This window comes from Pongo pygmaeus, chromosome 13 (assembly GCF_028885625.2).
Source record: "Pongo pygmaeus isolate AG05252 chromosome 13, NHGRI_mPonPyg2-v2.0_pri, whole genome shotgun sequence".
Classification (NCBI taxonomy): Eukaryota; Metazoa; Chordata; class Mammalia; order Primates; family Hominidae; genus Pongo; species Pongo pygmaeus.
Window position 1 is genome coordinate 76,270,011 of NC_072386.2, and position 144,179 is coordinate 76,414,189.

Consider the following 144,179-nt stretch of genomic DNA (forward strand, 5'->3'; position numbering starts at 1 on the left):
GGCTTGCTAAGCCAACACAGACACATGTAGTGTCATGGAGCAGGAAGGGATTGGGATGGACCTAGCTACCTAGGTCTTTTCCCCTTTAGATTATATAGATTTCATGACCCTGTGGTTTGCATTTATTTTTTAAGGAACACCGAACTCAACAGGAATAAGTTCTTTTAGCCTACTTTAGCAAAAACCCATCTTTTAAAGTGTTAAAAAAATGGAACTGTAGTAAAATAGAAAATAATTTTGCTTAGTAAAATATGAAGCCCTTTCAGGGCAGATCCAAACACTGGGGAGAAAATACGGGACAGGAAAAAATATGAAAATTAACAAATAAACAACAGTGTCTATCTCTCTCTATGAATGACAGGATTTCTGGAGTCATTTTTATTTCTCTCTGACTTCAGACTGGAATAATTAGAAGAAGAGAGATCAAAATCAGTTTCTGGCAAACAGGAAACCATTTCAAACAGAGTTGAAATGTGAAATGACTTAGGAGTCTAGACTTTATGTTCTCATCACCGGGTTGTAAACATGAGGTGGCTCAGTGGAGGAGTGACTTCCCAGACAGGGAAAGCAAGATTTTCAGAGAGAAACACCCCAGAGATGAAGAAGCTTTCATCTTCTATTTTTTTCTTCTTACGTGTTTTATTACTGTGTATACCACTGGGTGACATGACTCAGACTGTAAACATATTGGAGAGACAGGAGGTGGTTTAAAAAAAAAATACTGCCTTTTATATCACAGGAAGTGATTTAAAAAGGTGGGCACGCCAGATTTATGTGTGTGTTATGGTGATGCTACTTTTTTGTCACCGGAGGAAGTTATTTTATGAGGCTTCATTTGGTTTTATGAGGAAAATTGGCCTCAGAGGAGAAAGTGAGTGTTGTACTCTCTAGTGGAGCTGGATTAGCCATGGTATCTTGGTCTCAGTTTCATGAAACCTTTAGAATCTGTGCCCTAGATAAAAAGAGATGACATGCTACCTCATAGGTGGCATCTCAGGGATAAAATGGGCACGGTACTGCATTGGGAGCCATGGGTGATGTGTGTGAGGCAGCTCTCCATATGGTGAGATGAGGGAGGTCATGTTAGTCTTTTTCCAAGGAGTGTGAACAAATGGCAAAACTGGCTGCTTTGAGCTTCACCATATGTGTAACTGTACTGACTTTCAGTAAAGATTCTAGTGAGAGCTGAAATCATCTATGAGCTTAAACAGAAAAGAAAAAAAAAGACATAAGAGAAGAGGAGAGCCAAATGTTAATCCTGTATCGGTGCCTCTGTGTGGTCTATTTTTCTGCCTGTGAGCAACTCCCCAACCAAATCTAGGCTTGACTGGAAGGGCTGGACTTTGCCAGAAAATTCTTTAAAAAGATAAGAAAAAGTAAAAAATAAGTAAGAATGAAGAGGAATGAAAACGTGAAACTTTTGGTTCAATATCAAAACTAAAGTTAAATAACCAGTTGCACACAGTTGGTAATATTTCCTAGTTTAGAGGCCACAGCAAGGACTTCTTGGGGATTTGTTCTCTCCAGGTCTTCTGATGTTCTGTATCATCTATTTGTTTTCTCGTTCATTCATTCGTTCATTCATTCATTCATGGGTCCTAAAAGGAACACAGGATCAATTTGCAACAAACCCAGTCCCCAAATATTTCAATTTTTTTCTGTCTACAAGACTCACCTTACTTTATTTTGTTTTCAATTGACAAATAATAATGGTGTATATTTATGGGGTGCAATGTGATATTTTACACATTACAGAAAGATTCAATACGGATAATTAACCTGATATCCCTCACCTTACCAACTCTCTTTTTTTTGTGGGGAGAATGTTAAAAATCCATTTTTAAGCAATTTTGTGATATATAATACATTATTATCAGCTGTGGTCACCATGTAGTGCAATAGATGACTAAAACTTATTTTTCCAGTACTGACATTTTGCATTCTTTGATCAAAATTTTCTTTTCCCTCATTCTTCCAACTCTGTCGATCTCTGGTAACTACCTTTCTCCTCTCTCTTTCTATGACATGGACTTTTTTTAGATTCCATATATAAAAGGGATCATACTATATATGTCTTTCTGTGCCTGGCTTAGCCTAATGTCCTCCAGTTCCATCTGCATTGTCAAGAATGACAGAATTTCTTTCTTTTTAAAGGCTGTATAGTATTCCATTGTGTATAGACACAACAGTTTCTTTATCCATTGATGAACACTTGGGTTGCTTCCATATCTTGACTATTGTAAATAATGCTGAAATGAACTGGGAGTGCAGATAGCTCTTCAACATACATATTTCAATTCTATTGGCTATATATCCAGAAGTGGGGTTATTGTCTTATATGGTAATTCTACATTTAGTTTTTTGAGGAACCTCTGTATTAGTTCATTTTCATACTGCTGTAAAGAACTGCCTGAGACTGGGTAATTTATAAAGGACAGACATTTAATTGACTCACAGTTCAGCATGGCTGGGGAGGCCTCAGGATACTTAGAATCATGGCAGAAGGCAAAGGGGAAGTAAAGAACCTTCTTCACAAGGTGGCAGGAAGGAGAAGTGCTGAGTGAAAGGGGAAGAGCCCCTTATAAAACCATCAGATCTCATGAGAACTCACACATTATCATGAGAATAGCATGGGGGAAACCACTCTCATGATGCAATTACTCCACCTGGTCTCTCCATTGACATGTGGGGATTATGGGGATTACAATTCAAGATGAGATTTGGGTGGGGAAATGAAGCCTAACCATATCATTTCACCCCTGACACCTCCCAAATCTCATGTCCCTTTCACATTTCAGAACCTATCATGCCTCCCCAACAGTCCCCCAAAGTCTTAATTTTTTCTGGCATTAACCCAAAAGTCCAAGCCCAAAGTTTCATCTGAGACAAGGCAAGTCCCTTTTGCCTATGAATCTGTAAAATCAAAAGCACGTTAGTTACTTCCTAGATACAATGGGGGTACAGGCATTGGTAAATACACCCACTCCAAATGGGATAAATTGGCCAAAACAAAGAGGCTACAGGCCCGATGCAAGTCCAAAACCCATCAGGGCAGTGAAATATTAAAGCTCCAAAATGATCTCCTTTGACTCCATGTCTCACATCCAGGGCATGCTGATGCAAGAAGTGGGCTCCCAAGGCCTTGGGAAGCTCCGCCCCTGGGCTTTGTAGGGTACAGTCCCCTCTCTTTGCTAAAGCATAGTGAGTCACCTTTGCTCCAGTTCCCCGTAAGTTTCTTGTCTCCATCTGAGACCACCTCAGCCTGGAGTTCATTGTCCACTTAGTCAAAGCCATTCCACAAGTCTCTATGAAGTTGCAAACTTTTCCACATTTTTCTGTCTTCTTCTGAGTCCTCCAAACAGTTCCAACCTCTGCCTGTTATCCAGTTCCAAAGTTGCTCCCACATTTTCAGGTATCTTTATAGCAGCGGCCCACTACCTTCGTACCAATTTACTGTATTTACTATGTTAGTCTGTTTTCATACTGCTATACAGAACTGCTCGAGACTGGGTAATTTATAAAGGAAGGTTTAATTGACTCACAGTTTAGCATAGCTGGGGAGGCCTCAGGACACTTACAATTATGGCAGAAGACAAAGGGGAAGCAAGGCACCTTCTTCACAAGATGGCAGGAAGGAGAAGTGCTGAGTGAAGGGGAAAGAGCTCCATATAAAACCATGAGATCTTGTGAGAACTCACTCACTATCATGAGAACAGCTTGGGGGAAACTGTCCGCATGATTCAATTACCTCCACCTGGTCTCTGCCTTGACACATGGGGATTACAGGGATTACAATTCAAGATGAGATTTGAGTGGGGACACAGAGTCTAACCATATCAACCTTCATACTATTTTCCAAAATGGCTGTACTAATTTACATTCCCACCAGTGGTATGCAGGGTCCCCTTTTCTCCACATCCTCACCAATACTTATCATTTGTCTTTTTGATAATAGCTATTCCAAAAGGTAGGAGGTGATATCTAATTGCAATTTTAATTCACATTTCTCTGATGATTAGAGATGTTGAACATTTTTCATATATCTGTTTGCTATTTGTATTTCTTTTGAGAAATGTCTGTTCAACTCCTTTGTCCATTTTTCTAAAAAATTGGGTTATTTTCTTGCTATTGAGTTGTTTGAGTTCTTATGTATTTTGGATATTAGCCCCTTATCAGATGTATGGTTTACAAATATTTTTCCCATTCTGAGTTGTCTCTTCACTATGTTAATTGTTTTCTTCTCTTAATGTATTTTCATTTTAAGAGTATGACCATGGATAAATGTCATAGTCTTAAATATGGCATCATAGATAGAAGACCAAAGCTCTAGCATCTCCTTATTGGGGCCGAGTGAATCAATGCATCATCGTCTTTATGTAAGTCCATAGTGACCAAAGTGAAGTGAAATTTTGAGAGAATTTGGGTCCTGTGTTTTTCTCTATTATAATCTTGTAAATGTTCTATATCTTTTTCATTATTCATAGTTAATACAATCATTTAGAGAAGAGTGAGAATAAAGGATAGAGAAAACAACTCAGGCGGTGAGAAAGAATTACTAGAAAAATTCTAATGTCTAATTTTATTGATTCCTTTATATTATCTCTATGCTTTTATAAATATAGTCTCTATCGGTTGCATGCATTACCTCTATTTATTTGCAAATCTCTTCCTCTTACATTAACCCTGTATGGTAGATATAAGGGACTCACTAGATCAAGACCACATAGCCAGGACATACAGGGTGGGATTTAACCAGCTCCCAGGCTCTTTCCAATACTTGATGATGCCCTACCATCCTAGAGGGACTCTTTGTGATTACAGGTAGAGACCAGTCTCTTGGTTTTTCAATTAGCTTTTTCCAAAACTTAAAAAAAAAAAAAAGAAAACATTGCTTACCTGCAAATTGATTCATAACTTATTGATTGCTGTGATCTTTGAATCAGTATTTCCAAAACATATTCCATGGGGTGTTAGTATGCATTTAAAAAAGATTCTGTGGGCAAACAAATGTGATAATTGCTGTGTCAAGCAAATCCAAATTTTGTACAATGGGACATCTCAGAGATTTTGATATCCTAATATACATCTTGAAACACTGCAGATTATTGGTGGTAGAAGGTACGGTTTGCTTCCCAGATGCATTTATTCATTGTCTTAGATTGGGTTTCCTGAAAACAGAAACTGTGATGGAGAATTGCATGAAGAATATTTACTGGGGAATGTCCTTGGGAAGTTATGTCTGTGTGGAAGCGAGGAAGGCAAGATTGGGCAGAGGTAGAAGCTGAGCTGCCGCACAGCTGCAATGGGGTCCTCCACTGATGCTACCAGGAGCTCTAGAACTGGGATGGGGACTTCAGGGTGTTCTGAATTTGGGCAAGGAGGCTGGGCTTTTGTATTCCTGCATAAGCATCACTGGCTGCTGGTTGCCCCCTCTTTGAAGCTGTTCCCTATGCTGAAGGCAATTCCAAGACAGGGGTGCTGCTGTGGGTCTCAACAGCTGGGGGATGGGTGCATCAGTCCTGAAGAGGGAATCTGGGCAAAATACCCTGGCATCATCTCCTGCAAACACAGAACATTTTTTTCATGAACAATTTCATGGAACAATGCTGTATGGAGCATCCTTTGGGAAATTCTGCCTTTGGCACTCTACTCCAAATGTGATCAACACTCCAGCCCTCTAAAGGAAGAAATTATACTCTTGACTCTAACAGCAGTGATCAAAGCAATGCTAACTTGTGTTAGCAGTGGCAAATCTGTACAGGTCTGCAGCAAACTCAATTCTTGCCGCCTCAGAAGAAAGAATTTGACTGAGGGGCCTAAGGCAGAAGGAGAGACGAAGGCAAGTTTTAGAGCAGAAGTGAAAGTTTATTAAAAAGTTTTAGAGCGGAAATGAAAGGAAGTAAAGTACACTTGGAAGAGGGCCAAGCGGGAGACTTGGGAGATCAAGTGTGCAGTTTGACCTTGTGACTTAGGGTTTTATACATTGGCATACTTCTGGGGTCTTGTGTCCCTTCTCTCATGATTCTTCCCTTGAGGTAGGCCATCTGCATGAGCAATGGCCTGCCAGCACTTGGGAGGGGAGCATGTGTAGAGTGTTTACTGGAGTTGTGCACATGCTCACTTGAGGCTTTCTTCCCTTACCAGTCAAATCTTCCTAGAAGGTCATATGCCAGTTAAACTCTGTCATTTTGCTTCTTAATGTGCATACTTGACCCATGTAATGAGACCCAATAGGATCTCATTTCGCCCAACTCCTGAGATCTTATTGGGAAGCTGCTGATAATCAGTTTCAGGTGTTTCCATGCATTGGGAAACTGCCTTTCCCTGGTGCTGGCTGTGACCAATTATTATTTAAGAGAGACAGGTAACAGCTGCATGACCATCACCTGATGGTCACCTGACATTCCTGGTTTGGGGTGGGGTCTTGGGGGAACCCTCTCCTACCCTGCTCATGCCTGACTAGCTGTAACACTTGGGGCTTGGAATTTTCTCCATTGCCATTTTAACAGATTATTCTTCTGCTAATATAAGAAGAAGCTAAGTAGAGTTATGATACATGAGGCAAGAGAAGAGGCACAAGATGCCGCAATTCCTCCTATATTAGGCTTGCTCACGCCCTCTTCTTTCACATCCAGTTTGTCAATAACTTGTAATATCTTCTATGTCAATAATACAAAGACATTCCAACTCCCCCCTTGTCCTCCCTTTTGGCCCCCATACACCCTTGACACTTTTGAGGCAGATGAGATGAGGGAATTTAATTCTTTGATAATTTTCTCAATTTCTGCTATGGCTTTTGATTGATTTATATTTTCTGCACATTTTCTCTGTCATTCTTGGCCATTTCTATTTCATCTAAAAGTTATCCATATTATCTAGGCAAGGTCCCAATAGAGAACCTCAAAAGGGTCAATGGAAGAGAGTTTAATAAAATGACAATTCACAAAATTGTGGGCAGGATGAAGGGAAGTCAACCTGGGAAGGTGTTATCTGCTGGGAAGAGGAGAGTAAACTGTTTTGGGAACCTAGGAGAACAGCTGCAGGAGAGGATTTCCAGGGGAGCTGTGCCCTTGCATAGAGTGAAGGAGTCGTCCACAGCAGCTCACTGGGAGGGGACTGGGAAAAAGTCCCTCCCTGCTTGTTGCTCCCCTGTCACACCTTCCCTTTGGCTGAACCCGAAGCAACTGGAAACCAGAGGGGTTGATGTGGCCCATATAGTTCAACCTGACACACAGCACGCAGGACAAGGGCAGAGGGAGGGTCAAATGGGCAAAAGAAAAATCCTGTCACCTAGGTCTTCGTAGACAGCTGATTTACATACAGCTAAGTAAGGGCTCTCATAGTCTTTTTAGTTTCCTCTATATCTGTAGTTATTTTCTGATTTTGTTTTTCTCTTTTAAAAAGTTTGTTTACCTGATGATTTACTTCTTCCTTGCACTTTCTTTTCTTTCTCTTTTTTCTCTCTTTTTCTCTTTCTTTCTAAATTAAGGAATTATTAATATATCTTCATGCTTTTAATTAGCTTATCTTTTTTATTATTTTATAATTCATAAATTTCTGCTTTTATCTTTTTCGAGCCGCCTCTGTGATACTTAAATTCGTTGCTTTCTACTTATGATAAATACCTTTCTTTTTCTTTTTTCTTATCTTCTATTCTATTCTCTCAAGATTTCTCTATATTTCTGTGATGGTTAATATTAAGTGTCAAATTGATTGGACTGAAGTTTTCAAAGTATTGTTTCTGGGTGTTTCTGGGTGTTGCCAGAAGAGATTTAACATTTGAATCAGTGGAATGGGAGAGGAAGACCCACCTTCAGGAAGACCCACCCATAAAGTGGGTGGGCACCATCCAATCGGCTGCCAGTGAAGCCAGAAAAAGCAGGCAGAAGAAGGTGGAAGAAGCTGATTTGCTGAGTCTTCTGGCCTTCATCTTTCTCCCGTGTTGGATGCTTCCTGCCTTCTAACATCAGATTGCAAGTTCTTCTGCTATTGGACTCTTGGACTTACACCAGTGGTTTGCCAGGGGTTCTCAGACCCTTGGCCACAGGCTGAAGGCTGCACTCGCAGCCTCCTTACTTTTGAGGTTTTGGGACTTGGACTGAGTCACTACTGGCTTCCTTGCTCCTCAACTTGCAGACGGCCTATCATGGGACTTTACCTTGTGATCATGTGAGTCAATTTTCCTTAATAAACTCCCTTTCATATATACACCTATCCTATTAGTTCTGTCCTTCTAGAGAACCCTAACTAATACAATTTCCCTCTACTCTCTACCAGTTTGGAGGTAATACTTTATCATTTCAGTCTTTATTGGTTATCTTTACACTTATAAATTTTATTTGTATTTTTAATAAAGTTTTTATTCTGCAATAATTTGATTTACAGAAGAGTTACAAATATAGAATAGAAAGTTTTTTCTACCTCTCACCATTTTCTATAATGTTAACATCTTATTTACCATGACATCTTATACATTGATACCATGTCGCATTTGTGGAAAACAAAAACAATCACCCACAACACTGATGCATTAGCATTACTATTAATTAAACTGCAGATGATCTCTGGATTTTACAAGTTTTTCCACTAGTGACTTTTTCTGTTCCAAGATTCACTACAGGATACCACATTGTATTTAGTACCCTTAAATTTTAATATACATCTTTGTTAAGATCTATTGGGTCTAGCCTCTGTTTGAACAATACAATAAAGATCTTAATCTTGCCATCCCCCAATGGTTCGCATGTTATTTTTGTTAAGTACTTTAAATCCATCTAGGTGTAAACTATTCTAAGTGACTCATTAAATTTGCTATTAATTTTACAGCTAACATTTATTTAGATTTAAATTTTAAGCACCATATTGGTGGATCCTCGGCTCCTGTATTTGCATCTTTCCTTTGGCATAAGCTGTCCTCTCACTACACACATCCTTTTTTTTTTTTTGAGATGGAGTTTTGCTCTTGTTCCCCAGGCTGGAGTGCAGTGGGGGCCATCTTGGCTCACCACAACCTCCGCCTACTGGGTTCAAGTGATTCTCCTGCCTCAGCCTCCTGAGTAGCTGGGTTTACAGACATGCACCACCACGCCTGGCTAATTTTGTATTTTTAGTAGAGATGGGGTTTCTCCATGTTGGTCAAGCCGGTCTCGAACTCCTGACCTCAGGTGATCTGCCTGCCTCGGCCTCCCAGAATGCTGGGATTACAGGCATGAGCCATTGCATCCTGCCAGCACATCCTTTTAAGTGTTTTTCAGTGCAGGTCTGTGAATTATAAATTATGTCAGCATTTATCTGGCCGAAATGTCTTTCTGTGTTCTTGGTTAAAGAATAAAGTAGAAAATTTCAGCTGGGTGCAGTTACTCATGCCTGTAATCCTAGCACTTTTAGAGGACGAGGTGGGTGGATCACCTGGGGTCAGGAGTTCGAGACCAACATGGAGAAGTCCCATCTGTACTAAAAATACAAAATTTGCCAGGTGTGGTGGGCATCTGTAATCCCAGCTACTCCGGAGGCTGAGGCAGGAGAATCGCTTCAACCTGGGAGGCGGAGGCTGCAGTGAGCTGAGATAGCTCCACTGCACTCCAGCCTGGGCAACAAAGCAAGACTCCATCTCAAAAAAAAAAAAAAAAATTATCTGACTATAGAATTTTAGGGTGAACACTTCTGTCTCTCAGGATTTTCACAGTATTCTACTGTCTCATGGCTTCTATTGCGACAGTTTAATTATGTTAGTTATTCTTCATTTTCTCTTTGTAGGTAATCTCTCTTTTCTCTTTAGTTGCTTTAAATAATTTCTCTTTAACATTGGTGTTTTGCAGTTTTAATGTACTGTTCTAGGTGTTGGTTTTATTTATTCTGCTTAGGATTTATGCTTATTAAATCTGGGGATGCATGTCTTTCATCTATGTGAGAAAGCTCTTGGATATTATTTCTTTGAATATTGTCTCTATTCCTACTAGTCATGTGTTGGACCAACTCAATTATCCTCTATGTTTCTTAACTTGTTTTATATTTTATATGTCATTATTTTTCTGTATTGTATTCTGGATAATTTTTTCAAATTTGTCTTACATAATCTGCTGTTTAAACTGCACATTCACTTTTTAATTTTAATAAAAACATTTTCCATTTATAGAAGTTTCATGTGGTTCTTTTTTATATCTGCCTGTTCACTTAGACTTCATTTCATGGAATCTAATTCTTTCCTTATATTTTTAATACTTCAAACCCACTTCCTTTATAGTTTATATAACATTGCTTTTCTGTTATCTGAAGCCCTTGATGAGTTAATCATCCTGCTCCGTCTACTACTTTTCATCCTTGGCGGATTGTTTTCTCAAGCACTTTGTAAGTCTTAATGGAAGATGAGTTTCAAAGAGCTTTTGCTTTATGTTTCTTTGTTAATTTCTTGGCTTGGACTTGAGACTATGTATCCCATGTGCATAGTTAAAATAAAAAATTTAAACTAGAGCAAGATACTGGCACAGAGGATTTTTTTGCCCATTTGAACCATTACAGATATAAGCTTCCTGGTAATTTTGCTGGGCTAGTGGGGTCATTGAAGTTCGCATATCTTTCTTTCACTGGGTTGCAGCCCTTTGAGACTGTCAACTTTTGTGGTGGTCTCAGCTTCAGCTCCCTATCTTAGGCATCCAAAGACCTCATGTACTGATGTATATTTTTGCAAACCCGAATACTAGCTACTCTCAACCCAGCACCCTCCCCTTTCTTCCCCGTCCCTTGAGGCAGATGTCATATCCACTTTAGCTTACTGCTCTGACTCCCTGCGTTGTCATCCTGCTAGTTCCCTCCCCAATGAGTTAAATAATCACTGACATGTGCTTACTTTGTATTTGTATGAGAGTCATGTCTGTTGAACTTAAAAAAAATTGGTATTGTATCATTTATTACATAAGGATTTGACTCAACTCTTAAAAGAGAGCTCTCAAGATTTAGTCTTTTGTTTGACTTGACATCCAACCTCAGAACCACCAAATTATTAACATCACCTTGCCCTCATCCAAGTTTGACTTCAATTATAACATTTCAATGCCTAGAATAATTTCTACCTCCTTTAGTCTTTCCTGTAGCAGTGCCCCTTGGAACATGTTTATATCAGGATATTTTCCCTCTTCCTTTATTCATTTACTATTTTTTCCTTCATTTGTTGAACGAGATTGGAAAGTAAGCTCCTTCTCTGTCTTACATGTGGTTCAACCAACAGAGCCCATTATAGTATGTGGTACACAGTAATAAACAAGTAATAAATTTTGGTCAAATAGATAAATTAATGAATAGATGTGATCCATAATGCCAGACTTTTTCATGTGCAAATCAGTGAAATAGTGGCTGTTCTCAAGGACAGAGAGGAGAGAGACTTGCAAGCACTGAGTTCTAATTAAGGGATGCTATAATAGAGGAGCAGGTAAAGTATCATCACTGTGGATGAAAGGCTTCATGGAGAAGACGGCACTTGAGTTGAGTCTTGAAAGATGAGTAGAATTGGAGTAAAAGTATGACAGGCAAGGAAAAAGGCATAAGCAGATGCACAGACAGATGGAATCACTCCAGGGAGTGTATGGACCTAGGGCCCCAGTGGCTGCTCTCTGAAATACATACTGGCTTTCTCCAAGGCCACATGTATTTCCCACAGCCAGCTCCTGGCCAGTGACAGAGTGAGACAGGGATACTAAGACTGGCCCATTCCTGGGAGCCATGGAACTTTTTTGTTGGCTGTCATTGTTCCCCAAAGGCCTTGCTGCAACTGTCTTAGATTCTCCAGTAGTCAGACATTTCTAGCAGACTTTCCCATCCCTCTCTCCTTCACTTGGGGGTCAAACTGCCATCACAGCCTCGGTTCTTCCAGCCTTCTCCAACTCATTTTGTCTTCCACAAGTATTAGCCCTAATCAAATCTACACATTTTTAATCCTATTTTTGTGCTAACCTCCTGGCCATTCCAAATTATCACATATCACCTGTATCTTCTGCAGGGAGCAGATAGAAAAAGACACTGCATAGATTTATCTTGTCAAGGGCTTTTGATACCACTCTCAAGTTTGAGGCTTAGGCAGAGGGAGTGCTAGTGAAGATTTTAGAGGAAGTGAGATCTGGCTTGTATTTTAAGAAGATGATCATGGTAAAGGCAGGAAGGGTGGATGTATTAGTCTGTTCTCATGCTGCTAATAAAGACATACCCAAGACTGGGTAATCTGTAATTTGTAAGGGAAAGAGGTTTAATTGACTCAAATTCTACATGGCTAGAGAGGCCTTGCAATCATGGCAGAAAACAAAGAAGAATCAAGGCACGTCTTACATGGCAGCAGGCAAGAGAGAGCTTGTGTGGGGGCACTCCCATTTATATAGCCATCAGATCTCATGACACTTATTCACTACCATGAGAACAGTATGGGGGAAACTGCCCCCATGATCCAATTATCTCCACCTGGCCCTGCTTTTGACATGTGGGGATTATTACAATTCAAAGTGAGATTTGGGTGGGGACACAGCCAAACCATGTCAGTGGATTTCTGGGAAGCTGTTACAGTGACCTGGATGAGGCTTGATGGGGTTGAGATGTGTAGGAACAGTGAAGAAGTTGGCCTGACTTCACAGCTCCTGCAGAAGACAGAGCATGGCGGGTGTGAAATTTTACCTTCTCTCATTTATGGAAAAGAAAGTAACCCCTATGTTGTTAGAAAGGGCCTTAAATGTGAAATGTTACAGAAAAAAAAATCACACTGGGCTCCCTCCACTTTTACATCCAGGCATGGCCTCACCTACAGAGTGTGCCTGAAAAGCAACAACAACGGTTTGTGCCTCTGTCTCTGGCCTTTTTTTTTTTTTCCAAAGAGCAACTGAAAATGGAAAAGACCATTTCCACTTCCGTGATTTTCTCTGTCTGGGGTCTCTGGGGAAACTGTCCGGAAAACAAATCCCCCAAAGGCTCCTTGTGTTTTGTGAACCCAAATAGGGTGTGATGTGGTGCAAGAGAGTCCAATGAGGGAGGCTCTCACAGGTCTCTGGAGGATAGCATAGAAGTTCTGCATTTTAGATTTGAAAATAGAAGCAAGCTCAAGGAAGCAAGCGCTGTGTATAATGACCGGACGTGGGGGTGTGCGCGAGAGGGCTGAGATGGGAATTGTAACAAGCATGTTGGCCAAGCCTGCTATAGTCCTGACTTCCAGTGCAGCTGTTCCCTTTATCCCCAGAACCAGAGCAGAAGAATGGCGCCCTGGAAAACAGAAGGGTGCAAGGGCCCTTAAAAGGCCCCTGGCAATGGTAAGTACAAGCCCTGCCATGCCCCGAACTAAACTGTCAAACTTTCAAACTTCCGGTTGAATGGGCACTCAAGGTTTCTTGCAAATGGGAGCAATCAGGTGCTTGGAGGGCGAGTTGGCACATTTGCCTCCAGGCACCCTTTCGAACTGAGGCCTTAGCAGCTTCCTATCTGAACAAACAGGAAGCCTATTAAAAATGCCCATTGTCCCCTCCTGCCTGTGCTGAAAGGACTGTTAAAAGACTAAATCCGCAGACCTCTTGCCAAGTCAAGAAACTCAGGGAGCATGCAGCTGCTGGTGCCACCTGTGTCTGTCTAAGTCCAGCTAAGAGACTTCTTCCTCAGGGCACTCCCATTCTGGATCGAAAGATCCTACAGAGGCAAGAGCAGGCAAAGGTATTGAATGAGAAAGGAGGGAATGAAATGTAGTTCAGGGTTATCATTTGCTGAAAGCGCTCAGTTCATTTCTCTTATTCCTCAGTTTCAGCAACAACCAGGAATCTGTCTCTGCATCCCCTACACCCCCCAACCTCTGAAATGTCCTGGCTGGGAATCAAATTCAATGTGAAACACCTGCCTTCCACTGCCGTGCCACAAACACAATACACCACATGCCAGTTGGCTGGGGGAGAAAAGAGGACCGCGAAAGAAAATCCGCGATGTTATTAAAAAGTGAATTCTTGCTGTTGGCTTCTCTCTCTCTCTCTCTCATACACACACACACACACACACACACATGCACACACACACACACACACACACTCTCTCTCTCTCTCTCACTCTCCCAGGCCTCTAAAGTTTTGCACGTGTCTCTGGCTACTCCACTGTCAATCAAACACTGAAAGAGACAGGCAGCCCACTCCTTGGTACCCTCTGTGGGTAACAGGTGTATATGTAGGTGTGCGTGCATGTGTGTGTGTTATGAAAGAACTAATCCCGGGAAAGTCCCCAGCCTAAGGAGGGGGTCAACATCAGGAACATCAGATGCTTAGACCAGGCTCTCATACCCAACTTGGAAATGAATTTTGCCCTCACGGCATTCCCAGCGCAGCCGCAAGATGCTTACAGGCCTGAGCCCGCCGGTCGACCCGTCCATAGGGAATGGTAAATGAGGTGTGGCGGTTTTTGGAGGAGGTCTGGCACAGCAAGGCTTTGTACCTTTTGAGTACAGCAGCCTCAGGACCTCGTGGGTGGCATCTGTGCATGACAGCACTTCCGTTGGATGCAGGAGGACAGTCCATGCCCCAGCATTGCCCCATCACTCACAGGCCTAAAATAGAGGCCCAGTGTCCATGCCATGCCACTCTAGCTGGATGGCCCGAGAGTCCTGCTGTCTTTCAGCCTAGCTTCTCCCATTCTATCCGTGGTGGGTGGCTCCTAGCCAGCCCTCTCTGCCCTCCTGGCCTGGCCGGGCCATGAAGCAGCCGCTCCCGGCGGTCTGTGACAGACAGTGGGGCTCTGTAAGAGCAGTCTCCTGTGAGAAGCTGGATGTTATTCTATAGAGGGGACTCGTTATTAGAAGACCCAGAGGACCAAGGGTGGCACCTTGGGCTGTTTTCTTTCTCTTTGGCCTTCATTTACTTACCCTCTCGGAAGGAGCATGGGCCGCCGGCCGGTGCCCGCAATTCACTTGTCCTGGTGAAGGCAGCTTGACAGCTGCATAAATCACGCCGAGATACCACTAATAGGTTGCTGCCTGAGACTGTACTGGACCACCCAAGAGCGGCTCGGGGGGCCCTCTGAGGCCTGCACACAAATACAGTAATGCAAATGGCTTAACCCTTTGTTATTCCGCAGCACGCTGGAACCAAGGGGCTTCGTCATGTCCTCTCTCCCGTTGCTCCTGTTCCCCAGGAACAGCCTCGGTCTGTTTCTCAACTCTGCTCCCCACCCTAGCTTCTTACACCTCCTTTCTTCCCCACCCATTCTTCCAGTTTCTCCAGGCTTCAGCTGAGGCTTGTGCACCCTGCAGATAACGAGAGGAGGAAGGCTTCGCCAGGGCTGTTGGCTGAGGTGGGATGGCATTGGCTGAGGGTAAGAGAGAGGAATAGGCAGTCAGTGGCAGAGCAGGTCAGCAGGACAGTGGAGCAGGGTGCACAAGATTATGGCTCCAGGCAACGGCAAAGCCTACTTCTCGGCCTGAGGGGGACAGCGGTGCCATGCATGCTGGACACTTGGGTTTCTGCACACAGCTCAGTGACAGACACCCTGGCCTCTGTCCCTGATGCAGAAGGGAAAGGGAAGCATGCAGTGAAGGTGGAGAGGGAGCCGTGCCTCATTTTCTTGCCCAGTGGAGAATCAAACCAAGGTTCTTTCTTTCAGCCACAGTCTTCAAGTGCTAACTATGATGCTTATCCTGTGCAAAGTGTCAGGGACACCAGTGTCCTGTCTTTCCAGAGCTCACAGCCCTGCACCACCCGAAGTGATAAGCCTCTGGCCAGCTGGCCCTCCCATTTCCAAGCTGTCCTCACATTCTGCCTCTGCCCCTTTGCCTCCCTGCTGGAGATCGCCCAGGACTGCTCCCACTCAGGGCTGCTGCATTATTTGTTGAATCTATGTGGCTCCCTCACACCCTTCAAGCTTCTGCTCTAATGCTGTCTTCTCAGCCAACCTTTCCTAACCACTCTGTTTAGCACTGCAACTAACCTCCAACATGGAACTCTGTAATCCACTTCTCTGCTCTTTTATTTTATCTTACCTTGTGTTTTAAGAGACAAGGTCTTACTTTGTCACCCAGGCTGGAGTGCAGTGGCATGCTCATGGCTCATTGCAGCCTCATACTCCTGGGTTCAAGGGATCCTGACACCTCAACCTCCTGAGTAGCTGAGACTACAGGTGCATCCCACCAAGCCTGGCTACTTTTCTTATTTTTATTTTTTGTAGAGAGAGAGTCTTGCTATGTTGCCCAAGGTGGTCTCGAACTCCGGGCTTCAAGCAACCCTCCCACCTCAACCTCCCAAAGTGCTGGGATTACAGGCGTGAGCTGCCAGGCCCAACCTGCCTTATTTTTCTTTATAGCACTTAACTACTTCCAAATACACTACATCATTTCCTTATTTTGTTTATTGTGTGCCTTCTCCTACTAGTGGGGTAAGACTTTGAAGGTAAGGGCTTTGGATTACTCTGTTGGCTGATGTATCCTAGGTAACGAGAATGTGGTCTCCACATGTAGGTGCTCAATACATATTTGTTGAGTGATTAATTACTATAACAAAGGAATGTGCAATGAGCCATGGGGACCTGGGGGGACTCAAGATATATTAGCCCAGAGGGGCTGGGAAAGGAGGCATGAGTCCTGGGTTTATGAGTCCAGGGATCAGTCACCCTGTCAGAGATGCTGGAAGCAATATTGGAATTAAGGAGATCCACTTCCTCTTTGTTATCTCTTAGCATGACACCATTGGCTCATGTGCTAATCTCCAGAACCCAGATAAAGGAAATTTTGCAAATGTGATTAAACTGGGAATGTTGAGATGGGGAGATTATTTTGGCCTACTCTGGTGGGCCCAATATCATCACAAGATTTGTTTTTTGTATTTTTTTTTCCTGATACAGTGTCTTGCTCTCGTCGCCCAGGCTGGAGTGCAATGGCGCGATCTCGGCTCACCACAACCTCTGCCTTCCAGGTTCAAGTGATTCTCCTGCCTCAGCCTCCCAAGTAGCTGAGATTACAGGTGCCCACCACCACCTCTGGCTAATTTTTGAATTTTTAGTAAAGACAGGGTTTCACCATGTTAGCCAGGCTGGTCTTGAACTCCTGAACTCTGGTGATCCACCAGCCTCGGCCTCCCAAAGTGCTGGGATTACAGGTGTGAGCCACCATGCCTGGCCACAATATTTCTTATAAGAGGGAGACAGGAAGATCAGAGAAAGGAGGAGATGTGACCATAGGAGCAGAGACTGGAGCCAGGTTGGTCCACAAGTCAAAGAACGTGGGAAGCTTCTGGAAGCTGGAGAAGACAAGGAAATGGATTTTCCCCTAGAGGCTCTAGAAGAAACACAGGCCCACGGACACCTTGATTTTAGCCCAGTGAAACTGATTTTGGACTTCCGACCTCCATAACTGTAAGATAATAAATCTGTGTTATTTTAAGCCACTGGGTTTGTGGTCATGTGTTACAGTAGCATAGGAAACTAATAGAACATCCTGTTTATATGCTAAGCATCATTTTCCCCCTCCTCTAGGCTTGTTTTGGGCTTTGGCTCTGCTGACTTTCTTCCTACAGGTGGGCAACACTTATGCATCTTCCTTTTTACCTTTGCACATGACCTTCTCAAGGTGAAAGTAGTCTGAGAGCTCTTTGTGTGATTCCTGGGGACTTTTTAAAAAGGAGTTCCTGTCATCTCCTCTGCGTTGGAATCATTTGAGTTTGCACAACCGCATTTATTCCTGTATACTTATTTCTAAGTGTTCCTCAAGCTTCTGGAAGTGCTTTCAGCAATTCCCAAAGGGCTGTGCTTTGGTCTCTGTTTCAGGTGGGCCTTTTAGTCTCTGGATTATCTCTACTGGGATGGATACTCTGCTCTATTTCATCCCCTCAAACTGATGCCTGAGAACAGCCCAGGCCCAGGTCCTGGCTGTGCCAGTTCTGTGTCACCACCAAAGGCGGTCGGGTGGGGCAGGAGATAGAATCTGGTTGGTCGTCTAAGCAGAGCTATCTGGGGGCTCCCCTCCTCCAGCATCCTCTCCCCTCTGTCTCTGTCCCGCTGTTCATCCAATACGCATTTGCTGAATACTTATGAAGCACAAGGCTCCATCCCCAACACCATGAAATATGAAAAGCTAGGTGCAGAAACACCCCCAAATCATGTGCAGGTGGGATTCCTGTGGAACTTCTGAATGTAGTGTCGAGAAAATGTCACTAGAGTTCAGGTGATGAATTAGCTTTGTTCCTTTGGAATGCATTGGTTGTAAATCCCTTCTCTCTCTCTCTCTCTCCTTTTTTTTTTTTTTTTTTTTGAGACAGTTTCACTCCGTGGCCCAGGCTGGAGTGCAGTGGTGCAATTAATCTCGGCTCACTGCAATCTCCGCTTCCCGGCACAAGTGATTCTCCCACCTCAGCCTCCCAAGTAGCTGGGATTACAGGTGCACGTCACCACACCTGGCTAATTTTTATATTTTTTGTAGAGACAAGGTTTTGCCATGATGCCCAGGGTTGGTCTCTAACTCCCGGTCTCAAGTGATCCACCCACCTAGGCCTCCCAATGTGCTGCGATTACAGTGTGAGCCACTGAGCCCAACCAACCTCTCCTCTTTTTAATCTGTCTTCCATCTTTATCTTCCACAGGGCCGGCCTCACTGTATACAGAGTAAGTGAGTGGCACTCAGGGAAGAACAGGAAACACAGCACTAGACTAGAAATGGACGATGCTACTTCAGGGCTGAATACTGGGGGCAGGGTGTTTGGAGCTACACTTTTCATCTGTGCCATCACATATCTATTACTTGAAATGTGACTAGTGCAACTGAGCCTGGTTTTCAAATTCTATTTATTTATTTAAACTTAAATTTTAAAATGATAACTGCTTCAATTATTGGGAAGCTTTTAAGTGTCTTTAGAACAACTTGAGTACATACATTTACTTTTTCAATTGTACATTTGATGAAATAAATGCAGATGAAGTATTTCTGATGAAAATTTAGCATCTAAATTGAGAAGTGCTAGAGTTTGAAATATTTTATATTCTTTTTCTTAATGAGAAAAGGGAAAGCATATAAAATATTTCAATATTTTATATTAATTAATGATAAAATGATATTACTTTTGATTTATTGGGGTAAAATAAAATATGCTATTAACATTAATTTCATCTGCTTCTTTTTTCTTTTTTAAATGTGGCTACTAAAAAATTGAAAATACAATGTATGGGTCACACTGTATTTCTATTGACCAATGCTGCCTGCATAATCATTATTATCCTTTTTGGATAACAACATCTTAGCAAGATTGGAGATATCTGATTGCCCCCATGATAATGTGTCCCAATCTTAAAAATAGAATTATGAATATAATTTTGAAAGATGTATTTGAATCCTTGCTGATTTTCCATATGGATTCCACTTTGAAGAGTAGACTAAGGAAAAGATATACATTTTAGCTTTATATCCTCCTAACATGTGAAACAAATAATAGTAAAAACTTAATAATCAAGAACAAACTCACCAAAGTAGGCAAACAAAACACTTACAAAAGCACTAAGACAAATGCTATGCTCCTAATTGTCTTTAAGTTAAATGCATCCTTCATAAGCTTTCAGTTAATATACACAGAAGATGGCCGTGTCTCCTACCACTCTGAGGGATGAGGATGTTTGAAATATTTCTTTACCCCTCAAAACTCATCTGGGACTTTAACTACCCCTTCTGCTCCCCTGTTTTCTCAGAAGAGATGTCCATCCTTGTTTATGATTTGTATTTGTGTGTGTGCTTAGGACTTCTCTCTTCTACCCCCAAACAACAACAACAATAGCTCGCCTGTTATTGTAGCTGTCATTTTCATCACCATCACATTAATGACATGTTGCCCCTGTTTACACACACACACACACACACACACACACACACACTCCTTTGGTGGTGCTATGCAATTTTCATCTTTATCAAGGCATTCTCACAAAAGCTACCTGCTATCACTGTGTTGGCTTTAGCCTGATGCCCTGCACATGGTGGATACACATATTGAAAGAGTAAATGAATGAGTCGAATAGAAACATTCTTGTTATTTGAAATGATCAGCCACCAACAGAGTTAACATTTGTTAGGTGTATACTGTGCTCTGTATGTGCATACAGTGTGCCAATTTTTGTGCCTCACTAATATTTACATTCCTTGGCTATTGTTAAAAAGTAAACAAATAACAGATGCCGGCAAGGTTGTGGAGAAAAAGGGACAGTTTTACACTGTTGGTGGGAGTGTAAAATTAGTTCAACCATTGTGAAAGACCGTGTGGCGATTCCCCAAAGACCTAAAGACAGGAATACCATTTGACTCAGCAATCCCATTACTGGGTATATACCCAAAGGAATATAAATCATTCTATTATAAAGACATATGCATGCATATGTTCACTGCAGCACTATTCACGATAGCAAGGACATGAAATCAACCTGAATGTCCATCAGTGACAGACTGGATAAAGAAAATGTGATACATATACACCATGAATTACTATGCAGCCATAAAAAGAACAGGATTATGTCCTTTGCAGGGACACGGATGGAGCAGGAGGCCATTATCCTTAGCAAACTAACACAGGAACAGAAAACCAAATACCACATGTTCTCACTTATAAGTGGGAGCTAAATGATGAGAACACGTGGACACATAGAGGGGAACAACAGACACTGGGGCCCACTGGAGGGCAGAGGGTAGGAGGAGGGAGAGGAGCAGAAAAAATAGCTAATGGATACTAGGCTTAGTACCTGGGTGATGAAATAATCTGTACAACAACAATCCCCCATGACACACGCTTACCTATGTTAAAAAACTGCATGTCCTGCACATGTACCTGTGAATTTAAGGTTACAGTTTTAAAAAATTACATTCTTAACCATAATAACAATACAAAGGTAACCACAATCATCACTAACATTTATTGAGCACTTACTCTGTGCCCAGACTCTTCATTTCATCTTTCAAAAAATCCTAGGAGGTTGGTACTGTTTCTACCCTTTCCACTTCAAGATGGGAAAGTTGATGCTTATAGAAGTTAAACAACTTGGCTGGGCACGGTGGCTCACACCTGTAATCCCAGCATGTTGGGAGGCCAAGGTGGGCAAATCACAAGGTTGGGAGATCGAGACCATCCTGGCAAACACGGTGAAACCCTGTCTCTACTAAAAATACAAAAAATTAGCCAGGTATGGTGGCAAGTGCCTGTAGTCCCAGCTATTCGGGAGACTGAGGCAGGAGAATGGCGTGAACCTGGGAGGTGGAGCTTGCAGTGAGCGGGGATGGTGCCACTGCACTCCAGCCTGGGGGACAGAGCGAGACTCCTTCTCAAAAAAAAAAAAGTTAAACAACTTGCCCAAAATCAGCCAGTGAGTGAATGGAAGAAGACACAAGACTTGAGCCCATGAAACACTTGAACTATGTTTCTTTTCTCTCATATGGTGCACAAAGTCTAAACTCAGGCCTGACACTCTCAGTGTGACCTTAGTTCACAGAACGACCCTGACAAATCAGAGCCTCAAGCCCACAATGGGAGCAGCATGTCGGGGGCAGCTTGCAGGTGGATTTAAACCACAGTGACAGTGTAGAAACTAAGCTGATGTCCTGGACTAGTGAGGGCTGTGGGGCTCAGCAAAGTAAAATCAAAACCACTCCCGGATATCTCCATGGGCTGGGGATGGAAGACACATGTGAAAACCTCCTTTTGTTGTAAATGAGCTCATATCCCTGAATTATGAAGCATGAAAGTAAAAACACTGCCATAAAGGAGAATCATTGGATTTAAAAAAAAAAGCAAATAACCAAAGGAAAAGAAAAGAAAAGGCTTTTATTTTTATAACACAAAATACTCACTTCTAAATATCTGGATTAAAAAAAGAAACCTTAATGATAATGACAAAATCTATACGCAAAATGTTTCAACCCAAGAAAGTAAAACAACAAAAAATCACCACCAACAACAAATAGCCCAAAGTAAATCCAAAGAAAATAATAAAGATAAAAGCAAAAATGAACGAAACAGGCAAACTTCTTAGAATTGAAATTTGATCCTTTAAAAAAACTATCTCTGATAAGGTTGATTAGAGAGAACAAATAAACAACACAGAAAAGGGGAAATAATTCAGATATAGTATTTTCAAAAATATAAGAATAGTAGAGCTATCTCTAAGCTCACGATTTTGGAAACTTAGTTATTAAAGGAAAGAGGTATGACTAACCCGCTGCTGTCTCCTCCACATCCCCTTCACCGACTTGTTTTTTCTGGACTTTTCATCTCAGCTCAGAATGCCCTTATTTTTTTATTTTCTTAGCTTTACTTCCATGAAACTGTTGGAGGGAACATGTGAGAAGAGTTGCCAAACGCAGTAAATAAAAATACAGAATGCTCAGTTAAATTCGAATTTCAGATAGGAAGCAAGTAATTTTTAAATAATATGTGAGTTCCAAATATTGCAGCATGGGACATGGGTATAGTAAAAAGTGATTTGTTGTTTATCTGAAATTCAAATATAACTGGCTGTCCTGTACTTTATCTGGTAAGCATACTTTTGTTTCCTTTTTTTGAGACGGAGTCTCACTCTGTCACCCAGGCTGGAGTGCAGTGGTACGATCTTGACTCACTGCAACCTCCGCCCCCCAGGTTCAAGTGATTCTCCTCCCTCAGCCTCCCAAGTAGCTGGGATTACAGGCGCTTGCCACTGCCCCCAGCTAATTTTTTGTATTTTTAGTAGAGACAGGGTTTCACCATGTTGGCCAGGCTGGTCTTGAACTCCTGACCTCATGATCCACCCGCCTCAGCCTCCCAAAGTGCTGGGATTACAGGCGTGAGCCACCGCGCCCGGCCGTAAACATACATTTTTAAGGTCTATTGAGTTGGATACTTGGAAGGGTTGCCAGATTTAGCATTAAAGTCCTGTAACATTAAAGTACAGGACACCCCAATTAGCAACATTTTGACCATACTTATACTAAAAAAAAAATTATTGCTTATCTGAAATTCAAATGTAACTGTATATCTTGAATTTTATATGGCAACTCTAATTTCTGAGGAAGTGATCTGCTGCTGTGTATGATTGTAGACCACCGGTGGAAGTTTCAGGGGCAGAAATGAACTTTTCTGTATCTTTAGGTTCTGGTCATGCATCTTAGAGAAGACCAGAAGCCTGAGGGGCCTGGAGTGGAATGACTTCTGCCTAGGTTTCTGGTAAGGGGGCCTGGGTCCCTCCTTCATTTATTATAGAGGGCATGAGACCTCCATAGCTCTTAGACATCTTTGTTGATGAGTTAATATTAAAATCCAAATCAGATCTATTCTGTTTCTTTTGGAAGAAAGCAACTCTGCTCCAGATACTCGGACCTGCTCATCACTATTTTGCAATCCTGTCTTGATTTATTCAGTGGAGCCCAAACCGTTTCAGCACCAAAGGAGATCTATCTACAGCTTGGGGTTTCCGACCAAACAGGAACTGAAATGAGAGGGAAGAAATGGCTTATCTCTTTGACATCTGGTATCATTTTTCAATTATTAATCATTTTGGATTGTTAACAGCAAGAAAGAAATAAGGAGAGAGAGAGAGAGAGAAAGAGAGAGAGAGAGAAAAAGGAAGAGAAAGAGAGAGAGAGAGAGAGAGACAGACCCAGGCTCTACACTGGCTTCAGCTGTTTAATGTCTGGCTTAACTCCCATTTAAAAACTTTGTTTACCTTCCTCTCCCCACCCCACCCTCTCACAAAATACTTTTAAAAGAACGTTAACAGGAGGAGGATCAAGGATCTTGTTTTCTTTTCATTCTTTTTGATTTATGTGCCTTTGTCCTGAAAGCTCCTGTAATCTCCCATATCTTCAGAGCCCGTTCCCTGCTGACAGGGTGAAGCAGCAAAAACTCCCCTGGCTTTGAGATAAACCATACCAAGCTGGATCATTAGCTACACAAACTTTCTCCCTTGAATCCTCTCTTAAAATGTTTGGAACTCTAGAACTTCTTCCTTGAAAAGGAGTAAAAGCAAACATTACAGGTTATATCTTTTAGAAGCATGTAACTAGAGCTTTTTATTAACTCAAGTAGGAGTAAGACCTGGCACTGTATTGGTCTGGTAACTTCTTTCTTGCAGCAGACATTTATTGAGCTGCTACTATATGCCACTGACTAGGGCTGTAGGAGAGGCAAAGATAAATATGGGATCATACCTACAGGGAGCTTGCTTGTGAAATAGTTGGGGACAAATGAAACTTTGGCAGCCTACCTTTGAAGACCCCATCAGGTAACCCTGTTAGACACTCTTACAGAAGCCTGTATCTTCCTATCATTGCACATTTAAAATTGTATTTCTCCATTGACTTATGCGATGCTAAGTTTAAAGTCTTGCTCACTCGCTAGTTTCTAAGCTCTGTGAGCTCTAGGAGGGGAGGGGCTGTGTCTATTCTGATTATTGTTATATTCTCAGCCTCGAGTTGACACATTCTAGGGAGTCATTAAATATTGGCTGAATACATACATTATTTGAATGAGCAAACTATAACGCAAGACAGAATTTTATCCATCGGTTACAAGTGAAGAGTGATGTGAGCAGAGAAGGGAGCAATTCACTTGGGAATGGCTTTGCCAATGTTGTGAGCAAGATACAGATGAGGCGATCACCTGCCAGAGGATAACACCAGAAATAGACCCTGAGTGTCTGGACCTCAGAGGCCACAAGGCTCTTGTCCCAGCACTATCTGAGCATCCTTGATTTCAAGTAGGCTCTAAGCAGTCTAGTGGTCGGTGATTTCTAGTCTTTGTTCTTCTCCGATCCATAGTTTTATGCTGATTTAAATGAAAAGTGATTCCTTTTTTTCTGACCTTTTCCTCAACTCCTGTTTGTTCTGCCATTCTTGGTAAAACCTCTCTGGAGACCTACTACCTACTGGAGCATTTCATGTGTTTTCTTCAGACACTTATCTCTTATGACTTGTGAAATAGATCTCAAGGGTTTTAAAAATATATGTCTGACATTCATGGGAAATCCATCCATAACTAAATCCAAGAGCTTACTTCCTGGCCTAACCACTTGGGGTTGCTCGCCTTCCTGAGACATGCTCCTCATCCAAACCCACCACTGTCATCCTCCAGGACCCTTTACAGGTCCAAGAACAAGGAACAGCTCAGAGGGCCAGCTCTTCAGGGCCAACTGAATGACATTTTTCATTATTAGGAGAACGGGGTGGTAGTTTCAGATATCCGGGACCCTCAAAATAGGAAGAGTGCCTAGAGATCATTTGATTCAATCCCTTTGGGAAAAGGTGGCCCAGAAAAAAGAAATGACCTGCCCAGTCACATTGTGTATCACTGACAAGGTGGGGATGGGGGTACTCTGGGAAATAATTGGATGAGTTATTTCAGCTTAAGGTTCCACTCTTGGAGTAAATGGAGAAATTTATAACTGAGCGATAACACCGCCCTGACCTTCTCTACTCAGTGTGAGAATTAATTACCTGAGGCCAGTCCTATGGAACATTGTGAAGGCACGATTCAAAGACGCCAGCCAACCATCTGGCACTTGAAAGAGGCTAAGTATATGCAACTCCCCTCTTATCCTCTCTCTTTCATTCCCCAGTGTGTTGAACTGAATGGCAATTTCTGTGTTGTCTCTCCCCTGTTTATTATGAACATCTCCAGGAAAGCCAGTTCCATGGACTCTCCCCGTCACGGCATCGGCGATCAGGAAGAACACTCCTAAAAGAGTGGGGGCCTGTACTGGCAGCCTAGGGCTTATCTGCAGGGTGGAAAAGCTTCCAGGTAGAGCAGATGTGAAGTCTGCTCCTTTTCTTGCCTTTACTGAGTGTGAAGCTGACGGGAGTGACTTGTTTTCAGTAAAACGTGCCATCGTCTTCTTAGACATCTCCAAAAGCTTGGTAGACTCAACTCACTGGACAGAAATGCAGGGTGCTTGGAGAGCTTTAGTCCCAGTGGGAGAACACATTGCTGCCATTCACTGGCTCTGACTATGGAATATCTAACTCAGCCCAGAGCTGAGGGTATGGCTTCATGGGAAGCAGCTTCCCCATCTTCACTGACCTGAGCTTTTGAGAATTAACATCAAAACCCGAATCATTAGCATTGGGATTGGAAGGGCACTTTGTCATTTTCTAGGAGAGAGTGGAATCTTCCTCCTGAAAGATTTTCCCTAATGACTACCTGCAGTCCCAAGGGTCAGTAGCTGTGTCAGGCCCTGCATGGTGTAGCTTGGAAGAGAACCTTGGCTGAGCTATGGAGACTTGAGAAGGTTCCCAAGGATTTCCTTCTCAGTGCAGTTAGGTGACCCTCTGACTTACTGTCCAAAATGGGACAATTTCGAGAACAAAAAGGGGTGCCTAAACCGGGTCCCAGAGGTTTGAGGATCCAGGACCCTGCCCACCTTCTGTTTCTAGGTCTGAGCCTTAGAAACAAGACACAAGACCCTAGCCCCAGAAAGATCTCAAAATCAAGGGAACTTTTCCATCAGGTAATAACGTTTTACTTGTTTGCTTATGGGACATAAGCCCATCACAGGGCTTACCCAGCTGCCTTTGAGAAATGTTTGGGGCCACATTGGCTAAAATTAAGTACTTTGTGGTGAACTAGATTTGACCGGAACTAAAGGATCAATTTCCAAGCTCACTCCTGTGGCTGTCGGCAGGAGGCTTCAGTTCCTCACCACATAAACCTTTCCACAGCGTGAGGTGGGGACTCAGTGAAACCAGGTTCTGAATGTCAACAGAGAAAAAGACATTTTTGTTAATTGATTGATATGTGGTGGCATTTAAAAATAATTAGCATTTACTTTTATTTGTTTGTTTTTTGGTTTTTGGTTTTTTTTGAGACAGAGTTTCGCTCTTGTTGCCCAGGCTGGAGTGCAGTGGTGCGATCTCGGCTCACTGCAATCTCTGCCTTCCCCCGGGTTCAAGTGATTCTCCTGCCTCAGCCTCCCAAGTAGCTAGGATTACAGGCACCCGCCACCATGCCCGGCTAATTTTTTTGTATTTTTAGTGCAGATGGGGTTTCACCATGTTGGCCAGGCTGGTCGCAAATCCTGACCTCGGGCGATCCACCCGCCTTGGCCTCCCAAAGTGCTGGGATTACAGGCATGAGCCATGGTGCCCAGCCTTGCTTTTCAAATTAATACACACTTACGGCAGAAAATTTGGAAAAGAGAATCACAATAAAGAAAATTAAGTCACCAGTAACCCCAACACCCACTGCTAACATGTGGATGTCATATTTTTCATCAGTAGTCATTGGGCAGCTGTCAAATTGTTGATGTGATTCTGGCACTAGAGCTTGTAAGAATGCATTCTAAAAGCCAAAGGAAAATTCCACTACAGGTGGACCAGAAGAACATTAAAAATTTGTATTAAAGGCCAGGCGCCGTGGCTCACGCCTGTAATCCCAGCACTTTGGGAGGCCAAGGTGAGTGGATCACTTCAGGTCAGGAGTTGGAGACTAATCTGGTGAACATGGTGAAACCCTATCTCTACTAAAGATACAAAAATTAGCTGAGTGTGGTGGTACATGCCTGTAATCCCAGCTACTCAGGAGGCTGAGGCAGGAGAATTGCTTGAACCAGGAGGTAGAGGTTGCAGTGAGCCGAAATCATGCCACTGCACTCCAGCCTGGGAGACAGAGTGAGACTCTGTCTCAAAAAAAATTGTATTAAAATTAATATTTTTAATTGATAAATCATGATTCTATACATTTATGGGATACAATGCAACGTTTTAATATATGTAGACAATGTGGAATGATTAAATCAAGCTAATTTAACATATTCACCATCTTGTTTACCTATCGTTTTTATGGTGAGACATTTGAAATTTATTCTCATAGTTATTTAGAAATATACAGTACTTTATTATTGACTATAGTCATCCTGCTGTGTAATAGATCTTGAAATTTATTCCCTCTGTCTATCTGAAACTTCAGAAGAACATTTTTGACAAGGTGGATGCTAGGATTTTGGTGATTGTTATCATGCAAGAAAGGTTTGGTAGAGCTTTGGTTATATTTTTTCCTGATGAACCAGGAGTTTCCGTGTCTAGTGATTGTGAGTGCACTGAAAACAAGAACTTTATTTTAACTTCATACCTTTCATAATTCTTGGCACATGAATATTTGTTGAACTGAATTGAGATATATTTTCTATCATTCAAAACACTTTCACATGCTCCAGGTTGGAAATACCACCTTGTTGCAAAGGGCCACTACTAGTCTAATGAACCTATGTATTAGTTATCTATTGCTGTGTAACAAATTACTGTTAAATTTACCAGCTTAAAATGACAAACATTTTAATATCTGCCAGGGCTCCAGTCTCTGCAGATTTGACTGGAACTAGAGGATCAACTTCCAAGCTCACTCCTATGGCTGTTGGCAGGACGCTTCAGTTCCTCACCACACAGACCTTTTCACAGCATGGCTTCCTCTAAAGTGAGTGGAGAGACAGAGAGAGAGAGAGAGAAAGAGAGAGAGAGAGAGAGAAGAGAGAGAAAGCAGCCACATGCCACAGTGTTTTTACAACTTAATCTCGGAAGGGACATGCCATTACTGCTGCTTTAATCTATTCTGTAGAAGCAAATCACCAAGTCCAGTCTACACTTAAAGGGAGGGAATTGAGTCCCATCTCTTGCTGGTAGATGTATCAAAGAATTTGTGGACATATTTTTCTTTAATTTTAAAATGTACTATCATTAATTTTTTTCTTTATATCTATTTTCAGTAGTGCGATGAGAGTGATATATATATATATATATATATATATATATATATATTTTTTTTTTTTTTTTTGAGATGGAGTCTTGCTCTGTCCCTTAGGCTGGAGTGCAATGGCACGATTATGGCTCACTGCAACCTCTGCCTCCTGGGTTCAAGTGATTCTCCTGCCTCAGCCTCCTGAGTAGCTGGGATTACAAGCACCTGCCATCATGCCCAGCTAATTTTTTTGTATTTTTGTAGAGATGGTGTTTCGCCATGTTGGCCGGGCTGGTCTTGAACTCCTGACCTCAGGTGATCTGCCCTCCTTGGTCTCCCAAAGTGTTGGGATTACAGGTATGAGCCACTGCGCCTGGCTGAGAGTGGATATATTTTTAAACCATTGCAATCTATACAGCTATATAGATGCCATATATAGAATCTCTAATTTATACTCCTTTAATAGTTCATTATGTAAGTAATATAAAGATACATTCTCTACACACAAAAAGCCAAAACATTACCTATGACCAGACTCTCCTTTGATCCCTCCCCTGACACAGTTCTTGTCAGCTGAGAAGCTCTTAACTGACCAGTACTGTTACTACTATACGTCTTTCCAGATGTTTCACTGTGCATTTTATACTTAGAAAATATTCCATGTTTTGTCTACATGAGTATTTATATGCGTAGTGTCATACTGCGTGTGCATTCTTTATCTTTTTTCACTCAACAATATACTTCAAATTTGCCCTTTTTATTTAAACTAATACAAAGTATTGCAGAGTACAGATAGACCAAAATCTATTTAGTGATTCTTCTATTGCTGGGCACGTAGGTTGTTTCTAGTTCTTGATATGACAAATACTGAGCCTTGTGTAGAAGTTTCCCAGGCTGGTGGTTCTCTCTAGGGCACGTAACAAAAGGCAGAGTTCCTGGGTCACATTTTCCTACTAAATGTAATGAAGATGCTTTTTTATTGAGATGGAGTCTCACTCTGTCACCCATACTAGAGTGCAGTGGCACAATCTCAGCTCACTGCAACATCCGTCCCCTGGCTTCAAGCGATTCTTCTGGCTCAGCCTCTTGAGTAGCTGGAATTACAGGTGCCGGCCACTGCGCCTGGCTAATTTTTGTATTTCTAATAGAGATGGGTTTTCACCATCTTAGTCAGGCTGGTCTCAAACTCCTGACCTTGTGATCCACCTGCCTCGGCCTCCCAAAGTGCTGGAATTACAGGCGTGAGCCACTGTGCCCGACCATGAAGATCCTTAAAAAGGAAACAAAGAACTAATGTAGCTTCATTCAGCTTTTTATTTTCCATAACATATTACTATTTCCTTCCATCTTTCCTCATGTTCTCCTGGTCAGCTCTTCAATAGCACAGGTACAAGACCTGCATGACATAGGAATGGATGAACAGTTGATACAGATCATCCATGGGGGATAGAAGGTGAATGTCGGTGAACAGCCTCGGTCATCCCCTTCCCTGAGGTGCTTGCCTCCTTCCGCTCATGCCTTTGTGTGATCTCACCCCTTAAGTATGGGCAGGGCTTCTGACTTGCTTCTGACCAATGGAACATGGCAAAGGCAATGGGAGGCCACTCTGTGATGACGTTGGGTTAAAAAAGACCCTGTCTCACTAGCAGATGTGTTCTGCTCTCTCTTCATTTGCTGGCTTCGAAGAAGCAAACTGCCATGGACTCAGTTGAAAGGAGTCAAATGCCTCCAACAATCACATAAGCAGAGAAGTGGACACTTCCCTAGTGGAGCCTCTGATGAGAACCCAGCCCTGGCTGATGCATTAATTGCAGCCTGTGAGACCTTTAGCAGAAGCCCTCCTGACCCACAGAAACTGTGAGATGATAAGCCACTAAGTTTGTGGTAATTTGTTATAGGGCATAGATAACTAGTACACACAGTGCTACTGAGATTTTCTCTCTCTCCCTCTTTTTTTTTTTCTGTGAATAAACACCTTTCTATTTTTGAGCTTTCCTTTCCAAGTCACACATTTTATTTCAAATAATTGATAGTTGTAATAATCAGCTTGCTGCTTGAAAATACCCACAAGCCTCAGGGGTATATTGTCTTAGTCTGTTTTCTGCGCTATAACTAAATAACTAAAAGTAGGTAACTTATAAAGGAAAGAAGGTAATTTCTTACAGTTCTAGAGACTGTAGGCTGGGAAGTCCAAAGCTGAGCGGTCACATTTGGTGAGGGCTTCTTGCTGGTGAGGACCCTCTGTAGAGTACTGAGGTGGTTCAGGGTATCACATAGGCAGAGGGGCTCACTGAGAGCCAAACTGGCTTTTATAACAGACCCACTCTTGTGATAACTTGCCTACTCCTATGATAACTCATTAATTCATTAATCCATGAATGGATGAATCCATACATAAAGGCAGGATGGATTAATGTGCTTTCATGTCCCAGTTACCTCTGAAAGGCCCCACCTCTTGATACTGTTATATTGGGTATTAAGTTTCAACATGAATTTGGGAGGGGACAAATATTCAAACCATAGCACACACCATAAAAACTTCTTGCTCATGCAACTATAGGTCAGCCAGGATTGGTTAATCTAGGCCGGCTATTGCACTTGGCTACAAGCTCCATGCTGAATGGGCATCTGCTCCATGAGTGTCTCATCCTCCTTGGACCAGGGGACAAGTGAGGCATGTTCTTCTCACAACGTGCAACATGCCAAGCCCAACTGTGAAGCACATTTCAATTCTTGCTTGGATGAGGAGTGTTGACATACCATTGCTCAAAGCAAGTCACATGGCCAAGCTCAAAGTCAAGGGACAGGAAAGTATACTCCCTAGACTCCAAGGCCATGGCATGGAGCAGGTGGACTGGGGGAAGTACTGGGAGCAGTAAGTCAATCTCCCGGTGAAAAAACATAGGATTTGGAGTCCAGACATGTGACTTCTAATCTTTCCTTCCAACATAACCTTTAGCAAATCAACTTCTCTCTTCAGGTCCTAGTTTCCTCATCGATAATAGGGGAGGTTGTACTAAATTTGCTACAGCCTTGAAAATAAGCATTAAATATCTTCTATGAGCAATGAACTACTTCGTGTGGTAGAAAAAAATGAGTGTGAATTTACTGAGACAAAGGATTTGTGGAAATAAACAAAAATTACATAACTGAGAACAATCTGAAGCCATTTATTCAGAGCTTGCTATAGCAAGGGTCAGCCACCAACACTAGTACTTGGTAGAGTCTTAAAGGCAGGCAGGAGAGTCGGAAAGTTTTGTCGTGAACAAGATGGGAAGGTGTCAGGGATGCTCTGATAGGAGGTTGTTGGCATGAGGAAGTTGGAGGCAGGCTAACTAGAAGCAGGGCAATCTTATGTGATTGGTTCAGGGACATACTTGGTTTTCTCTGGTTGGTTAAATTTAAAAGCAGAGTCAACAGTTAAAGAAGCTGGCAGTCTCTGACCAACTCCCGACCACTCTGGGCAAATTGCTGCAGAGGTTGTGAGTTCTAGTGTCTGCTTTGCAGATTCAGTCTCTCAGCTTTAAGACAATGTGTTACTTTTCTATGGCTGCTGTAACAAATTACCAGAAACTTGAGGGCTGAAAACACAATTGTTCTTTCACAGTTCTGGAAGTCAGAAGTCCAAAGTCAGTTTCACTGGGTTGAAATCAAGGTATCTGCAGGGCCTTGTTTTCTCTGGAGGCTCAGAGGAGGATCTGTTCCTTGCCTCTTTCAGCCGCCATTCCTAGGCTTTTGGAGGCATTACTCCCGTCTCTGCTCCTGTGGCCACACTGCTTCCTTCTCTTCTGTCTCCATCTCCCTCTTTCTCTTACAAGAATACTTGTGATGGCATTTAGGGCCTGTTTTAGTCTCCTTGGGCTTCTATGACAAAGTTTCATAGCCTGGGTAGCTTTAACAGCAGACATTCATTTCTCATGGTTCTGGAGGATGGAAAGTCCAGGCTCAGAGCACCAGCATGGCCAGGCTCCTGCAGAGGGCCCACCTCCTGGTTTGCAGGTGGCTGCCTTGTTTCTGTGTCCTCACATGGCACAGAGAGAGTGCTGGTCTCTTCCTCTTTCTATAAGGACACCAATCCCATCATGGGGGCCTCACCCACGTGATGTCAGCTGGATCTAATTACCTCCCAAAGGCCCCACCTCCAAATACCACTCCACTGAGGGTTTCAACTTCAACAAATGAGCTTTGGTGGGACACAAACACTGATTCTATAGCAGGGCCCATCAGATAATCCAGGATAATCTCCTCATCTCAAGATCTTTAATTTATTCACACCCACAGAAACTTTACCATGTAAGGTCATGTTTGTGGGTTCCAGGGATTAGGACATGGACATATCTTTGGGAGCCATGATCAGCCTACCGTAGTGTCCTTAAGCCCTAGTCCAGTGGTTCTTAAATGCAGTTCCTGGACTAGCAGCATCAACATCACCTGGCAGCTTGTTAGAAATGCAAACTCTCTGAAGCCCCAAACCTACTCAATTAGAAATTCTAGGGATGGGGCCCAGCAATGTGTTTTAGCAAGCCCTTCAGGTGGCTTTGATGTACATTGCAGTGTAATAACCTTTGTTCCAATCTAGTGTTCTTTTCTCAGCATTTTGGTGCCCAGTCTAAAGGGTTCTTTTATAAATATATATATTTTTTATCTTTATTCAGAGATTCCCAGATTTTTCTCAATTTGGTCTCCACTTCTGTGCCATCTCTGATGGATGGCTAACTGCTTGGAATGTTTTGTTTAGAAGAAACAGTACATGATTGATTAACAAGGTCTGTCACGGCAGAGGAGGGACAGTGGTTCTACCAGTCCCACCTTAGCCTCTAGCTCTCTGGGGGTAATTTGTGATGGAAAAAATAAACAAAAACCCGTACATTTCACATTTTCTTTATGGGAGAAACACTTAACATTGTCCTCTGTTTGTACTATTTTATATTGTGTTTGCATTCTTTGTATCTTCAGGAGAGGTCTGATTTTGTATTAGCCACAAATATCTACACAAGTGAAACAAAGCAAAACAAAACAACAAAAAGAACTCACTTTTTTTTTTTAAGCCAAAGCTGCAAATGGCTCTGTGTCGATGGAAAGCTGTTTTTATTTGGCAACAAGACCTGGAAGGCTGGGCTTGAATTCATTCCCCTCCCAGGAGGCTACCCCAGAGCCCTACTCCACACCCACAGAGGACTCTGTGGTTACTTTTCATAAGCTGCCATAATTTTCAAAGCCCAAAGGGCTCATAATCAGATTTGGGAAAGCTGCTCTATTTGTAAGCATCTGAGTCTGCCTTTCAGGAGGCTTTTCCCTGAAGGGAGCGATGACTGACAGCAAAGACATCCTTTTTTTCCCCCCACTTGGGGATAATCCTTTGTTTAGCAGGTCTTTATTGTTGCAGAGGAAGTTTACTTAGCTTCTGATCCCACTGGACTGATTCAGCAACTACCCCAACAGCCCCACCTCACTCAACATCCCCCCTCCCAACCCCCCCCCCCCACCCACACACACAGAAGAGCAGACTTCTGAGAAGGGGTGGGATGCGAGAGAAAGCACATGGACACAAATTCACATTTTGAGGCAGGTCTTTTTTCTCCTCAGCCTTTTGGATTTTGTCCTTCCACCTGCAAACCCAGCCATACACAAGTGGAAACTGTTTTCAGCCGGGTTACAGCAAAATGAATCTTTTGCAAGGATAATACAGACAGGAGAGGGTTCCAGCTTCACTCTGTGTTCTTACCACCACATCTCTGCCTCAAGAAAAGCCCAAATGGCAAACATACAGCTTCTAAATCATACTGTTTTTTAAAAATATTAATCGAGTGAGTCTTCTGGATCCCTTTCATTTTTACAGCCTTGCTTAGGCTTCTTTAAAAACTTTGCCACTTTGGTCAGGCTAAGACCCACTGAATCCTATTGCTTAGCTATTGTTTAAGTTCTTAATCATTTCTTCAATTTCCAACGTCAGTTTTCTTGACTCCTGTTAAGTAGCATGCTTTCACAAAAGACAAAAATTCTGACCCACTGTTAATATTTAAAAAAAATAGTATTAATTGTAACTAACATTTATCGAGCACTTACTTTATGTCCCACACTCTTCTAAGAGTTTTCCACAAAGTAACTCATTTAATCTTGACAACAACCCTATCTAGTCGATAGTATTATAGGTTGCAATTTAAATATGTGAAAACCAAGATTCAGAGAGGTTAGGTAACTTACCCAGGGTCACATGGAACATTTCCTCTTTCCAATTATGTTTAGCATTTTACTCTAAATTTATCATAGTCTTTTGTTTGGCAAAAGGGGTCTTACTTCTAGAAGGAGACTGTTTAGGGATAGTAGATCAATCTCTGGTCATGAACAAAAGCTTTCTCATTGTGATGTTTATTGCTAACTGGGCTGTGGGTCTTGAATCCTGGGCGTTGACCTAATTAAATATCAAGCTCCAAACAGCTGAGTTGACTGGCCAGCCAAAGGTCACATATCTGCAAAAAGGGAAAATAAACTATCTTCACCCCAACTAGAATGAGTTTAATCAACCAAATCCTATTTTTTTTCATGGTTCAAGAATTCAAACGATATTTTTCTCTGATTAGTACAGTTCCTCCAAACTCTTTCTTCTGCCATCATTCCAGGCAGAGGCCCCTTTTACCTGTGCAGTTCTGCTCTGTTGACTTCTAAGCTGCTACTGATGCTGTTTTCTTCACATCAGCCCTGGTACATGCTTCTTCAATAGAGGCAAATGTCTTAATAATTGATGATTTTTGTTTGTTTGTTTTTAACACTTTTATCTAGGTTTTAAACATGTTAGAGACTCAACTCACAGATAAAACACAGAATTGACTTTTATTTCAAATGTATTTTTAGACTTGATGATTGTTTGATTTTACTTTTGAAAGAAAAAAAATTTCCCCATATTCAAGTCATCCAAGTAACTTTGTACAAGCTGTGATTAAGGATTATTGCTGGATGTTAAAGTATGTTCTCTTCCTTCTTTTCTGCCTTGTATTCCAAGTGTCTCACAGTGAGGAGTATGACTCACCTACCCTTGGGGAAAGTATTTTTTTGCTTTCCGGGTCCCTAACTCACCTTGCAGATGTTGGTAAGATTCCAGGCAGCACTGAACCTCTGGGATCACATTCTCTGTGTATTGTAATCCTAGATGAGTAAACGCTTTTGCATTATGTCATTGTTCGACATATTTCTGACTACAGGAAGGAAACCAGGGAGAACTAATAATAATTTCCTGTACAGAGGATGGTGCTGGATTTGGGATACAGTCAACAGGTGTGGGAACATCTGTAGCTATCCAGCAGTGCTTTCCTGAATAGTTCTTTATAAACATAATTAGTTCCTCTTCCAGCTGATTTGACTGTATTGACAGAATAGAGCTAAATCACAGGAATAAACTACTGAAGGCAATTAATTGCTTTTGGTAAATTCTGTAATCAGGAATCTTTTGTCTTGAAGAAATATTATAGAATTAGCAACTTCCAGAGCACCCAGATAAATATTATTTTGGGGTTTGTTTCTTAAGTTTTATGGAAAAATTAGGTATAATTTTGAAAAATTTTGCTTAAGTTTAAGGAGACGAAGCTTATTCTTTTTATTCTTTATGTGTACTGAGAAGAACACAATAATTTCCAAAATAGATTGTTGTTAAATTTATAAGATGCCATAGGTTTGGACTGAGCTCCTTCACTGGGCCCCTACTGACCAAACCAAACTGGAGTCATTTATGCTAAAGTTCTGTGCCACCAAGCCAAAACTAAGTTGTTTATCTGATCTTCTGAGAGATCGGGAGAGAGTGGTAATGGTCAAATCCCCTAACAGGCTAGTTTTAGCTGGCTTGATAAGGAAGAACTGTCTGCTTTAACCCTTACAAGGAAAGTAACTTTGAAATGGCCAATTTGCTTTTTGTTCCTTGTTTCTGTATTCTTCAGCCATTTTCTGTTTATAAACACTCACTGCCTACATTGCAGAGCGGAGTTTTCTGAACCTCTTCTTGGTTCTGAGGGCTGCTCAATTTGAGAATCATTCTTTGCTCAAATAAACAAACCTCTTAAATGTATTTTGTCTAATTTTTTCTTTATTGCTATCCATGAAAAGTAGAACCTAATTTATAGTCAATATCTGCAGGGACCTAAACTTCAAGGTGGGAACAACCAGCAAATCAGTGACTTGTGTTTAACTTTTTTTGGTTGGGGTAGGAGGAAAGCTAATTGCTAAGTTGTTTTAACTAAAATATGCTTCCATGAGGAATAGCAATAAAAATCACTTGAATTCTGGCAGTCAGCCTTCTTTCATACCTGTTGTCCAGAATGAGCAAATGAACCCTTTGTTTCAAAGGCTTTTTTGGTTGCATTTTTGGACCTAGAGAGGAATTATAAACATTTAAATTTGAATGCATATCCAGAGTTAGACAAGTATGTGTGTTCTGGTGTGAGCAGAGCTCTTGTCAGTCATAACGTGGCCGTGCGTTCATTCTAGCAGTTGCTGTTTTTCTTCTCTCCCAATATACACATGCTTGCTTTTCAATTAGAACTTGAGTCATCTCCAGAAAGTTACCAAAATAAACTCACTATCAGTGAGCTCATAGGAAAATATTGCCCAGGTGTTCTAGCAAGTAGGGGTCATGATCTTTAGCCTTCTCTCCCACTTACCCTCCCTACAATTCTTAAGAAAGACTTCTCTAAATGAACCTATTGCCTTTAAGTGTCCTCAGGAATTTGAACAGATTGAAACTGCCTGAAGCCATGGGGTTCACTGAAAGGCTTTAAAAAATAGTCATTTCAAAGAGCAGAGGAGGGAGCCCTCCTTCAAAATGGCCCAACAGTTCCTTGGTTCACAATAGGCAATAGATATATATTTTAGGCTTGGCAGTCTAGAGGCAGATGCTACCAATAGTGTGCATGTGTGTGTGTGGTACAACTCTAGCAGTTAAAAACATTTTATATATCAATATATGAAAGCATGCACCTCTGTAGAGACATTGCATTTATTTATCAATTATATACGTGTCCTACTGTACCAGTATATAATGTATATTAAAACACCCAGAGAAGTAGAACATTTAGAAGAATAAGTGAAGAATAAAAATAACTAGAAGTTCTATTATTTTCTTACCAGAAGTCCTTGTGCACTCGTGGGAATTATGCTCACCCTACTTTGGGATCCACTGCTCTGGAGAACTCAGTGAAACATGGGCCCTCAAATACTCTTCAGTCGAGCCCCCGCTGTGTGTGGAGCTGAAGGAGCATGGGACTGGGAGTTAGTCCACAGGAGCTGGATCTGGCTTCCTATGTAGCTCAGAACTGCCACTTTATTTCTTTTGAGTTTTGTTTTGTGGAATAAAAATGAAAGGGGTTGAATTTACTTAATTTACTTTGAGGTTCTTTGCAACTCTAATAATCTATGATTTTAGAGAGCTAAATTTTGGGGCCCTTGGGAAAAATGACCGAACTCTAGGGGAGGCCAGAAAAGGTGGTGCAGTGGAATTGTTGGAAATGGGTGGGTGTCCAAGAATCAGACAGAGGAAGGAAAGGATTCCTAAGTGGGGTGGAGGCAGCTCCAGGAAAGAGCTGACTCAGGAATGAAGGTGGCAGGCATGGGAAACCATGAAGCAGAAAAATTGCAGGCTGGTGGAAAATGCCTTTGGGTAGGTAAGAAAGGAAGGGTAGAATGGTTAATTTTATGTGTGTCAACTTGGCTGGGCCATGGTGTCCAGAAAAACATTATTTGGATAAACATTTTGGATGTTTCTGTGAAGGTGTTTTTTTGGGGTGAGATTAACATTTAAATCAGTGGCCTTGGAGTAAAGCAAATTACCCACAGTAGCATGAGTAGTCCTCGTCCAATCACTTGAAGGCCTTAATAGAGCAGAGATTGAATTCCAAAAAGCAAGAAGGGATTCCATCGGCATACTGCCTTTAGACTTGAAATTCAACTCTTCCTTGGGTCTACAGCCTGTGGGCCAATCCCATCAAACTTTGAAGTCTCCAAACCTCTATAACTGTGTAAGTCAATTCCTTAATATATGTCTCTCTATCTCCCTATATACATCTTATTGATTCGATTACTCTAGGGAACCCTAGCTAATACGAGGGGCTGGATTTTGGAGCCCTCAAAGTAATGCAGAACAGTTCAGCTTGATGCTGTAGATGACAGCAAGTGACTTTAGTGATAGGATAATTGTAATTGTTTAGGAGAAATCCTGTGGTGGTATTGTTAGCACTTGGGGATGTATTTGAGTCACACAGCACCAAATTACGTTACTGGTGGTGAATCCATATGGGTCTGCAGCAACCTCAATTCTTGCCTCCTGAGAAAAAAAGAATTTCATCAAGGGGCAGAGTGAGAGACTGAGGAAAATTCTGGAGCAGAAATGAAAGCTTATCAGAAAACTTTAGAGCAGGAATAAAAGGAAGGAAAGTACACTTGGAAGAGGGCAAAGCAGGTGACTTGAGAAATCAAGTGCACTGTTTGACCTTTGACTTGGGTTGTTATATACTGGCATGCTTGTGGGGTGGGTTGCATCCCTTCTCCCCTCATTCTTCCATTGGGGTGGGCCATCTGCATGCACAGTGACTAGCTAGCCCTTGAGAAGGGAGCATGTACAGTGTGTCTACTGGAGTTGTGTGCATGCTTGCTTGAGGCGTTCCTCCCTTACTACTCAAATGTCCCTGGAAGGTCATATACCAGCTAAACTCTGCCATTTTGCCTCTTAATGTGCATGCTTGAGCCCACTCACCCAACTCCTGAGATCTTATCGGGAAGCGGCTGATGACCAGTTTCAGGTGTTTGTATTTACTGGAGATGGCCTTTCCCTGGTGCCAGCTGTGGCCAATTATTTTTTAGAGCAGCAGTTTAACAACTGCCTGACCATCATCTGATTGTCACCTGACATTTCTGATGGGGAACGGGGTCGGGCCTGGAGGGAGCTCTCTCCTGCCTTGCTCATGTCTAACTAGTGACCTACTGTAACAGTATGTAAGATGAATTGAAACGAAAACAAAAAAAGTCCAGAAATAACATAGAAGCCTGAAAGATTGGTGCATGTATTCATTTATTCATTCTGTCAATCGAGCATTAAGTCTTGAATATATCACTGTGGCATACTTAACGTATGTCAGGGTAATAGATGAGAACAAGAGTCAGGTCCTTTGCCTTCATAGGGCTCTTAGAATTGTGTGAGGGAGACACATATTAAACAAACACATATTAATATTTACTTAAAAAGTATAATAAACACTATTAAAATGAAGAGACTGCTCATAAGAACAAAAATAAATTAGTGACAATTCTCAAGAAGGAAGAGAAAGGGTGTATTTAAGAGAGATAGCAAAGGAATAATAACAGGGTTTGGAAATATTTTGGAAATCAACATGTAGGGATTTGAAGAGTCAAAGATAGCCCCAAGGTATCTAGGCTGGGAGGAAACTGTTCTGTCCAGTTCCCTACATTCTGGACTTTGATGATTGTCTCTGCTGGTGTCATTTGCCATGTTCTTCTAGACCTGTGTTTCCTGTAAACTGTTAGCTTTATCTGGAGCCTTGATTAGATTTAGGTTCAATGTTTGTGGCTAGAATGTATCACAGATGGGGGCTCTCTCCTCCCTATTGCCTCACAGTAGGAAGTGACTACTATTTGATAGCCATTTTTTGAGGTTAATGTTGACCAGTGGCTTAAGGTATTGCCAGCCTGGTCCATCCATTCTACAGTTCCTTATCAGTCTTTTACCTGATGGTTCTATTAACCACTGATGATCATTAAGGGCTGGAAAAGGATGACTTTCTACTTCCGTGATTCCGTCTGTATTTACTGGCTAGAAATCCCTCTTTGCTGTCCCAAAGCAGAACAACTAGACATTTATGAGGGCATATGGGAGGGATTTGCCCTTAGGCCCTTGTGGGAGCTGGTGAGATGGTCTTTGTGCCTGGTGTTGAAACAGTTGGAAGGGACAGAGCATCAAAGTGGGGACAGCAAGGACAAGCTGGAACCCACCAGCAGGAGCAAGACCGTAGGGATGGACAAAAGCTCTTGTCAGTCTCTCAGTTCTTTCCATCTCAATGATGTGGGTGGTCTCTAGCAAAGAAGGTACCTGGCCCAGGGGTTGGAGAAGGTGAAGGAGAATCTGGGGAAATGGAGCAGCTGCAGGCCCAGCTGCTGCCTGTGTCAATAGGAAGTTCCACAGAGAGAAGCGGGAGCTGCAGTAGCACCTACGAGACCTCCACCAACCTTCTGAGTGTAATATTAGCACGCTGCTTCACTTCCGCCATCCAAATCTCTCACAAAATGTCTTTGGTGGCCCTTCTTCTTCAATTCTGCTTAGTCTTTATCTTAATCACATGAGCAGGATGCCCCATTTCTTTCTTGCTGTTATATCAATTGGGCATTACAGCTGTATCACCAGCTCTAACAAGGATTCTTTGCACCAAGTTAACAATGCTTAAATATTGTTCCTTTCTTCTGTCATTACAACAACGAAGTTTCATAATTAGGTCTTTTCTGTAGAGTCACCATTTTGTTATGAAGGGGGCAGACTTGAAGTAGTAAATTATAGTTTTAGTGAAAACACATTTTTCCACCAGGGTGAGGATATGTGGTTACAACACTCCCTCAAATGAATAAAAACCCAAACAAACCAAAAATGCCTGTGCCAAAGTACCAGAAAATGGATCTTTCTGTGAGCTCACTAGTGATGGTGGTAAAATGAGCAGATATAGTTTATTGCTGATGCTGAATCATATACAAGAAACACACCATCTCCTAAAGACTATGCTGGATTTCAAGCATTCTTTCAGGTATTATAGTTGAATGTAGCAACAACAATTAAGGTAATCTAATTAGAAGCTTAGAATACTCCTTAATTCGCATCTCAGTGGTGCCTTTTGCAGAAGAAATTCCACTGCTCTCAAAGGAGGTTTCAAATCCTTAGAAAGGTGATTTCTATTCATTGGTTTAATTTTGATTCTTAATCTCCTCTCTGAATAATTTCCACACTTCTGAAAGATGACTTCTATTCTTCCCTAACTAGCTCTGTGATCATACTCATAGGCTCCAGAGCCCCACCTGTCACATCTTGAAATGATAGGGTTGGACATGGATGGTTCTTAATGCTTCTAATGGCTTTAACGATATGTGTGACTATGACAGATTAAATGACCACTTTCCCATAACCATCGGGTTTCTCTCTCCATGCTGCCAGAAGACAAATTTATGGCCCCATGTGACCTATAATTAGTACTAAGCTTATTTCTGGCTCAACTTAATACATACTTTTGTTTTCTCTTTATTATTTCTTGTGTCTAGAGCTTTTTCATCCTCTTTCATTGTTCTTTATGTTACTTCTGCAAACTATCTTAAAGTTTGGAAAATAGCAGGGTATAAATACATACACATTTATTCCTATTTTATAATACAGAATTAACAATACAAGATTATAATTATGAAATCACTTCCCAACGACTGGATGTAGAAAATGGAAAATGTATGTCTTTCTTTTTTTTTTGAGATGGAGTCTCGTTCTGTTGCCCAGGCTGGAGTGCAGTGGCGTGATCTCAGCTCACTGCAATCTCTGCCTCCTGGTTTCAAGTGATTCTCCTGCCTCAGCCTCTCAAGTAGCTGGGACTATAGGAGCATGCCACCATGCCCGGCTAGTTTTTTGTATTTTTAGTAGAGTCAGGGTTTCACCGTGTTAGCCAGGATGGTCTCGATCTCTTGACCTCGTGATCCACCCACCTCGGCCTCCCGAAGTGCTCAGATTACAGGCATGAGCCACCATGTCCAGCCTAGAAAATGGGTTTCTATTATTTGAGGACATCAGTTGGTTGAGTTGTGTGCAGTGTGGTGGTGGAGACAGTGGAGACAGTTGAGCAGCATGTGTGCAAGCACAGACACATCAAAGAGAGAGGTATGTGGGGGGGCGGTTCTGATCTGACCTCTCCTGTGTATAGGCCCCAACTCTAGCCTGATTTCCTGATTTTGTACAAAGATGACAAGCTCATTCCCAACTTCAGATCTTTGCTATTTGCTCTTCTATTTCTACCTACCAGCTCCTTTGCCCTTCCTTTCTCATGCAGCAACACTTTCCATCCCTTACACATCCATTTATTCTCTAGTTTTCATGGGTCATTTCAAACCTTACCCCCATGCCAGTGCATGCTGGGTAAGTCTGAATTGTAGACTTGAGTGCTTCTGTTTGTATCATCCTACGCTTTTTTTTTAAAGTATAGTATTTAGCATCTTAAGTCTTGCAAAAGCTAAGTTTGCTACGGCTTTACTTCTGGATATGCTATAATTTCTATCACAAAGAGTTGGTGCTCAATAAATATTTCTTACTTGATCAATAGTCATAATGAAAACAATGTAAACAAAGGTATGAGCGCCAAGGGTGTAAAAATATTTTGAGAGTTGGGGGGGAAGCAGAGCAATAGATGATTTAGTGGTCATTGCCAACCCCAAGTGTTTTCACTGAAAATATGAACTCAGCCATTTAAAAGTGGCTAATAGGTTTGTTTTTGTTCTCACCTGGGTTTCTGTGACTGGCAGATACAGCATGAAATGTGAGTTCTCTGCAAACCATAGCTAATATTGGAAATGTGTATTGTAGCTTGAAGTTAGGTATCCTATCTGAGCTCACGTATCTTTTCTCACTTGCTTCCAGCACAAGAAGATGAGATTCCACACAGCATGATAATTACCTGTTTACCTGCCAAGGCCACCCTCTCGGTGGCTCAGTTCTCTAAGGAGAACCTGGGCTCATCACATTCACCACTGTTTCCCTGGGCAAGGCCTCCAGAGTCAGATAATACATTATCCCTGAAATGAAATTTGAATCAAACACTTCCAGAACAAAAAAGGTTTTTAATTGTCCATGAACTGTTTTGACATTTTTGTTGCCAGGTAAGTAGGTACGGAAAGTAGTTTTTAAAATAGACATCAGGATCTGTGACCTTTTGCCAGCACGGTCTGATGTCTGAGCTCATGTTTAGTTTAAAGGGCTACCCCTCCAATAAAGTTAAGCTTATTAACACATTATTCTCTTTATTTGGCTTTTTAAACCGTGATTCTCCTTTGAGACCCAAATTATTCAAACATAGTAAAATGTAAGAAGTGGCAGTGGTCCGGTAGACATAGATTTTGCAGCAATTCAAATCACAGAATTCCAAATACAAAAAACTCACATTTAGGATTCGAATATTGCTGTAGTTTTGTTTTCAAGGTAAATATAGCGTGTGTGTTTGTGTGTGTGTGTATGTGTGTGTGCATACACCATGAGGTCCTGAATCAAATTTGTTCAGTCAATTGTGTTATCAAAAAGAAAAATTACAGGCTAGGCATTCCTAGAGCAAATATGTTTTACTAATATCATATATTTACAATTTATACTCAAACTGCTTCCCAAAGATATTTGAAGCAATTTATATTAATAACTGTATATAAAAAAATTCTGTTGTAGCAATGACTCTGTACCAATCAGAAAAATTATAAGCTATACATTCCTAAAGCAAATATGTTTTACTAATATTATCATCTATTTATAATTTATACTTAAACTGCTTCCCAAAGATATTCAAGCAACTTATATTAATAACTACATATAAAAAATTCTGCTGTAGCAATGACTTTGTACCAGTCACTGTTCTATTTTTTACACACATTTGTATATCTTTATATCTATGTGTTCTGTTTATGTGTATTAACTCATTTAACTGTCCCCATTTTACAGATGAGGAGACTGAGGCACAGAAAGGTTAATTAGCTTCCCCAAGTTTACACGGCTGATGAGGGACAGAGCTGGGATCCAAACCTAGGTAGTCTGACTTCAGAGCCCAGACCCATGCCCTCTTCCAGCATACTGAACATTATTAGAGTAAAACTGGACAATTCAATATCATACAGAAGTGAGGAGGGAAACAGACCTATGGCATCGGCTAACATAGTTATTGTGATTAGATATTCAATGCGAGTCTCAAAGTCCTGGCAATTAAGACATAAATGGAAACATACCAGTGAGAGAAAGCCCCTCAGTTCAAAAATTCCTGGTGCTGAATTTATTTATTTATTTATTTAGACACAGAGTCTCACTCCGTAACCCAGGCTGGAGTGCAGTAGTGCAATCTTGGCTCACTGCAACCTCTGTCTTCCAGGTTCAAGTGATTCTCCTGCCTCAGCCTCCCGAGTCAGTGGGATTACAGGCATGCACCACCATGCCCAGCTAATTTTTGTATTTTTAGTAAAGACAAGGTTTTGCCGTGTTGGTCAGGCTGGTCTCGAGCTACTGACCTCCGAGTGATCCTCCCACCTTGTCCTCCCAAAGTGCTGGGATTACAGGCATGAGCCACCACGCCCAGGCTGATACTGAATTTAAAAAGTAACATCATCATGCAAAGTTTTGGGGGGCTATAAGGCCTCGACTGGTTTAATCAGGATAGTTTAGTCAGCATGTATGTGGGGTGATGGCTGGGTGTAGACTGACCTCCAAGTCTTCCTCGCAGCGGCTGGTACTGCTGCGGAGGAAATGAGAGGGAGGGATGGGTAATGCCTTCTGGGCCAGCATGTTTGGGGCAAGCAGGGTGTACCTTATGGGGATGCACTTTCTGTCAGGAGCAGAGCTGGGCCTCCAAATGAAAGGCATCTGTTGCTCTCAGGCACATTCTTGGCATTTCATTTGAGAGAAATGCCTGATGGCCAAAATACCAGCAAAGTGCTTGTAAATAACAAATTCCTTAGAGTTACTGAACACGTCTCATCCTCTTTTTCAAAAAAGCTTACAATCACTCTTTTGCAGCTTACATAGATGTATTGTTTGCACACCAGGGTTTTTCCTGTCAAATATAATACATTCCTTTGTATCCTCTTGCAATGATTTTGAAACACACAGTTATCTACCAGAGACTTAGTCCTGAATTCTGGCACCTGAGCATGCATTGTCATGCCTTGTGAGGTTCTCATCGAGTGTGCTGTGGGAACGAGCAGGCAAGGCCCCCACTGAAAGCATGGCTGATGACATAGGGTCAGAATCATTCATTCCTTCCACAAATATTTAATGAGTTAGTCCATGGCACATGTTAGGATCTACACTGGGGATTCAATAGTGAATCAGGCATAATCCCTGAAGGAATAGAAGGTCCTTTGGGAAAGTCTGATAGGACATATGCAACTATCATACAGAGTGATAGGTGGTAAAATAAAATTAATGACAGGGTGTTGTGGGCTCTTATTTCAGCAGGGGGCAGAAGTGAGCAGAGAAAGATCCTTGAGGAGATGACATCCTAGCTGAGCAGTTGTTCTGAAGATGAGAGTAAGCAATGCTATAGGAAAAGGCTGCTAGGAAGAAGGGGGAGGCATCAGAAAGCCTGGGACAATGGGACAGCAAGTGCTCTGGAAACTCTAAGCAGTTTGGAATGGCTGTAGCACATGTAAGAGGTGAGCTGAGGGGCATGCACTGTCTGGGTCATGTAGTGCCGTGGAGCTTGCTAAGAAGTTTGGGCTTTCTTTTTTTGGGCAATGTGGAGCCAATGAAGAATTTTAGGTAAGGAGGTAGCATTGTCATCATCACTATCTTTTTCATTGCTCCTTTGTATGACTTATGTGTTAGACAGTGTTCTAGGTGTAACATACACAGTATTGCAGTTGATTCTCCCAACAATTCTCTGAGAAAGATACTATTATTATTTCCATTTTGCCATGCAAAGATGGGCTTTAGAGAGTAGAGTCTATTAGCTTGCTGAGGCTGCTAGAATAAAGTACCACAGACTGGGTGGCTTAAGCAACAAAAAAATTATTATTATTATTATTTATTATTATTTTTTGAGACAGAGTCTTGCTCTGTCACTCAGGCTGGAGTGTAGTGGCATGACCTCTGCTTGCTGCAACCTCCACCTCCCGGGTTCAAGTGATTCTCCTACCTCAGCCTCCCAAGTCGCTGGGATTACAGGCATCCGCCACCATGCCTGGCTAATTTTTTGTATTTTTAGTAGAGACAGGGTTTCACCATGTTGGCCAGGCTGGTTTTGAACTCATGACTTCAAGTGATCTGCCCGCCTTGGCCTCTCAACGTGTTAGGATTACAGGCGTGAGCCGCTGCGCCTGTCCCAAAAAATTAGTTTCTAACAATTCTGGAGGCCAGAAGTCCAAGATCAAGGTGACGGCAGAGCTGGTTTCTCCTGGTGTCTGCCCTTGGATTGTAGATGGCTGTCTTTTTCTTATGTCTTCACGTGGTCTCCCTCCATACCTGTTTGTGCCCTGACCTCCTCTTCTCATAAAGACACCAGTCAGATTGGATTAAGGTCTACACTAATGACTTCATTTTAACTTAACTACCTCTTTAAAGACCCCATCTCCAAATGCAGTCGCAACTCAGCATGTAACAAGAAGTAACTTGTCCAAAGTCACAGAGCTGGTAAGTGGTGGTGTGTGGAATTGAACCCAGGCATTCTGACCTGGAGCCCGAGTTCTTAACCATTATGTTGTAAATCTCAAATTTGTGTTTCAGAATAAGGAACACATGCTGGAATGGGTAAAGTCAAAGTGAAAAGGACCAGTGAGGAGGCTTTTGTAACAGGTCTAACTGAGAGAGAATTGCACTGAACTCTAACAGTAGCAAGGGGAGTGCCCACAAATTGATACCTTTAGGAGAGATTAAGGAGGTATGAGAACATGGTGATTGGGTGAGAGAGGGGAATGAAGGAATGGAGGAGTTGAGAACATCTCCCAGGTTTCTGGCTTGGACACTTGGTGGATGGGAGTGCTATTTACTAGGAAGATAGGGAACTGATGCTGTTACCAAAGTCCTCTGCATCAAAGGTCTTTGAAGATCTTCATGACAAACCCTGCTCTCTCTGCACTACATGTTGGGGCTGATTGTAAGAATCATGGTTGGCTGATTGAAGGTAGACAACAAGTATTTGCAGCTGCTCAGCACTCTAAAAAATGCATCTCTCTCCTCTTTCCAGAAAGCTTAAGCCTTTCTTGAAATGTGTATTTTCTTCTGTTTTCCTTTAAATGTTACTTTCTGGATTTTCATACTTGGATTCATGGACTGATTTCTCTGTCTCCTGCTCTATGCATCAGCTCAGTAAGAATTCAAGAACTCTCCAGTTGTATGTGTCTATGTGAGCATGTGTGTATGCATGTGTATGTGAGTGCTGTGTGTAGTCATAGGCTCCACCAGCTCTGTGGTCACATGAAACTATAATTGCATTGAATGTGGAAAGATTAAGTGCTTAGTTATGAATGAAGTTTAATAATGGCCCAGGCGTGGTGGCTTATGCCTGTAATCCCTTTGTAAAGCACTTTGGGAGGCCGAGGCAGGAGGATCGCTTGGGCCCGGGAGTTCAAGACCAGCCTGGGCAACATGGCGAAACCCCGTCTCTACAAAAAATAAAAAACAAAATTAGTTGCATGTGATGGTGTGTGCCTGTAGTCCCAGCTACTCAGGAGGCTGAGGCAGGAGGCTCGCCTGAGTTTGGGAGGCTGAGGCTGCAGTGAGCCACTACACTCCAGCCTGGGTGACAGAGAGAGATCTTACCTCAAAATAAATAAATACATAAATAAAATAAGAAGAAAAAAGAAAAAATGGCAATGCCTTTTTTTGCTTTGGGCCTTTCTTCAAAGAAAGTTATAATAGGTGTAACATGGGCATCCGTTACAGTACTGGCTCCTTGGGCCATTTATTCCAATGGAAAAAGAAAACCTTTTTGGAAAGAGTGCCATAGCATTTCTGGCCACTACCAACTCCAGCAGGAAAAAGGAGATAGAATTTCTCTCAGAGTTTTGCTAACAGCAGCAATGGCAAGACCTGGAGTTGGTATGACATATTAGAGTTTACACAGTGCTTTCATACACATTATTTTGTTTAACCCCCAGAATAACCTCCACTTTTCACCTGGCCAGCTCCTTCATATTTTTACATGCTTTGGTTTCGTTTTCAGCTTCTTGATTCTTTTTATAGGATTGAATTACAATTTACACTTGTTTGTCTTTCTCCCCAACTAAGAATGGGGGTTCCCTGAGGGGAGGGGCATGTCTTCTTACTCACTCTTTTATTCCCAGCAACTCTGCTGAGGACGTTTGAGGAGAGATGGAGGCAGTGCAAACTAAATCTTTGTCTATTTTTTGTTTTAATTTTAGAGGGTAGAGAACAAGCTTGAATTTATTCATTCTACAAGTAGTATCAGCTACTTTATACAACACACCACGGTAGGAGTTCTGGAGATGCTCAGAACTGAATAAAGTTGTTGTTATCCTTAGATGTACAATCTAGGCGGGTCAAGATGGGGTTACAATTTGGGTGAAAATACCAGTTTTCCCAGGACAGACTTGTTTTATGCGTATTGTCCTTCCTTATTTTTATTTTCTGATCTTTAATATTTAATATTGTAGTTCATAAATAAAAAATAGAGATATAAATTCATATTCATAGTTATGGGGGGATTAAAAACAGAAATGATTAAAAACAGAAATTATTAAAAGAATAACTTATGAGTAATAAGATGGGGCATAGGGAAAGATGGGATAAATATTAACTTTCAATATTTTTCTGAATATGTTTACTTTTTTTTTTTTTTTGGAGACAGGGTCTCACTCTGCTGTCCAGGCTGGAGTGCAGTGGCATGATCTCAGCTCACTGCAACCTCTGCCTCTCGGGTTCAAGCAGTTCTCATGCCTCAGCCTCCCAAGTAGCTGGGACTACATGTGCACACCACCACACTTGGCTAATTTTTGTATTCTTGTAGAGATGAGGTTTTACTATGTTGGCCAGGCTGGTCTTGAACCCCTGGCCTCAAGTGATCCACCAGCCTCAGCCTCCCAAAATGCTGGGATTATAGGCATGAGCCACAATTTTATACTTGGAAAATGTGAAGAAAAATTTAAGCGAACAAAGGGGAAGAAATCAGATATGCTAGACCCAACTGAAAAATACAGTAATTTCTTCTGACAATCTGCTTATTTCTGTTATCACCAATTACATATTTTAATGAAAACTGAGGTTAACCACATAATATCTAATCATGGCTATGTTTAGGTTCATATAAGGACAGAATGGCACAATTATACAATTAACCACTGTGAAGGAAAAATAAGGCATTATTTTCTTCACTTTACATGTGAACAAACCAACAGCCAGAAAGGTCAGATGTCTCTGATAATTATTTATTAATTTATCTGTTCATTACACAACACTTACCAGGTGCCTATTATGTGTCAGGCACTGAAAGGGAACTGGAGCTGGAAAGAGGAATGAAATCCAGTCTATGCTTTCTGAAAGCCCAAAGTTCAATAGAAGAAATGAAGACATACAGAGATAATGGTGACATGGCTGGAGGAGTCCCTACTGGATGGACAACTAATTATACCAGGCAGGGTCAGGGTAAGAGGTTCAAGAATGGCTTCCTGGAGAAGAAGAGGCCTGGGGTAGGTAGAACTCTTAGTCCCAGGGTCAGCGAGAAAGGCGCTGTTAGAGCTAGTGGTGAACTCCTTAACCAGTCTAGATCAGGACTCAGCAACTTGTGGTCCCTAAGCCAAATGCGACCTACCCCTGTTTTTGTAAATTTAAATTTTTCTTTAAATTTATTGAGAGGAAATTTATATAACATAAAATTAACCATTTTAGAGTGAAAAACGCAGTGGCAATTAGTACATTCACAACATCACGCAATCACCACCTCTATTGAGTTTCAAAACATTTTCACTGCCCCGAAAGGAAACCCCTAAGCTGTTAAGTGGTTACTCTCCATTCCCCTCTTTCCCCAGCCCCTCTTAGCCACCAATCTACTTTTTATCTTTATGGATTTTACCTATTCTGTGTATTTCATACCAATAGAAGCACACACCATGTGATCTTTCGTGGATGGCCCATTTCAAGTAGCATAATGTGTTTGAGGTTATTCACATTGTAGTATGAGTGAATGCTTCACTGCTTTTTCATAACTGAATAATATTTCATTATAGGTATATGCCACAATTTGTTTATCCATTCTTTTGTTGATGGGCATTTGAGTTTATTTCCACCCGTTTTCTATTGTAAATAGTATTGCTATGAACACTATTTGCTGTTTATTTGAGACCCCATTATCACTTATTTTGGGTATATATCTAGTGGTGGAAATGCTGAGTTGTATTTTCAGCTTTTAGAGGAACTGTCAAACTGTTTCCCACCACAGCTGCATCATTTTACATTCCTACAAACAACTGGTGTGATTATAGCTCAAGGCAGCCTCCAACTGGGCTCAAATGATTCTCCTGCCTCAGTCTCCTGAGTAGCTGAGACTACAGGTGCATGCCACCATATGGGCCCAACTTAAATATATATATTATATATATATGTATGTATATATTTAGAGGCAGGGTCTTGCTATATTGCTCAGGTTGGCCTCAAACTCCAGGTGTCAAGTGATCTTCCTTCCTCAGCCTCCTGAGTAGCTAGGACTAGGCATGCAGCATCACACCTGGCTTCCTCCTTTTCCCCCTTTTTACAAATTATAACCATCCTAGTGGGTGTGAAGTGGTGTCTCACTGTGATTTTGATTTGCATTTCCCTAATGACTAATGAGATTGAGCATCTTTTCATGTGCTTGTTGGTCATTTGTACATTTTCTTTGAAGAAATATCTATTCAAATCTTTGCCCTATTTTATTTGGGTTGTCTTTTTGTTGTTTAGTTGAAAGAGTTCTTTATATATTCTGGATACTAGGCCCTTGCTGGCCTCATAGAATGAGTTAGGAAGTGTTCACCCCTTTTCTATTTTTTTAGATGAGTTTGAGAAAGATTGGTATTAATTTTTCTTTTAATGTCCACCCCACATTTCTATGAATAGAGTTTTATTGAGACATAGCTGCATTCACTGATTTCCATATTATCCACGGCTGCTTTTCACTGCTGTCAATGGCAGGGTTGAATTGTTGCAACAGAGTTTGTGTGTTCTGTGAAGCCGAAAACAATTCCTATCTGTCCCTTTACAAAAAAAAAGTTTGCTAAATCTGGTTTTCTGCTCATATGACTCTCTTATATGGAAAACTGAGAAATATCCCTTTTTGGAGTAAAATAGTCACAATAATTCAAAAATTGCATGAGGCCATTTAGTCATGCAAGTGCTGTTTTACAGGTACATTTCTGTATTTTGGAAAATGGACTGAAAAGGGGCCCTCACTTATCACCCTAAGAAATAATGCCAATTAGGATGTTGACAGTGGAGAAAGATGAATGTGAATTGGATACAGGATATAAAAGTAAGGGAGAGAACATGTCTGACCTGTGCAATGAAGGAGACGAGGACGCCTCCTCACTTAACTAGGAAAGACAGAGAAGAGCCACATGGTAGGGAAATCATACGATAGGTCATCTATGTCGTAGTATAAATGAGTACTTCATTCCTTTTTTGCAAGTGAATAATATTTCTATGTATATACGTGCCACAGTTTGTTTATCCACTCTTGTGTTGGGAATATATCTAGTGGTGGATTTGCTGGGTTGTAAGTTTAACTTTTTGAGGAACCACCAAATTGTTTTCCACAGAAGTGGCACCATTTTACACCCCTACCAGCAATGTACAAAGCTTCCAATTTTTCTGCGTCTTTGCCAACACTCTTATTCCCCTATTTTGAAATTATAACCATCCTTGTGGGTATGAATTTTTGTGGTATCTTCAAGTTTTGATAGGCTGAGTTTGGGGTCATTTAATTTAATTTATTAATTAATTTATTTATTTTTGAGATGGAGTTTTTGCTCTTTTGCCCAGGCTGGAGTACAATGGTGCCATCTCAGCTCACTGCAACCCCCGCCTCCTGGGTTCAAGCAATTCTCCTGTCTCAGTCTCCCAAGTAGCTGGAATTACAGGCGTTCGCCACCATGCCCGGCTAATTTTTGTATTTCTAGTAGAGATGAGGTTTCACCATGCTGGCTAGGCTGGTCTCAGGTGATCCACCCACCTTGGACTCCCAAAGTGCTAGGATTACAGACGTGAACCTCCATACCACGCCCAGCCTGGGGTAACTTTTAAACATCTAAACAGAAGTGGCATGGCGAGGCGACAGATCACCCCTAAAAAATAGTCATTGCCTCTCAATAATAAATGTATCAAGGCAGACTCTCAGACGTTCTGACTTCCAGAGGCACTTACTACCTAACTGGGCCCTTCTAAAAGATTGGATGAGGCCGGCATCTCTCTACACCCTGATCTGGAGCCTTAACCCTGTCTTAGAGGCCTCTCCTGTCAGCCCCTGAAGTTTTCGCATGGTTTCCCTTAGGAGGCACATCAAGTCCTCTCACAAATTACATCTCCAGTGTTTTAAAGTCCGAGGTGCCTAAGCAGATTATGTTTTCCCTAATTCTCACTAAACGCACAATTACAACTACCCAACTTCCATTGTTCACACTAAACTGGAAGCTTTCTAATATATTTTACAAAAAAAGTGTTTACCTATGTAAAAAAAAAAAAAAATATATATATATATATATAATCTGGGGCAAGGAGTGAATCAAGATGAAGAAGTCAAGCATGGAGAGATGGTAGTAGAAAGACTAGTTGTGAGTGTGGATTCCATTCAAATATACATCCAAGAAGAAATGAATGGGGGAATTATGATTTATGTAAATGTCTCAAACTCTGACGAAATAGAAATAATATAAAGCAACAAAAATTGGGAGGGAGATTGGAGGTGGGAGGAAGTAAAAGAGGGTCTCAATTTTTTTTTTTTTTTTTTTTTTTTTGAGACAGAGTCTCACTTTTTCACTCAGGCTAGAGTGCAGTGGCACGATCTCCACTCAACCGCAACCTCACCTTCCGGGTTCAAGCAATTCTCCTGCCTCAGCCTCCTGAGTAGCTGGAATTACAGGCACCCACCACCATGCCCAGCTAATTTTTGTATTTTTAGTAGAGACAGGGTTTCACCATGTTGGCCAGGCGGGTCTCGAATTCCTGACCTCAAGTGATCCACCTACCTGAGCCTCCCAAAGTTCTGGGATTACAGGTGTGAGCCACCATGCCCAGCCTGGGTCTCATCTTTTTTAGTGGGGAATAAATCCAAACTATTTAAAAATAAAATATGTATTTTTTAAAACTGGCAGACACAGATGATGACTCCAGGCTGATAATGACTTAATTTCTTTCTGGATCTCAGATGGCAAAGAAACATTTATCTGAAATTCTGCAATTTCCTCACTTTTACTTCAGTTTCTTTTATCTTTGTAAATGCACATAAAATAAGATCAAGTATTTTTAAAGGATAACTATTACATAATTTTATTTTAATGAAATCATTTTTGTATCTATCTTTATTCGTTTATAGATATCTCTATCAAATCTAACATATTAATTCTTCTTCTGTTGGTTTGGAGAGATTCCGTAAAAACAATATTCGTAGACTCTTACCATTGCTTATTTCTGGCTGTCACAGTTTGAAGTGAGTTGTTTCTTTCTTGGAACTTTGTGGATTGCTGACTTTTTATGCTTTTGTAGACATACAGGTATTACTTAAGAAGATAAACTTAGCCAATATTTTCCCATAAATTCACTTTATAAAGGTTAGTTATTTTAAAGGTTATATATAAAATTCCTGAATGCATTTAGAATTTTACTTAATATCATGTTATGAAGACCATTTTATTACTTCCCACTATTCATTTGAAAGGAAGATTGTTTTAAGATTCTTATATTTTTACAAACACTGCTGAGCTCAAAAAACATTTAAACTTGCAGGCCACATTTGCCTAATTAGAAGTGTGAACCTTTTTCTTAAGTTTCATAGTCTCTCTTTAATAACTGTATTGGATTTATATTTCTAATACAGAATCCTACTCCAAAGGGAGGAACATCACACCACTGGTTTTATTGGTCTTGGAGAACAGTAAGGCCATTGAAAATATTCAGAGGAACAGAAAAATCAGCACGTTATATGTGATACCTGGATCTGTTGTAAAAGAAGAAAAACAAATTGGAAATTAAATATAAACTATTGAGATAATAAGAGCTCTGGTTGAATTCCTAATAACTAGGAAATTTGTTTGGGCCTGACATGTGAGATTTAACATGTTTCTTTATGACTGAGTTTACATTTGAATGGAAAGGAACCATTTTCAGAAGTCACTTGAAGTTTTAATTGATGCATTTTCAGCTTCCCTGGCAGAAGTTTAATCTCTCTCTTTCATCCTTGTATAATTTCCTTTCTTTCCTGCTCCCTCCCTCCCTTTCTCTGTCTTTCTCATCTTTCCCCCTTCCACCCCACCCTCCCTCTCTCCTTTTTTTTTTTTTTCTTGCATTCTTTTTCTAAATGTAGTTTAAGGCCTATTTACTTAGGCCTCGTTTCCAGACCTTGACAGATGCGCGCTGTGCCCTAACACCGTTCGTCCAAGTCAAGCCTCAATGTGCTCTAACCCCAGTGTTTATGCTGCCTATTAAAGGCATCACTTTTTGGAAATATATAGGGAGTTAAATGATCTCTGACAGCTGTGAACTGCAGAAAAAAAGGACTCTATTGTTCAAAGAGCTGCCTTTAATATTGAGAAGCCCTTGCTAAACACTGCAGTCTGCAGTATGGCAAATGTTAATTGGCTGTAAACTTAACAAGAGCTGGTTTTCCTCCGTTCCCTCAACCTCCCCCAGCTCATTTTCTCCCCACTGCCTCTTCCAAAGTTCTAGTTTCTAGTATTCTACTTCCATTTGCCTTGTAAACTCACCTCTTTTAGATACCCTCTAAGACTTTTGGAAGTGCTATTTTCTCATAGTACTTTTTTCTTTTTGAAAGTAAACAGTGTACAACCAGACTCATTAGAGGCAAAAGTTCAGAAGTTTTGAATGTCCGGTCTATGGAAGTCTTTGGTGTTCCTGATGGCCTCCTGGACACTTCTGCTTTTGTAAGCCATGTGAGGTTAGTCTCCTCTCAGAGCTTCTCCAATGATTTTATTTATTTATTTATTTATTTATTTATTTATTTATTTATTATTATTATACTTTAGGTATATCTCCCAATGCTATCCCTCCCCCCTCCCCCCACCCCACAACAGTCCCCAGAGTGTGATGTTCCCCTTCCTGTGTCCATGTGTTCTCATTGTTCACTTCCCACCTATAAGTGAGAATATGTAGTGTTTGGTTTTTTGTTCTTGCGGTAGTTTACTGAGAATGATGATTTCCAATTTCATCCATGTCCCTACAAAGGACATGAACTCATCCTTTTTTATGGCTGCATAGTATTCCATGGTGTATATGTGCCACATTTTCTTAATACAGCCTATCATTGATGGGCATTTGGGTTGGTTCCAAGTCTTTGCTATTGTGAATAATGCCGCAATAAACATACATGCGCATGTGTCTTTATTGCAGCATGATTTACAGTCCTTTGGGTATATACCCAGTAATGGGATGGCTGGGTCAAATGGTATTTCTAGTTCTAGATCCCTGAGGAATCGCCACACTGACTTCCACAATGGTTGAACTAGTTTACAGTCCCACCAACAGTGTAAAAGTGTTCCTATTTCTCCACATCCTCTCCAGCACCTGTTGTTTCCTGACTTTTTAATGATTGCCATTCTAACTGGTGTGAGATGGTATCTCATTGTGGTTTTGATTTGCATTTCTCTGATGGCCAGTGATGGTGAGCATTTGTGTTTTTTTGGCTGCATAAATGTCTTCTTTTGAGAAGTGTCTGTTCATGTCCTTCGCCCACTTTTTGATGGGGTTGTTTGTTTTTCTCTTGTAAATTTGTTTGAGTTCATTGTAGATTCTGGATATTAGCCCTTTGTCAGATGAGTAGGTTGCGAAAATTTTCTCCCATTTTGTAGGTTGCCTGTTCACTCTGATGGTAGTTTCCTTTGCTGTGCAGAAGCTCTTGAGTTTAATTAGATCCCATTTGTCAATTTTGGCTTTTGTTGCCATTGCTTTTGGTGTTTTAGACATGAAGTCCTTGCCCATGCCTATGTCCTGAATGGTAATGCCTAGGTTTTCTTCTAGGGTTTTTATGGTTTTAGGTCTAACATTTAAGTCTTTAATCCATCTTGAATTGATTTTTGTATAAGGTGTAAGGAAGGGATCCAGTTTCAGCTTTCTACATATGGCTAGCCAGTTTTCCCAGCACCATTTATTAAATAGGGAATCCTTTCCCCATTGCTTGTTTTTCTCAGGTTCGTCAAAGATCAGATAGTTGTAGATATGAGGCATTATTTCTGAGGGCTCTGTTCTGTTCCATTGATCTATATCTCTGTTTTGGTACCAGTACCATGCTGTTTTGGTTACTGTAGCCTTGTAGTATAGTTTGAAGTCAGGTAGTGTGATGCCTCCAGCTTTGTTCTTTTGGCTTAGGATTGACTTGGTGATGCGGGCTCTTTTTTGGTTCCATATGAACTTTAAAGTAGTTTTTTCCAATTCTGTGAAGAAAGTCATTGGTAGCTTGATGGGGATGGCATTGAATCTGTAAATTACCTTGGTCAGTATGGCCATTTTCATGATATTGATTCTTCCTACCCATGAGCATGGAATGTTCTTCCATTTATTTGTATCCTCTTTTATTTCCTTGAGCAGTGGTTTGTAGTTCTCCTTGAAGAGGTCCTTCATGTCCCTTGTAAGTTGGATTCCTAGATATTTTATTCTCTTTGAAACAATTGTGAATGGGAGTTCACTCATGATTTGGATCTCTGTTTGTCTGTTGTTGGTGTATAAGAATGCTTGTGATTTTTGTACATTGATTTTGTATCCTGTGACTTTGCTGAAGTTGCTTATCAGCTTAAGGAGATTTTGGGCTGAGATGATGGGGTTTTCTAGATATACAATCATGTCATCTGCAAACAGGGACAATTTGACTCCCTCTTTTCCTAATTGAATACCCATTATTTCCTTCTCTTGACTAATTGCCCTGGCCAGAACTTCCAACACTATGTTGAATAGGAGTGGTGAGAGAGGGCATCCCTGTCTTGTGCCAGTTTTCAAAGGCAATGCTTCCAGTTTTTGCCCATTCAGTATGATATTGGCTGTGGGTTTGTCATAGATAGCTCTTATTATTTTGAGATATGTCCCAACAATACCTAATTTATTGAGAGTTTTTAGCATGAAGGGTTGTTGAATTTTGTCAAAGGCCTTTTCTGCATCTATTGAGATAATCATGTGGTTTTTGTCTTTGGTTCTGTTTATATGCTGGATTACATTTATTGATTTGCGTATATTGAACCAGCCTTGCATCCCAGGGATGAAGCCCATTTGATCATGGTGGATAAGCTTTTTGATGTGCTGCTGGATTCTGTTTGCCAGTATTTTATTGAGGATTTTTGCATCAATGTTCATCAAGGATATTGGTCTAAAATTCTCTTTTTTTGTTGTGTCTCTGCCAGGCTTTGGTATCAGGATGATGCTGGCCTCATAAAATGAGTTAGGGAGGATTCCCTCTTTTTCTATTGATTGGAATAGTTTCAGAAGGAATGGTACCAGTTCCTCCTTGTACCTCTGGTAGAATTCGGCTGTGAACCCATCTGGTCCTGGACTCTTTGGTTGGTAAGTTATTGATTATTGCCACAATTTCAGCTCCTGTTATTGGTCTATTCAGAGATTCAACTTCTTCCTGGTTTAGTCTTGGGAGAGTGTATGTGTCGAGGAATTTATCCATTTCTTCTACATTTTCTAGTTTATTTGCATAGAGGTGTTTGTAATATTCTCCGATGGTAGTTTGTATTTCTGTGGGATCGGTGGTGATATCCCCTTTATCATTTTTTATTGCATCTATTTGATTCTTCTCTCTTTTTTTCTTTATTAGTCTTGCTAGCAGTCTATCAATTTTGTTGATCTTTTCAAAAAACCAGCTCCTGGATTAATTTTTTGAAGGGTTTTTTGTGTCTCTATTTCCTTCAGTTCTGCTCTGATTTTAGTTATTTCTTGCCTTCTGCTAGCTTTTGAATGTGTTTGCTCTTGCTTCTCTAGTTCTTTTAATTGTGATGTTAGGGTGTCAGTTTTGGATCTTTCCTGCTTTCTCTTATGGGCATTTAGTGCTATAAATTTCCCTCTACACACTGCTTTGAATGCATCCCAGAGATTCTGGTATGTTGTGTCTTTGTTCTCGTTGGTTTCAAAGAACATCTTTATTTCTGCCTTCATTTCGTTATGTACCCAATAGTCGTTCAGGAGCAGGTTGTTCAGTTTCCATGTAGTTGAGCGGTTTTGAGTGAGATTCTTAATCCTGAGTTCTAGCTTGATTGCACTGTGACCTGAGAGATAGTTTGTTATAATTTCTGTTCTTTTACATTTGCTGAGAAGAGCTTTACTTCCAAGTATGTGGTCAATTTTGGAATAGGTGTGGTGTGGTGCTGAAAAAAATGTATATTCTGTTGATTTGGGGTGGAGAGTTCTGTAGCTGTCTATTAGGTTTGCTTGGTGCAGAGCTGAGTTCAATTCCTGGGTATCCTTGTTGACTTTCTGTCTCGTTGATCTGTCTAATGTTGACAGTGGGGTGTTAAAGTCTCCCATTATTGTTGTGTGGGAGTCTAAGTCTCTGTGTAGGTCACTCAGGACTTGCTTTATGAATCTGGGTGCTCCTGTATTGGGTGCATATATATTTAGAATATTTAGCTCTTCTTGTTGAATTGATCCCTTTACCATTACGTAACGGCCTTCTTTGTCTCTTTTGATCTTTGTTGGTTTAAAGTCTATTTTATCAGAGACTAGGATTGCAACCCCTGCCTTTTTTTGCTTTCCATTTGCTTGGTAGATCTTCCTCCATCCTTTTATTTTGAGCCTATGTGTGTCTCTGCATGTGAGATGGGTTTCCTGAATACAGCACACTGATGGGTCTTGACTCTTTATCCAATTTGCCAGTCTGTGTCTTTTAATTGGAGCATTTAGTCCATTTACATTTAAAGTTAATATTGTTATGTGTGAATTTGATCCCGTCATGATGATGTTAGCTGGTTATTTTGCTTGTTAGTTGATGCAGTCTCTTCCTAGTCTCGATGGTCTTTACATTTTCGCATGATTTTGCAGCAGCTGGTACTGGTTGTGCCTTTCCATGTTCAATGCTTCCTTCAGGAGCTCTTTTAGGGCAGGCCTGGTGGTGACAAAATCTCTCAGCATTTGCTTGTCTGTAAAGTATTTTATTTCTCCTTCACTTATGAAGCTTAGTTTGGCTGGATATGAAATTCTGGGTTGAAAATTCTTTTCTTTAAGAATGTTGAATATTGGCCCCCACTCTCTTCTGGCTTGTAGAGTTTCTGCTGAGAGATCCGCTGTTAGTCTGATGGGCTTCCCTTTGAGGGTAACTCGACCTTTCTCTCTGGCTGCCCTTAACATTTTTTCCTTCATTTCAACTTTGGTGAATCTGACAATTATGTGTCTTGGAGTTGCTCTTCTCGAGGAGTATGTTTGTGGTGTTCTCTGTATTTCCTGAATCTGAATGTTGGTCTGCCTTGCTAGATTGGGGAAGTTCTCCTGGATAATATCCTGCAGAGTGTTTTCCAACTTGGTTCCATTCTCCCTGTCATTTTCAGGTACACCAATCAGACGTAGATTTGGTCTTTTCACATAGTCCCACATTTCTTGGAGGCTTTGTTCGTTTCTTTTTATTCTTTTTTCTCTAAACTTCCCTTCTCGCTTCATTTCATTCATTTCATCTTCCATCGCTGATACCCTTTCTTCCATTTGATCACATCGGCTTCTGAGGCTTCTGCATTCTTCACGTAGTTCTCGAGCCTTGGTTTTCAGCTCCATCAGCTCCTTTAAGCACTTCTCTGTATTGGTTATTCTAGTTATACATTCTTCTAAATTTTTTTCAAAGTTTTCAACTTCTTTGCCTTTGGTTTGAATATCCTCCCGTAGCTCAGAGTAATTTGATCATCTGAAGCCTTCTTCTCTCAACTCGTCAAAGTCATTCTCCGTCCAGCTTTGTTCCTTTGCTGGTGAGGAACTGTGTTCCTTTGGAGGAGGAGAGGCGCTCTGCTTTTTAGAGTTTCCAGTTTTTCTGCTCTGTTTTTTCCCCATCTTTGTGGTTTTATCTACTTTTGGTCTTTGATGATGGTGATGTACAGATGGGTTTTTAGTGTGGATGTCCTTTCTGTTTGTTAGTTTTCCTTCTAACAGACAGGACCCTCAGCTGCAGGTCAGTCTGCCCCTGCTGGGGGGTGCCTCCCAGTTAGGCTGCTCGGGGGTCAGGGGTCAGGGACCCACTTGAGGAGGCAGTCTGCTCGTTCTCAGATCTCAAGCTGCGTGCTGGGAGAACCACTGCTCTCTTCAAAGCTGTCAGAGAGGGACATTTAAGTCTGCAGAGGTTACTGCTGTCTTTTTGTTTGTCTGTGCCCTGCCCCCAGAGGTGGAGCCTACAGAGGCAGGCAGGCCTCCTTGAGCTATGGCTGGCTCCACCCAGTTCGAGCTTCCAGGCTGCTTTGTTTACCTAAGCGAGCCTGGGCAATGGCGGTCGCCCCTCCCCCAGCCTTTCTGCTTCCTTGCTGTTTGATCTCAGACTGCTGTGCTAGCAATCAGCGAGACTCCGTGGGCGTAGGACCCTCTGAGCCAGGTGCGGGATATAATCTCCTGGTGCGCCATTTTTTAAGCCCATCGGAAAAGCGCAGTATTCGGGTGGGAGTGACCCGATTTTCCAGGTGCCGTCTGTCACCCCTTTCTTTGACCAGGAAAGGGAACTCCCTGACCCCTTGCGCTTCCCGAGTGAGGCAATGCCTCGCCCTTCTTCGGCTCGGGCACGGTGTGCGCACCCACTGACCTGCGCCCACTGTCTGGCACTCCCTAGTGAGATGAACCCGGTACCTCAGATGGAAATGCAGAAATCACCCGTCTTCTCCGTCGCTCACACTGGGAGCTGTAGACCGGAGCTCTTCCTATTCGGCTATCTTGGCTCCTCCCCCTCTCCAGTGATTTTCAAGAGCACACTTTATTTTATTATTTATTTATTTGAGACGGAGTCTCCCTCTGTCATCCAGGCTGCAGTGCACTGGCACGATCTCGGCTCACTGCAACCTCCGCCTCCCAGGTTCAAGCAATTCTCCTGCCTCAGCCTCCCAAGTAGCTGGGACTACAGGTGCCCACCACCACCATGCCCAGCTTATTTTGTATTTTTTAGTAGGATGGGGTTTCACCATGTTGGCTAGGATGGCCTCCATCTCTTGAGGTCGTGATCTGCCTGCCTTAGCCTCCCAAAGTGCTGGGATTATAGGTGTGAGAAGAGCAAACTTTATTTATCCCTGGGCATTTTATGGCTAATAAGCAAGGGTAATAAGAACAATGTAGGATTGTTTTAGTCTTTCAGAATGGAGGGGAATCCCATAACCTCTGGTGGCCTCTTCCTATGGCTAATATTCTTCCTAATCTCTTCCATAAGCCCAATCCAACGTGTCTATTTGGCCCAACTCAAGTTCCACTTTTGTTTTACGACTAACATTTGTAGTGCCTATCATCATTCAATACTCACATATTGTGTTAGTTTATATATATGTATTTGCCAGAATTTAGATTTCATATAACTTGACTATTTTAAAAAATAAGATTCACTGAAGATGTTACTAATATGGCTGAATATTTGCAGCTCATACATAAGCTTACAAATCTGAGAGTGTGTGTTGATTTTGACTGCCTCATTTTTTGCCTTCACCTTTTGAGTCTACATCATACAATGTAATGCCTAGATAAACACTTTGAATGGCCTGTTGACTTGGGCACTTCCAGGTGCACATTTTCAGTTCATTAGTTTGGTTTCCTTCTGAGGTTGTAAGCTTCTTATGAATTGAACATCACTTTATCATCCCTTTACCTCCATAACCAATTCAGAGCTGAGCACTTTGCAGGTACACAGTGAATATTTTGAGTGATAAAAATTGACATTTTTAAAGCTGGAAGAGGTCTTAGAAATCAACAACCACTCTTTCACTTTGTATTTAATTAGTTTTTTTTACTTTGTTCTTTAATTACTTTTTGGTTGTATGTGAGTAACAATTTTGTTTATTTTTACTTACATAAAATGTCATTAAAAATTAATACGTGTTTGATTACCTAAAAAAATGTTCTGCTCATTGTCTAAGTCTCAACTGACAAACTTTGCCCTTGGTGAAATCTTTCCTGACTTTTCCTGATATTTTTAGTCTGCCATGAGACCATATAGTATCACTCATTATGGGTTATATGATTTTATATGTTAACTGTTGGATTCTCTTCTAGACTGTAAGCTCCTCAAGGAAAGATACCATGTTATTTCATTTTGTAAGCTAAACATTCAGGCCTTCAACAAAATGCAAAGTTGGTCAAACAGTTATCAAAGAACCCTTTCCCTGTGTTCAGCATAATCTTGTTTTTTATCTATTGTGCTATGCATCTTTTAATGTTGATTTGTAGGAATTCTTTAAATATTAAGGATTTAATCTTGCGTTGACTTTGCAAATATTTTCTTCTAGGCTGTGAACTCTCTTTTAATTTTCGTTTATGTGTTTTAGACTTTTGTGTAGTCATTGTGTCCATCTCTTCTCACTAAAAGACCTTTATGATGTGTAAGTGTAATGTCATGCTTAGTGAGACCTGTGGGAGGGGCTCTGGCACTAACTGTGTCTGAGTGAACTTTAATCCATGTGTTCCAGAAGCATTTGAGCACCGGCTACGTGCCCAGCACCAGGACAAATGCTGAGTAGACACAGTGTCTCCCCTCAGAAAGCGTAGAGTATATTGTGAGAGATAGATACTTAAAACTGTTTATAGTCTAGAAGGTTCTATGCTGTTAAGAATAAGGAAAGCTGGGCGTGGTGGCTCATGCCTGTAATCCCAGCACTTCTGGAGGCCAAGGTGGATGGATTACCTGAGGTTGGGAGTTTGAGACCAGCTTGACCAACATGGAGAAACCCTGTCTCTACTAAGAATACAAAATTAGCCAGATGTGGTGGCACATGCCTGTAATCTCAGCTACTTGGGAGGCTGAGGCAGGAAAATAACTTGAACCTGGGAGGTGGAGGTTGCAGTGAGCCAAGATCTTGTCATTGCACTCCAGCCTGGGCAACAAGAGTGAAACTCCATCTCAAAAAAGAAAAAAAAAAAGAAGAATAAGGATAGAGTGCTGCTGAGGGAAGATTTCGCAAGGCATATTACAAAGCCCTCACTTGGTTGGGTGAGGATGTAGTTAATTGGAAGAATTCCCATATGAACGACATTCTAAGCTGGGTCCAGAAGGACAAAATGGATCTGGAAGGAAAGATGTTGCTGGCCTCTCAGAATGTCTCTATTTAGTGGGTCTCAATTTATCATTCCAGTTTATCAGACTGAGAGGCACCTGACAGGTATTGGGACATTCCCAAGCCGTGGGATCCCACTCCTGTGTTTCAGGCAACTCCAGGTTAAGCTGTGCTGAGGTCTGCATTTCATTCCCAATCCTGTCATTTATGGCCTGATTTCCTCGTTGTTTAACCTCTTTAGCCCCAGTTTCCAAATCTGAAAAACTGGATAAGATACAAATAGTTGTCTCACATAATAGGAAAGATTAAACTACGTAATAAATGAAAAGCTGCTTGCACACTCTGGTTTCATGCTCAATAAAATCTTGATTCTCCATACCCCCTTAAACTTTGCCTGGAATACAGCACATTTTATTCTGGTCACTTAAAGAACTCCTTCATACATAAAAAATATGGCTGGGGGTGGTGGCTCACACCTATAATTTCAGCACTTTGGGAGGCTGAGGCAGGTGAATCACAAGGTCAGGAGTTCGAGGCCAGATTGACCAACATGGTGACCAACCCCATGTCTACTAAAAATACAAAAAATTAGCTGGGTGTGGTGGTGGACACCTGTAATCCCAGCTACTTGGGAGGCTGAGGCAGGAGAAGCACTTGAACCCAGGAGGCAGAAGTTGCAGTGAGCCAAGATCACACCACTGCATTCCACTCCAGCCTAGGTGACAGAGCAAGACTGTCTCAAAAAATAAATAAATAAATGTATCTATATATGATAGTGAGTTTGTTTAAAAATGATCTCTAAACTGTCATTGATGGGTTATGTTGAAAGTATTTGTGGATTAAAAAAATTTAGAGTGCTATCTCCCACAAATATGAAATATGACATTAACTATCCAAAAAATACAAAAAATTAAATATTTCTTCTCTAGGTGAAACCAACTCCTTCCCTCCTCCTTATTTATTACACTCTGCTTCTAAGCAGTACTTTTATTTGAAAAATGCATGCAAGTTACGGCAGAGCCTTTTATAAATCTTGTGCATGCACGCTTGTGCACATGTGTACACTCGGGAATTGAAGTAGAATGATTTACTGGGAAATTGATGTGTGTTTTGTTCTGTCACTTGCCTTCCCCAGTTGAAAAAAAAATGGCAGGTTCTCTCTCCATCTCACCCAATCTCTCTATCTCTCTTTCCCCAGCTTTAGAGATTTTACAGAACCCATAATCAATGCTGCTGGTTGAGAGCCTCCTCTTTTTGTATTTTATGAAATGTAAAGCCCATTGAAGACATTTCCTGAGGTGTCCTTGAGGGAATGGGAAGGGGGACCAGTGCATTGGAGAGCTGAACAGTGACAGCAGCAGCAAGGTGCAGTTTCTAAATCAGAGATGTGGTCAGAGGCCAGCAGTTTCTCAAGTGATGGGACTTGTGCCTATAAAGTGAAATGTCTCAGCAAGACCTCAGGAGGCAAAAGGCTTTCTGGTGCTGTTGGGAAGGGCAGGACTTTACCATGAGGATTTCCCTTTGTAAATGGTCTCTGTTACCCCTTGAAAAAGAAAAGCCTGTTCAGCCACAGGGAGACCCTGGGGCTTGTGACAGTGAGAAGAATAGGGTCTGGTAGCAGATTCTGTTTTCCAAAGGTGGACTCCACAATATCTTCCATCCTACATGCCCTTCTTTGATGTGGCCCTGCCACACTCTATAGAGGGGTGAGGTCTAGTTTCTCTTCCCTTGCATCTGGGCTGGCCTAGAGATTGGCTTGTAACCTGAAGTCATGCAGCTTCTGCTTTTGTATTAGTCCATTTTCATACTGCTATAAAGAACTGCCCGAGACTCGGTAATTTATAAAGAAAATAGATTTAATTGACTTACAATTCTGCATGGCTAGGGAGGCCTCAGGAAACTTACTATTATGCAAAGAGGAAGCAAGGCACCTTCTTCACAAGGCAGCAGGAAGAAGTGCCCGGTGAAGGGGGAAGAGCCCCTTATAAATCCATCAGATCTCATGAGAACTCACTCACTATCAAGAGAACAGTATGGGGGAAAATGCTTCCATGATTCAATTACCTCCACCTGGTCTTTCCCTTGACACGTGGGGATTATGGGGAATATGGGGATTACAATTCAAGATGAGATTTGGGTGGGGACACAGAGCCTAACTATATCAGTTTTGGTCTTTGGCAAGTAAGTTCTCTGGGCACTCCTTCCAGGGGTGCTCCATTCCAGGACCCAGCTGGCTGTTATGCTGTAAGAAACCCAAGCTCCGTGGACAGGCCGTGTGTAAACACTCCAGTCAACAGCATTGGCCAGGCTCAGCTTTGCAGCCATCCTGAACAGCTTCCAGATGATTCCAGCCTCTCGCTCTTCTTCTCCCATCTGAGTCCCCAAACACTGTGGAACAGAGACAAGCATGCACAGGGTGCCCCAGCTGAATTCCTAACCACAGCATTCATGATTGTACTGAAATGGTTGTTGTCTTATGCCACTAATTTTTTTCAAATGAGCTTTATCAAGGTATTTTAAGACATGTCCATCACCCAAAAATTTCACTGTGCTTTTTGTCATTAGTTTCCTCTCCTAATCCCAATCCCAGACAACTTCAGATCTGCTTTCTGACTCTGCAGTTCCTTCATTTCTAGAAATTCCATACAAATGGACTTACATGAGTCTCTCTCTTTTTTTTTTTTTTGATACAAAGTCTCACTCTGTTGTCCAGGCTGGAGTGCAGTAGTGCGATCTTGGCTCACTGCAACCTCCGCCTCCTAGGTTCAAGAGATTCTCGTGCCTCAGCCTCCTGAGTAGCTAGAATTACAGGCGCCCGCCACCAGGCCTGGCTAATTTTTGTATTTTTAGTAGAGATGAGGTTTCACTATGTTGGCCAGGCTGATCTCAAACTCCTGACCTCAGGTGATCCACCTGCCTCAGCCTCCCAAAGCGCTGGGATTATAGGCGTGAGCCACTGTGCCAGGCCTATATGAGTCTTTTATTTGAAGTTGCAGCGAGCTATGATTGCACCACTGATCCCCAGCCTGGGTGAAACAATGAGACCCTGTCTCCCAAAATAATAATTATGATAATAATAATAATAATATGAGTCTTTTCTGTTTTATGCCACTGCGCTTTTGGGATATTTTGTTATGTAGCAATGAATGGCTAGAAGAACTCCCCTTTCCATTGTCTAGACGTTGCATGAGTTTTATGAACAATTGTGCCCCTAAGGAGGGAAGGGTGCTCGATAATGGCTAAGACTGAATTCTCTCTTTGGGCTAATTTAAATGGATTTAAAAGAAGTGGACATGTGCTGTTTCCTGTTATCTGAGTTGGCAGACTAAGATTCATTTATGGTCTATACCATGATGAAGTCAAGGGATAGGCCTATTTTTAGAGTAGTGTTTAAGGGTTCTATGCATTTTCATGAAACACAAAGAGCTACTGAACACGACCAGCTGACCAGCTCTGCTCCCCATCAGCTGCCTGTAACTGGGAAATGCAGCAGAGCTTATCCATCCATCCTTCTGGTGCCACGACATAGACCTGCTGCCTCATTCCTTTATTCCAGGGCTGTAGAAGGCGACGAAGGTCACATTATCAAGTGGGAAACTATTGTGCCTCTGTCCCTTCAGGGAATTTTAGACTTTTAGAAGCCCTTACAGGTTTGGGAGCTTTATATTTTTATTCTTTGCCAACCCAAATATCAAAGAAGCCTGAGAGGAAGAATTGACTAGGCAAATGAACTGCCGTGGAGCTGTTTCTTATTTATAGGAAAGTAGTTATAAAAATCAAGAAAAAAGCCTGGTGCCCTTGCTTATGCCTGGAATCCCAGCACTTTGGGAAGCTGAGGCAGGAGGATTGCTTGAGCCCAGGAGTTGGAGACCAACCTGGGCAACATAGGGAGACCCCATCTCTACAGAAAATTGAAAAATATAGCCAGGTGTGGTGGTGCATGCCTGTGGTTCCAGCTACTCAGGAGGCTGAGGTGGGAGAATCCCTTAAGCCCAGAAGGTCGAGGCTGTGAGGTGTATGGCACCCCTATACTCCAGCCTGGGAGACAGAGTGAGACCCTATCTCAAAAAAAAAAAAAAAAAAAAAAGGCAAGGAGACAAAATCTGTGGGGAAAGGAGTGGGTGAAAATTGAAGTAAACTCAGAAAAGTGTCCAAAATATTATACCTAGAGGTAAACATAGGAAGGATCAAAAGAAAACATTTAGTCTCTTCTCACCCCTAATTTGCATGAAATCCAGTAAACACAAGTAAATGCACAACTAAACGGGGTTCAATACCTCTGGGGAGGGCGCTCACAAGTCCTCCTGGGGTAACTCAGAGCTATTTAAAAATAATAAAGGAAAAGAATACTGTTGACAGGCGCTATGTGCTTTGCTTGATGTAACCCTTGTTTCTCAAATTGGTTTGTCTCTAGGTAATATTTTTATTGATCCTCTCAGATGCTTTAGTGTCACCTCATTGAAATTAATTTTTTTGTTGTTGTTCCAGGTCTCTGTGGAAGATGCTCTTTGTGGAGTGAATCGTTAACTGGGGAAGAGGCCACCTAGATTCAGTTATAGAACATCGTGGATTAGATTGTCATACATCAAGGAGCCGAGGACCATTCCCTGGGTAGTGAAGGTGATTGTGATTTATTGTAATTGTAAGTGGGCTCCAAGCTGGATAGAGGATTATCTGCTCATTACTCTCTCTTTGGAAAATTCAATCCAAAAGGAGGTCTTTGGAGGTCACAGATCTTTGGAGGGTCTTTGTGTCTTCTTTCTTAAGTCTGTCTTTACTCACGTGTTTATAGAGGACACAGATGAAGGCTGCTTGCCCCCTTTACACGGGACTCACAGTGCTCCCACTCAGTGTGGCTCTCATCGGAGATCCCAGGAAACTCCCCCAAACCCACTGAAGTGAACTGTGGCTCAAACTTGGGAAGGAATGGCACATCCTGCACGTGTGTGTGACTCCTGGGTGATGTTCTCAGGGACAGAGGCACCTTCTCCAGGAGTGGCCAGAATCCTGTCTGACTTGGACCTGGTCATAACCCTGTCCACTGCATCCTGGCCCTGTATTCTGCTGCTTCACCATTTGGCCCACATGCGCCTCACCATTTGGCCCACATCTGGCCGGCCCCAGAGCTCTTAACACTACTGGAGTTGCCAGTCTCTGCCTCAAATTGCACAACATTTAGTTTTTTTTTAAATACAGAGTAGATTTTCTGCCTCTTTTTTTTTTTTTTTTTTGAGACAGGATCTCACTCTGTTGCCCAGGCTGAAGTACAGTGCCACCATCTCTGCTCACTGCAACCTCTGCCTCCTGGGTTCAAGCGATTCTCCCATCTCAACCTCCCAAGTAGCTGGGATTACAGGCACATGCCACCACACCTGGCTAATTTTTGTATTTTTAATAGAGACAGAGTTTCACCATGTTGGCCAGAATGGGCTCGAACTCCTGGCCTCAAGTGAGCCACCCACCTCAGCCCCCCAAAGTGCTGGGATTACAGGTGTGAGCCGCTGCTCCCGGCAGATTTTCTCTTTTAAGACCCAGTATTGTTTTACTGTCTTTTAGTCTAGATATTTATATTTCTACTTATTATTGTATGGACTTACGCTGTTCTGGGAAGTTTTCTGAGCCACTCCTCCAAATAAGAATGCTCTCTGCTTGTGTGTGATGTTAAAAATAAAATCCCTTTATTACTGCTCTGGAAATTTAAACTCGATGACCTGGTTTTGGACTGAAACAGGTGTCACTTATAAACTAAGGGTTGCTTGGAAATTTTCTCATTATTCAAAAGCTTTTATTCCCCGCCCCCCACCCCGTCCCCCCCTGCCGCCCTCTGGTCATTTCCAATCTATTATTCAAGGATCTTTTGGTTGAAAAAGGTGGGGTTTAGAAAGATCTGACTCAACACTGTCACTTTATGGGGTCACTGTTTTTTTTTCTCTTTCTACACATAAGACACACTTACTTAGGTTGCAATGTTAATTTGCAAGCAAGAAAAGACAAGACAAGAGGAAAGCCATAGCTTCTCTGACAATGAGGGTGCTTTGAATTCATGTGCACACTGGCAGTTGCCTGGCCAGGAGTGGGGACACATGGAGGGATACTTGGCATATGGAGTAATATTAGTTCACCTTGATTTAGGTGGCTTTAGGTGGCTCCTCCTTTTATCCCTTGGAAGAATCCATGTTCTTTGCCTTTGGTGGAAATATTGTTTTGTATCTTAGCCAAACCCCATCAAGGCTTCTTTAAAAATAATGAGTCACAGTCATTTTCTTAAAAATGGACAAGGAAAAGGATAATCAGTAAACGTGATATGGAGGAGAAAATTGGCATGCACATGTCAAGTGATTTAAGCCCCTTAGCAAGTGAGGGCTTTCTCCATCACGCCAGACCTTGCATGATATATTTAATTGGGAGTTGGGTGGGAGTTTGGCGGAATTCCAAGCCAGAGCAACCCCGGGGAGACAGGTGTGTGTGAGAAGAAGGGGTGTGGGGTGGAATGAATACCTGAGCATTCAGAATCACAAAGGTTTCCAGGCAAAAAAGCATCCCTGCCCTCAAGTAGACCCAATTAGGAAAAGTGACAAAACCCACATCACTGCTTCTCAGCTCATTAATTCCTGCCACTTGAGAATGCAGATTTTCTTTCCCCCATCATATCTCAAGTCCCAGGCAACGTGTTTATAGCTTGTGATGCTGCTGCATGAAGGCCTTGTGGCCATGGCAGGCCATGCTGTACAGGGCTGGGGCTGTATCTGTTCCATAATAAAAAGGCAGTAGACTCATGCAGAATGCTAGAAAGAGCCTCACAATGACAAAGTGACTCCTGGTAATCCTAACTTTTTTGACTTAGTGGCAAAGCCTGACTTAAACCCCAAACTTTCTCATTTCAAGGTCAAATGATTCCCTTCTCCTGCTCTAGGGCTTAATAAGGTGTGTATTAATCTGCCAGGGCTGACCTAACAACATACCATGGGCTGTGAGGCTTACATAACAGAAATTTATTTTCTCATTGTTCTGGAGGCTGGAAGTCCAAGATCAAGGTGTCAACAGGTGTGGTTTCTTCCGAGGCCTCTCTCCCTGGCTTGCACTGCCTCTCACTGGAGGCAGTGAGAGGCTGGAAGTCCAAGAGCAGGGTGTGTGCAGGTGTGGTTATTCTGGAGGCTGGAAGTCCAAGATCAAGGTGTCAGCAGGTGTGGTTTCTCCTGAGGCATCTCTCCCTGGCTTGCACTACCTCTACACTGTCCTCACATGGCCTTTCATCTCTGTTCTAGCATCTCTGGTAAGGACATCAGTCATATTGGATTAGGGTCCACTCTAACAGCCCCATTTTAACTTGATCACATCTTTAAGGGCCCTTTCTCCAAATACAGTCACATTCTGAGAGATTCAGGTTAGGACTTCAATGTACAAATTTTGGGAGAACACAGTTTAGCTCATAACAGGGTGTGACAAGGACATCAAGAACATGGGAGGGAGATCACAGCCTGTCCTGTGGCTTCCATGCAGTCACTGACTCAACATATAAACCAACATTCTGTATTTCCAGCCTTATTTCATTGTCTTTTTGTCTGGGTGATGACCTTGTTTCTCAGTAATTGACCATTCAAAGGGTAGCCAGTTCCACAAGGAGGATGATGTTGGCTCTCAATGTTGGCTATTGCACTTGAGAAATACTTGGAGGAGATCTAGCATGGGAATCTATAAGGCATGGTAGTCTGTAAAATTCTCTGGGAGGCCCCAGAGAGAAATCCTAATTTCCAGTCCTAATTTCTCTGTTTTTTTTTTTTTTTTGTACATTCCTTTTTTCCTTTCCTTCAAGGAATACACTTTACATAAATTTGCTCTGATCATGCATGTGGAGCAAGAGTCATGTAACATTTTAAAAAATAGTTGTCTTTTTTCGACATTGTAACCATGATAATTTCTGTTACAGCCTAATATTTATATCTCCCCCAACCCCACCAATTCATATGTTGAAGTCCCAACCCCCAATGTGATGGTATCTGGAGGTGAACCCTTTGGGAGGTAATTAGGGTTAGATGAGCTCACGAGGGTAGGGACCTCTTGATGGGATTAGTGGCTTTATAAGCAGAGGCAGAGAGAGATTTTTCTCTTTCTTCTGTGAGCACAGTGGAAAGGCCATATAAGATCACAGTGAGAAGATGGTTATCTGCAAGCCAGGGAGAGAGCTCTCTCTCCTGATACCAACCCTGCTGGCAGCTTGATCTTGGACTTCCAGCCTCTAGAACTGTGAGAAAATAAATTTTATTTGTGTAAGCCACCCAGCCAGTGGTATTTTGTTATGGCAGTCTAATACCATTTCTTAAGAAAAGAGTAATGCTTCTAGAAGAAAGGTAGGAGTGGCCATAATTTTAGAGAAAGTCATAGATCTTGGGTTTATCTATCAGATGCCTTCGAGTTCACATCTAGATGCCTCTAGATTTCTGTAGAGAACACTGATCTTTTTTACTTTGTGAGATTTAGGAGTGGAGAGCTTTCTACCAGGATACACTAAGTCACTTGGTGGAATGTGACAGAGGCATGAGAATCAGGTTGCCCTGGCATAAACTGATGTGAGAATAGGTCACCAGGCACCTGCTATGGCTGGAAATGCCTGTGTACAGTGCGCAGTGCATTCACCCAGCACGTTCCTCATTCACCCACCAGGACTCTTCTCCTGTCAAACGTGCAGAAGGAAAGGAATGAGGGTCTGGCATTTTAATGTATTCGGGGTAAAACACTGCATCCTCTGAAGTGATCCATATATTCTGGAAGTTAAAAATGTTTTATCTAAGTAAGCAGATCATTGCCTCAGTTCTCTTACAGTTTTCGAAATGTGTATGTGTTTGTGTGCATGTGTTTGATTTGTACTTAAAGTGTCAGGTCCCTGACATCACAGTTGTGGGTGGTTAGATCTGATGTCAGGAGGGGATATTAGGGACAGATAGAGAACTACAGGGAAGGCAACTTGATCCATGTCTGCTCTTGTGTGTCTCACACAGCTTTGAACCCACGGAACGGCCTCCTGCCCTTGGCTGCTGGGAAGCTTACAGCTCAGCCATCTCTGTGTTCTGGTTTCCTTCTTCCCGCTCCCTGAAAGCAGCGACTATAAGAATAACTTACACTGGAAGTGTGGCTGTGGACCTAAGTGTGGATAAGCATAATATACGAAGTGAATGCCGCTGGCACCTAGCAGGCTGTTACTCTCCACTCTTGTTATCGGAGGCAGCAGGCAGGGGAGGAGATTCGGCTGATCTGTGTCCAGGTCCTGCTCTGAGGCTCCCTGGCTCAATACAACCTATTCACCCTACTGACTTTGGCCTCCTCATCTGCAAAACGGGAGGAATTTCTGCCATGCCTGGCTCACAGGGTTGCTGTGAGGATTAAATGAGAATATATTTGTAATTTGGGAACGTATTTGTAGTATGTATTTATATCACATACATATGTAATATGTGTGCATATATGTATGTGCATGCATATAAATATGCACATGTATGAATTATTCTTATCATTTCCTAGTCATCATTTTATGTGAAATGCGGCAATAATGGGGAACTTAGGGGAGGCAAATTCAATGTTATGATTAACATTCTGAAAGGACCCTATGTGGGGGAGGAGGGGGGTGCAGTAATATATGACTTCATTTGTGGTGAAAGGGCGTGCAGTTTTAAGTATGTGTGGCCTACCAATTGTCTTTAATTTGTTTTCTAAAACCACAGTTCATGACATCCAGCTTTTACAAGACGAAATGTTTCCCTGATGAAAAAATATTAGCAGTAGGTTAGAAATATCGAAAGAAACACGTTTGTGCCCTGCGATGTGTCTTTAAGACTCCTCGGAAAGATAGCAGTTAGTATTCCAGAACTTTTCTTAACTTAAATTTATTTCTCCTCCTCCCTCCCCACCATTTTTTCCTAGTTAGAATTTAGCATTTGCCAGCTGAGCTTCTTCAGCCTGTTTGTCGGCTCCAGCTTGGGTCAAACCTGGAGCGGCTGGGGATCAGGAACCACAAGGTGGCGCTCTTGCCCGTGGGGGGTGGGATCTGGCCCACCTTAAGATGGCCTCCACCTCGCCTTGGCTGTGGTTCAGAATCCCCCCAGACTCACGCAAAGAGGGCACAGCTATTTGTGAACAAGGTCAGTGCCTGCGGCGAGATGACTGAAAGAAGGGGCGGAGCTCTGGATTCCTCTCTCTGGGCCAGTCTCTGGACTGATGCGGCGTTGATGCTGCACGTCCTGTGGAGTGGGTACACTGGGAGTCTAACCTGGAGACAGCTACCCACGCTCGACCCCTGTCCCAGAAAAGAAAAAGGCTCACGAAGCTTTCAGGAAGCTCTACTCTGCTTTCTTCCCAATGATCTCCACAGCAATGGGCATTTCTTTTCTTTTTCTCCCTTGAAATTTAACTTAATGTTACATTTTTATTTAATTATTTCTCCCCATGACAAAAAAAAGATATAAAATAGCTTAACTGAGTCACTAAAAGAGAATAAACTGAATAAAAGGAATTCATGTCAAATGGAAATTAAAATGAAGATCAAGTTAGATGCAGTGTGCAAACCTATAGAGCCTGTATATTTATGCTTGAAGTTCTCAGGGAAGCAAAAGCTCTTGCCTTGGGTCCCCTGCTGTAATGCAATTTGTGCAGGCCCTGAAGGTATTAACAGCTGTCTGGGCCATAAAGGCTGTCAGCCCCATCCTCCAGGCCCTCTCTCTCTTCCTTGACGGCTGGTCAGATGTTAGAGGTTGCAGCAGAGGACTCTGAGACCCTAGGGAATGGCAGGGCCACAAAAAGAAAGTGCCTGGGTCCCTGAATTGCTGTGTGGATGAGAGCTTCCCACTGACCAGGAACCCCTCTTGGAACTTTATAAGGTCTGTTGTGTTAGAAATTGTTGGTTGAAGCAATAGCCTTTCTGATTAATATGCTTTCCATTGTACTCTGGGCAGCCTTGAGAACCATCAGGAGCTTGAGCGACAGTCAGAATCATGTTGGCTGTGAGCCTCTATCCTGGTTGATTGTGTGCCTGTCCTGTGTGTCCTAGCTGGTGCCATGTGCCTCCTTAGCCCTGCTATAGGTTTGTGATTCTATCACTGAAGTTTGCTTTTGTCTCTGATTATCACTTTCTTCCTACTGCTACTTATTTTCTACCCATACAGAAGTGGAGGATGACTTTTTTTCTCAATTGACCAAAGCTTTAGCTCTAGCATTAGATATTCAGCTTACCAAGGCATTACACCTTTTGCCTATAGCTTTTCTTCTTTCCCAGTCCATTCCCCAGGATACCGTTTCCCAAATTGTTCTGTGGAACACTAGCTTAGTACATGATATCGATAAATATGTGGGGATAAAGAAGGGTTTTATGGCCAAATTATTGAGGAAAAAAATGGATTAGATGAAGTTAAAGATTTCTTGATGAGTATGGTGGCACATGCCTGTAGTCCAGGCTACCTGAAAGGCTGAGGCAGGAGGATTGCTTGAGCCCAGGAGTTAGAGTCTAGCCTAGGTAACATAGTGAAACTCTCTGTAAAATAAGTAAATCAAACAAGACAATTAAAAAAAAGATTTCTTTAATGCAGGACTTCTCGGAGCTTTTAACATTCTAGTGAAGGGAACAGCAAAGTGTGGCTCATAGGCCAAATCTGACCTGCCATCTGCTTTTGCAAGTAAAGTTTTATTGGAACACAGCCATGCTCATTTGTTGACATACTCTCCATGGCTGCATTCTTGCTACAGTGGCAGAGGTGAGTAGCTACCTCAGTGACCACATAGCCCACCTGTACTTTTTGGCCTTTTAGAGTAAAGGTTTCCCAACCTCTGCTCCCATGTCTCCAAAAGGAGGAATACATGTGGGTTCACACATAGGGGTTCACACTTATTTGGCTTCAAATCCCTTCCTTCCTTGGACAACCTATTAACCTCTTGAGAGTTTCAGTTACTCTTGGAAGATGTCATCAGAAGATCAGAAGGCCTTCGTATGACCCTTCGTATTACCATATATTCATATTATCTTTTATCTGTACCTCCACTGCCAAACTCAAACACATTTCTAGTTGCCCATGAACCCTCATCTCAACTTTTTCTCACAGCAAGTTCCCTGCCCTATTTCTTTTCCAACTCCTCAGTCCCAGGAGTTACTTCTCTTAATCCCGGTGTTCTGACTGCAGGATTGAAATTCTGCGTCCTACTTCTCTCTAAGAGCACTGGATGGCAAGGTTCTGCAGGTGGGCAGGTCTGCCCATCCCCTGTAATCACCATGGTGGAGGGCGATGAACCTGACAGAGTGCACAGGCTGCCAGCCGCCCTGGAGCCTGCCTGCTCCTAACTGGCATGCAGGCCATGTATGGTAATGCAGGAGGCCAGCCTCCGGCCTCGGGAAGGCTCATTCCTACCTCCGGGCAACTGTAGGTGTGCAAATAGCTCAAGGAAGGATCATTTTAAATGCCCTGAAAGCCTGATTTGTAAATAATCTAAGACCAAAGACAGAGCAAGTTAAATATTTATTTGAAGATTATGTCTCTAAAGGAGGGATTGTTGAAAATTAGTGAGTGCCTTCCCTTCTTGCCTTCCCTCCCATGCTGGAGGGCATATTATTTTTACGGCTGTGTTTGACAGCCAGAACAAGCCTCTGTAGATTTAGTGGTTGTTTGTAGTGGCATTTATGTGTTTGAATGAGCTGGGCAAACAAGAAGGAGGGAGGTGCGGGTGGTTAATTAACTCTGAGAATCTCTTCGACCACACTTCCATACTCGGGAAATGCTGGTAAAAGAACCATTCACAGGTTTTTTAAGAAGAATAGCCACACAAAAATCCTTCCCTTCACAGGGCTGGTTTGGAAAGCACAGCAAATCAGCAGCACTCCTGCCATTGTAGATTCAGAATCTCCAGAGTGAAAGGCTTGCTTCTGAGCAGAAAATATATGTGGCCATGACTTTCTGGTTCAGAAAACCAGCAGTCCAGTCAGTTCCTGGGATACTGGCATTTCATTCATTCACCCAATAGTTTCTTCTGACTTGATAGTTGTAGGGCCTGGGTATGTTCATATATATATGTATGTATGTATGTATATATATATACACACACACACATATATATCTGGGTCAGCCTGCTTTCTGAGGTATACACAGAAACAGATTTGAAAAATTGCCATTTTTTTCTCTTTTAGTGAATAAATATATAGTGAAAATCAAGCCTGATGGAAAAAAAAAAAAAGCTCCAAAAGTCTTGGTCGATCAACCTTGCATTTTATCCATCTATAGCACTTTCTTCTCCTGGGATATTTTATCATAAGATAAATTGGGCTCAGACTGTGGGCACCTGGATTCTCATCCCATTTCTCCCAGACAGAATCCGTGAATTCTTGGGGGAAGCCCCTCACCTCTTTTGGCCTCACTGTTGAGATGAAGGTATTGGATCACTTCACTCTCTGGGCCTCCTTGTTGAGATGAAGAAGTTGCATTAAATCAATGTTCCCTCAACTTGCATGATCTTAGGAATCATCTGGAGGATCCAATTCAGTAGATCTGGGGTAAGGCCTGGGAATCTAAGATTCTATTAAAAGCCCCAGGTGATGGTCATGGGAACATCTGGGAAACACTGGATTGGATGATCTTTGTGGTCCCCTCTGGATATGACCTTTTAATATCATCATTTTTCCAGGAACTTCCCAACCCACTTCAATGGATATCTCTGAAAAAGTTTTAATAAGAGTCCTGAGAATCACCGGACTTTTCAAACCACAACACAAAAAGAGAAGCATCAGAGAAAGGTCATACACAAACGTTTCAAAACCACTGATGCACTGTAGCTCACGGGTGTTCTCCTTGAATGGGGTAGCAGGGACATAAATGGGGCAGATTCCGTTAGTGACAAAAAGCACAATAGCAAAATGAGGACAAAGTCACTCTACTGTGCCGTGGCCCCAGGAATGTGGAGAGTACATGGGAGGACGGGACTGTGTGTGGATGTGGGGTCAGAAGCCACCTGTCCAGCTTTGACACTGTGGATGCCGCTGGGCACTGATTTCAGGAGATACACAGAGGAAGGGGGAGCTGTGAGCACCTCTTCTTTCCCTGACTTACCATGGGCCTCTGGGGTAGGGAGGTTAAGAACTTACAGGCACTCACTCTCCCCTCTGTCCCAGGCTCTCATCCCAGGCCCTGGGATGCTGCTGCCAGCTCTCTGGGTCATCCTCTAGTACTTGCTCTCCTTCCATCTCTTCTTCAAGGCACCTTTCGTCCCTCTGCAAGAAACTTTTCATGCCTACAAGCCCCACTCCTTGTGCATGAGAGAAAAATGAGAGAAGCTGTTTTTTGTTGTGCACAGAGGTTTTGCAATACCTCCTTCTCCTCTTGCTCTGTGGGTCTAGCCCTAACTCCTGCTGAGTCCTGCTAGGTGGCTTAAGCTTTTGGGCTCTGGTGAGCCTTCCACCACTCATTGTCTCTCTAGCCTTAGGGGAGGCATCAGCTTTGTGCTCTTCTGAGCTTTAGGTTGCCTCAGCATCTCCTGTTTGGCTTCTCAGCTCTTATGTCATCTTTGTGTTAGTTTGTGGCATTAAGTTCCTTTGGTGTAAGAGACCTGTATGCATTTCAGTTTTTCTGACTTGACCCCAAACATCCTAATTTTCAAGGTAGGCCCCTGGGCTTAATTGCTGCTCTGAGTGATGTATATAGCAGTAGCATCTGACAAGTGACTGACTGAGATGCCATACTTAAACAAAAACCTCGCACTTAGGATGTCCCAAATTGAATACATTGACCTTTCCAATTGTTTTCCGATCTCAGTGTTTACAGAATAACATTTCTGGCCTGTTGCAGTTGCCAGTGTTCAGATTCTCAATGTTCTCTACACCTCTTCCCTCTACCTCACCCCGCACATTCAATACAGTGCCAGTCCTCTTGATGACAGTGCCCTGATAAGTACGAATCCACACCCTCATAAGCATCCCCATAACCAGCTTCAGGCTGTTATTTTTCCTTTTGCTGCAAAGGCCTCTGCTGGTCCCTGGCTTTTGGTGTCTTCCCACCTCTGATCCACACATGTGCTTCTGGAGGGATATTAGTCAAGCACAACTCTGTTCTGTCCACCGCTGACAAGATAAAGGTCCAACTCTCCCGGCAAACAAGCCCTTGGAGGATCTAACCCATCTATACAGCCTTGCTCCTGGCAGGCGGTACCTCTCACCATTTCTCAGGCATACCTTGCATTTCCTGCATTCACACTGTTCCCTCCTCTCAGAATGCCCTTTCTTCTTATTTCTACCTAGCTTCAAGTCTTGGTTCTTGGTTTAATGCCAGCTCCAACCTAAAGCCTCTCCTAATCCTCCTATCTGGAACTAATCTCTCCTTCCTCAACGCGCTCCTGTGTTTCATTGTTCAGCCCCTTTGGCTCTTACCACATTCTGCCTTGTAGGGTCGCTATGTTGCTAAGTCACCCCCAAATGGTAAGTCCTTTGGACGTGGTGCTTGTTCATATGTACAGCTCCTATCAAATAGTTGCTGCTCAGTGGAGACTGGGTAGAAGACATGTTATGGTCACTCAGTTAATGCATATCACATTTGTGAATTACAGCAATGCTTTCATACATACCTCTCTATATTTAAATCTATCTATTATTTTGTCAATGACATTGCTATTCTTCTTGGGAAATAGTACTGGCTTCTCTTTTTAACCCAGTCTCTTAAACACAATCACTGGATATTAATAATTTATTAGACAAAATTTCCCATACAGATGATTTGAGTGTCAGTCACATGCACATGTTAGGTGATTTGCATACATTATTTTATATAATCCTCTCAAGGAGGGACTCTCTTTATTTTATAGATGAGAAAAACTAAGGCTTATACAGATTAAAGACTTTTACCAGCACTGTTAGCTGGTGAGTGGCGGGGCCAGGATCTGAAGGGGGATCTACATGATTTAAAACCTTACGTCATAGAAGGATACGTTCTTTACCTTCACCTTGGGGAAGAATGATTTACCTCATGAGAAAAGACTAAATTTACAGATGAAAACTTCCACTTCTTGTTTCTTACTGGGCTTGGAACTTCTCCGCTGGTCTTTGATGACCCTGGGCGCTAGTGAGGTTGCCCACCTTACTCCATTTCTCCTCTTGTTTTCTCCATAGTAACACAGATACTTCTTAATGAAGTCCTGCACCCCAGATTCCCAATCTAGTTCTTTCACCAGCTCACTATCATTAACCCCACCCCCAGCCCCAGGGAGTCATGCCATCCTAATTCTCAATAGCTCACCAGTTGAAAAGTAGCTTATCCTTAGAAAAGACCCAGAGGACGCCACACTGGCTGGTGGGAGATGGATCTTGCCATCACGGTCACAGATGCGAGATGAGCAGCAGAATTCCTGGCTTGGCCTCCGTGTCGGGTCTGAGCAGGCTGGAGCTATTGGCAATTCTTTCCCGGGTCTGTCTTGCCTGCCAAGTTGGTTGACCTCTGGGGCATGGTGAAAGGTGTAGCTTTCTGGTTAGCTATTTTTCAGGGCTTTTCGGTTCCCTTGCTTTCTTTCCCCTTTAGTTTTTCTTTTCAGAGAGACTCTTAGCTTCCTCATTCAATGCAATAGCCCAGATGCATTGAGGCATGGGGGCCCAGAGGCACTGGACTCATTAACATGAGTCCTGTAAGTGAGTATAAAAGTGTTAATACAGTAGCAACGTGAGCCGGCTCCCTTTAATAAAAAAACAAAACAAAAAAACCCCTTAGTTTTATATAATCCTCATTGTCTTTCTTGGCTTGTTTCTTCTCCACTCAGAGTTTCTGTCTTTCCTTTTACGCTTTCTTTACTCTTCTCTCCATCTCCCTTTGTCTTTCATCTCTCTTTAAAGGCAAAACACGACACAGCTTCTCAGTGTATGCCTGTCAGACTTGTTGGCCCTCAGGCTGAAAAAGTTCTCTGAGTTCTCAGGAATCCCCCCAAGGCTGGCTGGCTGGCTTTGAGGACTATCACACCAAAAAGTACGGCTGCCTTCCAGGTACAGACCAGGTTGGACTGGATTGGGAGTCTAATTACCAGCAGAAAATTAAAAAAAGGTAATAATTGCCCTTAAGCACTTAACAAAAGCAAATCTCACCTTGAAGGTTTGTAAATTTGTAGTGAGGACTGATTTAAGGGAGCTTGTGCTGCACTCTTTGTGTTTGATTTGCAAACCAGAATGCACACGCCTCCATATGCATAATTGGATCCTCACGGTCTCTGCCTCCATGTGGCCATGCAGTAGTTTATTTATCCAGTGCTCATTCAAAGAAAAGCTGAATGGAACAAGAAAACTCCCACTTTGCGATAGGATTAGATACCATGGAGTATTCCTCCCCCGTACTCTTTCAAAGATTTTTTTTTTTAAGTTTCTAAATCTGCTTGGGAAGAAAAAGTAAATTGCCAGAAGTGAGATTAGTGGGGAATATTGTTCTTAGGACAATAGTGTCTTTATGGCTTGACTGGTATGAGCTCCCCGCTTCAAAAAAATACAAGAGCTGGAGGTGTGGGGGTTCTTAATTGCCTACATCTGATCAACTGGCAGCAAAAAAAAAAAAAAAGGAGAAGAAAGAAAGAAATCTCATTCAGCTCTGATTTGGCCTGGATCAAGTCCACTTGCTAATCAGAGTTTAATGAGGATGCCACTGGCCCTGTTGTATTTGCTGATGCTCCCACTAAGGTCCCTGGCCTTCTGTTTGTGCAGGGAGCCCTTGCATCCCGCCGCCCCACGAAGCAGGATGCGGGCTGAGATGGAAAAGTCCCGGCCCGGAGAAGTTAATTAAGTTTAGGCCCTTGGCATTCCAAGTCACCGGAACCGATGGTGGGAAGCCTCACCCACCGGCACAAAAGAGACCCACATGGAGCTCTGAATGACTGTCCCTGGCGGTGGTAGCTGGGCTTCTGCGCGCCCCACTGCCAGCTCTTAACCCCGGGAACTGTGTCCCCTCCCCTCCACTGCACAAACTGAATAGGCCTGCAGGACCGCGGAGGGCCCTGGCTCTGGCGTAGGAGGTTTTGGGAAGCTCATGGTCCAGCATCGGATGTTACAAGAGCGCGGATGCCAGGCCCTGGCAGGGATTGACAGATCTGTGAAGGCTCGGACGAAGGCCTGATTTGTTTTGTGACGGTCCCTTTGGTTTTTAACACAAATTATCATAAGCAAAAAAATTGAACTTTAGGTGAGCAAGCCACTCTTTCTTTCTTTCTTTCTTTTTTTTTCAATTGTGTATTCCATAATCTCTGAGTAGAGGAAACTGAGCATCTGTGTCTCCAGGGGGATGCTGCAGAGAGCTGTAGGTCTTGGGTTCAAGGAGCCCCAGGGTAAGGGACTCCCACTCCTTGCTGCCTGTTCGTGTTCCTGGCAAGCAAAACCAGGAGGACAGTGGAAAGAACGGGAGGTTGAGAGGCTAACTGACTTGGGTTTGAGTTCCAGGCCCACCTGAATTCTTTGAGGCTCAGTGTCCCTTATGACAAATAGAAAAATCATAGTCATTGGCCAGATAACAATGTCTCGGTCAAGACAGGGCCAGTATATGACAGTGGTCCCGTAAGATTAGATGGAGCTGAAAAAATCCTATCACTTAGAGACATGGTAACTGTGGTAATGTCATAGCACAAGGCATTGCTTACGTGTTTATGGTGATCCTGGCGGAAACAAACCTACTGCAATGCTGGCTATGTAACAGTCGGGTACATGCATACATATGTGCAGTGCATACTACTTGATAATGATAATAAACGACTGTTATTCATTTATGTATTTACAATGCTATACTTTTTATTATTATTTTGGAGTGTACATCTACTGAAAAAAAAAGTTAACTGTAAAAGAGCCTCAGGCAGATCCTTCAGAAGGTATAATAGCAGAAGGGATTGTTATTCTAGGACAGGATGGCTCCACGTGTGCTTCTGTCCCTGAAGACCTTCCAGTGGGACAAGATGTAGAGGTGGAAGACAGTGATATTGATGATCCTGACCCTGTGTAGGCCTAGGTGTGTTTTTAGTCTTAGGTTTTAGCAAAAAAGTTTACAAAGTAAAAAGTAAAAGCTTAAAAAATAGAAAAAGCTTATAGAAAAAGGATATAAAGAAAAATATTTTTGTAAAGCTGTAAAATGTGTTTGGGTTTCAAGCTAAATGTTATTATAAAAGAGTCAAAAAGCTTAAAAAAGAAAACTTTAGGCCAGGTGCAGTGGCTCACGCTTGTAATCCCAGCACTTTGGGAGGCTGAGGCAGGTGGATCATGAGGTCAGGAGTTCAAGGCTAGCCTGGCCAAGATGGTGAAACCAAGTCTCTACTAAAAATACAAAAATTAGCTGGGCGTGGTGGTGGGCACCTGTAATCCCAGCTACTTGGGAGGCTGAGGTAGAGAATTGCTTGAACCTGGGAGGTGGAGGTTGTAGTGAGCCGAGATTGCGCCACTGCACTCCAGCCTGGGCGACAGAGCAACACTTCATCTCAAAAAAAAAAAAAAAAAAACAGAAAAAGAAAAACAAAGCTTTAAAAAGTAAAAAAGTTACAATAAACTAGGGTTAATTTATTACTGAAGAAAGAAATTTTAAACATAAATTTAGGGTAACCTAAGTGTCCAGTGTTTATAACATCTGCAATAGTGCACAGTCATGCCCTAGGCCTTCACAGTCACCTACCACTCACTCATGAACTCACCCAGAGCAACTTCCAGTCCTGCAAGGTCCATTCATGGCAAATGCCCTATAACGGTGTATTGTTAAAAAAGTAACTTTTTTAAATAATTTTTTTTTCATTTTTACAAGACAGAGTCTTGATATGTTGCCCAGGTTGGTCTCAAACTCTTGAGTGATCTGCTGGCCTTGACCTCCCAAAGGGCTGGGATTACAGGCATGAGCCCCTGCACTCAGCCGTAAAATGAAATATTTTATACTGTATTTGTACTGTACCTATTCTATGTTTAGATATGTTTAGGTACACAAATAGCTGCCTTTGTGTTTCAGTTGCCTGCAGTATTCAGCGTAGTACCATGCTGCCCAAGTTTGTAACCTAGGAGTATAGGCCATACCATATAGCCTAAGTGTGTAGGAGGCTATACCTTCTAGATATGTATAAGTAAGCTCTACAATGTTTGTGCAATGAAGAAATCACCTACAGTTGTGTTTCTCAGAACGTGTCCCTGCCGTTAGGTGACACATGACTGTACTTACCATAGTGTAAGGATTGAGATATGTGTGGACATTGTCAGGAGTGTCATTCTCAAGGTCACATGATAAGTGGGCCTGTTCCTTCCAGGCTGATGGTTCTCAAAATCTAGCCATCATCAGAATTCCCTAAAGAGCTAGTGAGCATGTGTGCTCCTGGGCTCCACCTACAGAGACTAATTCAGCAGGCCTGAGAATGTGCATTCCTAACAAGATCCAGGTGATGCTGATGCAGGTGAATTGTGGACCAGGTTTCAAGACATAATCTTAGATGATAGGGCAGTCAGGCAGGGTTCTGCAAGTACTAAGTAGTTTTATGACGTCTGAAGCCACCTCCATTTACAGTATTATGGGTAGAATTTATTCTACTGGTCTATAATTAATTTTTCTTTCAGTGTCTCTCTTATTAACATTTATTGAACATTTTCAGTGTCCCAAGCATTATATTATACTAAGCCTATTACCAATATTATCTCATTTAATCCTCTCTTTTTCTCATTAAAACTTGCAACTAGCTTCATGGCTTTCTCATGCCGTTCATAATAACTTGAGCTCAAACTGTTACCTTTTCAATGAGGACCTACGCTTTTTAAAATCAAATCCTCTCTTCATTCCTCAGCACATCTTAGCCTCCTTTTCTGCTCTTTTTTCCCTTTGAAAAGTATTAATCACTATTGAATATACTATATATTTTATTTATTTCATTTGTTATCTGAATACCCTCAAGATTTCCTCCTTCCTTTCTTCCTTCCTCCCTTCTTTCCTTCCTTCCTCCCTTCCTCCCTCCCTCCCTCCCTCTCTTCCTTTCTTCTGTGTTGTTTACTGGGATTTCTCTAGTCTCTACAACAGTCACTGACCCATTCTAGGTGTGCTGTTAAAATGTATTAAACAAATGAAAGAACCAGCTCAGGAAGTAGATACTTCACTTTGTGGATGAAAAACAGGTTTAGGAAAGATAGGTAATTTGGTCAAGATTGCATACCAATAGGTGGACAAGAAACAACAAAAACTCAGGTATGTGTGTCTCCAAAGCCTGTGCTCTCAACCCGGGGCCACCTGCCCTCACTGCCATCATGCTCTGGGCTAATTTGGGCAGGTTCCACTGGGAGCCCAAAAACCTAACATCCAGCATCGCACAGGGCTCTGAAGGCCTCATTCTCTCCTGAGAGAGCAAACTGAGAGTGTAGGGTGCAGTTTGACCCGAGGTGGGGAAGATGGTCTTCTGAGAACATCACACCTCAGCCAGCCCATTGTTTTGGAACATATGGGTGCAGCAACAGAGAATTTTACCAACACACCACTCCCTCTTTGCTGAAGAGCTGACTGAACATGTTTTTCTGCTTCACAATTTGAATTCGCCCTCCAAGAAAATCCTTTCTCCAGCCCATAGACAAGCTCATATATCTTATTTTATAATTCCACTGCTGAAATGTCAGCTGTAAACTGTGGAAGCCCATTTGGTTTTAGTGCACGAGTGGCTCAATACATATTTGAGCAAATTAATGAACAAAACTTTTTAAATTAAACTATTTTTTTGAGATAATTGTAGATTTGTGTGCAGTTGTAAGAAATAATGCAGAGATATTCCTCAAACCCTTTACCCAGTTTCTCCCAATGATGATACCTTGCATAGCTGTAGTTCAATATCACAATCAGGATATTGACATTGATGCAGTGAAAATGCAGAACATTTCCATCTCCACAAGCATCTTTCATGTCGCTCTTTTATAGACACACCTAGTTCCCTTCTATCTTCCCTGTCCATAACCTCCTGGCAATCACTCATCTGTTCTCCATTTCTATAATTTTGTCATTTCAAGGATGTTTTATAAATGGAACCATACAGTATGCAGCCTGGTAGGGTTGACTTTTCTCACTTAACATAATTCTCTAAAAATTCATCCAAGATGTTGTATGGGCCAGCAGTTCATTTCTTCACTGCTGGGTAGTATTACTTCACGATGTAGTTATACTAATTGTTTAACCATTTACCTGTTGAAGGACATTTAGATTGCTTCTAATGTTTGGCTATTAAGAATAAAACAGCTATGAATATTCATGGATAGGTTTTTGTGTGAACGTGAGTTTTCATTATTCTGGGATAAATGTGCAGGATTATAATTGCTGGGCCATATGAAAGTTGATGTTTAATTTTTTTCTAAAACCATCAAACTGTTTTCCAGAGTGGCTGCAGCATTTTGCACTCCCACCAGCAATGTATGAGTGACCTAGTTTCTCTGTATCTTCCTTGGCATTTGGTGTTGTCATAAATTTTTATTTATATCATTCACATTAGGTGTGTAGCAATATCTCACTGTGGTTTGAATTTGCATTTCCCTAGGGGCGAATGATGCGGAACAACTTTTCATGTGCTTATTTGCCATCCGTATTTCCTCCTTGGTGAAATATCTGTTTATGTTTTTTGCCCACTTTCTAATTATACTGCTTGCTTTATTGTTATTGAGTTTTCAGAATTTTGTATACATTCTAGATACTAGTCTCTTGTGAGAGATGTGATTTGTAAATATATTCTCTCAGTCTGTATCTTGTTTTTCTTTTTTTTTTTCCATTTTCTTACTAGGGATTTTCACAGAGTAAAAGTTTTTAATTTTGGTGAAGTTCAGCTTATCAATTTTTTTCTTTTATGCATTGTGCTTTGACATCTAGTGTATGAACTCTTTACTTAGTCCTCGATACTGAAGATTTCCTCCTACATTATTTCCCAAAAGTTTTACATTTTACACTTAAGTCCATAATACATCTTGTGTTAAGTTTTGTATAAGGTATAAACTTAAATCAAGTTTTATTTTTTTCATTGGTGAATGTCCAATTACTTTAGCACCATTTATTGACAAGACTGTTCTTCCTCCATTAAATTGGTGGCACTTTTGTCAAAAAGTTGAGTATATTTATATGTCTGTTTCTGGGTTCTTCATTCTATTCTGTTGATCTGTGTGTCTATCTTTCCACTAATACTACAGTCTTGATTAATGTACGTTTTGATTAATATAAGTTTTGAAATCGAGTGGACTGATTCTTCTTACTTCATTCTTCTTTTTCAAAATTGTTTAACTCTTCTAGTTTCTTTTGCATTTCCATATAAATTTTAGAATTATCTCATCTGTATCTATAAAAAAATCTTGGCAGTGTTTTGGTAGGAACTGCCTTAAACCTTTATTTAATTTGGGAGAATTGACATCTTTACTATGTGGAGGGTTCTAGTCCATGTCCGTGTGAGATATACTATGCCTTTGATTTCTTTCATCAGTATTTTGATGTTTTAAGCATGTGAGTTGTACACATGTTTTGTTAGATTTACACCTGCTTTGTTTTTTGAGCTACTGTAAATGATAGTGCTTTAAAATTTGTTACCCTGTGTTTATTCATAATATATAGACACGCAATTAATTCCTATATATTGATCTTGTATCCTGCAGCCTTGTAGAAGTCACTTATTAGTTTTAGGAATTTTTTTTGGTAACTATCTTGAGATCTTCTCTGTAGGAAAATCTGTCTGCATGTAGAGGCAATTTTATTTCTTCCTTTCCAATCTATATGCCTTTATTTACGTTTCTTGCCTTCTTGTCTTGGCCAGAACGTCCAGTACTATATTGGATTAATGACGCATGCAGATATCCTTGTCTGATTTCATTCTTGGAGGAGAAGCATTCAGTCTTTCACCATCAGGTATAATTTTGGCTGTAAGTTTTTTTTGTAGATCCTCTTTATCAAGTTCTAGAAGTTCTTCTCTATTCCTGTTTTTCTGGGAATTTTTATCATGAATGGTATTGGATTTCGTCAAGTGATTTTTCTGTATCAATTGATAAGATCATGTGACTTTTTTCTTCTTTAACTTATTAATATGGTAGATCTTATTGATTGATTTTCAAATATCAATTGGTTTTGCGTATCTGAGAATAAAGCCCACTTTGTCATGGTGTATAATTATTTTTTTGTATTGCTGAATTTTATCTGCTAATATTTTGTCAAGAAGTTTTGCATCTAAATTCATAAGGGATATTGGTCTGCGTTTTTTTTTCCTTCTCCTTGTTTGTACTGCCTTATCGTCTTTATCTGGTTTTAGCACCAGGGTAATAGAAGCTTCATAAAATGAATTGGTAAGTATAACCTCCTCTTTTATTTTCTGGAAGAGATTATGTAGAATTAATGCTAGTTCTTCTTTAAACATTCTCCAATGAAACCACCTGGACCTGGAGATCTCTTTTTTGGGAATTTTTAAATTACAAATTCAATTTCATTAGTAGTTGTAGGGCTATTCAAATTTTCCAATGATCGAGTTCATGTTGAGTGAGTTGTGAGAAATTGGTTCATGTCCTCTAAGTGTCAATTTTATGTGTGTAGAGTTGTTTGTAGTACAGAATGGGGGGTCCCTGACTTATGATGGTTTTAATGCAGGACAAGTGAGCCTCAAAGTGGGACTTAGCCCATGAGGGTTCTTGGCTTTGCCCAGGAAATAATTCAAAGGCAAGCCAGAAGTAGAAGAAAACAGCTTTATTGAAGTGGCAGTGTTACTGCACTGATGGTGTTACAGCTCCATGACTGCTCCTGCAGAGCAGGGCTACCCAGTAGGCAGAAAGTAGCAGCTCAGGACAGTCTTGCAGTCATATCTATACCCACTTTTAATTGCATGAAGATTGAGGGGTAGTTTATTAAGAAATTTCTAGGGAAGGGCTAGTAATTTTGGGGTCATTGGACCATTGCCATGGAAAGGGGTGGTAACTCCTGGGTGTTGCCATGGCAATGATAAATTGCCATGACACACTGGTGGGCATGTCTGATTGGAAAGCTGCTTCTGCCCCAGCCCTGTTTTAGCTAGTCCTCAATCTGGTCCGGTGTCTGAACCCTGCCTCTGGAGTCAAGTTCCGCCTCCTACCTCAGTTCCATAAGAGTTTTGGATGGTGGGTGCTCTAGTTTTTTCTCTCTCCAGGTTTGTCTCTCTTTCTTTCTCTAACAGTGACTTATATCATCATTAGATTTCTCTAGTCAATTTTCCCGGCAATGTAACAGCACTTCCATATGTGAGGCACTGAGAAAATACTGAAAAGACAGGCGAAGGCATAACTTGGCCCTCAGGGGAATCATAAACTAACCCAGACAGATGCTTGCTTGCCCAAAATGATCCTGTTCAGATAAAATAAGATGCAATTTGAAATCTAGCTCCTAATTCAAGTTAAAAAACAACCTCCATGGTTTTATTTATAGCTTATGTCTTGATTCCAGCACCTTTCCTGTCCAAGTAAGAACCAGTCCTCCCTCATGTGTGAAGGGATAACAACTGAGTCTGACTCACTGCCTAGCTCTATATGATGTAAACACAGTAAAAGTATATTAAGCCAACTTTGATTCAATAATATAAGCAAATTTTCTTTTATTGTGGTAAAATATACATAACATAAAATTTACCATTTTAACCATTTTTAAGTGTACAGTTTTGTGACATTACTATACTCTTATTGTTGTGCAACCATCACCACTATCCATCTCCAGCAGTCTGTTATTATCCTTGCTGAAACTCTATACCCATTAAACATTAACTCCCCATATCTGTCTCTCCCACCCTCCTGGTTTAAACTTTATTTTGATGGTAAGGGTTAAAGAACATGTAGCCCTTGGAAGGCATATGAAGCACATGCTCCAACTCTTTCTTTTTTTCAATAGTCCTTTATATCAGACCCAACACTGTGTGTATTAGTTAGGTTTCCATACCTATTTTACAGATAGGAAACTAAGGCCCAGTAAGCTAATGTCACCCCCTTTAACTGAACACAATTCTTGCTTGGCCTCTCCTTCTTGCCTAGGTGAATTATCTGCCCACCAAGAGTCAGATGACATTTTATGGCCTCTGTTGCTGGCTCATGCACTGCCCTGGGGTTTCTGAAATTCCAGCAGTGTGCAGGTGACTTGTAGATGATTGTATTTGTATTAGTCCATTTTCACACTGTTATAAAGATACTACCTGAAACTGGGTAATTTATAAACAAAAGAGGGTTAATTAGCTCACAGTTCTGCATGGCTGAGGAGGCCTCAGGAAACTTACAATCATGGTGGAAGGAGAAGGGGAAGCAGGTCCCTTCTTCACAAGACAGCAGGAGAGAGAGAGAGAGCTCAGGGGAAACCGCCACTTTTAAACCATCAGATCTCATGAGAACTCCCTCACTATCATGAGAATAGCATGGAGGAAACCAACCCCATGATCAATCACTTCTCACTAGTTCCCTCCCTGGAGGTCTGTCCCTCCCAATTTGAGATGAGATTTGGGTGGGGACACAGAGCCAAACAATATCAGTACTGATGGTACTGCTGTCATTGATTCTGTTTTCCAGTTACATCAACAAGGAACCTGGGACTCCACCTGCAGGTGTTTAACTATGAGAGAATGAGATCTCTGGTTTTAAAGGGGTTCTTAGCCTAGATTCCAGGCTTGACTCTACCTCTTAACCACTGTTCAACTTTGAGCAGATTACATGGTCTCTCTAAATCTCAGCTTCCTCATTGTAAAGGAGCTTCAGTTTCTCCATGGTACAACAGGGATAGTAACATATTTGATGTTCCCACTTAGATATCTGATAGGCATCTTAAACTCAACAGAATGAAATTGAATTTTGTTTTTTTTCCTCCTGAATTGGTTTCTTCTGCAGTCTTCTTTAGATTAATTAATGGATCTGACAGATGACATGACAGAAACCCAGAAGGAGTCCTCCATTCATTTTTTTTTTCTTGATCATCAGAAAGTCCTATTTATTATGCCTGAGTTACAATTTTGTTATGTACATCAATTTCTCTTCAATTTCACAGCCATTACCCTGGTTCAGCTCCAAAAAGGACTATGAAAATAGCCTCTCAACTGGTGCTTCTCTATCTTTAACAATACGAATGAGGATAAAAATAAGAATGTTTTTACAGTGCTTGGTCTGCCAGCCACTGTTCTAAGTGTATTACGTATATTAATTTATTTAATCCATGTACCAGTCATAGGCAAATCCCCTACTTAAAATTAATCCATGGCTTCCCATTGTTTTAAGAATAAAATTCAAGCTCTCTATCTTGCTCTGCAAGATTCTGAATGATCTCACTTCTCCCTCCAATCTCTCCTCCCCAGTCTTCACCTTCACTCTTCAGAGGCTGACTACACTGCATTCCTTTTTATTTCTCAAATATGTTCTCAAGTCTTTGCAGCTCTTGTTTTTTTCTATTTTGTCTCCTAACTCTTTGCATGGCTAGGTTATTCCCATGCTTGAAGTCTTAGCTCATAAAATACCTCCTTGGAGAGGCCTTCCCAATCTTGTTTATTCTGTTCCTGGGCCAAGAATTCTTGGTCACATCATCCAGGTTATGATGTGATGTGAACAATGCCTATCCCAGTTTGCACTGGTCTTGTTTATTTGTGTATTTTTTTTATTACCCCATTAGGCTGAAAGCTCTATGAGGGCAGAGACTTCATCTGTTTTGTTCCCTGTTCTTTTCAGCACCAAGGAGAATGCCTGGGTCCCAAGGGACTCAGTGGCTATGGCTACAATGAATCAGTGAAAGAATAAATCACACATGACAGAGGGCCTTTGACCTCATAAGGGTATTATGATTAAAGGAGGAGGATTAAAATGCATGGGATAGCCTATTGGTTGTACTTTATGAATCAGTCAGCAGCTCAGATGTTTGAAAACAATAATTATTTTCTTTTCTGTTATTTATCATTTCCTATAGCAGTTTTAAGTCAAAAATTTCTTTTCCTTAGACAAGCAGACATGATAACCATAGTCTTCCTCTTTTAGACCCCTCCCAGATGTGTGCCAACTCAGGAATACCTTGTAATGCCAAAATTACATGAGGCAGGGCGATCAAGTTATTGCCAAGAACCAAGAGCCATGTCTAGACAGCTCTGGGTGTAGCTCTTTTTTTTCTTTCCTTTTTCTTTTTTTGAGACAGGGTCTCACTCTCTCGCCCAGGCTGGAGTGCAGTGGCACAATCGTGGCTCACTGCAGCCTCAACCTCTGGGGCTGAAGTGATCCTCCCACCTCAGCCTCCTGAATAGCTGGGACTACAATTGTGTGCCATCATGCCTGGCTAATTTTTAAATTTTTTGTAGAGACGAAGTCTCATTATGTTGCCCAGGCTGGTCTCGAACTCCTGAGCTCAAGCAATCCTCTTGTCTTGGCCTCTCAAAGTGCTGAGATTTGAGTGTAGCTCCTTAAAGAATTCAGGACCCACTCAGGTAGGGGACCTTCGGAGACTCCTGGCATCTGCTCTGTCTGGATGGACATGCAGCCGCTCCTCTGGGATCCTGCCCCTTCCTCTGTGGCATTGCCAGGAAAGGCCCACTGGTTTTACTCTTCCCACCCCTCCGCTAGACTAGGGAACACTTAGGAGAGGGGGGAGCAAAGGAGGAGTCCTGCTGCTCTTGAATCCCCTAGGGTCTTGTGTCTTAGATTCCTGGGAGATGATGGTCGGGGAGATTTTCAGGCTGCCTCCATTTATCCTCCTTTGAGTCAGCGATTACAGAAAGGAAAGAAAAAACACAAGAGGAAAACCATATAATGATACATCATAAAAAATATCTAGCCAACACTCACAGAGCACCAGTTACAGTGACCACTTAATAGATATTAATTCCACTTTTGTCACATTCCTCCCTCCCTTAAAGGTCTCACAAATGATCTGTGGAGTGAAACCCCATCGGGTCATTAAGGCTGACCATGGTGAAACAACCACTTCTCTTACCAACTTATCTGTTTCCACAGGACTCACACTGTGGTGTAGCATGTAAAGTTCTTTCTCCCATTAGAAATTGTCCAAACAGGCATCCAGGTGACTTATCCAAACTCCACTTTTGCATGGAGTTTGGATAAGTCCTCCTTTTTCTCTACTTCCCAGAATGGTGCTATTGGGTTTGAGATATTCATATGCACAAAGTGGGGGTGACCTGCTTCAGAAATCCCCAGGCCTGGGTTTATCCACATTACCAAGCTTCATTTCCCATCCTGTGTTCTCTGGTTTCCAGATGCCTTTGTTCAGGGCTGTGTATGAAGCAGATCCTCTCCAAGGACTGTTGAGAAAAGCCAAGGCCAAGGGCAATGTCCCTGTGGAGTGCCTGGAGAAAGAATTAAGGGACAATCTCCATTCTCTGTAACTCTCTTCACCGTGGTCCTACTTTACTATATATTTAGTATCTCACTGTAGGTTTTTTTTTAAAATAGACTTTGTTTTAGAGCAGTTTTATGTTCACAGTGAAATAGAGCAGAAGGTATAAAGATTTCCCATATACCCCCTGCCTCCACAGATGCACAGTTGATGACATTATCAACATTCCCACCAGCATGGTCCATTTGTTACATTTGATGAACCTACATCAGTACATAATCATCACCCACAGTCCTTAGTTTATGTTAGGGTTTACTGTTGGTGTTGTAGACTTGGATAAATTCTATAGACTTGGACAAATGTGTAGTTGCGTGTATCCAGCACTGTAGTATCATACAGAGTGCTGTCACTACCCTAAACATCTTCTGTGCTCCACCTATTCATCCCTTCTTCTCCCCACTGATCTTTTTAGCCTTACCTTTTCCAGAATGTCATAGAGTTGGAATCATGTGATATGTAGCCTTTGCACATTGGCTTCTTTTACTTAATAATATGTGCTAAAGGGTCTTCCATGTCTTTTGTGGCTTGATAGCTCATTTCTTTTTAGAGCTGAATAATATTCCATCATCTAGATATACCACAGTTTATGTACTCACCTACTGAAGGTCATCTGGCTACCTCCAAATTTTGGCAATTGTGAATAAAGCTGCTGTAAACATCTATGTGCAGGATTTTGTGTGTGAACATAGTTTTGAACTCTTTTGGGTAAGTACCAAGGAGTGCCTTGCTGGATCAAATGGCAGACTCACTCAGTTTTATTTTTAACTTCCCATTATGGAGAATTTTGAACATATGCAACAGTAGTCAGAATAATCAAATGAACACCTCTAAACCCATCAGTGAGAACCAACAATCATCAATCCATGGCCAATCCTATCCCGTCCACACACTCATTCATCCCCCCACCCAAATTATTTTGATGCAAATCCCAGACATTATATCATTCATTTTGTAAATATCCCAGTACACATGTCTAAATGATAAGGACCTTTTACTATGCCATTACCACAAAACCATGATCTTATCTAAAGTAAATTAATAAAATATCCACCTTTAATATCATCAATTAAGCAGTGTTCAAATTCCAGTTATCTCATGCTTATCATACATACTTTTATAGCTTTATGTTTGAATCTATTCCAGTAAGATCCACACATTGTCATTGTTAGATGTGTCTTATAAGTATTTATAGGTTTCCTCTTTTGTCTTTTTTTTCTGTAATTTTTAGAAACTGAATTGTCTCTTTGAGTTTCCTGCAGACTGCACTTGGAGTTTCCCACAGCCTGCACTTTGATGATTGTTTCTGTGTCACACAGGATTTTTTTTTTTTTTTTTTTAGATGGAGACTCTCTCTGTTGCCCAGGCTGGAGTGCAGTGGTGCGATCTCGGCTGACTGCAACCTCCACCTTCCGGGTTCAAGTGATTCTCCAGCCTCAGCCTCCTGAGTAGCTGAGATTACAGGCACCCACCACCATGCCCAGCTAATTTTTATATTTTTAGTAGAGGTGGTGTTTTGCCATGTTGGCCATGCTGGTCTTGAACTCCTGACCTCAGATGATCTGCCCACCTCTGCCTCCCAAAGTGCTGGAATTACAGGTGTGAGCCACTGCGCCTGGCCATTTTTATATGTTCTTCCAGTTTCTGCATTTCCTTGAATCATAGTCTTGATAAAATTCAAGTTCTATTATTCTGGCAATAGTATGTCAGAGATGGTGTCCTGTTCTCAAACCTGGGTCTTGTAGAATAGCTCTGTCCAATAAACTTCATGTGATGATAGAAACAGTCTATATTTGTGTTGTAGAATTATGGTAGCCACTAGCTCTATGTTGCTATTAAGCACTTGAAAAGTGGCTAGTGCAACCAAGGAATTACATTTTAAATTGTATTTAATGAAATCTAAAGAGCTACATGTGTCTGGTGGCTACCATATTGAACAGCACAGCTCTAGAGTTTCTGAAGTCATTGTTAGTGAGCAAAGTGTGGCCTGTGGGGCTGTAGTTAGGGACTTGTGATGAAACGTCTTTAAAAAACAAGCAAGCCAGCAACCTCTCCCTCCACATGATGCAGTCAACACAGTTGCATCATTTACTACCTGTAAGGGCCAAAGCTGAGCTCCAGCACCCATCTTTTCCTTTTGGACTGAGAGGAGAACTCAGTCCTGTGTGCATCTCTTATACGCTGGGACCTGGGCACTGCCTGCTGCCTCCTCTTCATCTGTGGATGTCCTCAATGGTCCTAGCCCCCAGGCATCCTCAAGAAAACATACAATGATCATACCTAATTCTCATAGCTATCTTCTGTAGAAGACCCTTTTGAGTATATGTGGTTTTAGTTTTTCAAATGAGTATCAATTGCCTTGAGAGGGATCTTTACTATGGAGTAAGTAAAGAAAGGCAGGATATTATCCAATCAAAGGTGCCACCCAAGAAAAAACAGTGGTACAATGGGATTTGGCTGCTCCTGGGCTGACACCAGCCTTCCTTTCAGGTGACTTTGATCCTGTGAAACACACTGAGGTAGTCATTAGTGCTACACTGGTACCCAATTCTTCTTTCCTTCAAGACACACAAAAAGCTGTTTCCTGTCCCCCTCTGCGGTTGAGCAGAGCCATCTGACCTGATCTGGCCAATGAGATGTGATAAGTGTTTCAAGCTAGAACAGTTCATCTTCTTTTTTTCTTCAGAAATGAAACTTCCTCAGCTTGAGTTCTTGAGTGAAGATAGTAAAAAGAAGAATGTGTTCCAAGTGAAGGACACGTAACATGAGAAATAAACCTTCGCTGTTTTCAGCTACTGTCATTTTAGGAGTGCCTGTTACCTCGGCTGAACATAACCTGTTCTAGTGAGTGCACCTCTTTTAAGCCTAGCAAGAGGATGACTCAATGTAGTATGAAGAAACGGCATACACAGATTACAGTCCATTTAGAAAAAAAAAAAAACAACAAAGGAGGAACTTATTAAAGTTGGTAACTAGGTTTCCTGAAGATTGGGTCTCTGCAATTGGATCTGCTCTTCTCTCCATAGGACTTCACTGGACCTCCAGAATCTTCTTCATGGATATTCATTGCGTAAGATAAAGATGCAGTGCATTAGCACTGAGATTCTAATTCTGCATTAGAACTGAGAGTCAATGTAAAGTGGTGTTAAAATGAGTATTATATGTACACAAATTTACTTTTTGATTGTTGGTTAATGTTTGCTCCCTAAACTAGACTCTAAAATCCATCATAGCAAAGACTGAATCAGTTTATCACTGTGTCCCTAAATAACTATGGATGAATGAGTGTATATATGTAGATATATATCACTGAGCATTCCTTGAGTGTTTCAGTGGGTGTGGAGCAGCTGTCTCTGTCAAAAGGCACAGGATGTGGTGGGGTGTGGGGTGAGAAGGTTTGTGGTGTGGTCCACGATCCACAACCAGCAGATTTCCTGACTCAGAGCTCAGAAGAGAGAAACCTGCACACTTGAAATGTAACAGGAGAAATGCTTATAAGTACACTACTGTGAAGTCAAATGCAATAGCATATTTCAGTGACATGAAAAATAATAAATATGCATTATACAGATGCTCCTTGATTTACGATGGAACTATGTCCTGATAAGCCCATCACAGGTTGAAGATATCATTAAGTAGAAAATACATGTAATACACCTAACCTACCAAGCATCATAGCTTAGCTCAGCCTCCCTTAAACTGCTCAGAACACTTACCTTAGCCTACAGTTGGGCAAATTATCTGGCAACATGGCACACTGTAGGGTATGGGTTGCTTACCCTTGTGATCACAGGGCTGGCTGGGAGCTGCAGCTCGCTGTCACTGCCCAGCATCCCAAGAGTATTGTACTGTTTATCAACATCCTGGGGAAATATCAAAACTCAAAATTTGAAGTTTGATTTCTACTGAATGCATTTTGCTTTCGTACCATTGTAAAGTAGACAAATCATAAGTCAAGCCATCATAAGTTGAGGACCATCTAAAAAACAATGCAGCTGCCTGTCTTGTTTCAGCTTTGGTCTATGTAAAATACATGTACATTTCTCTTCATTTATAAAGATGCCAATGCTAATTTAGCCAGTTGTCCCAATGCACAGCATGAGAGGTAGTTACTTTTTTTTTTTTTTGAGATGGAGTCTTGCTCTGTTGCCCAGGCTGGAGTGCAGTGGTGCAATCACGGCTCACTGCAAACTCTGCCTACCAGCTTCAAGCGATTCTTGTGCCTTAGCCTCCCGAGTAGCTGGGACTATAGGCATGCACCACTATGCCTGGCTAATTTTTGTATTTTTAGCCGAGACAAAGTTTCTCTATGTTGGCCAGGCTGTGGTGATTACTTTTAAAACATTGTAAATGGCTTCTAAAGCAATTATTGATAGTTATTCATCATGCAGTACTCATACACATTTATATATAAATATAAATAATTGCTTTTCAGTCCAACATTGCTATGAGTTTTTATTCCATTTCAAATTCTGGTTTTGTGACTCGTTTGTAGCATCAGCTATCTTAGTGTCATAGGTGGGCTGGCTGGCCCTTTAACATTATCTGCGGCTTTTTTCAAGCCATATTGGGTGCAAAATTGACAGGTAAGTAATTGAGAAATATCTGTGATACTGCAAATAATTTTAATTTTAAATTTCTCAGATGGTGGAATTTGGATAAGTGTTTGTGTAATTCTTACTGTATCTTTAGAGATAGAAAAGATAGATGTGGATTGATTTCTTCCTTCATGGGAAAACAGTTAAGAAGACAAGGCTAACAGAGGTAGAATGCTTTTCTATCATTTTGTATAATTCAATATCATACACCATATTATGTGATAAAGAACTGTAGATGCTATAGAAATATACAGAAAAAAGAGATGATTCAGCTGAATTAATCAGAGAAGGCTCACACGGACCTCGCAGCTTGAGTTGGATATGGTACCCCGAAGATAAAGGGGAGGGAAACCAGACAGGTGAGACTGTGCGCATGAAATGTGGGAAGGAGTACACACAGCACATGTCCCATTAAGATTAGAGGCTGTGTGGCTGCGAGTCCTCAGAAATACGGTAGGGTGGGGAAGATGGGGGCAAATACCAAGAGCCTAGAAAACGACTGTTGTATAGTTTTGAAAAGACTCCATACACTTCCATAGTTTGCTATGTGAGTGACATGTGTTTTGCTGTGATAAGAACTTGCCCTGCCCCTTGGGAATGTGATGGTTCCACTTTATCAGACTCCATATGTGAGTTACTGATCTCAACCACTGACTCCATCATACATATAAACCTAAGAATTTGACAGAAACTTTGGGAGCTTAGGTTGTGGCAGAGTGCACTCCATCAGCCGCCTCTTCAAAATCTGAGAGCTCAGGCTACGGCAGGGCCATACCCTGTTGGCTTTGGAGCTGATCTCTGGAGCCTTGCCAGCCTACACTAGCACCTCTCTAGCACTAAGCGTTCTTGCATGTCATTATAGATCTTCACTGTGTTGTTCACTGTGTTGATTGAGCCTTCTCTTCAAAGAACCTCTTGTATAAAGCTACACCTCAAACTTTAATTAGACTTACATTCCACTGAGGCTTGCATCTATCGTCATTGAGCAACCAGACTTTAATAATTGGACTCTAACAAAATTGAAACTAAGTGGTTACTGTACCCCATTAATAGTACACAATAATGTACACTGCACACTATATATACAGTACAGTATGCAACGTATACCGTGTACAAAATAATGGTACACAATAAAGTCTATTGAGTATATTTTCAATGAGATTTGTCCTTGTTACTCTCCTCTTAAGCTTTATGAATGAAAGTAAAACTTTGTCTTTGTATGGCAAACCATGTGATTTGTGAAATCGTTATCTGATCATCCCTTTATTTTAACTGTGCAAAAAAAAATCACCCCAAGTGGGTTGTTAGAGGCAATGGAGAGCTTTGAGAGAAAGTGTATCCATTGAGAAGCTTTGAGATACAAGTAATAGAAACTTTGACTCAACTGGCTTTAAGAAAAAGAAAACGTATCATTACTTCACACAGAAGTCTGAATGTGGGGCTGGGGCTGGCTCTTTTCCCTCCATCATTCTCTGCTGGTTGGCTTGTTCTGAGGCTGGCTGTCCTCCCTGTCACAAGATGGCTGCTATGATTCCAGAAATCACATCCAAACACAACAAAGTCCAGATGACAAAGATAAGGCACTCCACCCTGGGTGGCTTTTAAAACAAAAATAATAAAAAGCTTTAATCAAAGAAGCAAACCTTTCACCAACTCCCCCAGTAGACTTTTCTTCCTATTCATTGCCCAGAGTTACACCACATGTGTATGCCTAAAGCAGTTACTGGAAGGGGAATGGGATCCTATGGGAGTACAGCTGGAACCACCTCCCTTGAAACCCAAGGTCAGACAGAAGAAAGTGGGTCCCTGAATACATTTGTATTCTCTTAGGAGAAAGGAAGGGGAATTGACTATTAGCAAGGTAGCTCAGGTTTTATATGGCTCGCTGCTCATGTACTTTAGGGTCCTCTTTAAGAAAAGGCATACAAACTTATAAATACAAAATTAGGAATGAAAAAAGAATATTTTCATAGACTGAGAAAGGAAACCATAACAAATTACGAAATAAAAAAATGGTTAAATGTCATAAAAAATCTAAAAATGTAAAATGACTTTTTAAGTAATTGCCTGGGGTATTCCTATGACTTTTTTCTTGCTTTTTATTTGAGGCAGGGTCTATATAGTCTTTAAAAGTCTCTTCACATGACAGTGATTTTGCATATCATCTTCTATATCATGATAGAAATATAATTCAGTTTTTCCTTGACATGGTAAATCAAATAATTTAAAAAATTGATGGTTTAAGAAAGTTCCTTTCAGCCTGGTGCCTTTCTGGGGGTAATGTGAGATAAAGATTTAGGGTTGTTGCTAAAGTTGCACAAACCTCCATCCAGCTTCTTTCATACATGAGTTGTAAGAGCTCTCAGATTTCAAGCTGTCTTTTGTGTTGACTAATCTCAAATACACTTTTCATTCATTACACTCATCAAACATTTTATTGTCAATGTCCTCACTGTAATGTGTATTATGAGGTTTGGGCTAAACTTGTTGACATTGGTATTTTGTGCCAAATCAGCAAGAAATTAAAATTGTTTCCATTGAGTCCACATGATTCAAATTATTAATCAAATTATCAAATAATCCGAGAGTCTATTTATCACTTTTATTCAAAATCTGTCTTTTCTTCCTAATGTATTACTGTTTTGTATTTATTTATTTGTTATTATGTAGAGTTGATTTAAATGTAGGAATACATGTGAGTTTTCAGGGGTTTTTTAGGAGATACAGTTTAATTTTATTTATTTTTAATTTTTATTTATTTTTGACCCATAATTGTCCATATGTATAGGATGTATAGTGATGTTTCAATACATACACTGCATAGTGATCAGAGCAGGGTAATTAGCATATCCATCATCTCAAACATTTATAATTTCTTTGCATTACTGCTTTTTATTCCCCAAAATGTTCTGAGTATAATCAAAACAGTTTCTAAACCTCACTATTTGCTTTCAACCAATGCAGGCACCTTTAAGTAAACCACACAAACATGTTCCACTGAACCTGAACTGAATGTATCACTAACTCCACTTCCCCTTATCAGCATATCATAAAAGACCTGCAGACACCCCACCGCCACTCAACACGAGGGAAATGGGTGAAAAACGACAGGGGTCACAACCACGGTGGTTAAAATATCTTACACAAACATGTAACCTTGTCAGTGAAATGCTCGCCTCTTTCTGGGCCTTGGAAAGGAGCCCAGGCAAGTGAGAGTGCTTGGAACTCCAACCTCAGGAGCTTCATCCTGATCCCACTCTGGCAAGGGTGTCTGGAATCAGGGATGGCAGGAACCAAGCCATGTCTGCGATCCAGGACGACCTGGACAGGGGAGAGGCAGCAGGCCTGGAATGGATGTGGGAGGTAGGAGACCCAGGAGGCAGGCGTCTCAACACCTGGGGAGTAAGTGGATGTGGCAGATGAGAGAGTGACTCAATCAACGACAAGTCTCAGTGTTCCAGGCTGGATCGGCCGGAAGATGGGGCATTACCGATGGGAGCAAAGAGGTTGGAAGGGTGGGATTTTTATATCCCATTACAAGACAGAGCACGGCTTAACTAAGTGCGTCAGGAGGGGTTAGACCTGAAGCTGGCTGAGCCCTCAAAGGATTTCGGAAGGTGATTTGGTGCTAGAAGTGCCTTATTCAGGGCTATTCCTTAGTGCATGGGAAAGCTGGAAAGAAACCCAGTTTTTCTGACACTCTGTTCTTTTCTTTACCCCAGGCTGCCTCCCAAATACAACCTTTACCCCACACTAAGCATTCCAAGCTTGAGGAAGTTCTTAATTCTTGCTTAAGGAGAGCCTTCCTGGGCAGTTGCTCCAGCAAGTCTTGGTGGGTGGTTCCTGTTATTGATGATTTTATCAGTTGTAGGAAATCTGTGCTGGGTGCTAAGAACATCCCTAAAACAGGGGAGGCATGGGGGGGAAACCTATTGTATTAAGTCCTTTTCTCTCACTTCAGTTCTCCCCCACCCTAAGGCCTCCCACAGACATCTGGGATCCAGTGCCAAAATATGCATTCTAGACCCTTCAAGCAAAACTAGGTCTTCAGCCAGCAAGAACACTGAATCAAAGCTTTCTGTACCCCACCCCCTCTAAAAACCCTTTATCAGACTTTCACCACACAAAAATGGAAGCATTTCAGTCTCTGAAGCAGTTCAGTGTGACTGTGGCTGCTGCCTCTTGAAGGGGATATTCATTCATTCAACAAATGCATTTTAAATTCTGCAATGTGATCAACACCATGCTAGACATGAGAGATACAGCAGTGAGCATGTGTAGTCATGGTCCCTGCCATCTGGGAGACTCTTCTCAAATAAATCACAAACAAATGTAAAATTGCAACAGTGACCCGAAGGAGAGGGACGTACGTGGCTGATGTGTATTCTGCCGTCCTTCCCTTTCCTTCCCTCTGTACACACAATGCTGTTCTGCCCCTCAAGACGTGAAGTCTTTCCCCTCCCTTGAATCAGGACTGGCCTTGGGAATTGCTTTGAACAGTGTACTGGAGGGACACTGAGACTTCTGAGCCAAAGCCTTAAGAGAACGGGCAGATCTACTTCTACCCTCTTAGAAGCCATTGGCCATATGAAAAGCCCAACTATCCAGAGACCACTGTGGTGTGAAGAAACCAAGCTGGTCTGAGGGAGAGGATCTATGGAGGCAGCAACGCCCAGCCGTGTCTCCACTCTTCAGCCACTCCAGCTGAGACACGAGGCACGTGATTGGGGAAGCCATCTTGGACATTCCTGCCCCAGTAAACACACGGGGAGCAGGAAGACCACTCAGCTGAAGCCAGTCCAGACTGAAAAATTGTGAGAAAGAATCAATTGTTGTTTAAAGCTACAGAGTTTTGGGGAGGGGTGTTATACAGCTGTAGAGCTGCTGCCATGGGCTCCCAGAGCGCCCACTCCCCTGTGTCCTGGACCCTTCAAGCCCTGTCTCCAGTACCCCTAGGACTGCTCCCCCTATCTGTGTGTTAGTACTAAGTGGTTAAATTCCTGGTCCAGAAGGAAGCCTCCATGATCTTGTCCCAGCATCCATTCTAATGGGACCTAGGTTCTGGTTGGTTGATAGCTGCACAGTACCAGTCAAGGTTTTGAGTAGCAACCTTGGCTACAGTGTGCTCTCGGGTCTTATAGTGATGGTGTTTTACCTCTTCAAAGAGTCCAGGAAAGGCGTCTGTGAGGAAGTGGCACTGAGCTGAGATCTGAAGTGTGTAAAGCTGTGAATTTGATGGTGAGGGAGAGGAAGGCATGACTTCAGAGGGAGCATGTAGGAGGGCTCTGTGGTAGGACAGAAGACGGTGGAAAGAGGAACTGTCTGGACCTTATAATGCAGGGCACGGTGGATTAGATTAGACAGCACCCTTCCCTAGGCTGGCCAAAGACCTAGGAGAGCCTGACCAAGACTGATGCATGCTGGAAGGTGACTGGCCAGCCCAATCAGGTCCTGTCTTTCAAAGAGTTCAAATCAAGATGCACCAAGAGCGCCAGTTGGTCAAGAGCAGAAGTGTAGCTGAGCCACCATAATGAAGGCTGGGGCTGGGGCACAGGACACCTATCCTCAGTTGAGGACTGACCTCCATTGTTGCTGCGGAGCACAGGTCGCAACCCGCAGGGTGGTTGGTTGGGGTGGCCAATGTTCCCCTTTTTTGGTCCATCCACATAGGGTTGCCAGGACAATATTTTATTGTTAAATTAGTTGCCAGCATTGAAATATCAAAGGTTTTCAAATATGAAGATCTCAAACATGTGGGAAATTTTGGAATATTTCTGCCACATCCCTGTTTGCAGCAATAGCTTGAGGTGAGTAGGAACTACTCACTTTAGATGGAGCATGTGTAGTGCACAACAGTGTATTACATGTCCACTGCTCCCTGGGGTGACCCCAACACTTGAGATGAGTGTGAGTCATCATGTGTCATCCCACACAGGCCCTGCTGCACACATTCACACTGCCTACCCAGCCCCTGCAGGCATTGGATGGTGTAATCTCTTTTGTTGGGACACTGAGGCTGCTGTTGTAAACCAAAGACCTTAATGTCCTCCTGGTTGTCTGTGAGGCGGGGTTGCTAGATTTAGCAAACACAAAATACTGAAACAGAACAACCACCACCCAAGAACAAAATAAAATGGAATGTCCAGGTAAATTTATATTTCAGACAAACAATGAATGATTTTTCAGTATAAGTATGTCTTCAATACTGACATTTTCTCTAGCCTCTTTGTGAAGCAAAGCGGCATTGGTGCTGAGATGGTGTCCTGACCTTGTATTTCTGGTACACAGAACCAGGTACATTCCCTACCCATGGCTGCCCATTCTATGCCTCCATTGACTGAGGTCACCTCGAGAGAGGCTCTGCTTCTTGCACCTGATGCTCCACAATAGCCCAGGTGTTGGATGAGTAGCCTGTCAGAGTAGATTGGCTCAGAGGAATGATGAGAGCCAAAGTTGGAAGGCCATCTGGGGACAGACTGCGGAGGGCCCTGATGCCAGAATCAAGATTGAAGGCGACACCATGGCAGTGGCATTTCAAGAAGATGCAACTGACATTGTTTTAAGAAACAGGAAGACAGCATTCCTGGGGGTGAGGAGCTCCCAAGAAAGTTGTGGGGATACTGAGGTTGGCAGTAATGAGGGTCTCCATTGGAAGGTGGAAGCTGGAATGGAGAGGAGTTGACATAGGCAACCAGTGTTGTAGGAAAAATCAAGAGGTTTGGTGACAGCTTGAATGAGTTGGTGACACTTCTATGGTTATTGAATGGGTGCAGCAGCACTGCCCTGAGCTATATTTCCCAGGAAGCTGGGAGGGGAGCTGCCCTGAAGAGAAAAGGAACAATGCCTTTTTAGATGTGTTGACCTGGAGGTGCAGTCAAATAGAAAAATCCAGTAAGAGGTTGAAAATTCTGGTAAGTTACAAAAGGAGTTACGATTTACTGTGTGCTTGCTATGTATTTCCTGTTCTAAGAACTTTATATATATTAATTTGTGAAATCATTATTAAAACTTTCTGAGAGATATACTATTTTTATTCCCACTGTATAGATTAGGAAACTGAGTAACAGTATGGTAACTGGCCTGAAATCACACAGCTACAGCTGGTAATGTTCCACCCTAGCTGTCTCGTAATGACTGTGCCTCACTTCCTCACAATTTAAACCGAAGGATTCACTCCTCCACTTTCCTTTTAGCTGATCAAATCAATCTACAGCTAAGAAGAAAAAGTTTTGTCAGCATCATGTTAGTTAAAATTTTATAATAAAACATGGACAATAAAGTCCAACATCCAAAATCAAATTATATTTATATATAAAAAAGAATCAAAATGGGTATGTGGCCATGTGGGACATTTATTTTGTGGGTTCTAACTAGGATGCTTTAATTTTACATTGCCATCTCTGTATTTGGTAAGGCCATAGGTGGAGATCAGTAGTGAAACGAACCAACAATAATAATATTATGCCTTTGAATAACTTTTTAAATATGATTAAAATTATTAGCCATAATATATTAATTAATGAATTCTAGCCTTGATTTAATGCTATATATCTAATTATAATTAAATTCTACTTTAATATATCATATTCAATTATAAAATGCGAATCCATGGTAATTTTCCTATGTAGTTGACTGAAAGTAAGGAGCTTGCAAGTAATACAGTTTATCTTTAAGAAATCTTTATTTTTTTCTGTGTAAAATGCTAATGCATTTTCATAAATCAATTTACTTGTCATACATTCTTGCTGGGCTGAAAATTGTTATTTTGTATTTTTGGAGAGAATTGTTGGATCTAAGTTCTTGGATTAATAGCTGCCATTGCTCCCTTGTTTTGGAAACATTTCGAAAGAGACCGTTGCATTCCTGAAGTCGGAATGTGGTTAATTCAGCTTTCATACACACAAGTTCTATTGGAAGAGAGAAACTTGAGGGAGGGGAAATTGCATCCCTGGAGATGTAAAGGGCTTATCACCAGTAGAGGAGATTTAGGGCACAGGTGCACAAGACAACTGTTGCCTCTTCCCGCTGAGCCAGCAACAGTGCTTCCAACTTCACAAGCAGCAGGGAGAAATCTGGGGAAGAAAAACATCTTCACTCTTGTGCATGTTTTGGCCTGTTGCTGACTCTGCTACAGGTCATCTGGGGTGTGAGAGCAGCCTGGCTCTTTTTAACACCCTGTTTTTTTCCTGGTAATAGAGCAATAAAGAAACTTGGAAAAAGTGATAGCCTGGAGAGTGAAATTCAGGAACACCCATTGAGCCATGGGGAGTTCCCAGATATCCCCAATAATTCACTGCTGACACTCCTGGTCTGACTCTGAGGAAACTCATTTGTGTGATTATTGATGGCAGGGCTGGGGTACTTTGGGGTGGACTGAAGACAAAGTCTCTCAGTGCTCTGTGAGATGCCAGTGGGCTCAGGGTGCTGGGTTATTGAACCATTGAAGGGTAATTGACATGTGCATTTCACAGGCAAATTGGCAAAGTTTTTGTGAACTTGTGCAAATCAGATAAATAGGCTTGAAGTAGATGAATTATGATCAATTCCTATAACTGAGCCTAGCCTGAGAGCTGCGAGAATAAGAATCTCATGGAGAAATCCCAACAGGTTGCTAAATAGGGTTGTATATATGTGTCTATGTGTATGTGTGTTTAAGAACCCTGCTCCCAAATTGCTATGTGACTTCCAGTACTTGCATCCAAATTCCTCTTTCTGTTCTAATGGCATTCCTTCTCAGCTCTCCCCCTGCAGCACACCATCCCTTTCTTCTCATTTCTAAACTTCAATAGTGAATTCAACTGAATTCTTTTTCTCTTCTTGGACGCATGATTTTTTTAACCTAGGAAAGAAGGGAGAAAACTCCTTGGAGATTTATTTGAACACTTGATTAAAACAAATCTTATAATTGAAAATATTAATGGTTCATATTTTTTAGGGGATACAAAATTGACTTATTTCACACAAGTTCTATGGCCACTTGGAATAAAGTCAAAACACCTTTTGGATAGGTCATCTAAATGTATTTTTTCTTGTACATAGGTTTAAGCAAAACCAGACTGCTATGTCCCTGTTTCCTTGACATTGCTATGTGATGTTACTTGTCTGAAGGCCAGACACAAAATGAGGTGTGTGTGTGCGGACATATGGAACTAGTTTTCATCTCAATGACAAACACATGAGTGGATACTATGCTTCCTCCCTGGTTATGCAGCTTCAAGCACACAGACAATGAGGCTACCTCAAAACTGTGCTATTTGGGGTAGAGTGGAAATTCTCTCACAGACTCCTTCAACTTCTTTTCTGGTGGTAGCTTAAGAAATAAGGTGAGAACAGGAAATAAGTCTCTTCAGAAATAAAAAGTCTAAGTCAAACTTTTAATTTGGGAAATCTTCTGCAAACTTGATCACTTGACTTAAACTTACTGGTTCACACTCTAGGGGGTTCGGCTGACTGTATATTATACTCTTAACAGCCATGATTACTATTTTATTTGCTTTTATTTTTTTCTCTCTGGAGTAAGGGGAGGGTAGGAGGCAGCATAAAACTATTTCCAAGTTATTTAAATGAAAACTATTAAGCAATGGATGATTTATTGTATTCACATTCTACATTTTTAAAAAAAATCTAGGCCATTTATGTTTATTGTGTTTAGGATACTCTGAGAAAATAGTGGGAGTAAAACATTTCACTTTTCCTTGTCTAACAGTTTTACATGCAAATTTGGCTAAATGATAGAGGATGCATGTAACGGAAACAAATGAAAAAGTGGTAGTGAAAAGAAAAAAATTGTATATATTCTTAGTAAAAGCTGTTAAACTAGCTTTATAAATATAAACTGTAATCACTAACAGATAAGTAGCAAATATATTTTAAATTTAATAGCACATGCAGAACCATAATAATTACTGTCCAGTTATACTAAGATGTATATATTATGTTATATTCCTTAATGGGGTGGTGTGAAGGACTTTTTGCAGCCCTTCCTAGTAAATGTGGCATGGTTGGGTAAATGATCATTTTAAGGATCCGTTGTAAGTGGTAGATGCCTCAGTAGCCTTTTGGTGTTTAGTTGTTTTGGGGGCAGTGAATACTTTCACTTTGTGTTTTATACAAAGGCAGGAAGGAAGAGCTGCTGGGGAGGATAGGTGGGCACATCCCCTTGTCCTCTGGGGCTTTTGAAAACTGCCTTGTCTTCCTGGCAGATTATGATAGGCAGAGCCTGTTACCTCCTTTATGGAACACCCACTTTCGCCTTTATCCCCAATCCATGCCAGCTCCTATGACTGAAGAGAATGTGTCTTATCAGGTGTTTTGGGACAGGAAAAATGTTTGAGAAAACGATTAGTATTTCTGAGAGAATTTTTATTTCCAAAAATAGGGTGTATTCTATCACCAAATATCATTCTGCCAGTCAAGCAAGATAATGTTATGCATCTATAATCAGTGATGATTTCCAAAAAATTTATATTTTATACTCAACATACTATGCAAGATCTTGCAGAATTCATTTTGCACACTGCATGACTGCTTAAAGGCTCACCCAGAGGGCTATGTCAAGCAAGAAATCTTTAAAGTTCTTCTTTTGAACCATGGTAGGAAGAAGAGGATGTAAACATGCATCCTCTTCTTTTTTTAAGTCACTGAAATATTTTATTTCAGTTTATTTTAATTTAAATGATTCATCTAAAAGATTGTTTAAGGTGGTATCAAACCCCAGTGATCATGAGAGAATTTACAACTTCTGCCAGCCAAAAGATCTGAAATGTTGCCAAGATGCCCTGGATTTAACCAACTTGAATGATGATCTATCAGCTTTGGAGATTTGGATTCTGAAATTAGAGGCAGCTGTGAGCAGAAAGAAAAATCCATCCCGACCTCCACCCCTCCTTCTTCGTTCTGACATTCCCACAGAAATGAATATGCTTTTAGTTGAGCCGATGCAGACACAGAGGACTCAAAGCTGGAGGATTTATTTGAAAAGGAAACCCAAGAAAAACCCTGACACATCTTGAAAAAGCCTCTATAAATATAAACCTAACTGCAGTCTGAAGGCCTGCCCATGAGATGCAGGTCGAAGGGAGATGGTCCGGACCTGAAGAGCCTAAATCCACCGATAATTTTTTGTGAATTTGGGTCTGGCTCTCTGACACATATGGCATTCAGGATTCCGTAAAGGAGACAGTCCATCTGTGGGGCACAAGCAGCTCATTCTTGGAAGTGGTGGTTCTCGGACAAAACGTAGTATCTGCAAAGTGTAGTACACAATAGGGTGTGGGAAGGTACTTTTAAATACTTCCATTTTGGCTTTTCCACTGTCCATTTCTGCCCCATTTATAACACTTATAAAGATGGATAACTTAGATTCTGAAGAAAGATTGTTTTTTCTTCACTTTTCTCCTTCAAATGGGAGATAAAGTAGTTTAGGGGAGGCATGTTAAAGAAGGCTATCAAGACCTGTCCCCCACACTCTCTGTGTCCTAGAAACCAGCAGAGGGCTGCGTGGAAAAAGTCTTCTGTCTTCTATGTAGCTGGAATAAAAGGAAAGGGAAGGAAAACCCCCCAACTGCCAATTCCATTGCAGTCATGAAACTTGAGAAGTCTCTGTTGTCTGTTCTCAGAAAACGGTGTGGGTTCTTTTTGGAGTGGTTATGTTCAGGAGACCCAGAGCTGAGATGGAGAGGACTTCAGGAAGTTTATGCAGTGTATCCTTCACTTGCGCAGGAGGATAATGTATAAAAACAAACTGGACTACATGTAGGCATGCATGAAAATGAGTATTCCTGAACATACTGAAGTTGGACTAGTATAATTAGTGATTGCTAAGTGCCCTTGGGCCAAGAGGGAGTGATAAGTGAATGGAGACCCTTAGGGCTGACCATCCTGGGGAGAAAGTGCTCTTTAGCATGAGATGAAGCAAGAGCTGGGCCATAGCCTGAGTGACTGGGGCCTCTTATTCTCTCTCTCTCTCTCCCCGTCTCAGGGACCTCATGGCAAAAGTCTGCACCTCCAGAAAGAAGATAGGAGAGCCGGACTTTGTGACATGGTGACAGGCTATGACACAGGAAGGGGGACTCCTGGGACCCGTAGAGGATGAGCCTGTTGGTTGGTGATTAAGCAGGTTTACCTATTAAGCAAGGTCATCCCTAAGGAAGTTCCCATAAGGTACTTCTGTGAGTGCTCAGGCTTTTTGGAAAACAAACTCCAACAGATAGTGAGCACCTTAGTCGCTCAGTTGAGTGATCGGTTGTGAAAAGGGATTTAATGTTTTTGGAAGTAATGGGCCAGTGTTCCATGCATCTGCTTTCTCACCCCAAACCTCTCTTCTCACTGCTAGTGGTTCTTAGGCTAAAGAGGCTTGATTTCATCATCTTTCATCTTGCCTCTGTTGCTCCCCGTTGCTAAGAGAATACAGTTATATTTCTCAGGTCTTCTCTTGCCCCACAGTTGATGATTCTATAGTAGGTGATATGGAGAAGGAAAGCAAAATAATCAAACAATTGTTCATGCCAAGCCCTTTGCCTATGTTTTTGTATTTGTTCCTTTTGGAAACTATGACACATGAATATTATTACTCCTATTTTACAGATGAGAAAACCAAGGCACAGAAAAGCCAAATCACTTGGCTAAGCACAGCTCACTAATGAGGGGAAGACCCATGTATTGAACCTAGAATCTTCTTCCTCCAGAATACCTGCTAGGTTTTTTTTTTTTTATGCCATCTCCCTGCATTTCACTCCTGGGCACTTTTTCAAATTTACTCCAGAGAGATGAGTATACATTTAGGTAGCATGCAGGAGCAGGATAGGTATGCAGATGTGCAGGTGGTGTACAGGAGCAAGATAGGTGCGTGGATATGCAGGTGGCATGCAGAAGCGGGATAGGTGTGGGGATGTGCAGGTGGCATACAGGAGCAGGAGACAAGGCTGGAAGCATAGTGAATACTCATCTCCTGGCCTTTTCTGACTCTACCTCATGCCCCCTCCTCCCAGCCTCCAACAATCTCCTGCCTCTGAAAGAAGACACAACAAGGGATTTTTCTCTTGAGATCAAACCAGTGATCCATCCAGCTCTGTTTCCTGCCTCTTTAGTTTGGCTGAGTCATGACACTTGAGCAGGAGGCAGAAGGCTCAGCAGCCCCTAAGGCGAGCAAACAATATTGCATATTGTAAATGGGATGAAAACATACCGGCTGACCCCCAGACCCATGTGTGCCCCAAAGCAGGAGATTTAATGAAGCAAATGGCCAGGTGAGGTCACAGACCAAATTCCAGGCGTGCTTTGCCCACACTAGCTTCAAGGGTCTCCTTGCATCTCCCTGTCATATTTATAGACACATCTGAATCTCATTTTTAAAATTCCAGCCTCTGAGCTTTGATATATTCCTTTCTAATACTTTTCTGCTGTGACCTGATGAGCAAGAGGGGACATTTGCATCTGCCTTGCAATTAAGGTAAACAAGAGAGGAAAATTTTAAACAATCTTGAAAGTTACCTTAATAACACTTATAACACTGGCATCTTAGGGTACAGGAAGGAAAGTGGCTTTTATTTTAAAATATTTTCTTATGTCAGATGAAGCTGGTTTATATCCACAACCCTTCCTTTCATGTTATCTCTTAACTTATTTTCCCACCACTTAAGCATGCTGGCTGCTGCCAAAAGTGAGATCTTCTGCCCTACCAGGGCTGATGGTTCACCAGCAAGCAAGGCCAGTCACAAGAGCCATGTCAGTGGCTGGGCGGATAGATTCTGGGTCAGATACGGAAGGAGCAGGAACTCAAAGGACCTGATGTCTTACAAAGCACTCAGCTCTGGCTCTGAGAGTGATAATCTGGGAACATACTGGAAATGTGGGAAGCCAGAGCAGAGGGGAGCTTGCATGGGTATGGAAGCTATAATCAGGCGCCAGCCCCCAAAGCTGCTTGGATTAAAGATCCATGGTGCAGGTCCCTGAGGTGACCAGGCCAGAGGTCGCCCCCTTGCCTCTGCAGTGGATCCTCTGTGCTGTACACCCAGCCATCCAGGGCCAGGCCAGGGTCTCCCGCAGGGTGCGTGCAAGGTCTCCTGCAGGGCCCAGAGAACTTGATACTGTTGGTACAATTGCAGGATTGAGTTTTTTTTTTCTTTAACTTTTCCCCTGCTTCTTTTTTGCCCAACGTGTGAATTTTTGTTTATTCCTTTCACATGCTTTTTGCACTATTTTTTGTCTTTTTCTTTTTCTGTGAGGCTGAATTAAGTCTGGCCTACAGGAGGTGCGCAGAGTCAGTTGAAAGAGGAGCAACAGAGCAACATTCCCTTTTCCTCGTGCCTTTTTTTTTTTTTAATAGCGTTTGAACACAAAAGGTGGATCTCAGGATCTTGCCTGGAACTTTTCTCAGATTACCAGGGTTGCAATACAGTGGCTGTACTCTGAGTCATTTTTCAAGCCCTTCCCTGAGAGCCAATACCAGCCGTGCAGTCTCTTCTGATGGCGTATGGAGTCCAGAATCAGCCCCTGGGGTTTGAGAAGAAGGGCAGATTCGCCTTGGGAGGGGTGGTCAAGGGTTCAGGTTGATTACATTGGCATTTCTCTTTGGAAAGTTGCAAAGCATTGACATTAAAATATCCTCCCTGTTAATTAAGAGTTTTCATATAACAGGGGTAAAGAACTTTAATGAGCATCATGGCACCCTGGTCTCTGAATTAATGGCTAAGCGAGGGGGTCTCGGGCTCCAGGCTTATCTGCCATTAGGCATCTCTGAGCTGGCAGGAGGAGCAAACTGACAAGAATCACTGTGGAAATGATTGAGTTTCTCAACCAGCCTGTGTTATTTTAATTAGACCAGGATATTGAGAACATGGTGCATTGATAAACTGGAGAAATAATGAAGGTTGTTTCTTCTCCTCTCATCTCTTTCCACCCCCTTCAAATGAAGCAATTATTTCTCTGACCTCTGGAACTGCATTTCAAAGAGGTCTGAAGACAGGCTTAGGCCTGCTGCTCCAGTGAATTCTGTGGTGCCCAATTACTGACCTCAGGAGTCAGCATTCTGAAGATTAGAGTCACGGGGAGTTTACTTCACAGACTCACTTCTAATAATATACCTTCCATGCAGACACCATTAACCTGCCTTTTCCAGTTAGCCAATAAGGTACATCGAACGGCAAAATTGTTATCAGCTCTCCAGGGGTCAGGCCCCTGGCTCTAATTAGAAACAGGGGTATCTGCAAGGGAAAGTCATAAAAGCACCTAGTCAGTAAAAGCTGACAGTGAATGAAGGCGAGGTGAGAAGTCATTCAGGCCTGGAACCTATGGACATAATACATCTTTGGTGCTGAAAGAATCACAGCTCATTTAGGCTATCCAGCATTTTAAAGCTTAGCTCTTCTTTTCCTTGCCAGTTTTATTCCTATAAACTGGGGAGGACAGAGTGAATCCTTCTCCTTGTCCCCAAACCTGGAGACCTTAGTCATTTAGTTGAACTAAACACACATTTACTGAGAGCTACCGTGTGTCAAACACCATGTGGGTGGATAGCTGGCCCTTCTCCATGAGGTTCCCTGAGAGAATTGAACCCTAATGCCCAAGGCATCTATAGTATATCTTAATGTTTTTCCTACCCATCTAGAATGATGCTGGCTACATGGTATCTGTGGTAGTGAAGCAAGAGAATAGGGTCTGGAGGCAGGGAACCTAAGGCCGATTTGAGCTGACTTCTTAGAACTAAATCAAAAGGAAAACCCCAACTTTCCACACCTAAGTAACAAAAGGACCAGAGGCTACTCCCTTTGCAAAGCAACCCCCCCCGCCCCGCCCCGACACACACCTGTTTTCTCTGTGGCAGATAGAAAATGGAAAGTATCTCTAATTGGTTTTTTTCTGCACCAGACATTGGCATAGGAATGTAACTTTGTAACTTCACTTCAGCCTCTGACTGGTTGCTTTCCACAACCAACCAGACTGATTGCCGGCCAAGTCTTCATTTGCATAGACGTTAACTTTGTTACTTCATTTTAACCTCTGATTGGTTGATTTCCACAAGCAACCAGATGCTTGCATAGGGTGTAACCTTTGTAACTTCACTTCAGCCTCTGATTGTGAGCCATGACTTCATTTACATAGGGTGCACATCAGGTAACCAATGGGAAACCTCTAGAGGGTATTTAAACCCCAGAGAATTCTGTAAGTGGGCCCTTGAACCCCTGTGCTCAGGCCCGCTCCCACTCTGTGGAGTATACTTTCATTTTCAATAAATCTCTGCTTTTGTGGCTTCATTCTTTCCCTGCTTTGTTTGTGTATTTTGTCCAATTTTTTGTTCAAAAACACTGAGAACCTGGACACCTTCAACTGGTAACAACAGGATTGAGAAAATAGTCACCCATTTTCTATAGGGCTTAATTTCCTTGGGTGGCCCCCATTGACAAAGGCTGGATCATAAACACAATTTCTCCTCTCCCACTTGTCCTATTCCAGCCAAAAAGGAAAGTAATAGCATGAAGTTTTGTGATAAAGTCTGGAGGAGGGGCATGTGCTCCCTCAGCATGGATGAAGCAGCTAGCTTGGTCAGAGAGGCAAAGACAGTTAAGGGAAGTCTTCCTAAGGGAGAAACATTTACGCTCCTGTCTGGTGGAAGAATTAGAGCTAGTCAGAGGAGGGGAAAATAAATTTCCAGGTGGAGGGAACAGTGTGATAACATGAGTGAAGGCCTTGAAGGAGTCAGAGGGTGGCTATTCCTGAGTGGACATTTTGATGATCAGTGATTCTTCAGCATTGGGCACACAGTCTTTTTAGCGTGACACACAGAAGATGTTCTGTAAATGTTGAAGGTTAGGGGGAGAATGGTGATGATGGAGAAAGGGTTGGGAAGGAACAAGTCTGGATGTGTTAATAGGAACTTTACCAGCCACCTTAAGTAATTAGGGCTTTATGCCAAAGGTGCCAGGAGCTGCTAAAGGACAGTGAAACTGATTATGTAGCTTCTTAGTCAAGTATCTGAAGTATGGGGAGGGAGCCAGGTGTGGGGGCTCATGCCTGTAATCCCAACACTTTTGGAGGCTGAGGTGGGAGTATCACTTGAGGCCAGGAGTTTGAGACCAGCCTGGGCAACATAGTGAGACACCGTCTCTACAAAAAAATTAAAAAATTAACCAGGTGTGGTAGCATGTGCCTATAGTCCCAGCTACTAGGGAGGCTGAGGTGGGAGGATTGCTTGAGCCCAGGAATTTGAGGCTGCAGTGAGCTATGATCATACCATTGTACTCCAGCCTGGGTGACCGAGCAAGACCCTGTCTCAAAACAACAACAACAACAACAACAGAAACAACAACACAAAACAAAAATAAGTACTGGAGAGTATATAAGTCCAATTCTGCACCGGAGAGTAAGTCTTGCAATTAGCTGATGACAAACAGGCATCTGGTTGACAGGCTGGTAACCCATGCAGAGCCCACCTCTGTTGGCCGTCCTGAAGTTCTCTTCTCTCACTGGGCTCTCTGTCTCCTTCCCTCTTCTCCTTCTCTCCATCCCTTTTCCTACCCCTCTGCCCTTCTTGAGGACCCTGGCCATACTTGGAGAAGCAGCCTCAGATCCTGAGGTCCAGTGGTTTGGGAGAAAGCCCCAGTTTCTTTGCATTCTGTGATAGAGCATCCCTAAGATAGCTCTCTAATCCTATAGCATAACTTTGATATGTTATTATGCTTGGGAACTTTATTCAACTTTGTATGATTCTACACTTGTCCTTTTTGACATTTATCGTCTTTCCAAATGTTCCAAGTGGTTAACGGCAGCAGTTGTTTTAGGGCAATGAGGTCAGTAAGAACTTCTCTCAAAGTCATTAATAATATAATTAGGTTAGTTTTATTTTAAATATTCGTTTTATAATGAAAGCATTGTAGTTACAAGTTATTATTATTTTTTTCATGTGGGGCTTTGCTTTCTCTCCAATGCTCTGGAATCTGGGCTTTTATAACATTCATACCTCATTTCTTCTATCAGTTAGATTCCAACACACTCTAAGACTTAGAGAATGGTTTCCAAACTGGGGCCCCTGGTGGGCCCCAGTTTGACGCATGTGGAAGGGTGTGGAGGGGACAATGGGGGAAGGCAAGTTCCAGGCTCTCACATCCCTGCTTCATCCCCAGCGTTGACCTCAGGGTTAGATTCCACTGAAATCAAGAACTCTACCATTGACCAAATGTTGAAAAGAGAGTAGCTCAAGGTTGACAGCATAGAAGTAAGTGAAGAGCCATTAACTGTCAGTACCACGAAGAGTGTGTTGTCTTCAACCATAGACCTAGAGGAAAAGCACCTAAGAGTCTGGGAGCCTTGGAGTCACTCACTGCTGCTACATTTTAAGGACCTGCAATAATCCCCCACCATTCTTTTGGGAATCCTCAAGACAAACCACTGTGAGATTTAAGAGATGAATTGAATGGAGGAAACCAGCCAGCATTTATTGGCATCTCCTAAGTATCGGGCCCTGTGCTGAAAGCTTTATGTATGTTATTCCATTTACTTTCCTTAGAAACTGTAGGAGGAAGGTTTGGGAAAGAAGAGAAACGTTGCTGATTCTAAGTCCATGTAGCTCCTGATGGAGCACTCACAAGCCAGAAAGAATGTGACCTTACATTCCATAACTTGCAGTTACTATTGATTGGAAAGGTCAAGTTAGAAGCAAGGTCTCCAGATGCTCCAACTTGCCATTGGCAGGATTATTAATCATAGAGGTTATAAAACACGGCTGTGGAAATTTTAGAATTGAGGTTTTCAAACTTTAGTCTGTAAATATCACCTGGGAACTTAATAAAAATAAAAATTTTCAGTCTCCACATGTGGAGATACTGATCTGACAGGTCTGGAGAAGGGTCTGAGAAACAACATTTCGTTATGTGGTTGAGAAGTGCTGGTAGACTATGTGGATAGGAAGGCAAAATAACCTTCTATTAAACCTGGAAGCTGGCTTTGCTCATGCTTATTTGCATCAGAAAAGATATGACTGCTAATTGATTTGGAAATCAAAGTTGTTGGATTGATTTGCGTTTGGTTATTGCCCTGCAAAGCATTGGTAAGCCAGTGTGACTAGAATTCTTCGAGATGGTGCAATATCTTCAGCATCTATATTAGCATAATAGAAATGTTCTTACCTCCCTTTTTCTATTTTTGTTATAAGCTACAATGTCTGATGGCAAGTAATTAAACATTCCCTTATAGCTGATTATTTTGTGAAGTGTATCTGTCCATACAACTAATTCAGCCTTGCAAATACATTCCATTTCCAAAGTCAGTAAGCCTGAAGACTGTCTGGGGAGATCCTTTCTTCACCATGGGCAGGAGCCCTTGCACCCCTGTGCCTTTGTTTGTTTCTTTGGCATAGGATGCCCTCTTCACCTTGTCAAATCTTATTGATCCTCAAAGGCTTATTGAAAATGTCATGTTCTTCTAAATCATTTCCTGATTTGCCTCTTCTACTTCCTTTTTATTGTATAGTCAAATAGGGATTTTCATTATCTTTGAGTATGCAAAATTTGTGATTATAATTCTTTAATGGTGCATATTTTTTCTTTTTACATTCAATTTGTATTGTTTTATTAAATTACTAAAAATGCTTATTGTAATACAGTCATTTGTTTCTTAATGGTGTGAATATGTTCTAAGAAATGTGTCAGGCTGGGCGCAGTGGCTCACACCTGTAATCCCAGCACTTTGGGAGGCCGAAGCAGGTGGATCTTGAAGTCGAGAGATTGAGACCATTCTGGCCAACATGGTGAAAACCCATCTCTACTAAAAATACAAAAATTAGCTGGGCATGATGGTGTATGCCTGTAATCCCAGCTACTTAGGAGGCTGAGGTAGGAGAATCAGTTGAACCTGGGAGGTGGAGGTTGCAGTGAGCTGAGATTGCGCCACTGCACTCCAGCCTGGAGACAGAATGAGACTCCGTCTCAAAAAAAAAAAAAAAAAAAAAAGAAATGTGTCATTAGGCAATTTTGTGATTGTGTCAGCATTATAAGTTTACTTACACAAACCTAGATGGTATAGCCTAATACACACCTAGGCTACAAACCCATACAAGCTGTTACTGTATGGAATACTGTGGGCAATTGTAACACAATGTTAAGTATTTGTGTATCTAAACAGAAAAGGTAGTGTGCTGCACATTATGACAGCTATAATGTCACTAGACAATAGGAATTGTTAGCTCCATTATAATATTATGGGACCATCATCAATACGCAGTCTGTTGTTGGCTGAAACATTATTATGTGGCATGAATGTAATTAAGTGCTACAGAAGCATATAGAAAAAAAGCTAAGCCTCTGTCATCTGCATCAGTTCACTCCCCACTACAGACCTTTTAAAAATGTGTTTGCCAGTAAAATAGAAAGAATAAATTTAAAGTTTGATAACAGGGCAGGATAACTACACATAAAAAATGTATTGTACTCAGGTGACGGACACCCCAAATGTCCTGACATGATCACTACCTATTATATATACATGCAAAAATTTTCTCACGTAGCCCATAAATTTGTACTAATAATTAAAATAAAATAAAATGCATTTGCAATCTGCATCTGTCACATAAGCACCCCTTCCTCCCAAACACACACAGACTTACTGTACTTTTTAGAGAAGATTTCATCTGTGGCAAAGTAGGCTTCCCGTCAGCTGCTGCAGCACATATGTGGAATTGCAAAGAATGTTCAGTCTGTCCCTAATTTGGATTTAAACAATATGATGCATTCCATAGAGAAATTCACAAGTGGATTTCCTAGTTTATCCGTGTTGTCCTGATCTCTTTGAGGACGCTGGTGTTACTTCCTGGTTCTTCAGGCTCCCCTTACATGTAGTCTCACAGTCAGAAATGAAAGTGGCCCCTGGATTGGCCCCTTACTCTCATGTTGCTCTTTTCTCTCCTCCTTGGTCTTTCTCTTTTTATCTCTTTTATTTATCTCACCCAGCGGTTGGCAAACCTTTCCTGCAAAGGGCCAGAGAGTAAAGATGTTGGGCTTTGGGCCATGTGGTCTCTGCTGGACCACTCAACTCTGCTGTTGCAGTGCCAGACAGCCATAGGCTATGTACAGACAAATGCGGGCATTTGTGTTCCGGGGAACCTTACTTATGGACACTAAAATGTGAATGTTATATAATTATTACATCACAAAATATTGTTCTTTTTATTTTTTCCAACTATTTAGAAATGTAAAAAAACCTCTGTTAACTTGTTTGCCATACAGAAACAGGCAGCTGGTCACTTTGACCCAAGGACCAGAGTTGCCATCCCTTGCCCTCCCTGAAACTCTCATTCTCTATTGTATCCAGTTTTTGATGAAAATGATAATAATTTTCTATTACCCCTACAAAGGATGGGGTAGGGGCGTGGATCTTCAGATTCTGAAGCTCTAGGAGGGATGGCAAAAGAGGTCCTCAAATTGTTTTGGGCTTTAGGAAAATATCTAGATGGCAACAAACAAAAACAGTATTATATCTTCATATCTTTTATCTTACAGTGCTAAAAGAGTGTACCCTTGCTAGTCTGGACTTAAAACATCATTGTTTATTGTACATATTTTATTCTACTTCATTAGATTAGCTTTCTGAAAATAAGGACTTTGAAAACTCTGTTGTCTCTGCATCTGAATGCCTGGTACAAATTCAGTGGTCAAACCTCTTGAACAGTTCTTGATATCTCTATTAACCCTATACTTCTTAGCCAATACCCTTTATCCTTCTATTTCTATTCCTTTCTGCTATTCCACACATAAATTAGTAAATAGAAAATAAGGCCAGGTGTGGTGGCTGACACCTGTAATCCCAGCACTTTGAGAGGCCAAGGTGGGCAGATCGCTTGAGGCCAGGAGTTTGAGACCAGCCTGACTAAGATGGTGAAACCCTGTCATTACAAAAATTACCTGGGCATGGGGAGCATGCCTGTAATCTCAGCTACACGGAAGGCTGAGGCACTAGAATTGCTTGAGCCTGGGTGCTGGAGGTTGCAGTGAGCCAAGATAGCACCACCTGACTCCATCCAGCCTGGGCCACAGAGTGAGACTCTGACTCAAAAAAACAAAACACAACTGTCAGGATGTATCTTTAAAATTCTTTTATAAACAGAGCCTCATGAAAATAAAACAAAAATGGAGTAGAATCAAAGGAAGACATTTACCTCTCCAGTTTCTTTTCTTAAATCGCAAGGTGTGGTTCACAGGGGATGGAGGGTACAAATCTTTTCAGCTGCTGTCCTGTAATAAACCTAAATGTGGTGAATCTGGGCTGGCTTTCTAAAAAGTTCAACATTCTCAGCCACTTATATGAAGATGGCAATAAGATTCTGTCTGCATACTGGTTGAGTGTATCTTACCTCTGTGACCAAATCTAGAGTTGCTTCTGACCACCATCTCCACCCCATTCTTGCCTTCTTTGCCTTTCTTGCAAGCAGATGTGGAATTCTTAGTAAAGACTGAGTCTTTCTTTATATTAGTAGCGTCTGAGTTTTGGTGACCATGGAGAAATGGACATTGGTCAAAATAGCAGAAGGGAGGAGATGGGTAAGAGGGGAACTTCCAGAATGCTGAAATATACCTTTGACTCTGAAATCTGAGCTCACACATCAGGGTCTTCAGTTTACAAATGTTTCCCTGGTCAAAAAAAATAAAATGTCTAATAAGCTTACAAGTATACTCAGTAGCCATATTAAAGTTCCCATAAATCATTTATAGGATTCAAAGTAAACATGCCTGGCTCTTTGTATTTTAGTTCCTTGGCAGAAATCTCCATTCCAGCTGGCCTCAGGTCAGCATGGGTGCTTTTTTCCCAAACACTCAAGTTCCTTCTTCTAACGTGATCTTCTTTCATTTTTTAGATGAATACCTAACTCTCTGTCCTGTTTACAGCTGCACATGTGGCCTACATGAACAGTTTGCCATGACTTGACAGAATGAGACCCTACTGCTCATAAGCCAGAGAATAAACACATGCTGCCTTTATCTAGAAACAGCCTATCATGGATATATTTTCAAGGAATCATGGATCCACTTGCAAATATTGGCTTTGATTCTGCTAATGCAGTGTAAGAGCAAGAGTTAGCAAACTATAGTAATGTCTGCTTTTGTGTGGCTCACAAGCTAAGAATGGTTTTCACATTTTAAACTTACGTTGAAAAATCAAAGAATAATATTTAGCGGCATGTAAAAATTTTGTAAAATTCAAACTTCAGTGTCCATAAATAAAGTTTTATTGGATCCCAGTCATGCCCATATGTTTACATATTGTTTATAGCTATGTTCGCACTGCAGTGGCAGAGTAGAGTCCCCCTGGTAGAGACTTCTGAAAGAGTTTGCTGAACCCTGGTTAAAGGCATGGGCTTTGGGTAGAATTTTCTGGTTTGAATTCTGGCTCTGCTACTTATAGTGTGAAACCTGTAAATTTTCCTTGTCTATAAAATATTTTCTTGTATGCAAAATAGGTGCAGAATATGATTCACTTCATTGTTTTCTTGTGAAAATGAGTTGGTATCAAGTTGGGGCTTCTCCAGGTTCTGCGTTCCCTCCAGATGCCACTGTTCCAGTTGTGGGAATTCTGCTCCTTCCTGATCAAGGACAAGATTTGCAAATAGACTTTGCAAGGATTTAACTGGTATTTGGATTCAGTGAACAACAGTATCAGTCTTTTGGGTTTTGGCTTTCCATCATCTCAACTCTAAGAAGATAAGAAACATTTTCAGCACTCACAGAAAAGCCATGTGTGGTGGTGTTTTCCATGCCAGGGACTGGAAACTCCAAGGTTTCTGCATGTATTCTGTAGCTTTAATTCATCCTGTGCATTCAGAAGTAGCTCTTAGTGCTTACATGGGCTGGTTCCCACCCCTCTCAGATCACAGATAGGAATCCCACTTCTTTTGTGCCTCATCTCAGTATGATAACCACATTTCTTTCATTGTACTCTTTGTCACTATGTTATCAGCTGTGGTTGTTTGCATGTATACAACACAAATACAGTCTGGTAAAGAATGAAGCAATTGTTGGAAAGATATTGGGTGGCTAACAAAATTGGAAGAAGAAATAATGAGTTGCCCACTCAACTTCAAGGAAGCCTTGAGGGTTTGAGAGCACAGAACTCATAGACTATCTCAAGATGCTGCTTTTGGGTGACTCACCCACATTACTGCTGTCCCTATGACTTTAGGGACAATAGCCAAGGGTATGAGAGAACAAATCTGGTGAGCTACTCATGTGGTCAGGAGGAGGGTCGTGTCATTGAACTCCCTTTAGCATCACATGAGGTGGGATGCCCAGTGGTCCAAAATAAGATACGTTAACTTCACTCTATCTTTTTATATTTTTGGTTCTGGTGGGTGCAGGAGAGGAAGGGGGATGCTATTTAAATTTTCTTTAAACCTTAGTTTCTTAAGATACAAAAGCCAGATAATACTCATTTAACTCTATTGATGTAAAGATTAAATAAAATAATATATGGAAAGTGGTTTATACCATGCTTGGCACACAGTGAGCATATAATGACTGGTAACTATTATTCAATTATTGTTCTCTATGTCAATTTCCAAATATAACCTTTTTTTAAAAATCAAAAGCTGTGTTCTCAGCTCCCAGGACCCATAATCTAGAACCCATTTCCTGTTTCTAGTCATAAGAGACAGCAGAAATTGCACTTAGGGATAAAGGGTTTGATCACGTAAATGGCTTATTACTCTTTCAACAAATGGTTTAAGTCCCTGCCAAGGCCGTTTGTATACCAGGTCAGTAGTTGTTTGCTATTTACGTGTTTCCCATTTATGTGTTGCGTATTTATGTGTTAGACTGAAATCTCTCTTAAAACAAGACTGAGGGCCAGACGCGGTGGCTCACGCCTGTAATCCCAGCACTTTGGGAGGCTGAGGCGGGTGGATCACGAGGTCAGGAGATCAAGACCATCCTGGCTAACACGGTGAAACCCCGTCTCTACTAAAAATACAAAAAATTAGCCGGGCGTGGTGGCGGGCGCCTGTAGTCCCAGCTACACAGGAGGCTGAGGCAGGAGAATGGCGTGAACCCGGGAGGCAGAGCTTGTAGTGAGCCGAGATTGAGCTCCTGCACTCCAGCCTGGGGGACAGAGCGAGACTCCGTCTCAAAAAACAAACAAACAAAAAAAAAAAACAAAAAAACAAGACTGGGTCTTTTTTTCATTTTTAAGCTAATTCAATTAATTTTTAAGTAGACTGAGTATCTACTACAGGCAGAGTTCTGCTGAGGAGGAATGGGGAGGCATACAAAAGGAATTCTTCATTAGTAGAAGCAAAGCCATTGTCCCTTCATTACAAATCAATTCCAATGCAGGAGTCGGGGGTTACCCTAAAGGTTACCCTAAAGGTTCTCGGGATTACCAGGCTACAGAGACTGATTAAAGATCACAGAGATTATACCAATGTCCTGTGGGTCCATCCGAATGTGATAGTATTGAGAAGATGTTATTGTACTATGTTTGCTGCCCTAGAGCAGTTTAATTGTGTTTTACTAATGTAGCCTGAGTGTATTTACCAGCCAAATTGTGGATGAAAAAAAGTGATATCCAACTAGTTGTCTTTGTTTACATTTTATAGCAGAGTTTTCATGTTTAAGAGTCTTTATCTCAGTCCCATTGTGTGAGTAACTTTATATAGTAAGAATTCAGTGGTGAACGTATATGCAGGCAGAAATGCATCTCTAGTTTTCTCCCCATGTTCATTCTCATGAATATTTGCTCTAAAGATCCATGAAATATGAGAATATTTTCAGTTTATCTTTGTACTCTAGAAATCAGTCTTAAATTAGCTGGGCGTGGTGGTGCATGCCTGTAAGCTACTTGGTAGGCTGAGGCAGGAGAATCTCTTGAACCCGGGAGGTGGAGGTTCCAGTGAGCTGAGAGCACACCATTGCACTCTAGCCTGGGCAACACAGTAAGACTTTGTCTCAAAAATAAATAAATAAATAAAAATAAAAATCAATCTTGCTCTGCACAAGTCTAGTATCTCTAGTATCTCTCAATAATATTAATTGAATTAGAGTTAGAGCTAGTTTATTCCTTCCTTCATGTTTTTTAATCTTTGGGGAATTACTGAAGACCTTTTGTGACCAGTTAATATATCATTTTAAAAATGATTAAAAATTTGTTTTTACCAAAGAAATTATTACAGCTATTTATTGTAGTGTTTTTGTGGGAGTTAAAAATAATAGTAAGAGTAGCATAAGAGTGAGTATAAAATAATAACATCGGTTCTCAAGCACCTTATACTAGACGCTTTGGTTATCTATTACTGTGTAACAAATGACACCAAAACTTAGTGGTTTAAAACAGCCATTTTGCTTTGCGCATGATCTTGTGGGTCAGGACTTTGGGAAGGGCTTGGCTTGGTGGTTTGTCTCTGCTCCACGTGACGTCCGCAGAGGCAACTGGCACCGGAGGCTCCACTCCCTAGGTGGCTTCTGCAATCACAGTATCTGACTCTTCCCTGCTTTTTTGGTTTCGCTCCCTTCACATGGCATTTCCTCCTCCAGCCTCCCTCCATGTGGCTTGAGCTTCTCACATCATGGCTGTCTCAGAGCAGTTTTACTTCTTTTGCCGCAGCTAGTTTCTAAGAGGCAGAAGCAAAAACTGCCAGGCCACTTATGGGCTATGCTCAGAAGTGGCATAGCATCACTTCCTCCCTTTTTTTGTTTGTTTGTTTGTTTTCTGAGACAGAGTCTAGCTCTGTCACCCAGGCTGGCGTGCAGTGGCACAGTCATGGCTCACTACAGCCACGAACTCCTAGGCTCAAGCAATCCTCCCACTTCGGCCACCCAATTCACTGGGACTACAGGCATGTGCCAACATGCCTAGCTGATTTTTTTTTTTTTTTTAGACACAGGGTCTCATTATGTTACCCAGGCTGGTCTTGAATTTCTGGAGTCAAGCAATCCTCCTACCTTGGCCTCCCAAAGTGCTGGAATTACAGGCATAGGCCATTGTGCCTGGCCTCTTCCTCCACATTCTTTTGGTCAAAGCAGACCCATGGTATGCGCAGGTTGAAGGGAGTAGAGAAATAGAGTGCACCTCTTGATGGAGGAGTGTCAAAGTCACTTCAAAAAAGAGCATGTGCAATGGGGGTCATCTTTGTTACAGGCATCTTTGGAAAATACAGTCTGTCACATTAGGACATGTTTAAGATACTTCTTTAAGAATTCCACTCACTTAAGCCTTTCAATAACTCTCTTAAGTAGTCACTACTATCACTACCATTTTGCAGATGACAAAACTGAGTCCCATGGAACTAAATAACTGGTCCAAGGGTACACAGCTTGTAAAAGATAATTTTACTTAAATAATGAGGAATCTGGTTCCCAGGCCAAAGTTCTTCACCCTGTGTTTTCTTACCTATGGTATTAGACACGTCTATATAAGCTATGTAAGCTGGGCAAGTTGCTTAATTCTCTGGATATTGGCATCCTCAAAAGCATGAGGAAAGGTACTCTCCTTCAAGTGTTTTTGTAAGGATTAAAAGAGAACATGTAAGGATGATGCTTAGTACAGCCTGGACAGAAGAGACACACGATAAGTGTGTCTTACTGAAGCGTATGAGCTCAGAGGCTGTGAACATGTTGATTTTCTTCCTGTTCACCTAAATAAACCTCATCCTGCCTCTACATTCTGGTGGCAGAGGTGCAGCTTGCCCTGTTATTCTCTTCATTGCAATTTGGCTCTGGGTTCAAACTCTGGCTATCTTCCCCCAGGCCATGTTTTCCCTTTACTTACCCTTCATTTTAGCTTAAATTAAGTAAATTCAGAGGCTTTACATTTTAGAGTGTGCATAGAGAATACTGCAGTAAATATCTTTGTAGGTGTGTCATCGGCTTGTTTTGTATATCTGTATACAAAAATGACTTGCTAGATGAAAAGGAACGCATAGTTGTAAATTTGATAAATTCTGCCAAATGTTTGCCCATAGGCTTTTCTCAATTTATAATCCCCCAACAATGTATGTGAGGCCTGTTTTCCATCACTTTGCCAACAGTGTGATTTGAAGCTCTTTGATCTTTGCCAAATCAGTCAGTGAAATATGGTATCTTGTAATATAATCAGCATTTCTCTTATCATGGGAGATGTTATTTGTCTTCTCATGTGTATGAGAACCACTTGTATTTCCTTTTCTGTAAACCGTATCTCCATATTGTTGCCCATAATTTTCTAATAGAATATATAACATATATGTAAGAAATTTGCTTCCAACAGCACTTTTGTATTAAGAACATTAGCATTTTGCCTGCATATGTGCATCTTTACTGGCTTTTGCATGTGAGCTTGCTGTTTTTTGTTATGCAGAATTTAAAATTTTTTTATATAGCCATGTTTTGTGTTTTTTTCCTTGTTTCCTGCCATACATAAAAAGATTTTTTTTCCATTCTAAGATTAGGAAAATCGTCTTCCATGTTTTATTTCACACTTTTACGAATCATGCAGTTTCTCTTCATCTGAGTGAGACAAACTTATAAAATTAGGTTAACTTACATAAAAATCTGGAGGCTTGGTTGGGAGATCTGCAGCCCTCCCCTATACTTCCACATGGAAACAATTGGCTGGAGGTGAAGGGCAGGCCTGCCCCTTTGGACAGGACCAGTTCTCTTTGCCTTGCCAGGGTCCCTACCTTGCCCTTTGTACTCACTGGCATTCCAAGCAAGTTCTTCTAGTCAATTAAGCTTGCTACTTCTGAATTAGAGCCTTATGTGGGGTTAGGAAGTGGAAGGGCTGAGCTGATGAAAGAGAGTTGGGATCTCTTGGCAGAGAAGTCTGTTTTTTGTAAGTTTTCACATTTCTCTTCATTTTGAACATTATAATGTGGCTTCCAAAAATCGGGTACACACCTATGTCTTGGAAGTAGACAAAGCCATCAAACAAATATTGTACATCTTACACAGTTTGACTATGAAATTGGTGTGATGATACTGATGTGCAATTTAATTGGTAAATTATTTAAAACGTTGTTAAAAACAAGTATGGATTTAATTTGGAGTATAAATAAATATTTGGATGACTTTTTTTCTAAGATTAAAAAACCGTGGCTACATTCTCTCGCCTCAGGCATGTGGTCATTCAACTCTGATGTCAGGATCACTTGGGTATATGTTTGATACCACTGGATAATGACTTCTACAAGATGCCTAGAAATAAATTTCATTGACAAGTCAAGTCTTGTACTTTATATGATCATCTTATTTCAAATAGCTGATATTGGACTGGTGCCCTGTTAATTTGAGTTTTCAGGTAAAAATTAGGTTACTTCGTTCATGAAACCAGAGGGGTATTTTTAATTAACATAGTGTGTATAAAGACTGTGTGTTAGTCAAACGGAAACATTTCTATGTATGAGAAAAGAAGTAAAAATGCAAAGCCAAGAGGGAGAACTTATGTTGTTTCTCTATAAGTCTTTTCAGAATTTTATTCAGATAATAGAGAATAGATTTATTTCAAACAAGAAACATTTATTAACTCTTTAATGTGTGCAAGGAATTACTAGTGTAGCAGAATAGAGCAGTCTGAGTACTTACAATCTGGTTGGGAAAGAAGGATAACTCCATAAATGAATAATAGTGTTAGCCAAAAAGCACTCTAGACTCTCTACATGTGTCCCTCCAGGTGCATAACACTTAAAATGATGAATGAAACGTATTTTAAAATAAAACATTTAAAAAGCATAGTTGAGCTGACAGCAAAGAAAATACCGAAGGTAAGAAATGATGAGAGAATACCTATTTTTTTTTTTTTTGGCTTGGGTACATCTGTCAGTGTATGGTGTTCTACAGACTTGGTTTTAATGGACTATAGTATGGAAGTCACAGGCCAAACCTAGAATCCAGACAGGTGAGAAATCTGACTGGGGAATCCTGAAGAAAAATGACACCCTAAAGGTTAACGCTCACAAAGGGCAAACTAGAAAGCCCAACCCCACAAAGGGGACTTGACTGTCTTAGACTTTGCCCTGAATGCTGTAAAAGAGGACAAGGAAATAGTAAAGGCCTCATATGAGAATTCCTAACCATAAGCCAGAATGGGCTTGTATTTGGAGGCCATAATTCACACCATATGAGTAGTCTTAACAAAATTTCAGGATGGAAATTTAGTAAAAAGTGGTCCTACATTGATAAGCACCTGCAGGCAACTGATGGAAGCAAACAGATCCTTTTTTGAGGATGCATGTTAAACACATGTTTCAGAGAATTCTGAAAGAAACATGAGCTCACAATTTAAAAAAAGCATTTTAAAAATCATTAAACATACAAGAAAATTGGACACTATGAGAGAGAGACAACAGAAAGCTAGCAAATGGTAGAATCAGATTTGTAAAAACTGCAGGCTCAACAGACACAGACTATAAAACAAATATATTTCATACATTTAAATAAATCAGTGAAGATACTGAAATCATGGTAAAGGAACAAGAAACTATGAATATTGATGAGGCAGTTTTTTTTTTTTTTTTGAGACAGGATCTCACTCTGTTGCCCAGGCTGTGTGCGATGGCACGATCATAGCTCACTGCAGCCGCGAACTCACAGGCTCAAGCGGTCCTCCTGCCTCAGCCTCCCAAGTAGCTGGGATTACAGGCATACACCACCAAACCTGGCTAATTTTTGTATCTTTTGTAGAGATGGGGTTTCATCATATTGCCCAGTCTGGTCTGAAACTCCTGGGCTCAAGTGATTCACCCACCTCGGCCTCCTGAAGTGCTGGGATTACTGGTGTGAGCCACTGTGCCTGGCCAAGGCAGATTTTTATAATAAAACCAAATAAAACTTCTATAAATAAAACTACATAGTATTACATTTTAAAACTGTCAGGTAAACAGCAAATTAAAAACAGCCAACAAGAAAATTAGTGAACTAGAAGATAGATCTGAAGACATTACTCAGGAAATAGCACAAAAATAAAAAGATAAAACGTACAAAAGAGAAGTTTAGACATAGAGAATATAGTATGAAGGTCTAATAAGTGTTTAAGTGAAAACCCAGAAGGATAAAAGAGAAAATTGGAGAGAGATAATATTCAAAGGGATAGTAGGTGAGAAGTTTCCTTAATTGCTGAATAGCTACAATCCTTATATTTAGGTAGCTCAAGGAACTTCAAGCTGGATTAAAATGAAATTTCATCTGAAAACATCCTAGTGAAACTGAAAATAACCAAAGACAAAGAGCTGATCTTGAAAGCAATCAGAAAAAGAAAAAGCAGCCCGAGAGGAAAGAAAGGTTATCTGTAGAGGTGTGTTCACTTATGTAACTTCTCAATAGCAACAGTGGAAGCCAGAAGAAAAAGTAATAATATTCCTCAATATACTGAAGAAAAAATAATTGACAACAAACAATTAAATATAGAATTAAATATCTATTACAAGTACCTGTTGAGAATGAAGCCAAAATAAAGATATTTTTAGAAAAAACAAACAAGGCGGGACACGGTGGCTCATGCCTGTAATCCCAGCACTTTGGGAGGCCAAGGTGAGCGGATCATGAGGTCAAGAGTTTGCGACCAGCCTGGCCAACAGGATGAAACCCTGTCTCTACTAAAAATACAAAAATTTGCTGGGCGTGGTGGCGCGTGCCTGTAATCTCATGTACTCGGGAGGGTGAGGCAGGAGAATCACTTGAACCTGGGAGGCGGGGGTTGCAGTGAGCCAAGATTGTGCCATTGCACTCCAGCCTGGGCAACAAGAGTGAAACTCTATCCCAAAAAAGAAGAAAAAAAGAAAGAAAGAAAAGAAAAAACAAGCAACAGAACTGGCAAAAACCTGAGAGGGTTTACTATGACTAGCTCCCCATTAATGCCTAAGGACTATATTTCAGGAAGGAAAAAATGAGCCGAGAAGGAGTACCCAAGATACAAAAAGGAACAATGAATAAATAATACAGTGTGCTTTTGGGTAAATATAGATAAACACAGACTACATAAACAAATTAAAAATCTATCCTATGGGTATATAAGATCAATATAGCAATGAAATCCTCAAATACGTAGCACATAAATCAGAAGGCATGTGAACAATGTTTAAGTGCTCTAAGTTTCATATATTTTCAAAGGAAGGTAAAAATATTGATTAGCCTCTACTTTTTAAAGTTAATAAATATGCATGTTGATCATTTCTAATATACTGCCAACAGAATTAACATATAAAGTATGATTTTCAAGTGAGAAGAGGAAAAAAGTGAAATGAGGAGGGGAAAAGCAACACTATCAAGTCAAAAGGAGGCAAAACAAGGGGGAAAAGTTAAAAAGTTAAAGAAAATACAAAACTAAGTGGTAAAAATTAATCCAAATGCAATATTAAGAAAATGAATATTAGTTGAGTAAAATTTATAGTTAAAGTCAAAAAGTGTCAGACTGGTTTGAAAACATCAACAAATAAACATCAGTGCCACAAATTCAGATATGGATTTGTGGAGTTATAAGTTCAAATAAAAGGTTATAGAAGGTTGAAAGTAAATAGATGGAAAAAATTATACCGGATGATACAAACTCAAGAAAACTGTTATAGCCAGATTAATACTAGACAAAAATCTATTTTAAGGCAAAAGACATTCTGGAAATCATTACAAGATGTCTAATTTAAAAACTTCAACATTTGACTAAATTACAGAAAGGGACAAATCACCCGTCATAGTGGGAGATTTTCAGACTATTTCCTTAGCCATTTATAGACAAGGCAGATAAAGAATCAGTAAATGTATAGATTAAGCAGCTTTAATGGACATATATGGAATACTTCCCCCAACCAGTGGAGTACATTCAGAGGGTTTATGAAAACTGACCTGGGTGTGAGGCATAAGGTAATTCCCAACAAAAATTATGAATGAGTCATATGGACCACATTATAGAAACAGAATGGAGTTAAGCTAAAAATCTATAACAAAAAATAACTTTAAGACACACTGTGGGCCTAGATATTTAAAAATATACCTCAAACCTCCCTGAATCAAAGAAGAAAGCAATACAAAAATTAGAAAATTGTGTAAAACTAACATTTAATAAAACTGCTGTTTATGGAAATCTGTGGACAGTTGCTGTTCAATTCTAGCTGGTGGTGTGGGGGCTAAAAAATAGCAGAACTTGTTTTTTTTTTTCCCAAAGAAACTCAGGAATCTGAGATTTTTATTGAAAAATTTTCTGGTGTTTATGACATTATGTGTGTCTCCTCACCTCCCCCCAAAACATTGGCGTGCCTATATCCATTTGGTTTGACATTTCTAATATGAGAAATAAGAAATCATTGAAGTTTCAATGAACTGAAGAATGACATGATCAAATTAGTTTGATTGGAAATACTCAGGTGCTAGTAATATTGTATATATTGTTATTATTTCATATCTTATATATCTTAGTTATATAAGATATACAAAATACTAAACATTTTTTTTTTTTTAAATTTTTGAGGCAGCGTCTCACTCTGTTGCCCAGGCTGGAGTGCAGTGGCACGATCTCAGCTCAATGCAACCTCCACCTCTTGGGTTCAAGTGATTCTCATGCCTCAGCCACCCGAGTAGCTGGGACTACAGGCACATGTCACCATGACTGTTCTATACATATATTTTTAAATAGAAATAAATCTGGCTCAGTCTTTCACTGCCAAAGTATATACAGCATTTATCAGTTGATTTTGAAGTTTCCCAACATTAATCACCTTCCTTTAGGTTGCACACAATCCCTGGTCTTTGTAAGCCCAGGAAAATGTAAAAGGTCCCCAGTCCTAAGCCTGGTGACAGCTGCGGCCATTGCTTCTTTGCATGGATCTGTGTGGCACAGTGTAAGCACCTAATAAATATTAGTTGTTGTTATTCTTGTGCCCAAGCAGTAAAATAGATTTAATAATACCAGCATCATAGTGCTGTTCTGAGGATCATCCAACACTTCGGGCAGAGACAGTGAACAGAGGCTACCACCCTTTTTCAGTCTGTTGAGTAAATGAAACTAGAAGTCAAGGGAATGGCCTGCTTAGTGGAAGGCCTGACCTTGGAAGGCTGTTGCAGTATAAGTATCCCATATCTACAGTAGAGGAAAGGGAGACAGAAAGGAGCTGAGTAAAGAGAGATAGGGTAAGCTTCTTGATCCTTCCTGTCACTGAGGTTTCAGGTTATAGTGTCACTTCAGAGAGGACGTCCCTGATCACCCAGTTTCTTCCATGGCATGGCCTTTTCTAATGATGTGGAAAGGAAGTGTTACAACCTGACATCTTCTTGTTTATTTGTTTCCTATCGTTCACTCTGCTAGAATAAAAGATAAATGTCTGTCTTGTTCACTATGGAGTCTCTAGAACCTAGAGTACACACTGCAAACAGTAGGCAGTCCATAAATATTAGTTGGCTGGGCAAGTATATACTTTATAAATTTGCCTGACTTTACTCTTATTTTTGAGCATTAGGAAGAGGCCACTGAGGTCTGGATTCTGGCAAGATAGGAAATATTAGTAAAGATGACTCAGCGATTGCATTTACATCCTCAGTCTTTTCTCCAAATTCATTCAGGCCTTCAGGACCTGGACTACAGTCCAAACTTCCTTTGGAAAAAAGACTAAGAGGAATTCTTCCTGAAGTTCCTTGTCTGACTGTGGCCACTGTTTCCCTGGAGAACTGCACTCATTTCAGAAAGAAGAGAGACTTCTAGATAAAGTGAGGTGATGCTGGCTTCAAACCAAATTATAAAAAAAAGCTGGAGATATGCAAGTTGCTAAACCAGCTCTTCCCTCAGGCTCAAATCAGAGGACAATTGGTAACAACCACCTTTCTCTCATTTGGTTTTGGAGCTCAAACAAAACTGTCACCCTCGCCAAAACCTCTGAAATACAGAAATGTGGTATTAAAACAGCTATGACTGGAAAAGAGGTTCAGTGGCCTCATTTCATGATGAAATTACCTATTACTCTTATTATGAATAGCGAATTCTACTGTTTATATAAGTTTTGATTTCATGTACACCTGACATTTCAAAGTGCTCTTTCCTTTATATTTCACTTTATACTTGTGACATTCTTAGATATGTTATATCCCATTTAGAGGGTATAAAAACTGTGACTCAAAATGATTACCAGCTTTTCCCAGGATCACTTATTTACTTATCAGAAGACCAGGATTCTAGTCTTGGCTTTGCTGCTGTGTAATGTCCTGTGCTTCTTTCTGTCTGTGCTACCCATCTCAAAGCTAACTCTTTCTTAAGAAACTGAAAGCATCTTCAAATTAGATCAAATAAGATACAGATTTAGAAAATGAGAAGAAATACTCTAGGATTCCTTGTCGAAGAAAGTCTACATGTTATGATTATCCAGGTTTGTGCTGATTATTTTTGACAACATTACATGCAGTAATTTAAAAATTATATTTTATACAAGACATTATAGATAATAGTTTTAAGGAGATAATGATGATACTCTGCAATTATACTGTGCTTTTTATCTTTCCAAAGAACATTAAAATCTATTATTTCATTTTATCCTTACAAATGATACCTTAAATTCTCATAATATTGTATTTTTTTAGCAGGTTATAGAATCAGGTATCTCTAAATAATGTTTGCAAACTATAACGGAAGGCCCATGCAATTGCTTAGGGTGAAAAGGAAGTTGAGTTGCCCTTAAAAATACCTGGCAGTAAATTAAAAGTGGAGAAAGAAAAATCCTCCCCATTTAAAAACTTATCTATCTAATTCCCTTGGGATTTCAGGCTCTGTTCACGATAGTGACTGTTTTGGCATCAACTAAAACTGCAAATTGTATTCATTATAGTCAAGAGTGAAATGGCAGTGAGCTTTGGCTTTCACTGGTTGCTGGGATTAAGAACATGCTAGTAATTAGGTATAACTCATTTGCCTCAGCAATTATCCACAATTATTCATAATCTCATGGGTAATGGAAGACACAATGCAGTTGGCTCATGCTGCCTTTTGGGTACTGACCTCTTGGGTGAGAGGTCATCCCAGGCATGAGAAGGGGTGGGCTTTCAGCAGAGTCAGTGGGTCTGCAGACAACATGTGAAAATAATTTACTAGAGACACCATAGAAACATTGTGCACACAGGGAAATATTTTCGATTTTTTTTAGAAGTGGAAGAACAGAAATAATTTTTGACTTGTTTTTTGTTTGAAAAGAATGCCCTGGAAAACAATATGGTGGACTTTCCTTGGAGTGTGCAACACACCTAGGTCTTGTGTAGAAACCATGTATCTCTTCTAGGTAGAAAACTATATGGGAGAAGGGAGTGGATTGTGGAGCACAATACCTGGGCCAAGAAATCCTTGGGATGGAAGCTTGTAGAGTCTTAGCCCACAGCCCTTTCAGGAGCAAACATACATGTAAGCATCATGTTACTTTATTCTTTGCAGAACCCCAAAGGTAGCTTACAAAGGAAACTCTCGTTCCTTCTATATTCATTAACTGGGATTCTTCCGTAAGGAAGAGCTGTCCCTTCCTCCCCCATTTATTTGTTGATTCAATTACTCATTAAAATGAATATACAATCCTAGACAATTATTTTATTCTATGGGCTATGATCCAGTACTACAATTAATACTTTTTTTGCTCCAATTATGGCAGCTTGACCATGGGGATCTCCTCCAAGTTGTGTCTTTGTCTTTTGGCATGTCCCATCCTTTCTTGAGCATTTTCTTATTTCCTGGCAGCACAAGATCTTTCAAGCTCATCTTTTAATTTTCCTGTCCCAGCCTTGGAATCAACCCCTTTTCCAAGGAACCTTGTTTCTTTCGTTGGAAAATGGTATATAGGAACGAAGATCCAGACACTAGGGCAGCTCAGATTGCTATGGGATTGTCATTGCTCCGAGGCTGTCTCAGAGCTAGGAAACATGTACACACAAATACACTTATATTTCTATATTTACATATCTGCATATATATGAATTCATATTGAGTTCAGGAGTTCATACTGATACCTCCCAATCCAGCATGCATGTTCATTCTAGCCTGTCCTTTTGTTTATCTGTAACTTCTTTCTCCAATGATGAGAAGTCTGGCTCTTGTTATCTACAATATATTTACTTACCAAAGAATGAAATAAATTGTTGTAGGTTTATGCTATATATGTAACACACAGGAAACCTTTGTAACAAAAGCTACGCTACTACTATACTCTCTATATTCACACTACTCTCTATATTGCAATATATATATTCACACTACTCTCTATATTGCAATATATATATTCACACTACTCTCTATATTGCAAGATTTCTCAGCTCTGTTTTCTATACATATTTCACATACAACCAGCCTACAATTTTTCATCTTTCCCACTGATTCTCCCACTTGGCAGCCTCATGCCTTTCTGCACATTGAAGGCTGTGGTATAGTCTGTGGTACTGGCCATGGCACAACTGTCTGGTATACCAAGTTGCCGGTAGGAGTGTTACTAACTGAAGACTGGAAGAAGCAACGTCCCTTGCTACAGTTTTATCAGTGAATGCCCTACATGCTGCCCTGAACAAGGAAATATTAGTCACCTTGTGTCTGAAAAGGATCAGGTATGGCTGGGGGAGGCTATCATATGGTCATCTCTCAGATTTAACCACATGTTTATGGGAGAACTCTGTTTTCTTTCCATGAGTTTCCTAAGGTACCAGACAAACCCACAGCATAACCTGGAAGTCTAGAGTGGAAGTCTACCAGACCTCTCTTGGTGAATTACTACAAATGTTGGCTAAATGTACTTCTTTAAAAACATCGCAGACAGCAGGCATGTTTGGGTGCTCCCAAGGTAAGCCAGTCTTTGGTGAACTAGCTATAAGATGACTTACTCTCTATATAAAAGGTCTATGATACCTTTTTCTCCAAATCCTCATCTCATTTGAAACTCGGAGAAGCCAGAGTCAGCAGAGGGAGGGAAGGAGGAGAAGAGAAAGAGCCAGATTAAAAAAAATATATGTCACAGAGAGGCTCATCACACCCCGTCCACTCCTGCAGGTTTCCAAGCTGGTTCTTGCCCAAGCTAGGGCAGGGGAGAAATTTTAAGTTAGATAACAGCTTGGCACTTTACTGTGGATCTTCCCGGTATTTCATCTAGGGCAGAGAAGAATGGTTTGGCAAAATTTGGCTGAAAGTGTTTTGCAAATGAGAATGAGTTATATGTAGGAGGACATTTCTCCACTGTGTGTGTGTGTGTGTGTGTGTGTGTGTGTGTGTGTATTTTCTTCTGAAATTGGGATGAATCTTAACACCACTGGAGTACATTTATGGAGGTAATTTTCTTCCTTTCCCTCCCTCCTTCCATTTCTCTTTTTTTCTTCTTGTTTTTTCTGATTAGCTGTTATTAAAACCATATTGTGTCTTACAATCAGAGCTTAGAAATTACTGCAAGTTCTATTTTTTAAAAATTTGTATACATTTATGGGGTACAAAGCACAGTTTTGTAACAGCATAGTGGCCAAGTCAGGGCTTTTAGGGTATCTATCACCTGAATGATGTACATTATACCTGCTTAGTAATTTCTCATTATCTACCCCGCTCCCACCCTTCACCCTACCAATCCTATCATTCCACTCTCTGTGTCCATGTCCACCCATTTTTATCACCCACTTATGAGTAGGTTCTATTGTTACTACACTTGTTCTTAGCCAAAAGGCCAAGAAACGATTAAAGTTCTATTGTTTAATGCAATATTGCTAGTGTGAGTTTTTCAGTGGAAGAATGCTTCCTAAGCATAAAACTGTTCTTTAATTTGTATTATGTTATCAAGCTCACAATCTCATAACAAGAAATGGACAGCTAACTTTCCCCACTGTTAGCTATCTTTGGACTTACTTCAAGACAGATTTAATTTTTTAGGCAGAACACTTTGTCTGTAGTGAGTATATTTTCCTTTCTCAGGATGGTTTCAGAAAGGGAAAAGAAAAAGAAGTTTATTTCTGTAGGAAAAATTGGAACCAAACTGACAATCTATCTATTAACTTTGGCTTTTTTGGTTTTTCTTTTTAATTGTACAGTAAATGGCAGAACCAGATTAAGTTTCTCAGAATCTAAAAACAACAACAATAACAACAATAACCACAACACAACAAAATGTCCTCATTTTTGACGAGCTATATAGAAGTTTCTACTTTATGTGATTTAAAAGGGGAGAGCTGGAGAATCCTGAAAAGATGGAGTTTCTAATGGAAAGGCTGACAGACCCTTAACGACGAGCCTGTTGCCAGGCGCCACCATAATAAATGGTGGCCAGCTTCCAGGAGGGCTCACAGCTGCATGTCTGAACTTTATCCAGCTAGAGTTTGCAGGCCCTGGCCAGCTTGTAATTCATTCCTGGCTGACACATTCCAGTTCGTAATTAGTGTAGTGCTAATATGATCCTCATTTTTTAATTCTTTCCTGTAAAACTGGACTGTTTCAAAAGACAAAGATGTACTTCACTTGGCAATCAGGAAATCTACACGGTTGGATTCTCCAGGCACTCACGTGTGGCTGGAATCTACAGAAAAGGGAAGTAGGTTCAGCTTTCTTCTGTTTCCCTGTGAAGCAGCCTATGGATCCCCAGATTTTATTTCAGCATATGTTGTCAGTCTCTCCCCTCATAAAATCTTGTTTTCTTTTGGCCTGCTAATGCATAGAAAATGGATCACAACTCCCCCTTGATCTCACTCCTCATGGACAAGTGTGTATAGATGCAGCCTGTCAAATGGAATGAGCAGTATGTGCGCAGATCATACGTTTCCATAATGGATCTGCAAATTGCATGTTTCACATTTGTTATAATTTCCTGAAGTTGCTCTGATGGATTTGTAGTGTGGGCACTTGGCCGAGGTGAAACTACATTTCCCAGAATTCTCTACCTGCATGGTTCTAGGTTGGCTTGCAGCACAAGAAGTGAGAGGTAGAAGTGACATTCGGGGGTGCAGGAGCACCTTGTTGGTAGCTTCTCCAATTCCTGGGCCAAGTGTAGATTTTGCTCTGTGATGAGAAAGCTGCCAGAATCACATCCTTTAATGGGATGTTTAGAGAAACCAATATGGATTTCAGTCCGTCCTCGTGGATTCAAGCTCATTGCCATGGGCTCCACTTTTGTCCCACTCTCCCCCACTTCAATTCCGTCTTTCTTTCCCAGCTGCCTGCCCCGCTGACTTTAGGGCCAACACAGACACAACAGCCTTACAGCCTTACACAGACTGTTTAATCATCACCTATCATTGTGTAAGGTCAAATTCTCATAACAAATCCCTTATTTTATATCACTGTAGTGATTCTTCTCCTCTAATCTCACTCTGCCTGATACAGTTACATAGCTCTTCACAATCTGGCCCTACAACAGTGCCCAAGAAGTATGCAATCAATTTTTGTTACTGAGGCAGAACGGGTATCTTTATTCTCCTTTTATAGCTGAGAAAACTGTGGACAAAGGGATTCAGTGACTTGACCCAGCCAGTAAACACCAGAGATAGGATTTGAATCAGACCTTCTGAGACCATACACAGTATATCTGAGTGGGTACCATATGTAAACTGAAATCAAAAGAAGTAACATGTGAAGAGGTACTCAACATTCCCAGTAATCAGAATCACACAAATATGAGGTGCCTTTTTTTTTACCCATCTGGCTGCAAAAGTTTGTAATGGTAGATATGAGAAAGAATCTTCTCATGAGAAGAGGAGATACTTATGAACTGCTGGCATTAACTGGGGTACTCACTTGGGACAATTTGATATTTGCTAAAATTTAAAGAATTCATATCCATGACCCAGCAAGTTCATTATGCACGATTTACTTCAGCATACAGTTTTATGTGTGCTCAAGGAGGCATTTTTAAAGATGCTCAGTAGAATAAAATGATGCACATTAGCCTGATGAAAAGATGATGATGCATTCATACTCCAGAACAAGGTAGTCCTGTCTACACTCAGGTGGAAACAACTTCATGAATATTGTAACATAAACGAGAAGTAAATTACAGAATTATATATTTAAGGAGTACAATTCCTGTGAAAACACACAAATTAAACAGGGCTTTATGTTTTCCGTGAGCAAATATATGTAAGTAAAAGTATGTTTTAAAAAGTTGGCAAGCTAATGATGATTAGAAGAGAGAGGGAGGAAGCTGTGATAGGGAGTGATAAAGCTGGGTTTAATTTATTATGTTTTTTTCTTTTATAAAGAAAATGTATTTATTACCTATGCAATTAATTTTTTGGCTCCAAAAATAAAGGTAACATGTATGAAAGATGAGTTATAGTCCTCACTGAGTACTAAAAGAGGAATGGTATGTTTGAATTAATTTCGTTAACACTTTCATTTTATAGAGAAGGAAATTGGTACCCAGAGGCAGGAAATGATTGGCTGAAGGCAGAATCCAGTAAAAATTTGAAATCAGGAGTATCTCAGAAAAATTGGTGACAGAGTTTCTGAAATAATCTCTGAAAATACTTTGATGAAATCAGAATGTATTTCAGAGCACCATTGTGGGGACCCCCTGAATAAACATGATCCAGTTTCAGGGGCTGTGATTTAGCCAGTTGGCAATGTTGCCCAGGGACCCTGTTAAGATCACAAAACACCTTACTATCATCTTTGATTCTTATAGTCGATTGCTAATTCTATATGTTTTTCTAACATCTTCAACCTTTGTTGCTTCAGTAAATTCATTTTCTCTGTAGCAAGTTCAAAAATACTTTGACCTTTGTCCTTCCTCAAGGTGGGCCATTTTTGCAATATTTACCTAAAGGACAGAAAACTCAGAGGCGATTCCCTACAAAGCCGTTCTTTAAAACAACAGAAATATGTTGGTGGTAAATTCTGAGTTTATTTTTCTGATGACCCAGGATAGAGGGAACTGGGTTCTGCTTCTATGAATACACAGTACGATCATGTGCTGCATAACAACGTTTTGGTTGATGACAAACCACATACACCATAGTGGTCCCATAAGATAAAGGAGCTGAAAAATTCATCTTGCCTAGTGACGTCATAGCTGTCAAAATGTAGACAATGCATGACTCACATGTTTGTAGTGATGCTGGTGTAAAGAAACCTACTGCACTGCCAGTCATATAAAAGTATAGCATATACCGTTATGAATAGTGTATAATATTTAATAATGACAATAAGCAACTCTATTACTGTTTTTTTACTGTACTTTTTAGCATTTTAGAGTGTACCACTTCTACGTAGATACACACACACACACATACACACACATATGTATATGAATGTAAAGTTAACTGTAAAACAGTCTTAGGCTGATTCTTCAGAAGGTATCCAGAAGAAGGCATGGTTACCATGGGAGATGATGCCTCCTTGAAAATCTTTCAAAGGACAGGATGAGGAAGTGAAAGAGAGTGATATTGATGATCCTGATGCTGTGTAGCCTAGGCTATTGTGTGTGCATATGTCTTAGTTTGTAACAAAAAATTTAATAAGAAAAAATATTTTTAAATAGAAAAACACATAGAATAAGGACATAAGGAGAGAAAATATTTCTGTGTAGCTATACAATGTGTAAGAATTTTAAGCTAAGTTGTTACTGTAAGAGTCAAAAAGTTAAAAAAATTAAAAAGTTTATAAAGTAAAAACGCTATAGTAAGCTAAGGTTAATTTATTATTGAATAAAGAAAAATATATATGTTTTTATAAATCTAGTGTCACTTAAGTGTCCAGTGTTGATAAAGCCTACAGTAGTGTACAGTCATGCCCTAGGACTTCACATTCACTCACCATTTACTCACTGACTCACCCAGGGCAACTTCCAGTCCTGCAAGCTCCATGTATAGTAAGTGCCCCATGCAGGTGTACCATGTTTTATCTTCTATATCATATTTTAATTGTACCTTCTCTATGTTTATATTTGTTTAGAGACACAAATATGATGTGTTACAGTTGCATATGGTATTCAGTATGGTAACAGGCTGTTCCGACTTACAGCCTAGGTGCAATAGACTACACCATACAGCCTGGGCGTGTAGTAGGCAATACAATTTAGGTTTGCATAAGTACACTCTAAGATGTTTGCACAACAACAAAAATGCCTAATGCATCTCTCAGAAAGTACTCCTATTGCTTAGCGAGACATAACTGTAGCTGCACTTGGCCTTCTCAAGGTTGGGAAAAAACCAACCATAAAGCAGCCTGACAGATAGAAGTCTCTTTGGTGGATAGCCTAACTGCAGTCTGTTTGTAGAGTTCTGCTTGATGAATAGAATTGACGAGTGCCCTGACTTGTACCCATCATTTAAGTCCTATATGTGTCATCCCCAGCTCTAAAGATCTCTGAATCGCTGACCCTCACTCTCTACCTTAGGTGCTCTCCCTCCAGATCACCTGGGCTCACCTAATTTGTGTTGGAAGAATCTACTCTGTGTTTTTCTCTTTCACAGTATTGTGAGCAGAGGGAGAGCTGCTGGGTGCTTGTGGGGATGAAGCTCAGAGGCAGGGGACCTCCCTGTGACTTCCTTTCCTCTGGGCCTCAGGCTCTATCATTGCCTTTACCAGAACATCTTTTTCATCATAGTTACAGCAACCACCACACAGTATGTACCTGAACAAAATTACTGAAAAGATGCAACTTATGGAGATGTTACTCAGACAGAACAATGTCTTTCCTTGTTGCCGCCTTACCTTTCTTAGCTCTGTGTCTGCCGGCATCTTTTGCCTCTTGGACAGCAAGCTCTTTCCAGGGCCACCGTTTCCTCCTCTGCTATTCTTTTCTCACGGAGAGTGGAAGCTCTCATGTTTGCTTCCAGAAGCAATTCTGTTCCTCTCCTTTGGGGCTGAGCTCTTCTCCTCAATCCTGGTTCCATGATGCAGAAGAGGCACTCGAGCAATCACAACTGCCTACAGCTCTCACAAAATGTTTTATTCCATTAAATGTGTTCATAAGTTTCACCTTTCTCCAAGCAAAAAATAAACACTTTTTTTGCTGTACTCTGATACCTGGAGGTGTAGTATTATATTACATCCCTTTTTCATCCTCTGCAATGTAAAGGGTGGGGGAGATCATGGCCTCATCTCTATGCCGAGTCTCAAATGAATCAGAATCCAAGGCTGTCCAGCATCCAGTCTCCTCCAAGGCTTACTCTCTTTAGGTTAACATTTCTGAGCTCTGGATCAACAAGTATCAACACACTCCACATATGTTACTCATATTCTTCAATGTACTGAAAAGAAAAAATACCCGAGCCTACTGTGTTACAGGAACTGAAGCAAACATTGGCAACAAGTATGGAAAGGCTGACCTGCTGGTTTAATATTTTCCCATTTCAACCTCTTAAGTGCATCGTGTGAATCACATAACATCAAAATATTGTGCTACCCAAGCTCTATAAGGTCTTTTTTGTTACTTATACAGTGAATTTTGCCTTCAGTTTTATGTTTTGTGTGATCTCAGTTTTATGTTTTGTGTGATCGTGTGTTTGCGTGATTTTTTTGAAATGTTAAGGGTTCTGTTGCTTAATTCTTGGACCAATTTATTGGAAAAGGGAACTCCTCTCCTCTTATCTATCCACCTTAGTCTTCCAAGATTTTATTTCTAATGTTTACAAAAGAGAAAAGTCCCTCTGATGATGTGAAGGTATGATCTTTTGTAGGGAGATGATAAAGAAACAGTAATTAGTTGATGTTTTATCGGAAGTAGCTTATTCTACTACTAATAAAATCAATGAAAAATGTACTGTGAGCTAGGTATTTTGAAAGTAAAAACCATGACTAAAAGGTGGTTCTATTCCCAATGAGGGGACACTTACATGTATTTGATGAAAATTAATAATCACCAAATTCTCTGGCCATGCCATTGGCTTCTGTACTGCTGGTGGCATTAGGGGGGTCGCTGGTATACCCTCTTGTCATCTACAGAGTCTACCCGCTGAGGCAATGCTTCTCACAAACCCCAGCCCAAACCTCCCTGAAAGAGCAGGCAGGACAAACCAACTCTGGGCTGTACTAGTTCATGCCAGGACTCAAGATTGCCTCCTCCATTCTTAAGATGATTGTATGAGACTCACCAATCCAGCTAAACCCACAGTTCCTTATCTTTTAATCAGTGGTTAATAGAGTGTGGTCTCTAGACCAGCATCATCAACATTACATGGGAACTTACTAAAGAGTAAATTCTCAGGTCTGACCTCAGACTTCCTGAATTGGAAATCCTGGAGCGGGGGAGGGGGGCTCAGTGATCTGTGTTTTAATAAGCCTTCCAGGTGATCCTGATGTCCTCTCAAGTTTGAAAACTTCTGTCTTCAGCCCTTTCCTGGGTAGAAGCCCTCCTGCTTTGAGTTCATCAAACACGGGGCTCCCCCCTCAGCCCCATCACCTTGCCTGGGAGGGGACCCATCTCTGGAAGTACATTTGCATTACACCTCTGGGCATGGGCTGAAGACCTACTAGCTCTTCCCCCCAACCCTGAAACCCTCGTCCTATATTACTTTAGAGCTTTGATTGTACCTTTATTGTCAGATCGATTTATTTACTTTTCTTTTTTGGTGGCCATTGATCCTTCAGTGGGCTAACTCACCCAGGCTGGAAGCAAACATAATTTGGGAGAGTCCAATTTTATCAAATTTATCACAGAATCTGTTTTTAAGCTAAAATGAAACTATGGCTATAATTCACCAAAGTTAGTGTTCTGTCCTGAGGTTACTGCAAACCAAGTTGCCTGCCAGATTTCTTCAAAAATCTTGGGTTGTTGGAAATAGAATTTCATGCTTCCCACCTTAGGAGTTGGTGGAAGCCAGGTAGGGGCCTCAGATTAATGTCAGAATGTCCACTTTCATCTATGATTATGACAGTGTTGTTGCTGCCCTTGCTGGAAAAATCTCATTGTTAGCTACATCTCTCCAGAGCCAGATGGAAAACCGCTTTGGTGTGTGAGAAAGTTCTCAAAGGAGAAGGCAGAGACCCTTCTGACGACTTGAATGAGCTCTGCTGTTTTCCCTATCACTTCCTATCCCTTTCCTTTCACTTCTAAATCTGTTGTCCCTTTTCCTCTTTTGCTGGTTGATCCCTTTTGGCTCACCCTTTAGAGATGGGCTTCGGAGTTCCTCATTTCTGTCCTGTCTTCATTCTCCACTCGGGGAATGTACCTTCGTTCCCACATCTATACCTCTGGACCTGAAGGTTCCACTCCCTGCTGGGCTGTTACCACTGGGCCATCTCATCAGAGAAGAGATGAGGGCTTCCACCAGCCCCTAAGGTGAGAATGCATGAAATTCTATTTCCAACAACCCAAGATTTTTGAAGAAATCTGGCAGGTGACTTGGTTTGCAATAATCTCAGGACAGAACACTAACTCTGGGGAATTATAGCCATGGTTTACATTTTAGCTCAAAAACAGATTCTGTGATACATTTGATAAAATTGGACACTCCCAAATTATGTTTGCTTCTTTGACTTCACTAAGTGGAGCCTTTGTTTTCAAGTCTCAGCTCTTCCTCTTCTCATTGTCCATTTTATACACATTGGCATGACTTCAACTACTCTTCCCCTCTTGCTGTGTGTCTGCCAGTCAGTCAATTATACATAGTTTATCCCCAGTGCACATCATATCTCTGTCCTCT

The 144,179-nt window shown here is 41.3% G+C and overlaps 1 long non-coding RNA gene across 1 annotated transcript; it reads left to right on the plus strand.

Annotated features, from left to right (window-relative positions):
- Positions 1 to 8,028: 8,028 nt before the first annotated feature.
- On the plus strand, positions 8,029 to 73,145 carry LOC134737972 (uncharacterized). The gene is made up of 3 exons (XR_010123451.1): positions 8,029 to 8,169; positions 68,259 to 68,390; positions 72,767 to 73,145. It is a non-coding gene; the product is annotated as an uncharacterized LOC134737972 (long non-coding RNA).
- Positions 73,146 to 144,179: the final 71,034 nt, after the last annotated feature.